The sequence below is a fragment of the Varanus komodoensis genome, unplaced genomic scaffold (assembly GCF_004798865.1).
Source record: "Varanus komodoensis strain SLA01 unplaced genomic scaffold, ASM479886v1 scaffold1, whole genome shotgun sequence".
NCBI lineage: Eukaryota > Metazoa > Chordata > Lepidosauria > Squamata > Varanidae > Varanus > Varanus komodoensis.
The window spans coordinates 27,977,164-28,115,963 of NW_025335268.1; the positions used below are offsets into that span (position 1 = coordinate 27,977,164).

General features: G+C 42.8%; 2 protein-coding genes across 3 annotated transcripts in view; one reads left to right on the forward strand and one right to left on the reverse strand.

Moving 5' to 3' along the window:
* The window catches only part of GALNT2 (polypeptide N-acetylgalactosaminyltransferase 2), an 81,434-nt gene extending 54,417 nt beyond the window's left edge, over positions 1 to 27,017 (forward strand). The window contains exons 4-16 of the mRNA XM_044420669.1: positions 5,065 to 5,163; positions 5,260 to 5,327; positions 5,875 to 5,940; positions 7,278 to 7,399; positions 9,806 to 9,893; positions 12,719 to 12,806; positions 14,362 to 14,465; positions 15,481 to 15,607; positions 16,895 to 16,987; positions 17,184 to 17,267; positions 18,574 to 18,700; positions 21,931 to 22,050; positions 24,195 to 27,017. Coding sequence (XP_044276604.1) covers positions 5,065 to 5,163; positions 5,260 to 5,327; positions 5,875 to 5,940; positions 7,278 to 7,399; positions 9,806 to 9,893; positions 12,719 to 12,806; positions 14,362 to 14,465; positions 15,481 to 15,607; positions 16,895 to 16,987; positions 17,184 to 17,267; positions 18,574 to 18,700; positions 21,931 to 22,050; positions 24,195 to 24,350 — 1,342 coding nt within the window. The 3' untranslated portion in view covers positions 24,351 to 27,017. The remainder of the gene's footprint in view (positions 1 to 5,064; positions 5,164 to 5,259; positions 5,328 to 5,874; positions 5,941 to 7,277; positions 7,400 to 9,805; positions 9,894 to 12,718; positions 12,807 to 14,361; positions 14,466 to 15,480; positions 15,608 to 16,894; positions 16,988 to 17,183; positions 17,268 to 18,573; positions 18,701 to 21,930; positions 22,051 to 24,194) is intronic.
* A 14,962-nt stretch (positions 27,018 to 41,979) lies between these two features.
* Positions 41,980 to 121,067, reverse strand: PGBD5 (piggyBac transposable element derived 5). Of its 2 annotated transcripts, XM_044420693.1 has the most exons (7): positions 120,611 to 121,067; positions 81,485 to 81,912; positions 72,074 to 72,208; positions 63,870 to 64,050; positions 58,754 to 58,951; positions 57,053 to 57,158; positions 41,980 to 49,376 (listed from the first exon to the last, which is right to left on the reverse strand). In XM_044420693.1, the coding sequence occupies exons 1-7, from the start codon at positions 121,053 to 121,055 to the stop codon at positions 49,181 to 49,183; spliced, it is 1,689 nt and encodes a 562-aa protein (XP_044276628.1). In that variant the 5' UTR covers positions 121,056 to 121,067; the 3' UTR covers positions 41,980 to 49,180. The 2 variants fall into 2 exon arrangements, with proteins under 2 accessions (XP_044276628.1, XP_044276637.1); XM_044420702.1 differs by lacking the exon at positions 58,754 to 58,951 and having other exon boundaries at positions 120,611 to 121,052.
* Positions 121,068 to 138,800: the final 17,733 nt, after the last annotated feature.

Genomic DNA, 138,800 nt, shown 5'->3' on the forward strand with positions numbered 1-138,800 from the left:
ACTAATTGTGGATCCATCAGCCCCCAGACCTTCTTTCTCAAGCACTGGACTTCAATGGTTACCCGTTTAACCTGGAGTTTGCCTCACCAGCCCAGCCCTCTGAGCCTTTCATGGATGCTGCGGTGGCCCCTCAAGACACAGCCTCACCTTCAGAAGAACTGGGGCTATTCTCTGATCAGGTCCTGCAGATGGCGCATAGTCAGGGACTTAACCCACAACAGGATCCAGAGAAAGCTTAAGGACCTAGTCTTTGGGACTGTCTACAAAGAGGTCATAGGCCCAGTAGCCATACCATTCCTGGTAATGCTGATGGACTTGGTACAGCAGGAATGGAAATTTCCTGCCTCTGTGACCCTGATGACTCGAAAGCATGTTCCAGGTGCAGGAACAGGATGCATTCCAACACCCCTGCCCCAACTCCATCATTATGGAGTCAGCTCAAGGGAGTTCCAGGAAGGAGTGCTATCTCCTGGACACGGTGGGGTGGTGTTTCTACTCCTTGCTGTGCTGGCCCTCAAAATGGTGAACCCCTAAGCAACTATGGCCAGATACCACCTCACGCACTGGGACAGGATTGACTCCTTCTGCAGCACCTCCCCGAGGGAATTGAAAGACCTGGCCAATAACATCAGAGCTGAGTCCTTTTGCCTTGCCCACCAGGTGATCCACATGGCCAGGCACTGGACTGACCATGGCATGAAGATCATGGGAGGAATGATAGACTTGCGACACTATGTGTAGCTGTGGTTGTTCAGGCTGAGTACTGAGGTGTGGGTCTGGATTGAGGATATGCCCTGCAGTGGAGAGGGCGTGTTCAATGTGGCCACCAATGACCAAATGGACTCCGTCCAGAAGGCCAGGGTGACCACACGAAGGACGGGACTGAAACAGCCACTGCCACCTAGACACTACACTTCTCGTAAGTGGGGACTGCCCCAGTTACTTGTGTCAATCCAGACTACAACCCCCTACTGCCCTAAGACACAGGCCAGTCCTTCAACCCAGGGGAGGGGATCCCCCCAGACTTGTATCAAGGGTGCCAGCACCCTGTTGACACTAGAAGACAGCTGTGACTTAGCCCATCTTTGGCCACCACCTCCAGCCCTTTCTTCACTCATGGGCTGAGATCTCCTTGTACTTGTGAGTTCTTTCCATCATCCAGCACAGCTACAGAATTATGAGGTCTTCCCACCTCTCAGTTCTGTCAGATGAACAATCCACTTCCATTCTGAAAGATACCAGCTCCATGCTTTAAAAAGGAGCCATTCAGCATGTAGGCCAAGGAAGTTCTGCATGGCCATACTCCAAAATTCTCTGCTGCTGCTGCTGTGGTTTACCTTGGTAGACCTGAAGGATGCTTATTTCCATATTATCACTGAAAAATCCTAAAGGCACTTCCTCCACTTCCAAGTTGGGGACAGCACCTTCCAATTCACCATCCTTCTGTTTCAGTCTTGCCACATAGCAGGTCTTCACAAAATACATGTCAGTGGTCTGTGCATATCTCTTCCTTCAAGATGTCCAGGTCTAGCCATACTTGGATCATTGCCCCATCAAGGTGAGCCACTGCTTGGGCCACTGCTACCACATGTAAATTGCTTTCCCACCTGAGACTTTATGTAAACATGGAAAAATCCTCTCTTGCTCTCTCTTTCCCAGTTGATCCTCTTCATTGGAGCTCATTTGGACTTCAACACCTTGGTGGCCCAGTCAGTCCTGGTTCCCCCATCTTCTGCAGCTCTCCAAATATAGCTTCCTGTACCTCCTGCTCAAACCCAACCTCATCTCTCTGGACTAAGGAACCATCCTCCATCCAGTGATCTGCACACTCTGCATCATGGCCTTGGAGGATCCAGGAAGATCTAGGACTTTACTGGACCATAAAGAGCCTGAGGATCTGACTGGTGCTGGAGGTGACCTTGAAACTGATCATTTGACACTCATATTGTACAAAACCAAAGTGGAAAGCCTTCTCCTTCATGACATGGCACAGTTTTGAGCCTATAAATTTCCCTATACAACAGGTACTCCTATTCCTGAACTCCCTCTTCCAACAGGGTGTCAAGATAGTCTCCCATTTGCATATACATGGCTGTCATTTCTGCCCTTCATTCCCCAGTAAAGGGCTCCTCCACCTTCTCTCACCTTTTTACTTGGCAATTCCTCAGGGGCCTCAAGAACCTTGACCCACCAGGCCTACAATGGCCTTACGCCTGTCTATAGTCCTCCAAGCCCTCACAAGGAAGCCCTCTGTGCACACTGCTGACTTATATTTCCTATTGTGGAAAATGCCTTCCTAGTGGCCATCACTTTGGCTTGCCACTTCAGTGACCTGGTTGCCGTCTGTAGCTCACCTTCCACAGGGACAAGGTGGATCTCTGGCCCTACACTTCCTTTCTACCCAAGATGGGTCTTGGCTTTCCACCTCAATGAGGACATAGTCCTGCTGGTCTTCACAGCACCATCAGAACTGATAGGGACAGCGCTTCATTCCTTTGACATCCAAGAGGCCCTAGCCTTTTTGCAAATCTAGAATCAGACCTTTCCAGCAGTCACAGCTGCTCTTCATCAATTGTGGTGGCACAAACAAAGGACTCCATATCTCCTCACAGAGAATAACAAAATGCGACATGAACATGATCTTCTTCACCTATGAACTGGCTGGACTCCATCCCTCTGGACCGATACATGCCCACTCCACATGAGTGATGGCCACTTCCATGGCCCTCTATGCTGGGGTGCCACTGCATAATCTCTGCAAGGCTGCAACATGGTTGGACCCATGGACAGTACAGCCTTGATGTCTGGGCCAGTGTAGACTGTGCCTTTGGCAGGGCAGTCCTATCCTTGATCCTTCAGTAACAATATCGCCCACTTCCCTGAGATAAACATTTCAGTTGGCCGCATGTGTGTTGCACAGAGACCACAAAGAAGAAAGCCAATTGATAACTGTCATTCTCTGAGTGGTCATCTGTGCATTCACACAAACTTGGCCACCTTCTCCCTCTGGTGTCACGTGCTGGCTGTCGAGTGCCCTCTCTAAAAACCACACGGGCCCCTAGGATCTACTTCTTTGGACAGGGGACCACAATGGCAGTCTCATGGCTTCAGAACTGAGGATCAGATGGAGCCCCTCCCTTGCACCAAGGTATGCTTAGGGGTGGGGCTCCCACTAAATAGTAACTAATTAGCTTTGGAATCTTCCCAGGCAGGCTCCGTGCATGTGCACAGATCCCATATGCACGAATGCACAGATGACTACTCAAACAACAGTTGAAGGTAAGCAATCTACCTGTCTCCCCAAATCTGCCTGCTTCATCTGCATAACTGGATTATCCAAATCCAGTGTGCAGTATCAATGATGCCCTGCCGGAAAGAAAGAAGATGGTGCCCATGTGTCCTTTAAATTCAGTCTTTGGGAGATGTGTGAGACTGAATGTACTATTCTGCTCAGCTTCGGTTTAAAAAGATTTGGTTTTAATCCTGTTTACTGCTTAAATCTGTTTAATGTTTTACTTTATATTGTTGGGGGGACTTTATTAGAGACAGAAGGCAATATGGTATAAAGGTTAGTGTTGGAGTAGCACTTGGGAAATTTGGGTTCTAATCCCTGATCAGCCATGAACATTTCTGGGTGACTTGGGACCAGACACTCTCAGCCTGACCTACCTCACAGGATTGTTGTGAGTTTAAAATAGGAGGATTATTTAAGCCACCTTTGCTTTATGTAGTAAAAAAGGAGAACATTATAATTATAATAAATAAATACATTTTATAAATGCATGTTAAATATAACTGCCTCACATTTAGGACAACAGTCACCTGTATTTCCCACTTGTTGGGTAGTTAATTGCCTTTCATTAAAATGTGTGCCATTCAGATATTTACAAAGGCTAGCAGAAATGTGTTCTTCTCTAACCTAACTTCCAACTTATTAGTACATGATGTTAGGATTGTCTTTGATGTGGAAGGAAGTTTTAAAATATCTAAGACTCTGTCAAAATATAGAAAATATAGTTTATATATTGGCAGGTTAGAAGGGGAGGAAAGAGAATTGTAAGTTCTTCGAAGTCCAGAAATGCATGAAAGTTTCACCTACTTTGATTAATTCTGGAGGGGAATAAATAAAGGATTAGCGGTGCTTCTGAGTCCTATTGCCAGAGAGACTTTTAAGCAGCTTAATTTTATATGGACCCAGTAGATTTATAAATATTCTGGGATTTGATTCACTTTAGAAGACCTAAATTCAACTTGGGCTAAGGCAATTCATTTTGATCAGCTTTAGATGGAACATTAAACTATTATTGGTAGGATTAGACGTCAGCATAACTGAATGGTGCACTGCATTTCTCTAGTGCTTCAAGTAGTTTGTGATTGTTAGACTTTTTAAAGGCTGTCTGTAGTGCAGATGACTTGCAGCATGATTTTATCCATTGTTGAGGACAGGGCCCCAAAGGATGATCTATCATTATGTAAGGTATTGAACATAAGAAATGTCTGCCTTCCTGGAAGAACTATCTCTGCCCCCTGAGTGATTAAACTGGCATAGATCACATGCGGACAAAGATGGTGCAGAACATTTGAATGTTAATACAAGTTTGTCATCTATCCAAAGTACCAGCATCAGTGCCAGACTGTATACGTATGTGCACACTTCAAAAACATTCTTAAAACACAAAGCTGCTGCGGCAGAAATCTCTGGGACTAATGATGCACACTCCCTGTCATGTACCCAAATGTCATTAATATCCAAAATATAACACATACCCATCTCTCATGCCCACAAAGGCCTCTCAGACTTCCACAAAATAGATCCTCAAAATATACCCTGGGCCTTCGGTCTTTCAAACCAAAGCTTTAGTAGCTATCATTGTGTTTATTTTAAGGAATACCGTTTATTTTATAACACAATGACTTTTTCCCTAACATTCAGCTACTGCTCCTTTTCTGGAAGATACCATGTGGAAGTATACCCTAGACTTTTTTAATATGGCTTTTTGCATCAAAACCACTACTGAACAAAGAGATTTCAGTACTTGAAACATTTCTGTTCTTTTTTTCAAGGTGTCAGCGGAAGCAGTGGCGAATAGATTTACCATCTACTAGTGTAGTTATCACCTTTCACAATGAGGCACGATCAGCTTTGCTTCGAACAGTTGTCAGGTATTCCTGAGACTTATGTTTTCCATTACAATGACAAGCAATATGGTAATATAGGAATTAAATAATTGTAATCATCTGATTTATTTTCTTTTACAGCGTCCTCAAAAAAAGTCCGTCTCATCTTATCAAGGAAATCATATTGGTAGATGACTTCAGTAATGATCGTGAGTACTTGTACAAGATTCTGCTCCTGAAATTCTGCCTTAAAAGATTAATATGTGATTAGAGCTGATCAGCTAGTACTTGTGAGCCCCCAGATATTTTGCTCTTTAAATTCTATGATCCATCGCTGTTGGCTATGTTAGCTGGTGGGACTTGTAGGCCCAGGCATCTGGAAGGCTACAAGTTGCTCACTCCTACTCTAAAAAATTTTTTGACTGGGGCTGATTAATCTCCCCCGCTTCCCCTGGGCTATGGCTTTGAGAGTCTTTGCTTTCTGATGCCATGAATGAAAAAGCCTGTGATGACAAATGAATATTCTTGAGATACGTATCTTCCATCATTTTCAGTTGTATTTAGCTGAACTTCTCCTTATGTAAGAAGATAGAGGTCCTGCAACTTTGGTTTGACTAGAAAAGAGGAAGCCAGGCATGTCATGGCTACAAAACTTGCAAGTTGTTTGTGGTTTGGCAAGGAAGAATAACTTTTCCAATGTTTTTCTTATTCCCAGATGAATAAATGATTAATCAATTTGCTACTACTTTTTTCCAGCTGAGGATGGTGCTCTCTTGGGTAAAATTGAGAAAGTGAGAATACTTCGAAATGATCGCCGGGAAGGTGAGCTTTTTATTAGGACTGGAAAATATGAGGACTAAAACTGCAGGCAGAGTTAATGTTATTAACAATAAGAACAATCTGTTCTTGCTACAAGTATTATATAGAGAAGAAATGAAATTAATTAATTGTACAAAGAAGGCAGCTATTTAATCTGATAGGCCTTTATGATTCTGTCTTCTGACTCGCTTTTCACAGTACTGGAGCTCTTTTTAAAATCAAGAGTTTCCTGAGTGCAAAGGCTTTAGTATGGAAAGCTGATAGTCTAATTACTGTATTGAACTATTACATATTAGAGAGAACTAGTGGTTGTTCCTCTTGAAGTAAACTACCTTATAGGTGCTTTTTGTGAAAAAATACTGACTGGTTACCAGCCTTTCCTGTGAAGCAGCTTCAAACACTGACATCATAGACATCCTCAAGAGGTTGTACAAGGCAAGAAGCCATGAATTTCAACTTAATGACTTATGCCAGGGAGATGATGTTGATTAAGTCTTGCCTTGAATGCGTTGTAAGTAGTCCTGTAAGAAAAAAATAAGGTTTCTCACTTGGAATACCAGCAACATCTAGGCAAGTACCAATGGACAAGTCCTTCGTCCCAGTTTAACCTAGAACTAGGCTTGTCGAATTGAGCTACTTTTTAAAAAATGGAAAAAATACACCTTGGAATAGTTTGTTCAGAACTCAGCTTGTGCCCCATTATGATCTTTCTGACTTCGCGAAGTGCCAGAGTGTCTGAATCTATGCCTCCACCCCCCAAGCCATTTACATGGCAGCTGTGGTGGCTGCTTTGGTAACACAATGACACAAAGGGAGATCTACTCACAGCAACATGTTGCTCAGAGGTTAGGATGCTGCTGCAGAACCTGCTCATGCGACAGAAATGCTAGGAGATTACTTTCCAAAGCATTTGTGCCATCTTGCAAGTTGCTACTCACTCACATTGTCTCAGCCAGGTGGAGTGAGAGGGTTGTGGGAGAGTGATGAACCGGTTTGGAATATTGGACACTTTACAAGCACACCAGATTCCTATTTTAAATCTGGTCACTGAAGTAAGGTGATATTGTAAGAAAGTTGAGTTCGATAGAATTGGTCATTGTCATAAGTGAAGTTGATTAGTGTTAAACCCTTAGTTCAGGAGCCCATCTCTCAACAGCAGAATACCAGGAGCTGCAGAGAAGATAAGTATCAATAGTAGTTAAACTAATTGTTTTCCCATTGTGAGTGGGCTGTTTTTTAGTTTTTTTTTTTTTTTTTTGGGAAGGGGGTTGACTGAATCACTTAACTGATGAAATAGCAAACATGGAAACAATTAGCTAATGTATGGTTTTGATTTTCAGGTTTGATGCGCTCCCGTGTTCGAGGGGCAGATGCAGCACAGGCTAAAGTATTGACATTTTTGGACAGTCATTGTGAATGCAATGAGCACTGGCTAGAGCCTCTTCTGGAGAGAGTGGCTGAGGTTAGTTAAGAGAGACATCAATTACTGATCCATTAAAATTATCCTACTTGAATTCTGTTGTACATTGAAGAATGGCAATGGATGTATTCAGTGTTTCCATAAAAATTTCTAGACTACTGACCAGAATACTAATTTGAGGAATTAGTCGTTCAGGCAGAGAGGCATTATCAGTATTACCTCCAAATTGATTAGAAGATAATCATTTGTAAATTCACATTGATTTTACATGTTTGAGTTTCTTCAGGTTGGTGATGGGCATAGCAGAACACCTGATTAGCTCTATCTATACTTGTTGTGCCTTTCAACATGTCTTCTGTTATGCTTATCTGGTGAATTTTGTAGCAACCAATTTGTTCTCTTTAAAATGTAGCCTTTTCAAGGGAAGTGATGCCCTTGTTTGGTAATTTTTTAGTGCTTGGAGCCTTAGTAGTATCATTAAATATTATATGCATATTTCAAATATATTTACATCTGATAAAAGGAGAGCCATTTTCTCATGATGTTTAGAGTGGTTTGAAAATAATTATTATAGAAACTCAGATAAAATGTATGCCACAGATTAGGAAAGATACTGACAGATCCAAGGGAATGGCAGCTGATTTAATGAGCAGTGTTGAGAAGTCAAAGGGCTAAAAGCTTTGCCTCAAGAAGGGAAGAGCTTCCTAGATGAGAAAAAGAATTACAGAAGAATTTGAAAAGCCTGTTTGAAAAACACTATCCTGAAATAGATATGCTTTTAAATACACAGAAGCAAGGCATTAGCCTGGGATGCGGATGGATGGTTAGACAAGAGTGTTACTGAAGAAGCATAGAAAGATTGCAGAGAACTTAAGCAGAATTTGCATTAGTCTTTACTAATTGGGATATACCAATACCCAAGCCAGTTTGTTTGTGAAACTGGAAATTTTAAGGCTAAGTGGCAAACTGATAAGTCACTAGTTCAGGACAGTGCATAGTTGAGAGTTCTTAAAGTTATGAAACATGAAGATTAGAATGATCTACCAGACACAGTTTACTTGGATTTCCAAAGAGATGCTGACAAGATCCCTTACTAAAAGTTAGTGATAGTGAAAGAGGGTATGACTTCTTATGGAGGGTAACTGGTCAATGAAATGGAAGCAGAAGTTAAAAAGAACTGCATAGGGTGAGGAATAAACAGCACTGTCTTGCAAGGATATACACTGGAAGGAAAAATCGTGAGTTTATTTAGATGATCTGATATGAGGAGTGATGAGGCAGCAAAATTTGTAGTTTCATCATTCAGTATTATGCAAACTCTGTGAAGTCCTTGAAGGAGGCACTCCTAAACTGAGTGAATGAGCAGCAAAATGGTAAATAAGGTTTAATGTCAGTATGTATAGAGGGATGTACTTTAGAGCAAATTTAAAAAGCAACCGAAGTTTCAATGCCCTGAAAGATTGTAAGTTGATTGTAAGTAACTAGGGAAAAGGTTTTAACTTTGTGATGATTACTTCAGTGAAAAATGCCTGCTGTGCAGTACAAGCAAAAATTACTATTTCCATATTATATATTAGGAAAGGGATTAAAAATAGAATTGCTTGTTTAGTAATTATAATATTTAGATCTGTGGTGTAACTGCATTTGGAAAACTGTAGAGTTGTTGATCTGTTGTTGTGTCTTTCCACCGGATTTTCTATACTTCTGAAAAACTTGGGGCTTCTCTAGATCAACTGATACCTCCCTCCTGTGAATGGAGTACTTTCAGCTACATAAGCACCAGCCCTCATTTCTGAACACAGGAAACAGAGGGAATTATTTCTACTTGTGGGTCATTTAATAGTTGCATAACTCCTCCGGTTATGATACAACAAGCTGTAACCAGAGCTTGAATATTCAAAACCTACCCAGCACTTGCTGTGGCTTAAAAAAAGTCACTGTGGGCTGTTTAGATCTTGTAAACTGGGTCATACTGTACTCAAGGTACTTAGAGAAGATCTTAAGTCATAGGAAGGCTGATAAAAGGAAGGGCGTTCCTGCAAATATTTGTGTCCCAAGTAATCTAGGGCTTTAAATGGAAGCAACAGCTTCTTGAATTGAGTTTGGAAGCAAGTAGGCAGCCAGTGCATCTCCTTCAGAATCAGTGTAATATGATTCTGCTGGCTATGAAAGGTACATCTCTGGCTGCCACATTTTGCACTAGTGAAAGCTTCTTGATTGTCTTCAAGGGCAGCTCTGTGTACACTTAACATTCAACCAGTTGGGAAGGTGCCAGACCCTGTGGCCTAACTATTTTTGTTCAAATCTCTGTAAATTTGAATGGAAGAATGATATAAGTAAAATACCTTTCCATTGATTTTGTGACACGCTTCATTTCAAAAAGTTGAACAGCCTTCCTTATCTGCATATTTTATATTTTGTTTTTGTTTATTTCAATATGTATTTTAGGACAGGACTCGAGTTGTGTCTCCTATAATTGATGTAATTAATATGGACAACTTCCAGTATGTGGGGGCATCAGCTGATTTAAAAGGCGGTACGTAGTGTGCTGAAATAAAAAATTCTTGGTGTCCTGAAATACAAGATTTGAGTGCTCTTTGTATAATATGAAGGCATCAAGGCAGCTACACACACAATAGTAATCGTATATTCATGCTTATCTCACATTGTTGCATTTTTAAGAGGTGTATTCTATTTGAATTTGGCCTTTTGTGTTTCAGACGAGTGCGTTTAAATTGGTAAGACTGGTGGATATGTATTAATGATCTGAACTGAAAATTCAAATAGAAATGGCAGATGTACATAATTTGAAAGACTGAAAATAAGTGCAATGTGTAATCAGTGCATACTTTTAAATGTCTGTTGCAAAAATGCAAGATAATACTTAATGAGTAAGAGAAAACAAAAATGTTCAGGAGATATTAAGTATTGGATGCTGCCCCAAATTCAGAATTTAACCTCAAATATTTAGGAGTAGCATGTATTTTAAATATATGATACAAATACAACTTGCCATAGAATGTCAGCTGTATGAGGAGGAATTGAAATCTGTGTATGTCTTGAGTTTTAGATGATTGTGCTCTTCTTCATGTCTCCGTGCTTCACACACATGGGTTTTGCGCCTGCGCATAGCCTTCTGTCAGGAGTAAATGGAACATGTCTGATCAAATTGGGCTGAGGCATTCATGTTGGATTACTTTCCTTAACCTAATTGAGTTAAAGGATATGTTATGCTCTACTTTTGATTTGTGTTCCAGAAGAGCCCCCTACTGTTGGCTCTAGTGTGCACCAGTTCTGGCTCAGTATTGACTGAGAAACAGTTGCTTTTATTCCCACATTTGGATTAATGACATAAAATGTACATTTTGCTGTTTCAAAGGGTATTCTAATGATCATAGAATATCATCCTTCCTGAAGTGTAATACTTAGTATACAACATGCTATCATTGTAGTTAGATCTTCCATTTGGAGTTGTATCTTATGGTATATAATTTCAGATAGCATGCATATCCACTAAGCAAAGGCAGTTATAAGAATGTTTATGTTTGCACATGTGAAAGATACTTAAAGAAAAGATCATGCTAATAAAACCCTGTTTGTGCAATGTAATTTTACAATTAAAAATCCTTTTCTGCTGAAATATAGTTAATTATTCTGACTCTGCTACATAATGGGGCATTTTCCACTCTCATTTAAATAATAGCTACAAATATTTAAATAACTAACTATGATTGCATCCTTAGAAGAATAAAATGGCATCTTTCACAATAGCTCAAGTTGTAGAGACCATAAAAATGCTTCTGGATAATTCGTAGATATGGCTCGTACACTGTCTTCTGGAAAGAGTAAAATATGTTTTCAGTATAACAAATCCAGTACTTTTAAGAGAATTCAAATATCTTGTTGCAATCATTCTGTGATTCAGCAATGCAACACTGTGGCATATGCAAAATATTATTACAGCCATTAGATTGCTTATTTATTATGCTTGCATCTCACCTTTACTCCCAGAAGATCAAGGTGGCAAAGATGGCTCTCTCCCCTCACTTCATATCAACACTATAAGATAGGCTAGGCTGAGAGATGGTAGCTGGACCAAGTACAGCCAGTGAGTTCAGGGGCTGTGGGGTTTTGAACATGGATCTCCACAGTCTTAGTCTGATACTCTAACCACTATAGCACATTGGTTCTAATTTAGGAACATCTCTACTATTATCTGCATTAGCAGGTTTTCTGTACCTGTGTAGTTGTCTTGTGCACAGCATATGACTGCTAACCCTAGACCCACTGCCAGATATGTAGACTCGTTTTGAGAGATGAGAACAACTCCTGATATAATACTGATAGTCTTAAAACATATAAGTGCAGAGTTAGAGAAAAGGCATGGAATAAGGAGGGAAATTGTTCATGTGGTTTTCCTGAAATACCCTGTTAGTGAATTCGTGACATTAATGAGGCCAAAGAATGTACAGCTTCTGATCCAATCAATTTAACTTCAAAGGGTAATCTAGAACTGAGTTTTAATAGCTATATCATGAATGTATAGAGTTGTGAATATGACACGGTCATTTATACTTTAAAAACATTTAATAAATGTAATAAAAACAGCTGCCAAACTGCTCTTAACATAGATTGCTTGAGAAAATTTTACTGTTTATGAGCAGTAGCCAATAGATGTCTAAAATATTTACACTCAGAATTACAGGCTTACATGGCCTCAGAACTGATCATACTTCTGAGGGCTGTTTTGAAATTTCATATGGTAAAATTTGAAGTGGTGTATGAGCCTGCAAGCTCCATCACACAGCAATATATGTACCAATATATTTTTGTTTTATTTTTTCGGCTCAGCTGTTGTCTATACATAGTTGCACCCCAAGACAGCCTGAATAGACAGGTGATAAAAAGAGGTGCCATACCCTAAACTAGTTGGAATAAGCCAGTACTTGTGTTTTAGTGTTTTCAAATGCCATTCTTGAGGTAGACTCACATAATTGCTTTGTTCAAGCAAGCTGACTGGTCCTATTTACATGCCAGTAGTGTACCTCTGGATACTTTTGAATATTCAAACTTTATCTGCATAACTTCTACAAGTGTAAGTACATTCTAGAGAGCTTAGAAGTGTTTCTTGGATCCCAAATGGTAGCTTTTGTAAAATGTGGAGGATACAGTTCTAACCTTGTCTGTAAAAAAATTGAATACATATGTGAAGCACTTGTAGAATTCAGATGTGTTCACTTTAACTTCAGAGCATGTGATAGTTAGTAAAATGGTAAAGGAAACAAATTTATGCAATATCTTGCCTGTGCTATTGTGACTTTCTTCTTTTTTCTCCCCATCCCTCCACCCACAATCTCTTAGGCTTTGATTGGAATTTGGTATTCAAGTGGGATTACATGACACCTGAGCAAAGAAGAGCACGTCAAGGAAACCCAGTTGCTCCCATAAAGTATGTTCCTGCCACCACCCTTCCCCTCACAAAACAATATTGTTGTTCTTAGTAAGTGCAACTTTGAGTTTCCATCTCCCAAGTTATTCTTGGCAGACTGCTCTTGAATTACTTTGCACGTCATGAAACACTAAACTCAGGGGGAAACTATTGAAAAATTGAAGCGTTGGTTCAGAATATTGCAGGCTGATATTTTAATTGTTAACTTCCATCTTTGCTAACTTACATTTGTTGTGGTAGTGGCATTTTCTGTTAATGGCAGCAGCATAATATATTAAAATGGTCATTATAAAACATAATTGATAGTACACTATGTGTATGCTGAAATTACATCATCTACTGAAAGGAAATAGTGTTGAACAGTGAAGGTTTGAAAACTATATGAACCTTAGTAATTGGATTGCCTTCCTCCTACACATAGCTTCCCAGGAGACTACAGCAAATGAGTACTCCCTAATTAGCATGGTGCTTGCCAAAGTACTTAAATTTACTTTAACTTGCTGTTCTACCCAGATACGTAGATAAAATGAGCACATTGATTATTATTAAAGTGTGGCTAGTTTGATTCTTCTTTTGGATGTTTACATATATGTAAGCATGTGCATATGCTATATGTTCATTTCTCCAACATCAAAGAGACTATAACTGAGTTTTCACCTTCAGTTTTACCCATGGTAGCTTAATAAACAGCCACGATTAGTGAGTGCCCATTCCATCAACCAACCCATCTCATAGGCTGTTGTGTCATGCAAACCTCTTGAAGATGGGTTGCTGGCATAGTTAGCAACTATCCACAACCCTAAAGCAGCAGCCATGTCGGCAACCCATCCTTGCCACTTTTGCATAATACAAGCCATGGTGGTGGAGGGGTTGTTTACTGAATGGGTGCCCTTGGGTGTTCACAGATGATGGTGGCTTATTTAAGCCACCACGAGTAAAATCAACTGGGCAAACCCAGCTTGTACACACCTAGTCCATAAAAAGATAAGCCTGAAAGGATGAATCTCAGAAGTCAAGAAAGAATTAGTTAAAACTTTTGTGGTGAAGAGTATGGGATATGAGGTATCCTTTTTAATTCCTTCTCCCACTTCTTGAAGAGAATGAACAGAACATCCAATATATTCAAATGTATATAATTCATATAAAGTGCAGAATATTTAGCAAAGATATATATAGTTCCAATGTTAAGTTGATTGTAGGGGTATAATTGTACATTGATTCCTAAAACACTCTTAAGAATTTCAGAGGGCAAAGAACCTAATATAGATCCAGTGTTTTAAGCTGTTCTAAGAACAGATCATATTATTTGCACATTTCTAGCAATAGTAATTTCTACTTCTGAGGAACTGAGAAAGTGGCTAACCAAGAAAAAATCTTGGCCACATTGGTTTTATAATAAAATATACTAGTGTGGCAGCATGTGCAGTTGACTAAAACGGAACAGAATTGTTTTATTTAAGGTGTGGATAGAACATATTCAGTTGGAGTCTTAGTATCTTACTATCTTGTCCAAGTACATAATAGACAATTTCTACCCTTATTTTTGTTTCTTTAGAACACCTATGATAGCTGGTGGACTCTTTGTGATGGACAAACTTTACTTTGAAGAGCTGGGGAAGTATGATATGATGATGGATGTATGGGGTGGAGAAAATCTAGGTATGTATCTTTCCTCAGAGAAGCCTTTTTGGAGAAAAGTGAATTGTAATATAACCTAATTTTTATGGGTTCCTGGCCTTTAGATCTCTGTCTGGACTGGATTAACATGACAGTTAATAATATTTTAAGTAGTTTATTGCCAGACAGTGAGCCATTGCACAGCTCCATTCTAAAGTATATGTTGAAAAATAAGAACTGAAAGGGGAGTCTGAGTTAAATAGAGTTTGCACAAAATATAAACACAGTTAGTAAAAATGTCAAGGGATCTTAGCCTTTAAAAAGTTATGTGTAAATTAAAAATGTGTTTACTAATTAAAAAGTAGTTCCCAAAGTGTTCCATTGAGGATTTTTAAGATGCTCCAAATATTTAAATACTCAAGAGTAGGGTATACGAACTCATCTTGTGTATGTACTTTAAGGAATCTATTAAAAAGTAGTTACTTGAGGGCTGAGGTAATTGATTTTTATTATCAGCCCTGTTATTTACTTGGCACCTTACTTTAAGATAGATTGTAATTTTATACATATCATAGCATCACAGATCTTTTTTTTAAATGGCTGACACTTTCATTATTGGTCTCATTTGCAGGTGCTCATGTCCAAGCCAAGTAATTAGAAATATTCATTTAACTGTGGCCATTGACTGAATATTGGTTTTTAAACATGCTTAGGTTCTTGAACTAAAAGTGCAAAAAGTGCTCTAAGAACATATTTAATAATTGTATAGATAGCAGCAATGTCTGATTTTTATTCAGACATTGTAAGCCGCCCCGAGGCTTCAACAAATGGGGCAGCATAGAAGTCTCATTCATAAATAAATAGATAGATAGATTGATTGATTCTGATTCTGATCCTCCCTTTTCTGGATGCAAGGGTAGTCAGGAAACTATCCAGGGATTTAAAACCATGATACACTGTTGAAAGACAGGACAGGAAAGCAAAACCTCAGGTGTGAGGTGAGAGTGAACTGTTTTTTGGTTTTTTTTTTTTTTTTTTGCTTCTTTTCTAATGGCAGAGATTTCATTCCGTGTGTGGCAGTGTGGTGGGAGCCTCGAAATAATCCCATGCAGTAGAGTTGGCCATGTGTTCCGCAAACAACACCCTTACACCTTCCCAGGAGGAAGTGGTACTGTTTTTGCAAGGTACGTTTAGGAGACTGCTTTAAATAAAATAATGGAATAAAAGATGATATGCTTACCCAGAGGAAGAACAAATGACAAGAATTGTGTTGCTTTCTTTTCAGGTCACTTAATTATGTAGAATTCTTTTTCAAATAGCAAAATCTTGGAAATCATTTAAGTTCTTCAAAAAGCCTTCAGTGTGATAAAAAAATGAACTGCCAGAATAATCTACTGAGTTAATATGTAGCAAACTGAGTATCAGTATAATTGCTCTGCCTAATTACTTTGCATTTTTAAACACAGGAACTATCTCTAGAAACACACTACTGGGTTATGAGAATGGTCTTCTGAAATGCATTTTTCTTGTCTTTCTGTATTAGAAATGTTTGTTTTTGTAGTTCTCACAGTGCTACATGCATTTTCTGTGAATCTCTCATAATCATCTGTATGACTGCTAAAACTGAGCTCAAGCAACTGAGGTGTAGAATTGTTGGGCACTTTACTACTCAGAATTCTTTCACAATAAATTCTTCTGATTTGTAATTTTTTGACCATGCTAAATGCTTGCCCAAGAATATTCAAGGAAATCTGAAGATTAAACAAACCTGAAAAGTAACACACATAGAAAAGGGTATGTAATAGGCTTGGGTAGCTGAAAGCACCAAAGAAAGCAATGCATACGGCTTCTCTTCCATTCCCCTTCCCTGCAACAATGGAGTTACTTTACACAAAAGATGATGAGAGAGGTAGAAAAACACCATGTAATCTTTGATTTTTATTGTAGGCTTCAGATGTGCTGAAGTTACAGGATAAAATAGTGTGTGCTCATAAACATAAAATACCTTGGGTAGAATTAGTTGTTTTAAATTTCTGCCTGAAGGAGTGTTTGAAGCAATTTCCAGCTTATGTTTTGGCACTGCCACCTGCCCCTGAGCTGCAGTGGAACCATGAAGAATGAAAGTGTCTGTCATGGCATTCTCCTTTCATAAGCACAAACCCCAAACTGAGGTTGGCAATTTATGGACCTCCAGATGTTTTAGCCTGCAACTCTCATCAGCATTTGCCAGCAGAGCCTGTGGGGAGGGATGTTGAGAGTTGTAGGCCAGAACACTGGGGAGGCTACATGGTGCCCACTCTTGCACTAAACAAGAGCTAATGGGAGTAGGCATCACTTCTATTTCTGCAATACATTTAATGCGGAAAGATCTACAGTACTATGAGTAGTAAAAGAATAAGGAAGCTGCCTCACTGAATTTCAGAAAAAGGAAAGAAAGAAGAAAATAACATTGTATCTTGAATTCTTTTCAGAAATACACGTAGAGCAGCAGAAGTCTGGATGGATGAATACAAAAATTTCTATTATGCAGCAGTGCCTTCAGCCAGAAATGTACCTTATGGCAAGTAAGTCTAATCACTGCATTCCTCCTCTTCAAACTATTTTGATACTGCAGTCTTTGCAGGAGGGGTGTAAAAAATTAATAATATAAACAGAATCATAAAACCGCATCTTTAAACGGTTTTTAAATGACTATATTTTTATATGAATATAATTTAGATTTTGACAGTTTTTAACATGTTTTAATACTTTTCCCAATAGTATTCAAAGTCGAATGGAACTGAGAAAGAGGCTTAATTGTAAACCATTCAAGTGGTATCTTGAAAATGTGTACCCTGAGTTAAGGTTAGTGCCTTAGTGTATGTACCTGTTGGAATTTTTTCCAGTGTAAGGATGTATGGTAAATTTACTCTCATCTTTTTCTTTTGACTCTTCCATTTTAATCTGTGACTTCCCTCCCATCAGCCTTCAGAATGGCTTCAGAATTTGACATATATTATCAATTAACAAATAGCATTTCTAAGGAGAGGTTTGGTGCTTTGTGTCAGGCCCAAGCAGGAGCTGTGGGCAGGTTGTCCTTTGGGGCTATTGTGCTGTGGAAGAATGTCCTTCAGTTGCATGGTAATACAGTAGGTAGACCTGGCATATGGTAGATAGGAATTCCTGCACTTGATTAGTGCTGCCTGCACATTTCAGTTGCTCAGTATTTCATATCAACATTTCCATATGAACTTTCTGGTTCAAATCACAGATTTCCAATTCAATATTGAAAATAATCTGGAGAAACCTTCTGTAGCAGGCAGACTCATTAAAGATGTAAGCTTAATCAGTGAAAATTACAATCTGGTTCCATATATGGAATTATTAAAGTGAATACAATCCTTATTTTAACCATGGTACTGGACTGATGATGCAAATGGGTGATTAAATGGCATTGAAGAATAACTCACCCATGTTTAAGGTATGTTTAGAGAACTTCCTGAACTTGAAGTTCCCCTTATTCCAGGGATGGAGGAAATGTTTCCACAGCAAAAGGCCATTGACGTACAGGAAAATCAATCAGGCTGCGGCTGATGGTGGCCAGAGTTTGCACAGATCTTTCTGTTTGCCACTTCTGTCCCATCTCTTCCGCATGCACATTCCAACATGAGAATGGGCTTCCCAGAAGGGGCAGCCCAGAGGGCAAGCCTGGGTTCATAGTGTCTGCAGAGCCAAATAACACCAAGGGTCACATGAAATAAGACTTTGGCTTAGTCCTGCATGTTGAGAAATGAATGATACTTCTAAAATGTCAGAGGTCAAATCTTACCAAACATCATCTTAGTTGTAGTTCCTAGGGCTGCTTAGAAAGAAAGTCTTACAATTTCCAACAGTCCCCAGGGTGTTGTTGTTGGTGCGTGTGTGTGTGTATTGGTCTCAACATGTATAAGATTGTTCTCTTAGCTGACTGGGAAGGTATCTTTCTGGTTGACCATTTTGTGTTGTTTCTGTTTAAGTTCAGGTTAATTTACAATGCAGTTTGGGGGATTACTGACAGCCACTGACAGAGAATTACATAATGATACATACGTGCACCTCTGAATGGCTCTCAACATAGAGTGAGTTTTTAATGTGATGATTGCCTGGAACTAAAAAGCATTTTGTCTTCTAGGGTACCTGATCATCAGGATATAGCTTTTGGGGCCTTGCAGCAAGGAACCAATTGCCTTGACACATTAGGCCATTTTGCAGATGGCGTTGTTGGTGTTTATGAATGTCATAATGCTGGAGGAAACCAGGTTAGTAGTTCGTTAATGGAAATGTGAAATCACCCTGATTTGAAATTCTTTATAGCATCCAAAAGAGTAGATTTATTATGACAGCCCAGGTGACTGTTTAGGATTCACGTGCAGGATAGTCTTTAAAGTCAGTTTTAGCTTCTGTGGTTTGCCAAAGAAGACTTCGGTTTTTTATTCTGAACAATATCCTGTACTGCCATTGTATCTAGACTAGTTCCATTGGCTCATGGGACTTAGTTATCTGTGCAGCAGAAACTGGTACTTCTGAAAGGATTCAGCCCCTCTGGCCCTCTGATGGCTGCAGCTTGATTGATTTGATCTGAGTTGATTGCACTGCTCTGGTGCAACTGAGGTTTCCAGGCAAAGGAGCTGAGCCCTGGGGCTCCTGTCTCCATGAATTTGAAAACATTGCAAGCAACAGGTAACTTTTCATACAACCTTCATTCTTTTAATCCAAATCTCCATTGTGTCACTGCTAGGTTTTAATGGTTACATTACAAATGAGCCTTTTATAGATAGCTGGCTAGGTTGCTTCCACAATTCAGCTTGATAGGCAAGGGGTGCCTCTTTTTTCGTGCCCTGCAACTATCAACTAGAAGCCAGCTGTTAGCAGAAACTGTGAGATCTTCTCAATGTAACAAACAAAGCCAAACTGTCTCATAACCTATTTGAAAGGGAGCTGCAGGATTAAGAAAAAAATCCTTCTAAAATCAGCAGTTCTACTTCATAGTGTTGCAATGGCTGTACACCTGATCCCTGATCTTTTTTTAAATCTAGCAACAGATCCTCATGATTTCATATGATCATGGCTAATAGTCCAAGCCTATGCATGTTTAGTCAGAAGTAAGTCCTTGTCTCACTGCCTCTAGTGCAGCTTTTCTCCACATAAATGAACATAGGATTGCAGCTTTCATCTTGAACTTCATTTATTCATTTCACCAGTTTCATGGAGTAGGGGGCACATATACACAAATGACCCCCCCCCATTGCAAGCAAACTCTTTAACTTAAAATCTAAATCGACTTTTTTCAGCTTGGCATCCACCAGAAATTGTTATTACATTGCATTTATATTCCACCTTGTTCTCCTCTGGCAAGGAATCCAAGGCAGTTTACATCCTCCTACTACTCTCTCTCTTCTCACAACAACCCTGTGAAGTAGATTTGGCTGAGACTCCGTGATTCGTCAAAAGTCCCACAGTGACACTTGCACTCTGAAATAATTACTGCAGAAAAGTGCAAGATACAAACATGTCATGATGTACCTGGTCTGAAGATAACCAGAATATAGCAGCAGAAATAGCATGAAGGAAAGTCCAGAGGACAGATTTTCCACTGCTTGACAAGATAAATTAGCATAACAGTATCAGTTGACCAGGAAATGAACAACTTTACAGAAGCAGAAGAATTCAGTGCTCCCAGTTTGGGCAAGTATTCCCAGTACATTCTTGAGAACTAGGGAAAAAACTCCATGGACTTGTACAGAACTCCCCCCCACCCCCCTACACTTAGCTTCTGTGTAGGTCTATTCCATTCCCAACTATCTTCTATTCTTGAATTTTTTGAAACTGAGCACTTAAGAGGTAAGTAGTTGATTCTGTGTACATAGATTTGCAAGCTAACAATGGGATTAAGCTCTTTGTGTGCTTATTTTATAACATTTTTGATGTGAAAAGCAACTATAAAACCAAGCATCTGTGATAATACCGTCTAGACAGAGAAATTGCCCAGTAATCTTACAGAAACCTCTAGAAAAACATGTCATTGTGAATGGATTAATGGAATTTACCAAAAATTTAAACATTGTGTGAATATACAACCTCATGCTACATAATTAAAATCTTATGATGAATAACCTTTGGACTATAATGTATCTTATATAGCAAATTATCTTTACATATATTTTTTCTCAAAAGCATTTTATTTTAAAAATCAAATTTAAATGAAAAACAAATTTTTAGAAATCCATTTTTCATTTTAAACAATTATTAATTTTTATCCATGCTGTTTCCCAAGCTTTCACATCTCTAGGAAACAGCAAATAATGTGGGAAGACTGGGATGATGAATTGAAATCTATGTACAAGTTTATATTTTGTACACATTTTTGCTTATAATGTTAAATAGTTCATGCTTCATGTAACTTTTCAATATCCTCATTTAAGTGTTGGCTTCAACATTTAATTCTTTTCTAACACTGCCATTCTCAGAGCTTTCTCTGGGCCACCTTTGGACTAATCTTGCTCATGGTGCAATCAGATTTCATTTGGTTGCATCTGTCAGACATAGACTCCAGCCCTGGTTATAATCACAGGCAGGAGTTAGCAAACTACAGCTGGCTTTTAGTTGACTGAATAAGAGCCAATACCATATTAAAGAGCAAATTTCAGTGGAAGTGGAATGATGCTAGCCTCTTGAATCACATTTGACATACTCCCTGGAAAAGCAAACCAATTATGATGTAATCCTTATATAAGTAGATGAAGAGGATGACCTCCAGTGAAGGGGAGAGTACTTTAGGACAAGGCAGAGATGATGTAAGATTCTCAATATGCACATGCACTTGCATGGAGGAGGGAATATTCAACAGAACAGCCTGGGCAATGTGTTGAAGATGGTTGTACAGGTTGTATAAGAATTTTGAATATAAAATGTCACAGGCAGATCAGAAATTGTCTTTGTGTGATTTATTTGCTAAGTTATTAGGATGAAGCAAAATGTAAAACTTTTTTTCAGGCTGTACTTATTAGAAACATAGAAATAGAACGCATCAGAAGGGGCCTCCTGGGCCATCTAGTCTGACCTCCAGCACCAGCTGACTCCACTCACGACATGCCCACCATGTGCATGTCCAGCCAAATGGAAATAATGTACAATAATATATTCTCATAATATATGGCTGATGTAAACTGATTTCAACTGGTTCAGTGCTGTTGTGCTGTAGGACCAGCAGAGGGTATTATAAGACAACTGTTGCATGTTAATCTTAAAATGATGCATCTCCTGACAAAATATGCCAAAGTTACTGGATTTCCAAAGAATCGCACAAAATCACATTGTGTGGCACAGTTTGCAAATTTTGCTCACTACATAAAAAGTGTGACAAATGTTAGTAATTTGAATATTGGACATTTCTTCTATAAAGCTTTTTCTCAGCTATATTAAAGTAGATAAATGTTTGCAAGCATTGTATACATGAGTATAACTATATGTAATTTCATTTATGTTCCAGGAATGGGCCTTAACAAAGGACAAGTCGGTGAAACATATGGATTTGTGCCTTACTGTTGTAGACCGAGCTCCTGGCTCACTCATAAAACTTCAGGGCTGTAGAGAAAATGATGCTAGGCAGGTCAGTATATGGAATATAGCCATTCACAATTATTCCTGAGGCTACGTCCTTACAGTGGATGGTCCTGTATATTCATTTCTCTTTCCAGAAATCAGGTACCATCCTGTGTGCCATGGCTTATGCAAGCTCTATTCTGCTGTCTTCCTTTTGCGGAGATATTATGTCTGCTGGATTTCTGGCAATAACAGGTTCCATAAGCATGTCCTGCCACCTCTCTCACATTCATGCCTGCCGAATTTTAAGATATTTTCTGAACTATTGAAGTTTGAGGCCACAGTTAGAACAGGAAAAGATGGGAACCCCAAAGCTTCTGTCTACTCTTCTCTGAACTGCAGGTGTCTGACCTATAAGAATCCTTAATTTATAAATTAGTCAAGCAAAGAAGAAAAGGGGGAAAGTCTTCCTTACTGGATCACTTTTCTGCAAAAGTGGCCCAGTGGACTCAATTTCCAGTAACAGGAAGAAATTGATAGGTCTGCAAAATGTGACAAGTAATACTTTCATTTAATCAATATTTTTTAAAAAATTGAGTGAGTAAAAATTTCACCCCAAAGCTGAATATGAAATAGTGAAGTCTAGGGCAGAGGAAGGTGATACTAGTAGGTTAGCATCACCTCTTCTAGTAGCTTGTTGTGTATTATCTATATAGATACTAATATGCAAGGCTTTTCATCCCTAAATTAATTCTTTAGAACTATGTCACCTGTTCCAAGGAGTAATCCTATCTCAGTCAAGTTTGAAATGTAACAGTAGGGAGACAAGTTTGATTACTGATATGCAATATTTCAGGAGTATCACTTCTAAAAGTAATCTATTAAAATTAGGAAGCACAGTCTTGTAACTCCACTGTGTGAAAAAGTGTATTTTCAGTGCAATGCATCTCTGTGGCATGGACAAACAAGATGGAATCTCCAGAGTTTTCTTACCTTTTTTTAAACCTTCTGTTGTCATTTTCTCATATAATTTTCTCCTATAACAAGTTGCCTTCTGTAAAATTCTTCTAAACTATGTCCCACGCTTCCATTATAAGAACGGTAACTTCAAAATTGGTGTTAGAGCTATTTTTTATTTTTTCTCCTTTCCCTCCCCATCTTTTTTTTAAACTTTTAAAATTTTAAACTAATACTACAAACATATCACATACATCGGATTTACAGGGTCAGACCCCTACTACATATTTTTTAACATTCTATAGTCAAATTCAAATCAGTTTATAGTAACTTGAAAACATCTCTAAATTTACACCAAGTCCCGTTTCTCCAGCCAATTATAGAAAACAATCCCAAGTTTGATAGAAGTCCCATCTTTTTTCTTTATGGAAGCTTGAAAGCAAGGAATCTTCTCCTGCTGATTTTTGTAAGCTGCCCTTGAGAGCTTTTTTTTTTTGCTTTTAAAAAATGCTTTAAATAAACAAGCAGACCCTGCAGGGTAATAATACATCCTCACTCTTATAAAATTATCCAAAGTGTTACAGGGCTGCTATATAGTTCCCATTTTTAAAAATTATTTTGACATCCAAGTCCTCAATTTGTGTAGCTTAAAGTTTAAAATAAAATGTTCTTTTCATTCAGTCTTAACATTTCCCAGACTTCTTTTTCCCAGCATCATTAACATCAGTCACCAAGACCCAGAAAGGAGACAAATTGGTCAGCCTTGTAGAAGGATTATCTCAGCAATCACCCCTTCTCCCCTGCCCTCTTCTTGGTGTCCACTGTACATTAATATACCGTTAGTAGCCTTTAAATTAAATCCTTGTTTCAGTAGGTTGGACTACAGGATGTTGAAAGAAGTCTGGAGGTATCCTGGCTTATACCTTGTAGCTTATTTTGGCATCTTTCCTTGGCACAGTATGGATAAGTCTGCTTATAGATTTCTAACTAAAAGTTTTTGTGTGTGTGGTAAGGGATGAGTAGATTATATTGCTACGTGACAAATGAGCTGTGTCACTGTACATGCTGATTAATTATTTTTCCAAAACCTGAGGGGTTGAAAGTTGTTTTATTTTAAATAAAACTTGCGTCTCATAAAGAATCTACTTTATATGCTCACTTAAAAAAAGTTGTTGTAGAATAGATTAACCCTAGTAAGTATTCACTTGTTTATCCACATTGAACTAATCAGAGTAACTTTTTTTTTCCTTCTAGAAATGGGAACAAATTGAAAGCAATGCTAAACTGAGGCACGTGGGCAGTAACCTGTGTTTAGACAGCCGAAATGCCAAAAATGGTGGTCTGACTGTTGAAGTCTGCAATCCTTCGTTGTCTCAGCAATGGAAATTCACACTTAACTTGCAGCAGTAGAAGGGCCTGCACGGATGTACTGTCACATTTCCTAAACCTTGGGCAACATTTTGATTGCATTACTGATACTTTATATACCTCAGTATTCCATCTTTCTCTGAAAGTAGGGCAGCAACGAATAGAGTGAACGAAAGGGAAGCAAGTGAACTGGGGACCCTGCCATTGTCTGATCAAACATAGCTGCAGTACAGCTCACTCCCTTCTACCGTAAAGACTTTCCAGTTCCTGTCAAGCTTCAAGCTAGTACTTACACAGCAGATGATTAACGATCCTAGAAACAACAGATGTACAATAGAAAACTGCTTTCAACACAACAGGGAGGGGAGGGAGGGGAGGGGAATAGTTGGGAAGGAGTAAATTGCTTGGAGAAGATCATTGGCAACCTCCATTTACATAGAAATTGGTGTTTGTGGATTTGAGAAATCGAAGCATCATTTTGAAGGTTTTGCCATGTGTACTTGGTATATTTGACCATGGACTTTTCTATGACAGGACTCTAAAATATAAACATTATATATATAAATATATAAAATATATATTGTCCAAATTTGCAACTTTCTATCAATTTTTCATCCTGTAATTTATCAACAAAGCATTTTAACACTTTACTGGAAAGTGGATTGGACAGTTGTAGAAGAACAACATTTTGTGAAGAAGCAGGTTTATGCTGCTGAGTCGTGTTCATGCAAACACTGGATGCTTCTGCTTTCTACAGTGTGCCTACTTCTTTGCACTCATCGTCTTGAGAAACATTGGACCTCCGTAGAGGGTGATGAAATGGCAGAAAGAGGCTCGCACGCTTCATCTCACCAGCATTGTCACCTCCAGTCGGGGAAATCATGCCATGTGCTCTGGATATCTGTAAACTTGGTATTTGTGTTGGGCAATTCTAGACTACTTTGTCTCTAAAAAAAATAGCTTGGTCTTTAAGAAAATAATGCAGCTATGAGAACTTAGTCTTTAGGTTGTGTTCTTCAGTACGCTTCTCTTTCTCCTTTGGAAAAGTTGTCAGAATGACAAATAGCACAAGACCGCAGTAGCCTTTTCATGGAAGCATGAGCAGTCAGCTACTAAATATAAGCATTGCCACTGTTATATACCTGATCTTGGGGTATCATAGATTGGGTTTTTTCTTTGTCCTATAACTAGTGTTTCAAACTGGGATATAGGAAATTAATCTGTGTGCAAATAGTGCATTAGAAACAGTCATTTCAGTCAGGAAAGGCTGATATCTTTGACTGCTTTTTTCCCCCTACATAGACTTTTTAAACACACACACAGCTTATGTAAGGTTTTAGAAAGTAAAATGAAAGATACCCTCTGGTGATTATGAAAGGACAAAGACAGATTATTATGCAATCATGTCCTGGCAGTGTTCTTTCCTGGCTGTATAGGTCTGAGAGTATTTGATAAACTTTTTCTTGATAGCTGCAGCATTTGCCACAAAGGGTGGTCATCTTTCCATGCATATGAAAGACTTTAGCTTTGCAGAACCTTGCTTCAAATGGGCCATTGAACATTGGGACTTCTATGGCATGCTTGTGCTCTATGCAGATACTGTTTTGACATGTTGTATGAACATTAGATGGTTTGAACCTACAAAACTTTCTTTGGCTAGGGTGTGTGTGTGTGGATATCCTCCTTATCCAATCCAGATGTCCCCCACCTTGCTAAAAGCTCCCATGTATTGCTTTTCAAAATATGACCTTGACGGCAAAAAAATAGAGAAAGGTTGTATTCTTCAGGCTTCATTTTCTTTTTAGTAAACCAAAGCTTGAGATGAAGACAACAATTCTTTGCTCTCTTTAATATTGGGGGCCATAAGCATTGAATGTCTAACTAGAGCATTGGTGATAATCCAATGTTTCAGGGGAGAGAACTTCCCAGGGAAAAATCTGGCTAAATATATTTTTCTTGTGATTCAGAAATTAGCAGGCACACCAGCTGCTGGAATTCTGGAAGGCTATTACCTAAACAAGTTTCCTAATGTCTCCCCACTCCAGAAAGTCTTAAATGTTAGCTGTGTATTGTAAAACGGGAATATGGTGGGTTGTCTCCCTCCTCCCATTGTAGAGATGCTATGCAGAAAGGATCTCCGTATTGAGACTGTAAGCAGTGGGTGATGGTATTTTATGGTCTCTGGATCAAAACAGGAATATGGTAATGTGATGTTAGCTATGTTTACATGACACAGTGTGCCAAAGTAATTTACTGTGACTTCATCTTTTTTTATACTTTATGGATTTTGGATGCAGTTCATGAAGCACCGCTCTTGCACACATCCTCTTGTAAGTGAGCATACTAAGGAGCTCTGTACAAAAATGTGGAAATTAAGGATAAGCAGTGGCACTCAATGGCTTAGGTATAAGAAACAGCCAAACCCATGCCCCCACCCCCATTTTATACTAAATTGACTGGAGACTTGGAAAAAAATTGCAAAGTCATTTCTGTTCTAACCTAACCTTAGCATCTTTAAAGCAAAAATAATGATGGTACATGTGAATTTCATTTTGAAAATTAAATATAATTTTGCAACTGTCATTTCAGTTGGTTCTCTAAAATCTGCTGTACAGAGCTTGTACTTTGTTCATTTTATAGATGGAAACCATCCTTGAAAAAACTGTTTGTTTAAATTAAGAAAATAAATACTTTATAGATAAGATAATACAGTTTGTTCTCATTTCTATATTTGTGACTGGTCAGAGTACATGAGCTTTCAGCCAAGACCTCTTGATCTGCTTGGCCAACCAGCAATCACACATCATTATCTGCCAACCAATTTTACAGCTCCAAAGAGATGCTTTAGGGCAAAGGGTTAGGTGTATGTGGTTTGTTGTTGTTTACTTTGAGCAGTAGACTCTCACACGATATCACAATGTGCTTTTGAAACCTTTTGGGTTTCTAAAGTGATTTGTCATTTGTTAAAGGATGTGGATGGTGTCTTGGAAGAATGCATGTCCCCTGAAACCAAGAAAGCTTGAATTAGCTGCATTTTGCTCTGGATTCAATTCAGAAGTATGTGTTATAAGAGCTTTTGGAGACAGCAACCTTTCCCTATAATTTCTCAACATTATTGCAAAATAAAGGTGAAGTTGAACTGTCTTCCATACCAGAAATATTTTATTTCCTCCACCTCTAGTTTCTTGCTATTCTTACTCCATATGTAACAACAACAACAGTTAACCATGACTTCAGAAGACTTTTCATGCCATGTTTCACTGAATATTCAGCAAAATGGCATTGCTGGGAACACGTTGGGTGGATGGACCAAGTGACGATCATATTTTAGTTCTCTTGTAAACTGCTCTTGGCCACCACCTGTTTCCCATTCCCCAAGCCAGAAAGGGGATGGTCTTTTTTGCAGGTGAGTGCTACATTGCCTAGTGCAAATAGTGCACTGTATTTGTAAGCAAAATATAAAAGGTGCTGGCAAAGCCTTGTAGCAATCGCTCGTTTATTGATTTTTCCTTCAGGTATTGAGTTGAAGAGTTATTAGCCTGATAACAGGATGATTTATGAAAATAAGGCAGGTTACATCAAACTGATGTCATTCAATAAAAGTTGAAAATCGCATGCATGAACGATAACTATAATTTCTCACGTGAAAATATAGTCAGATACTTATTCTTCTCAACAGAAGGGTAATAGACCTACCTGTTAATCTATTTCAACTGGATTTAACTTAGTTTAAATTTAAATGTTTTAAAAATGAATCAGTGAGAGAAAGATCAAAGAAAAGAGCCTTAATTTTATATTAATTCCCATTTCAGTGGCAGCAGTTAGACTTACTGTAATTGTAAAATTCTCTTGTAAACATGTGACATCAGTGTTCGATTTCCAGAATCCTGTGTCTATGCACGTTCCATAAAGCTATTTATCTCCCTCAAGTGATTTGCTGGTAGATAAAAGACCTACTTTGTTTCTTGAACAAAGCAGATTTCACTTTGGTCCAATCAGAGCATTTCCATACAAATATTCATACAAAATGGCTTTTATTTTAGTCTGTGCCCAACATGCGGGGTGGTGGGGGAGATTGTTAAATTTGTTAAACACCAGATGTCTAAACCTGTAAGGCTTTGAGTTGCTGTTTGGGACCCCTGTGCATCACACTTATGGGACTCTGTGTCTGCATGGAGCCTGTTGTTGGGAAGATTCTATAACTAAGCATGTATTTGGAGAGGAGCCCCTCCCCTTCCCGTTTCTAGCACATACAGGAGGGCTCCCAACTATTCCCTCAGTTCCTTTCTGACCACCTTTGTGCCTAGATTGGGAAGCACTTCTCTACAAACGTGAGTATCTCCATTTTTTACTAGGTATATTTGCCGTTTTCTAATCTGCTTTTTTCTAGCTTATACCATCTAGATTTCCCTATGAATCTCTTTTTCACCCATTGTCTCTCTATATAGAATTTATCCCCACTTCTTTTTCTACTCGTGACCTCTCTCAATACCCTATTTCTTGCTTAATCTTTAACCTTCCCCAAATACTGTAATATTCTGAAAGGCACACTTTTAGAAAGTGTGTCCACTGGGGGAATAAACTCCCACACACAGATGGGTGCTCCCTCATCTTCTGCTTGTGCAAGGGACAAATTGTGATGCCTGCTCACACTGCCAGGCCTGGGAAAATAGGGCACATCAACTAAGTTGATCTTGAGCTGCTAACGCCAAGCAAGTGGGGCATGACCAGTCATCCACCTAGGCCAGGGGTCGGCAACCTTTAACACTCAGAGCCATTTGGACCCGTTTCCCACACAAAACACTGGGAGCTGCAAAACCCTTTTGACATCTTAAATGAAGATAATACTGCATATATTGTTTTTTACCTTTATGCTATGTATAAAAAAAAAATAGTATGTTGCATTTATGAAATCGATGAACTGCTACAGAGTTCATACAGAATTTTTATTTCTGCATGCAACAAAAACATTGCAACGAAAACATTTTGAACTCCTAAAAAACAACAACAAGGAAATAGATCTATATCTTCATTAAGATTTAGCTGCAGCTCTTGTTCAGTCACTAAAAACTGTTATCTTTAATCTTACATTATAAACTAGTAGGGCTCCTTTCATATATTTTGAATAGGAGAACAGCTTCCTGCAGAGTCAAAGTCAGTGCTAAAGGGCTGCATGCATTAAACAGCAAACCCCATAAGTTCATCAGCAGCAAAAGCAAATGAATCTACCCACTTCTCATTAAATGTTTGGTTTTCTTCAGAAACTTTTCTTCAATTTATCCATGGTTGGCCTAAGGGGGGGGGGCGGCGGCAGGGGGAGCTCAGTAAATCTGCGGGGGTCGTTTAGTGTGTTTAGTGACTGATTAGCAGATAAACAGTCAAGTGCTGTGAATTGTGACCGGTCCCAAGTGCAGCTTTTAACATTCATACGAAGATTACATTTGGACAAAGAGAATCTTTTCAGCAGGGTTTGAGTAACATGAGGGCCTGTAGGAAGCTTGTTCCACTCTTTCCCTGCACAATAGCAGAGGAATGTAGCAATTTACTTAACCAGCCTGGATCACAGATGGGCAGCTGTGTTGGCGTGTGTTTTGAGAGCAGAGGGATTCAAGAGCCACGTGCGGCTCTGGAGCCTCGGGTTGCCGACCCCTGACCTAGGCAGTGGGGACACATCCCAGGCCACAGCAAAAGCCTTGACCAGGGATCACTCTGCCCCACCAACACCTAAGGGACTCTCTTCCCAGGCTTCCAGCCCACCCAGCATCTGGCTTCAATCCATAGGGCTGCCACAGGAGACCCCCTCTGGCATCAAGGACCTGTGCTTCAACAGGAAGGGCCTGTTCAACTCCAAGCACTTGGACTCTACCAAAAACCAGGACAACAGAGAGGATAGATGGGCTTCCAGCTACTAGCAGCCCAGCCAGTGGTTCAGGGCCTCTTACCCTCTCCCATACCAGTGCAGGGGTTGGAGCAAGCACCCTTCTAGGCCTCAGTCAACCGCCCAGTGCCCAGAGGGAGAAAGGCAGCATCGCTGACAGTCCCCACCTGCCCCCCCCCCCCCATTCTGATGGATTTCGCTATTTCTTCCAGTACGGGAAGCAATAACATCAGACTTATGGGTTCTGTCCATAAAGGAGAGAGGCTAACAGATTGAGTTGCACCCTCCCCCCATTTGGTACCATAAGAAATAAGGCCCTATCCCAACCCTATTGGGACTGCTCCTTCAGCAGAGCAATCCTTGATCCTCCAAAGATGACACCATCCTTCCATCCTCTTCAAGGTAAGCTTGCTAGTCACCCACATGCACGATGCACAGAGACAGTGAAGAAAGTCAGGTTGCTTGCCTGTAACTGTTGCTTTTCCAATGGTCATTGGTGTGCGCCCACAACCTGCCCACCAACCCCACTGGGTGTCAAACCGAAGCCGCAAGCCCCCCTCTGACAGGAGCACACGGGGCTGGACCAGGGTGGCACATCACTCCTCCCTTGGCCCTGGCACCTGCCAGCAGTCTCAGTGGTATTTGCAGAGCCTGCTGTCAGGAGGTTTCTGAATGCACAGGTGACCACTCAGAACGACCGCTACACGGAAGCAACCTGACTTTGTATAGTCTTCCGTTTATTCTGTCACTGCAAGTGTTAACTGCTTCTCTATGAATCACTGAGATTAGAAATTGTGTAAATTGTTGTATCTTTGTTCAGGACGACTTACATGCCGGAATAACCATGCGCAGTACCGTACCTAATACAGGCCTGATTGGAGTAATAGGCCAAAATAAGTAGGTAAGTCTTTACAGCCTGTTTGAAGAACTGAAATGAAATTGACCTTGACTGGAGTTGAACTCTACAACTGGTAATGAGCCAACACTAAGGAGAGGGGTTTTTTCTCTTATATTTTCATTAGCTTTAGAAAACTATAACAAAAATCATAAATAAAGGTGGGTGTGGAGAGGGAAATAAAAGCAGTTCTCATTACATGAATTTTGAATGTATCAATTACAGTAAATAGATGTGAAATGTATGCCCATATTTATTATATGCATGTAACAGATGTACTACAATGTGAATAATGATGCATAAACTGTAGCAAAGGAATCCAAATATCCTAATATTTTTCCATGCATAGGTGGTGTCTAAATGCCATCTGTCTGAATTTTGAAAGCTCTGTTGGGTGGACTCATTGGCAAGTTTTCCAAAGTGAATCTCAGAGAGAGCAGGTTTGGGTGAAAGCCCCCCCCCCCCCCCCCCCAAAGTAGTCCCCTTTGCAAGCCTCTGCCCAAACTAGTCAGTTTATCTAGCCAGACTTGTGTGGGGAATCATTATACTTTATTTCATTCATTCATTCATTCATTCATTCATTCATTCTTATATTGCCCAATAGCTGAGTCTCTCTAAAAGGCTTTCACCGAACCAGTCGAGAGTCCAGGCCTGATTAGGTTTAGTTTGTGTCATCCCATCTGTAACTACATCAGAAATTTCAATCTTGTCTTTCATTTTAACTTGGTTTTTTGCAATCAGTTTCCTGGGGTACAAGGTGAAGGAACTGTGGGTTATATAAACATTTACATGGAAGTCTTGGAACAAATAAGCACAATCATTGATAGACTTATTAAAACTTCTTTACTATTGGATGAAATCCAATATCAAATAGAGTAAGCAGGAGGTATAATCATCTATTTAAATGAAACTGATTTGATATTCTCTAAAGATCCATCTTTTGAAATGTTCTACATCACATGGTCAGTAAGGAATCTGGAACACACTCCAAAATATAATTTAGCCGACTATTAAAAATTCCAATCAGCTGTGCTACTGTGTAAGCCAGCCAGCTAGAACTCTTTATCTCTGGTCCTAAAATCCTTGTGGTCCTCAGCTGTGTCAGATCCAGGACAAACATGCTGGCCCTGGGCCAGCAGTTTACAGACCTGCCCCACTAGGTTAACATCATTGTTGTTAATGGGCCGGCATCACCCACAGCCCTCTTTGTCCCAAAGAGCTCTTTCTCTGCATTCCTGAAACGGGAGGATTTTCAATTGCAGTGAAGCGCTGTCAGATAGTGTTGCCGTGAAATATAACCCACCTGAGTTATTGAACAAAAGGAATTGATCCTGTTCACTTATGAAGTCTATCCCTCTTTTAAATAATCTTAGCTTTTCAAGAACATTTTCCTCACCTGAAGGCGTAGCAGTTCTGTTCATTAGAACACCCCGTTTTGTTTTCCTTACCACCTATGTTCATTTAACTCTGGAAGATTAGTCAGTGTTCCCCCAGGTACCCAGGGCAGCCTGTTATGGAACCAGAGAGGTAGAAAAGGCACAAAAGAGTGACCTAGCAGAATGCAGTGGGCGGGCAGGGTTTCCTTCTGAGGAAAGTCCCTCTTAAGGTATGCATGTATGTACTTGTAACTTTTCAAGTAGAATTAAGAAAGCATAAGTCATAGGAAAGCGCCAAGAGTGACGTTAACACTGGGACTTTGCTCCTTCCCACCCTTCCTCGTCTTCTGGGATTTCACCAGGGTAGACAGGAAGGTCTGCCAGCAACCTTCATATTCTTAAATGTTGGGTCTAGTTTCTGCCCTCCTTGAGTAGAAGGGGTTCCACTTGTGACACTTCCCTCCACTTGAATTTATGGATCCTCCACTGCAGAGCTCATCCTGTTCGGCAGCATTTACTGTCTCTGTGTATCATTTTCGGGGGGAGGGGGTGAAGGGGCTGCTGTGCAAAACGGGGAGCAAGGAAGGCCGGTTCCACCAGTGCACTCATTTCAACTTCAATCCAGACCCAGCACCACATGTTGGGGTTTTAGATACTTAAAGCCTGCAGTTAAGCAGGTGCCATCCTATGACCTCTCACAGGCATCTCAGTAGCTGTAGCATATTGTGAACGTCCCACCTCCACAGTGGTAATGAAAGGTCCTTCTTTGACTCTGCTGGATCCAGCATTTCCCAGGCATACCCAGCAATTACAAAGAAATAAGGCCAGCCTGGGTTTGTCGGGGTTCTTTTCTCCCCTTAATGCCCATAAGAGCAGGGGCAGGGAAACTGGCAAGGAAATGCAGATGTAAAAAACTCTCTCACCTTCTGTCCTGGCTTCTTGTTCCTTTGCTTTGGAGATCTTTATCTTCAACTTTGACAATGCAGAGAGGTTCAAGTTGCTCATAGGCTTAATGCATAATTGAACATCCGTGTAAAACTGTAAAACTGTGCGAATGTCTGATCTGGATATCAGATTTCAGCCATGGTCTATGCAAATGGACAACATTTGTATGTATCTCACTAAGAAACCTTAACTGACCTCCACATTAGGAGATGGGCAACTTGTGGCTGTCCAGGTTTTGCCATACTACAACTCCCATCAGCCCTAGCCATCATAGCCACTGGTGAAAACCATGGGAGTTGCAGTCCAACAACATCTGAAGAGCATCACAAGTTGTCCACCCCTGCTCTGTACTCTGCGATTAGTGAGCAAGGGTTTCAAGATGTCTGAACCTGAGATGCCCCGTTGCTTTGGAGAGCGACCCTTGTTCATCCATGCAAGTGCAGCAGAAATGTATGGCTTCCCATCCCGGATGCAAAATGACACGTGACTGAGAGATACACAATCCAGTTCTGATCTCTAGCACCTTGAGACATTGAACTGATTACGTTAGAGAGGAATGGGGTGCATCCAGTGGGGCATTGTGCCAGTGGGAAGAGCTTCTGTTGCACAAGGCAGCTGTATCAGCATCAAGGGGAGGCAGGGGCTGGGCGCCTGCTGAGCTCTCTCACTGCAGCAAGGGCCCACTGGAAATGGCCCTCTGGGGTTCATCTGCTTGTTCTTCCTCTTGCTCTGGCCCAGAAAAGGGTGGTGACCATACGAAGGAGCAGCCGCTGCTGTCACCTGCCTGCTCACTGGTTCTCTGCCCATCAGGCAAGCGAGTGGCAGCAATGCTGGGAAAGAGGCCGAGGAGCAGAAGCTGTGAGCAGTCAGTGGCCCACCGGAGGTGTCTTGACCAAGGGCCCTCAAAACTGTGGAGCCACCCTGCAAGGTGAGGCACCTGACTTTCACAGATCCCCTCACCTCTTGCCTACTGCTGCTCTCTCTGCAATGCCTCATATTGTTTCTGAGCTCCAGGCCAAACCTCAGAAGCAGCATAGGAAAAGGTTGGGCTTCTGCAGTCAGTTGCAACATCAGCCCTCCAGTGTGCTTGTGATCATTGCAGGTAATGCTTCTCTAAATGGGCTGAACGTGTTCCTTCAAAAGGAGCTTCTTTTTTTCCCATTAAATGAGAAACTCAGCTACTCAGTTCTCACATCTGATGCATGATTGCTGTAGCCTGTGCCAACAAGAGGGGCACATTCTGCATGTAGCTCTTTCACAATGTGCTCAGCATGAATCAGGGTGGTGGCATTGTCCTCCCAGTACAACAGCACGAGCGACCAGTCCCTGGTTTCAAGTTCCATAATGTAGCACAGCTGTTTACCTGATCTGGCTGCATTTCTTGCTGTGGATTTCAAGTGATGTCTACACTTTAAATTTCACCATGACTTTTTTTCACAACCCTTGAAAACCCAGCATGAAAACCCAACATTTAACCAGCATCCTGCTTCAGATTTGGAACAATATTTTGTAAATTAACCAGACATTTAAAAGGTATCAGCTTAAGCAAGCCTTTGAAGGTTTTTACACTTCGATGAGCTTTTGGATCTTTAGGTGCTATCCAGCTGGGCCAGTCTTCCTCTGTGGGTTCCATTGCCCTTGTGGAAGCACTGCCTGTGCAACTGTAAGCCCAGGAACTAGTTCGAAGCGCTTGTTTCCGGAGCTGGGCTGGCTGGAAAAGCTCCCTTCTATGAGCTCTGCTGATCTGCACCCTTTTGGAAATGAGTGCTTTGGTTCATTCTGAACCACTCTGGAACCACTAGGCTTCTATGGTGAAAGTGGGACGTCCTGCTGGTAGGTAGTCGGCCCTTTGATTTCAACACTTGGCCATCAGATTCAACTGCTAGCTACCGAAACCAGCAGAGGGAGAGAGGAAGACCCCTTTGTGTACGGATGCAGTTCCAGCTGAGCCCCCTCCCTCTTTCCAGCTGTTGCTAAAAAGGTTGTCAAAAACAGAGGAAGCAGCAGTTCTGCCACTGTCTTCAGATCCCTCTGAAGTTTGCAGCCAGGAATGCGGTGCCCCGCTGCCCCCTGTTCCTCTCTCCCAAACCCCTTTTGGTTGTGTCGTGTCATTTACATTATAGGCTTGCTACCTTCTTTCTTGGCTTATTAATTTCCTCTACCATGAATGGGGCCATAACAATGCTATTAATAAATAGATAAACAAATTCAGAACATGAAATATAGATGCTCATATAAATACTGATGACTTCTTGGTCATTTCTTGTTGGCATGTGTAAAATATCAAATGACAGAAGCTGCTAGTGTTTGAATATAGTCAGTTTCAACAGCACTCTCAAACAGCAAATGCCATTATGTACCAAGCATCAAACTGCTTTAAATCAGCCATCTCAACTTCCCAGGTAACAAGAGGTTTGTCTGTTATAAACTGTAAATATTGCCAAATGTCAGCTTTCATTTTCTGCTACACATGGGACCAATCTTTGGGGCCAATGAGATCCTTTTAGAAGACATACACAGCTGGTGCAAGCCATGACCAGAAATCCCCACCATGCGCTCTCTTAAAAATGAGACCAGGAGACATGATCTGGAATCTGTATTCGACTGTATTTCAAAGTTGTTGACAGTAAACAAACTTTGTGGGAGGGGGAAAATCACATGACAAGATATCAGAGAGATACTATAAATTAACCTTTCCCAGCCTTGGCACTATCCAGATGGGTATGCTGGCTACAGAGTGATGGGAGTTGTAGTCCAACACCTCTGAAGAGTACCAGATTGGGGAAGTCTGCTGTAAGTCCATGTGGTTCTTTTGTTACTACACTACATGTTACGGAACCCAGAATTTAACTCATGGTGTAGAAAACTTGTAAAAATTTATTGCAAGCGTGCCTTTGTGTAGAACAAAAACCATAGTCACAAAAGGTAGGTCCTCCTTTGAGCCAAGGAGCCAGAAATACAGACAGGAACCACACACACGTGTAGGGGGACTCCCACATCTGTGTTTCCTGAACAAATACATATGTAGAAAATTTATCTTAAAACTTTCAAACCAAATGGTAAAGAAAACAGCACTGCACGGTTAATCTACCATTGACATTGCTTAACAGAAAGTCATGTTAACGCACGTTGGGAAAGAAATGGAAGCTTGCAACTGAACTGCACTCATTTGTATTTGTGTGTGTGTCTGTGTGTGTGTTGTGAGCATAGCTTGGTAACACACAGGTAGTAGAATGCACTTTTCACAACAACATCACTACAAAAGTGTTCTGTACAGTCAATTGATGGAATATAGGCTGCAAAAAAAAAAAAAAAAAAGGAAAGGAAAGGAAAGGAAAGCAGTCCAACAAATAAAACCTTATAGTTTGTAGATCTTCATTTGTAGACGTGGTTATTCCCACTCTGTTTCGGTGTCACTTAACTCCTGAGTTCTTGCTGTAGTGCACAGACTGGTGGTACAGAAGCTGGAACTTTCTAGCATGGAAAGAGGTAGAGGACCAAGATGGGCCTATGCCATTAGAGGCTTGCTGAATAAAGACCTTTTGTACTGGTGTCTTAAAAAACAACAAGCCTAAAAGGTTGAGAACCTAGTAATCCAGAACAGTGAAGCAGCTTCTAAATCAAAATAGCTGGAATTTCAGACCCCTTTCATATCAGAGGTTGGAAGGTACTAGAACTAGCCCACCCCCCCGTCTGATTTTGGAGCTGTTCTGGTTCATTTGGACTCCACTTTGCTTAACACATTAAGCCACAGGTAGCAATGGCAATGCCATCATTACTTTGTCCAGTTAAGTCTTTTCCCCATCTCTAAATTTCATTTTCTTCCCAGTTTTCATATTCTAATTTCTCTACCCATTGCCAGATTAAACCTTGGCTAGAAAGTCGGAGCGCATGAAATGATAAAATCATATGTAGATCAAATCACATGCATTCCCACCACACATCCGTATGAGTAACACAAACAATATCATTCCATTTTGTGGCTAAGTGTAAGGTCTTTGTTCATTGTACACTTTGACAAATATTAACCACTACAGAATTATTTTGAGTAAAGTTGCAGAGGGGATAAGTTAGGCCAGGGGTGAACAACATGGGGCCTGCCCTACCACTCCCATCAGCCCTAGTTAGCATAATGAATAGTGAAGGCCAATGGGAGATGTTGGTCAAAACCACTGGAAGGCTTCAAGTTGCCCACTTTGAGTTAGACTGTACTTGGAATGATTGGCATCTGGTGTCTCCTAGGTTTTCCCCCTCTTGACAGTGTACAGAAATGGCACTAAATGGGTTGTATCTATTTATTTAGAACCAACTCACCATAATGATTCAGACTCTCAAGTTAGTTATGACTAACTTAGGTCCCATTTATGTCAATGGGACTTCTACTTTCTGCTAGAAGTAAGACTAATATTGGATACATCCCAGTGCTCTAATCAGATCTGAGAAAGGCTGGCTTACTCTGTTTTCTTACTAGCAAATGCCACACCTGGAGGCAGAGGGGCAAGAGTGGTATGTTCTACTCAGCATCTGAACCGTGGTAGCAGCCTGCTTCCTTGAAAACTTTTGAGAAGGGAGGGGAAATAGTCTCACACATTTTCTCAGTTCTTGCCACCCCTGATCGTTTTTTGCCCAGGAAAAAGCGGGGACGTGGTGCCTCTTTTTTCAGCATGCCAAATGCCAGTGTAATGCTCATTTGAAATGCAGGTGCTCATCATGACAGGCCCCCAAGCCACACGCCCATGGGAAGCCCAAATTCAGGCAGCTGCTTTGATCAGTAACTACAAACCAGTCCGAACTGCTTCTAACACCCTGGGTCGGAATTGCCCCTTCAGAACAAGCTGCCACAAAACACTTGACATTATGTCAGGAAACAAAAGGTTGTTTCCAGCTGCGAAGAGCAGCTGTGACGCTGCTCATGAAGGGGTGGCAGTGCTTCATCCCTGAGCCCTGACTCCACTCTGTCGATGATGCCTAGTAAAACAAAGACTCCAAATCCATGTCTCCGCCTTTATCTTGCTCTCAAAGCACTTTACCACCCGGTACACAGGAAACAGGACTGCTCTTCCCTTCAAATCATTCCCACCTGTACAGACGTGATTGCAACAATTATCCGTGTTAACAGTAACAGATGACTAGTTGAGGAGAGCTGATTTAGATCCTAAGGTGCAATCCAAGCATGGATCTAATCCTAAGTCAAGGCAGTCCCTGCCTTGGTATTTTATCTCGACAGCTCTTTGGGGATTTATGCTTTAGGGCCAGCAAGGGGGGAAGGGAAAGCACAACTCTTCACTGAGCCTTCACCTCTCCTTGCTACCCCCAGCAAGCCTTTCCCCCCCTCTGAGGCCCAGTTGAGAATGGGGGTGGGGGGGCAGCCAGCTCCATTTCTTTCTACACTGGCTGGAAAGAGGTGGGTACTCAGTTTTCAAGTCCCAAGCATCCAGGTCAGAGGACCTTGGTGCTCAGACTCTGAAAAATCCTGGGCTCTCTCAGATGTTATCAGGAGATGATGGGATGGCACTCCAGATGCTGTGCCAACCACTTTAACAACTCTTGCTGTTCTGCTTCATAAAGCGTCACAAGGAGTTATAGGTCATTTATAGGCCCTCTGACAAGTAATGTATTCAGTGGCGCACCTGATGCCTTGTGCCGCTAAAAGAGCACAACAAGATCCCATTGTGCAGCAACTAAAGGTTCTGGAGAATGGCGGCGTGCCCTAAAAAGCATGGCGGAAATGCATGCCATTTCCTGTGTTGGTGCCGTGGGCCTACCTCATCCCGCTGGCTGGTTCTCCAGAGGTCTCACTGTCACAGTGATGACCATTAATATCCTGTCCTGACTGAAAGGACAAGCCGTCATGTACCTGCATAACTGGCCGTCCCAAGTTCAATGTTCAAAGATGCTTTGCAAATTTAACCCAAGTGCATGCACTGCTGTGCCATCATGAGTCAGGATGGTCAGTCTAAACATCCCATTTTAAGTGCTTATAAGAGGGCAGAAGTGGTATCTCCAAGATGAAAATCATGTCGAGGGGCACATGTTAATGATGGAACTTTACAGAGAAATGGCAAAATTAAAAAGGGGAAGAAAATGTGTCATCTCAACTTCCTTCTCCTAATTAAGTAGGAATCCCCATTTAATAAATTTATTTATTTATTTATTTATTTATTTAAAACATTTCTATGCCACCCCATTCGCCGAAGCCTCGGGGTGGCTCACAACATAAAAAATGCCACAGTTACCATCCTGTAAGAACAGGTTACAGTTGGGGCTCAAAGCCAACTATACAGTACTGTTGGCCAACTTAATCTGGTGAATACAATGCAGGCATAGTTGTCAAAAACTAAGAACTGAAAACTAGCCCATTAAGTGAAACATTTCATAATGTTGAGCTTAATCTAGATCAAAGAGTTCAAGAAAAACAGTGAGTGAACCATCCAGATAACTGGCCAGTTAAACTTAATTTACTACGAGGTTAATGGAGTAAGTTCTTGCAGCAGCAAAGTGACTCCCTTATTAAATACTTGCTAAACAAGTAGCCCTTGGGTTGAAATGAATTAAGAAAACTGTAAGGGATGTTCATACTGCTGCATGAACTGCAAGGGGCTGGGGGGAGTTCTTACTGCTTCCTCTAATGAGATCAGGGCTGCAGTCTATGTCTGTCTGGCAAGAAGCCCCACTGAACTCCACTCTGGGTCAAGAGGGTAGGACTGAGCTGTAAACGTTAAGAAGCATCGTTGGAGCAAAAGTAGGTTTCAGCAGGTTTACAACCCTGCCTTAGGCAGCACTGCTTCCCCTGCAGCCAATCGCTGGGTTTAAGTAAATCCAGAAATACACAGGAATGAGCTGATAAACTTTTTAACTGAGCAAATTTCCTTCAAAGAAAGAATATAATAAGGGAAGGGGTACTTTTTAGATAGCAACTACAGAGTGTTCTTCCTTTTTTCATTTTTTGCTGTGGCGTGGTACTGCTTTCTTGCTTCTCAGAAGCTATTTCTGGATATTTGTGCATTTATGCTTATAGGTGTGCATGTGAGTGCGCACGTGTGTGTATGTGTATGCCTTTTGTGTTCAAGACAGGTCACACATTCCATAACTTTGTCACTAACATGCAGGTCCTCTTTGGCTTTCCTGAACATAATGAGCTTCATTCTTAGAGTATTTGCACCTTGGAACATTCCAAAGCCTTGTTGTGGTGGCAAAGAAAGAGCCCCACCACGTCCTGTGACAGTGTTACCTCCCCAATCTAGTGCTCCCTCCCATTCATTTACCCATGATGGTGTGTGTGTGTGTGTGGGGGGGGGGTTAGCTCCTCCTTGAGGGCCAAAGAGAGGAAAACACTGCCTGGATCTTAATACGCATGCCTCGCCCTTGGTCTGCTCCACTAGGGCGCTCCCCATGTTCCTAACCCTGGAAGCTGATGAGATGTCAACATGAATGACAACACACAATATTAATCCAGGTTCCTAGTTACAAGGCTTGATGGAGGCAGTGATCTCAGAAAGATCTCTCCATCAGTAGTAGGATGCAGTAGACAGCAAGACAAATGTCTACATGGTAGCTATGGTATACGATCCACAGATCTTTTGACAAGAGGTACCATAGTCTTTTACATGAAATGTAACTTCTGATGCAAAAAGAATTATCATGAAAGTTACACTGCCAGTTATACTCTCTTCCTCACTCTAAAGGAAACAATGTGACTAGAAGGTTATAAGCTGCTTCATATAAACTGGGGCAATGGCCCACACTAACTAAAACTGCTCCAGGATTCAAGTGTGGATGCATGGAGGATTAATCTCAGCAGTAAATCTTCAAAGAATATGCCTTCTTTGTCCTAAAAATAAGAATACAGAAGTCCACTTCCTTTCTTCGTGTTATGTGCTGCAATGGGCAATTCATTAGTGCATTTCCTTGATATCTACAGATAGAAGGCACTCCAGAAATGCAAAATGCTGAACTGTCACTTTGTAATCCTCATTTACTCCTCAAATCTGCACCAGTGCTGGCAGTCCCTACCTGGAAGAAACAAATGAATAAGCTAGAAGAGTTCTCATTAGCTGCCAGGTCAGGAAAGATCCCACCAGGGAATTGTTTGGAGTATAAAGCACTGCAGTAAGGGAATCAAAGGTTCTAATGTTGCTGAGTTTGGGGTTGCTGTCCTTGTGCGGAATTCTGGAAATGTCTAACTGCAGTGACAAGGAAGCAAAATAACGATAGCCTCGCATCAATTAAGAGGGCAATCCTACACGTTTAGGCAGAAGAACAACTCAGCAATTCAGCAAGGCTGAAAAAAATCCTTACAATGTTGGGTGGGGCATGTTGAAAGCTGTAGGACTATTGCCTGTCCTACATGCATAGCACTGGGAAAGTGCCGCAAGAACTACATTTGAGAACAGGGACCTGTGAAAAGACACGTATTAACAAAAAGGAAGGGGAAAAAAACACAGTGCCTAGAAGTGCTGGCTTGGATGGAGCAGAGCCACAACAAAGAAAAATGGAACTCAAGAAGTTTCTGTTAGATATTTCCCTTGCTGGTCAAGCGCATACATAGTGAGCAATAAAAAGCTACAGGAGTCGGTGTCCTAGCCAACATTTATAGTTGCTTTCTAAAACATAATGAGTTACAGTACAACACCGATTTTGCAATAATATTAGGGCAGCAGTGCAAAATAAACAAGTGTAAAGAGATTATCTTAGTGCTTTGTGGCCCAGTACTTGGAGGCTAATCTGCTGTGTGCTTGGCGCCCTCCAAAAGTTTTGGACTACAACTGCAACAGAGTGTCAGATTATAGAAGTCCTTGCACACCTGCATTTAAAGATACATCAGGCCCCATCAATTGGAGTCTGCATGTCTCAGTATATAGTTGGAGAAACAGATCCAGATCTCCACGGTTTATGCATACCTGAGTCCTCTACAGTGGCACGTCCCTTTCTGGATCTGAGCAACAGGATGAAAAACAAGCCACCCAAATGTGACAGCCACTTTGCTCCCTTCCATCGTAACTGGTTTGTCAACTCTACTTTTAGTGGTGCTCGACCCAAAAATCATAACTACAGATTGCATCCAGAGGTGACATTTCACCAGAATGGATTTTCCCCCTGTCCCCCAAATGGTGGACCCTCCAGAGCAGATTTGGGATGCAAGCATGGAATCCTAGGCAAGAGGAGAGGATGGAGAGGGTTCACTATTGCATGATAGTAGAGGGTCTTCTCACATGCCTGTTGAATCCAAACCTCCATCCTGATTTCCTTTGTTGAGTAACTCTCAGATGCAAGCAAGGATCTTGCTCACTGATCACCTGCTTAGAACAGCAGATCCTATTCCGCTTGTTATATATAGATGGCCAGTGTTATATAAGTGCTGAACTGCAGGGCATCTGTCTTTTATCTTGCACTTTGCAAGCACTCAAGATCTTAGGGGGAGTGGGGCTCTGGGCCACAGATAGCACGTGAGGTATTGTGGGTTTTTCGGGTCTTGGATTCCCATATCTGAGGTGGGAGACCATACTTTGACCTCAGAGCCAGGAAGTGGCACTCCAACTCTCTCTTCCTTGCAGCCAGCACCTCAGTAGCTGCTTGCTGAAGAAGAGTGACCTTGAAGAGGGTACAAGTGAGCATTTCAGGGGGCAGAGTGGGGAAGTCGCCCAAAGCCACTCCAGTCTCCTTCGCTCCCCTCCTGAGATGCTGCAGTTAGATAGGCAAAAGAGTCATACAGGAGGACGAGGAGACAAAGATCTCTTGCACTGCATCGGGTAAGTGTAAGCCTCTGAGTTCAGGGGCATCTCGATAGTACAGCACTCGTCCTCTAGTTTTACATTAGTGGTGCCTTTACAGATGAGTTGCTGAACTATTGCAGCTCTCTGTGACTTGGACTCTTCAGCTGCATAGACTAGGAGCACACCTTTTTGGGGAAGCCTGTACTAGCTGGACATCTCACGGAGCAAAATGTAAAGGTAGATCCTGATCCAGCCCTAGGTACAGTGTCGCTGGGCAAGGCGGTTGTAGTTCTGCTTCAACAATACTCAGTGCTGCTCAGATGGTTGGGGGAAGAAGGATCAGGGGACTAAATCCAGCCCCCACCCCAGCAACAGCTATTGCCTATTATTTGACCAGCCTTTCACATGCACAACTGGCCTCTTTTGCAATGGGATCCACACCATACAACTCTGCCTTGCGTATGATACCCAGCAATTAAGTCTCAGTGGCAGGTATGCATGCGTACTTGACTAGGGTGTTTGTTGGTTTTGCTCTGACAGATTTAAGTGACTGGAATTTAGATGTACATTCGTTAGCCCTTGATACAGTTTAAGCATGTTTTTGAAATAAAGCAAGATGGTAAGAAAGGAACTATGAATGGCTTTTTCTGTCCACACCACCAGATTTAAGGTGGACTGTGGAGTATTAAATTCATCTTAGTGCGTATTTTGCTATTGGTCTTAAAACTTGTAGTAGTGCTAACAGCTACAACTACAAGTTACTAGTATAGTATAGTTACTATACTGTTACTAGTATTCAGAGTTAATGGAATGGTAACACAGTTTGGACTCTTGAAGCGTGAGTGTTCCTTAACCTGGGGCCTTCCAGTTGCGTTGAGATCACCCTCAGCAAGGAGGCAACTGATCAGGCTGCCTCGGGATGAGGGGAGTTCTAGACCAAGGCATCTGAATGGCTCTAGGCTGGAGAAATGTGCTTCAACCAATTCAGTCCAGATGTAGTGCTTTTGAGCAACAGAAACATGGTTTTGCTGTGGAAGAACCACCAAAGCATTTTGCAAGAAGGGAAATCTGCAAAAGCAAAGCTACCACAAGAAGGCAACATGGTTTTAAATAAGAAGGCAATGCACATCAGCTGTCCCCATCAGCACATGGATATTATGGCTATGTTGGCTGGGAATTAGGAAACTCACAGTCCCAACACATCTGGAGGGTGTCAGCTTGGGGAAGAATGATATGCAAAAGAACAACTGAAAAGATGCTTTCTAAGGAAGGAAAAGCAGCGTTCCTACATCCTGTCACCAATAACCAGAAAGCAAAAAATTATTGCTGGTTCTTGCTTGCTTCTGGCTATACCTGAAAAGGAACTGAGGACCAGAGCAAGCTGTGGAGAGCCAATCTGCATTTATGTCTTCATGGGTTTCATGCTAAAGCCACATGGGTTGTCCTGAGGCAATATCTGAACTTGACAAATGATTGCTGATACAATCCGGTCCATAGATGTGCCCACATGGGAGGTGAGAGAGCTATAGATGATGGTCAGAAGAGATGCCTCAACAAGTTTACCTTTCCTTTAGCCAGTGGACAAAGTGTCTGTGTTTGGAAAAAACAGCAGGCTGCATGCAGTTTGAGCGATATCGAGAGCAGAATTTGGGTTGTCAGGGCTAGCCCTACTGTTTTGTACCAGCAAACTATTGGACAGCAAACTATTATTTTGGCTTTGGATGATTTTTCCCCCATTAGACTGGGTAGAAGTGCTTGAGGGATTTTCTTCCCTTAGCAGCCACTAGGACCATAAAAGAAGCTGCATTCTCAACAGAAAGCTCACAATGGTGGGTGATCTTAGGGTGGCTTAAGAAGGATGGCTCCTGCCCCTACTGCTCAAAAGATACTGTGTTGTCATTCTGCTTTTTCCACCTTAAGATTTTTGTGGTTAAAAGAAAAATCCAACAGATGGATGGGAAATTGCAGGAGGGTTACAAATGGAAGGCATCATTGTCTGGATGCTTCTTAAAGTTCCATCTTTGAGGCAGGCTGATTGCACAGCAAAAATCCACAATTGGAAGCACCCTTGGTGTGTGGAGGCCATTCAAGAGATGATGCCTGAACTGAAATAACCCTCTAGCCTGGTTGAAGGATCCTGGGAGTTGCTAACCAAAGTTACTTCTTTGTGGTCTCTATGCATCACAGATATGGTCCCTGGGGCTCTGTGGAGCCTATTGTTGGGAAGATTTTACAACTAAATGTTTATTTGGGTGCGGGCCACTCCCCTTCCTGTTCCCTGTTCCCAGAATGGGTTGGTTCCCATTCCCTCAGTTCCTTTTCAACCATCTCCATGCCTAGATCTCCTCAACTCGAGTATTTTGCAGGATTTCTTCCTACCACTTTCTACTATTTGGCTCCCACTCAGCCACCATCTCTCCATGAACTTCATTTCCACTTTTCACTGCACCACAGGGTGAGAGAGCCACCCTCAATGCTGCCCTGAAACCATCAGCAAGAAATCTTACCTAGTCAAATGGCAGGCATTCACCACCTTCGTGCAACAGGAGGTGCTCGATACACAGGACACCGTGATCGAGCACATCCTCTGATCTCTACACAAGCTCATCCAAAAGGGGGCTGAAGCCCTCCTTTATCTGCAGAGACTAGCAGTCCGGGTCACAAGCACCATCTCCCCAGCCTATGAGCTGGCTGGTCTTCAACTCTTGGCCCATCCAAGAACCCACTGCACATGAGTGATGGCGATGATGTCCACAGCCCTCCACATGGGAATTCTTGTGCAGGACCTTTGCAGAGCAGCTACATGGTCCACCCCTTCAATGTTCGTCCAGCCATGAAGGCTGAACATCTGGGCAAGGGCAGACTGCCCCTTTGGCAGAACAGTCCTCTCTGTGACCCTCTGGAGATGATATCACCCCACCATCCTCCCCAGGATGTTTGCTAGTCACCCATGTGTGTGATGGATGGAGACTACAAAGAGCAAAGTTGGGTTGCCTGCAAGTAACTGCCATTCTTTGAGTGGTCGTCTGTGCACTTACACAAACCACCCACTGGCCCACTGACCGGGTGTCAAACTGAAGACAGCTAGCCTCCCTTTTGGAGGGGGGGCACAGGGGCTGGACCAGGGCGGTACAACACTCCCCCCTGAGTCCTGGGACCTACAGACAGTCTCAATGGAATGGGCAGAACCCCTCCCATTGATAGAAAAAACTGAAAGGGAGGGGCATCCACCCAATATAACATCTAGCTGTAGAATCTTCCTGGCAACAGGCCCCACGCAGGCGCACGGCTGGTATGTGTGGATGCACCAGTGACCACTCAAAGAACGACAGTTACAGACCTGACTATTTGGAGGGCACCGGATTGGGGAAGGCTGCTCAGTAGCTACACGTGAGCTTCATCGCCACCACCAAAGGCTACTCTGAAGTGTCTCATAAGATAGGAAGTCATGGCCACGTTGCGTATTTTTGTGGTGCACCATTTTTTCATGCCAGGATACAGTCATGTGGCAACTCTGCATTGCTTGTGCCATTTTGAGTAAGACGTGTGACGTGATAGCTTTTAAGATGCTCTGGGAATGTGTATCAACTCTTTGCATGTGGGAGGATTATGGTCCAGCCAAGTTGCTTTGCCTGCAAATGCTCCATATTGAAGAAAACACTTTTGGGGATAATGGAGGAAGTCAGCTTTAGCCTCCCAAAACTTAGGACACATTTTTACTATGCCATCAGACTCTGCTGTTTTTGCCGCAACAGACCTGCAGCTTTCCTTTGGAAAACTGCTGCTTATCTGCAGATCGGCTACCAGTATTAAATCACTATTACCAAACCTGGCAGGTCAATCTTAAAACCATAGATGCATTTGGCTATTTCTCAAGCAAATCAAAAAATGCTCTTTGGGAAAGCTCTTTTTTAAAAAAGAGTAAACATGAACTAATGTGCTTTAACAATCTGCCTCAACCCCTTGTTTCAGAAATAGCAAACAAGAATCCCAATTCTGTCACAATGGCTTATTTTGAGACATTGTGGTCTAGTTTTAGGAGATAAGTACTGTTTGCAGTCTGGTTTTAGGAGAGAATTACATTTGCCTGGCCATATCAACATGCATTCCTAGCTCTAGATTCACATAAACTAGATTTCTACTCCTCTTACAGGATGCCACCCATAAACAAGATAACCTGAATCATGCACTTTGTCAGACTGTCCTTTTTCACTTTCCTTTTATTTTATCATTGCCAGTGCAAATGCATATGTAAGAGAGAGCAGTATTTCTCAGTGCCACAAGAGGCAACGGGCCCAGACTGCTTCATGGATTCAACTGTTAGCTGCACTGATTTCAGGAAGAAAATAACATGGTACCCTTATTCATTTTTTTAATTTATGGGCTATAAATTTAATTTGCAATTAATGATGTGGAATCGAAGAACAAGCACACTCTGTGTGTTTGTCCATGGATGCCCCGTGCTTCTTTCTTCACTTCCTCCAGTGCATAACCGTCTACTGTTGAATCTTCCAGCTACTGATCATTGGTGCCCTAAGCTCAAATCGCTCTACCTGATGCGCATGGACACGCACAAGCATGTTGCACTTGGGAGGATGGTGGGTGCCAGCTTAGCCTTTTTGAAAAACCAAAATACTTATTTTTCTAGGTGTGTCATTTTGTAAATGTATAACTATGACCAGCAGTCTCCAGCTCTAGTTTGTGCTACCGAATGGCCTAAGTGTGCTATATCGCATAACCTATTCCTTCCTGTGGGGAACTTTCCTGCCACATTTATGCAAATAGTACATCAAAATATATAGTGAATCAGTCTTGACTGGGCAGGATAAGAAAATAAGGGGGAAAGTAGCACATCACATTATGGGCCCAATCAGAAGAATTTCTCACGCAACGGAGTATTACATGTGCCTAGTAGGATGAGCATAGAGAGTTCCTACAAAGGCCCCGCTGTGTTTGCAGCTGCAGTGGGAAGGATCAGTGGGAAGCCCCACTTTCTATGCTCTGTGCCCAGTTCATAAGATGCCTGGTTTGCTCACATGCAGCAGCATTTTGTGAGGCGGAAAAGAGAGGTCTCTGCTTCCCTTGTGCTGCGAGGGTCTGCACCCATTTGTTCACACGTTGCAGCACACAAGGGCCCTTCTGTGCCTGCAAGGTGAGCTCTGGTTCCCAAATATGCTTTTGCAACTCTTCAGGGGAAACAAGCATCCAGCTAAAATAAAAGTGAAATCGGTTATTTGATTGTATGATGCTGGGAAGGGAATGTGTTGTGGTTGCAATTAAAGAACTTTTCTTATACTTTTGTTATGGCATCACTGCAATGAACCTGAAATTCACATGGACTCCCAAGGTGCAAAAATGACTTTAGTTTTGCCTGGTAAACCCTCCACTTCCTGACCATTTGTTTACATTTTTTATAAAAGTTTTTATTTTGCCCTAAATTATATCCCTTCCTCCAATCCAAACCATTGCAAGAAAATAAAATCTTCATCAGTCCACTAAGTCTCAGTTGCCATTGCCTAATTATAGGCTAGCAAAATAAATCTATACACTTTGAAATATTTCTCTTCTGGAGACCTCTTCGTGGTGGCCCCTCACCACGCACGGAGCACGCTCAGCCCCAGACGATGCCAAGCATTTGCACCGTGTGCTGGTCACACACGGCTTCGGCAAGGAATATGTTTTGCTGCCATGCCTGCTCCAAATGGCTGAGCTGCTTTAGTGGGGAAGAGTGGGGGGTGGGCAGGGAAAGGGGCTCCCATTACAACTAACACCCTGTTTGACAAATTGGATTAAATAGTTACTAACGGAATTGCACTTCTGATGGGCGAGCGCCCTTCACACCTCCACATGCTCCACTGTCATGTGGTGTTCTCGTTAGGCCCCTTTGACGAGCAGCAGGGCCTTCGGCAAAGCCCCGGCGGTCAAGTGGCTTCCCTGGTAATGTTGTTGCGGGACCACACGTGGTTGGTGTGATGTGCAAGTTCCCCCATTTTGGCATTCCAGAGTCGTCTCCTCCTCCTCTTCTTCCCTCTCCACTCCTGACCTAATCCACACCGCCTGCTCCATCAATGACAAGGTGAAGTATCCTCCAAGCCCAGAAGCTCCTTGACAAGTTTCTCACCGAACTGCACTCGGCTGTACTTTTTCACGTGATAGGAGTCGGACATTTTGTACAGGATGTAGGCATTGTTTATGGCAATGCTGATGGCAAACCAGAACACTTGCTGCCAGGTCTTGTTCGGTTTATGAGAAATGAAATACCTGGGAAAACACAAAGAAGAGCAGGGGGAAAATTTGACTTGCCAGTAAAACATTTCTAGAAGAAGGAGGAGGCTCCGTTTCCTAAAAGCTACGGGCGCCAGATGCATGATGGGGTGTCCTGTCTCTACCATTTACAAAAAAGAGTGACACACACACTGGATCTGCAGGACACAGCAAGCTGCATGAGGACCACCCCTGGCTACCCACCCAACTGCCGAAGTGGTTTCTTTGTGACGAAAAAGGTTTAATAGCCCCCCACATCTGCTGTGCCAATGAAACCTGGATGATACAACAAGCCCAGTTCTGAAGCCTACAGAACTGCTTGACAAGAGTGGCAGAAAGTGTCACTGCTCTGGTGCCCAAGCAGCACTCTGAGCAGCTGTCACTGGCTTCCCTGTTCCACCTCCCCAAGTCCTGCTCTGCACCTGATGAGGCAGCACGTGGAGTCCCATTCTGCACTGAGCAGCAGCAGATCGAGCATCACCTCCCCTCGCTACGGTGGCCACTCAGTACTCCTACAGTGTCTCCTGGGACACCTGCAGGAAGACCAACGGGGAAGGAGGATGGGGCAGCTCTGGAGCCACAAGATACCTAATGCTCTCTTGGGCAGATCATGAGCCCTGAGACAAACAACCAACAGTGCTTGGTGTTCTGTGTAGTGTGGTTTTTTGTACTGTCTGAACCTAGACAACCACAGGTTAAGACAACATGACCTGGTGGAATTTTGTGAATCCATTTTTGTTTGATTTTTGCTAACTACACTTGCTAATTTTTCCAAAAGCATTTAAAGCTGGCAAACTAGAAATAGCATAGTTACTTGCAAGCAGGATTCATAACATGCTAATTTCAAATACTGACTGTTCAATATTCCTAATGCTTGTTGGACTAACAATCAACTTAAACTGGAGAAGATACATAGCAAGTAACTTGATGGTTCATTTTGTAAGATTTTGGTTAAGGCATACAGGGAACTTAGGTCCTTCAGACTAGATGTGGCCCGCAGCCTAATTTCCTCTAACCTGCAGTATCATCACACATATCCAGGATGCTGCAGACACTGCAGGTCGAAGACCTGGGCTGCACCTGCACCTTTCCTCCTTCCTGCCATTGAACTCAACCCTTCTGTCTTTAGGAGTGGGGTGAGAGTCTCCCTCCCCTGCATTTGTAATATAGAAACAAGAACCATTGTGACAGCTTGAGGCGGTTTGAGGCAGGCATACATCTCCTTGGAACTTGTCCATTTTGCAGAGACAGCATTTTCAAAACATTGTGCCCTCCACTGACAGTTCTTCCACATAGTTGAAGCTCATCAATCATGCTATGCTGAAAACTGAATCTTGATATCAACCCAAGCTGATTCTTATTTAAAAAAGAAAGATTGTCCACCCTTGAAATACAGATGGGACTGCTCTTTAAAAGCAGTACTTTGAGTCATGCATCCAAGCACTACAGAAAGCCAGGAGAGACCTGGCACATTGGTACTTTCTGCAAGGCATCAAGGGTGAAAACACTGAGAAATGATGGCCTGGGTGATTAGGACAATTTCAAAAGTCCCAAAGCAAATCAGTTCCAGCTGTCCATGTCCGGCATACTAATCTTAACACTCTGCTTTGGCCTGGCTTAGCAAAAAGGAATCAATACATGCACTGAACATAAAAAAGATAATCTTTTAAACCACAGCATTTGGCCAGAATTCTCTCTCCATCTCTCTAGGGTGATTTCACAGGACATTTTCTCATTTTCAACACAAAATGATGTTTTCCAATCACCTTGCACCAAGCTTCATGTGAAATTAGGTTGCATGAATGAGCTGACAAGCATGGAAGTTTCTACTCAATAAAGCTGGCTATGCCCTACAAGTTCATCTAAAAGCACTACTTTCCCTGCTCCTGCCCACTTAAGGGCCTCTTCCTGGCCAACCAAAGAAATTATAAATGAAATGGATGAGGCTCTTGTGTGTTGGTTGCTCTACTGGTTTTGTGAGCTGCACTGTCCTGCTAGAGAGGGGAGACAGAAATTAACTTGAAAAATAAGCAGTTAGTTCCTCAGAAGGTTGGAAAGGATCGCTCAGCACCCGTTGCATGAAGGCAAACAGTGTGAAATAGGGCCAGCCCCTCATCAAGCAAAGCGAAGTCCCACCTTGGGCAGCGATTCCCAGAGGATGGTAGATTTTGTCCCAAAGGGAACTGCAGGCCCTACCTGGCACTTCAGAAAGCCATGCTGCCCATTCTCCTGCTACAACAAAAATGACTGTCTGGGGCATCACCAGTTCCATTTTAAGGACCCCTCTGAGCACTACATTAGGTGGACAGGGTCTCTAGGAAGCCTCAGCACCATGCAGAAGAGAGAGGCCAACACAGCTCCCCAGAGAGCCTGGCCAAACGGCCTCACAGTTGGCTTCCTTTCTCAGACGGAAACATTGGTGAGGAGGAGGCCCCGGGGATGATCTGGGATGCCATGACACAGGTGGTCTTCTGAGTCACTTCCCTGCCAAGGAAAAGCCCCTCAAACAAGGCACCGCAGAAGAGAGCAGCCTTCCTTTGCCTCTGTTAGGCACTGTGGCTGGGGAAGAGAGGGCAGTGAGGCGTGAGGATGAGGAGAGTGAGTGACTGTGGAGGGGGAGGGGGAGGGAGTCACTGTGGCTACAGGGGAAAGGAGAACAGCAGCATGGGGGGGAGGCTTCCCTGTGGTCCGGCTGGCCACCTTCTCTATGATTATTGGGGAAATGAAGGGCTGAAAGGAGGAGGAGGCAACGTTACTGCAACCTGGGATGGAGCCCTTTTCATTTGATTTAAAAGAGTTCGACTGCTTGTTCTAATCCTGCTCACTGGGCACACTGTGAACTGTTATGAAGGTCGCCTTTGAAGTGCTTATACTCTGCTCTTCTTCCAAGAATCTTAATAAGGATGCTTATTACTTTAGCAGAAGGGCATTTTACTCATAAGATGTGGTCTTCAGCTGCAATAGAAGCTGCCTCCCTTTGTTGCTTAGAAGGCCCTAAAGCTTCATCCAAGGTCAGTGCCATGTTCACTGGGCTCTTGGCAAGGGTTCTGGTTGGGCCCCCTCCCAAGCGCCATCCCCCAGAGCTCTCCTCCTGAACGCTTATCCTGAATTGATGGGCACAAACAGCAGGAGATCCAACTACTCTCTGTGGTGGCCCTGTGGCCTCTTCTTTGTGAAAGGGTCCTCTATTTGGCAAGGTGTCCTGTCCAATTCCAATTTAAATATCAAGTATGCTAAGAAAGGAGGGAGCAAATAGAAGCTTTCAAACTGCTCATCGGGAATTCACAACTGGACAATAGCTGATTGTACAGACACACGTCTTCTAGTCACACTGTGGCCAGATGTGTTGAATGTCTACTTAAATTACAGCAGCTGTATGCCTCAGAAGCTCTGGGGATAATAGCAGCAACTGAGAGCTACTGTGGTGAAGTAGCTAGTGCTGGACAGGAGACTCGGGTTCTAGCCGCTACTCAGCGCGGAAATGTATTAGGTGATGGGGCCAGTTCCCAACCCTCACCGGGTGGTTGTAAGGATACAATGAAGAGTATGATGACCACGTAAAATGCCCTGGGTTCCTTCCAAGAAGAACAAAAGTAGGATCTAAATGTAATAATTAAAAATAAAAATCTTCTGCCATCTGTCACAGAGCTGCTAAACATGTGGGCCCTTTAATCCAAGCAAGGAATGCATTTTTTGAAAAGGAAAGGCCAGTGTCAGAAATGCGGGTCCTCCAGGGCCCAGGGACCCTGGCCTTTGTCTTGCCATGCCAGGTGCTGGTGCCAAACCTGTGCCTGAAATGGCCTGCTAATGGGCCAAAGTGACATCTGTGAAAGCTCTGATTCAGTGCCTCTGAGCTTTAGACAGGCTTCAGTTAAAGGACCCATTACAAGAAACTCTCTGGTTTTACATTGGAGGATAATGATGGATGTGGCCACATGATTGCCAGAAAGGAAGAAGCACATGACTGAAACAAGAGAGCAAAAGGACCCCTATTTACATAAAATGTGCATCCACAAATGCATATATACAGATGCAAATTTAAAAATAATACTTATTTTCAATAATACATCTCATTGTGGGATGGAAGCCTGTGATCAGGTGAACAAGACTGCTCACGCTGCTGTTCGGATGCTAACTTTCAGTGGGCAAAGGCTCTTGTGGTCCATTCCTTCTAAACTGGACAGGGCAACCCTTTAAACAGAAGGTTGGCTTCTGGAAAAAATAAAAGGCCCACTAAGACAATTAGTGCAAGTAAAGTGACCAATTCTGTACCACTTAATTGCGGCATGCGTATTCCACACTGGTGTTGCTGTGCAAGGAGCAGACCTGCTGAGTTGGCCAAAGAGTATGGGGCTTTTTTAGTTTGGTTTCTAGGGGGTTTGTATAATGGCTTTCAATGGACCGTTGAAGCAGCAGACTAAAGATGTGATGTTTGAACTTGTTTTTGCCAAGTTTTCTCCCCTTTCTATACAGGCTCTGGCCAAATACCAGCCCCACCCTCTGCCCCACTTCCTGGGCTGCAATATGCATGGCCCAGAGTTGTTTCTTCTCTGGGCTGTTGCTGTTTGTGAATGTTTTTTCATCTAAGCTCTTTCCGTGAAAGAAGAGCTTTCTTTTATTCTTACAAATAAAATACATCACGGTTGACACCATTGTCAAAGTCATTTGGGGACACCTACTCTTTTCTTTCAGAAGGAGTTTTCTTCCTAACGCAGGGAAGTTTCTACAAGTATCAGCTTCTTTGTTTGGAAGCCAATTTCCATGACGTGACCATGACCTGGTTTGCATGATCACTGCAGCCCATGGTAGCCTATTAGCTATGGTGGGTTGCAGCGCCTACAGGAACCGGGCTGGCAATCCAAGCCACAACGTGCTCATTGCCTGCAAACCCAAAGAGGGTGGGTCATCGCAGTGGTTGCCATATTATCAAGGGCCCATGGAGTGTTTCAGGATGGAGTGGCTTTTCAACCACCCCAAACACTCACCCTCACCCTCACTGGACCTGCACAAAACAAAAGTTCTTACAAAAGTTCCTATATAACTGTGCATCCCTTGATTCTTCAAAATGCTGCTACAGTGAAGAGCTCTGCAGGGAAATGTACCCACAGTGTCTTCTTATTACACATGGACCAGACTTTTGTGTGATTCAAGACAGAATACCAGCCTCCGAAATAACTGTGTACCCATTAAATACAATTCTATACTCCAAAAGCCAATTGAGCTCTATGAAAGCAGGCAATGTACAGCTCTCTCTGCACTGTACCACTTCAGAATGCAGGCAGCCAAATCCCATATTAAAATGTGAAAATCCTAATAAGCAAAATTAGATGAGTACAAATTACACATGATTTACCACTCTTTCAATACTCTATCATTTCCAAGGGGTGGGGTGGTAAGTTCAAAAGAGTATCCCTATTATCTTATCTCTTTGCTACAGAACCAGATTCAAATCATTACGCTGAATCCAAATGAGCTTTCACCATGGAATTGCACTGCCTCATATGTAAATTTTTATGGGGGTTGAGAGAATGCAATCCTTGATTTGTAGCCTTCCTGTATTTCTCACTGTTGCTTCTGCCTTTTGCTTACTAGAATCCCCCATCCCCATTAAGGAAGAACAGACAGAATTGCTGCAGAACGCCTTCTTGTTGGCAGTGCTAGGACCCTCCATCTGGAAGCACCTGCTCACTTGACATGGCTGCTGCCATTTTACAAGTTTACAGAAGTCGTGCGAGTTCTACATTACACAAGTTTGGGCACCCGCAAACCTTGCAGAGCAGTCCATTCTGCCAGAACCTGTACGTGGTATTTCCTTGGTTTCAGTCTCTGTCACAGCCAGGGAACAATTCTGTAGGTTCTGGCCAGCCTTCCTCTTCCTGGCATTCCCAATTGAAATGCTAATCAATGCGTTGCCAGGCAGAAGTGAGTGCTTTGCCAGCTCCAGGGCCCGATGTGATTAATGCCTTGCACAGCATTAATTGGCGTTTTGCAAGCGTTGGCTCTGCCTTATAGGAATATTGATCACTCCGTGTTGCAAGGGGTGGTGGAAGACACCTTTTATTCAATCATGAAAGGGTTCAGTTTGCTTCTTAAAAGAGAAGAGGGGGGCAGGCCAGAGGTTCTTTCCCTATTTCGCTCTCTTGGAACATTCTACCTATAATACCTCTTCCACGTGAAGTACTTGGGCTTAAGCTCTTGCAGTACTAGGCACCATGTGGCTTGAGTCATGCTGGAATGGACTGAAAGAACTTTTGGAAAATGTTATTGAATCTAAAGCCCTGCTTGGTGCAAAGCAGACACAACGGTAAATTTATGAATCCATTTAACATAGCTTTACTCAAGCTGGTGCCTTCCAGATATTTTAGACTACAGTGTCTGCTATCCTGCCAGGATGTGACAGATAGAGTAATGGGCATCTGAGTCCAAAACATTGGGGGCAGCAGATTTGATAAGGTTTTTTTCCCCACTTTATCCTCAGAAGGGAGGCTGTTGCTGGAACTGATAGCTATATGAGGGAGCCATTTTTGGTGAACCTGCAGCTATGGAGTGAAAAAGATGGACCCGTTTGTCCTACCAGTCCTGTTCCATTCAATCATAGATTGCCGCCTCCTGTTCCGATTCAGCCCCATGTATTTTGTTGCTGTTATGTGACGTCATCTTCAGCTTATGGCACCCTTGTGAATGAATGCCCTCCAAAATTCCTGTCCTTGACAGCTCTGCTCTGGGATTTTAAAAGCAAAAAAAAAAACTAGGGAAAGGAAAAAAAAAACCAGATACTGCCATGGCAGCACCAAATACCAAGGGATTTTTTTCCCACAGAGAAAGCACATTAGGGTAGCCATATGTCCTGCCTGCCTATTTTGAAGTCCTCCTTTATTTGAAGGACATTATTATTAGTATATTACATTTCTATACCACCAGAAGCTGAAGCACATTTTAACTCACCCATCCAGATTTCAACCAGGCCAACCCTGCTTCAAGATTAAGCAGAATCAGGCACTTCGGGCTATACGGAAGCTACTAGTCAGTCAAAGTACAACTTAAAGACCCAGAACCATATTAAGAAGGGAGAAAGTTGAAGCTGCCTATCAAAAGTTTGTGCCTGGACATTAAACCAAACAGGTACACAGACTACCTGTTCACTGTTTTTCCCACTAGGTTGAGATGTGCAGTGTTTTGGCTTAAATTATAGCCATTATCTCTAAATCCATTATGTCAAGATATAAACTAGCACATACAGATGTGTGTCCTGCTTTTGATGATGCATTTCCTCTCTTTGCTGATGTGTCAGTGGCCATGTGGAGGCACATTCAAACATGTAGCTTTCAAACTGCAGCATGAAGTGGTCCAGCCCAAAAAGGAAAACAGCTGCCTACTATCCCTACCTGTGAGAACAGAATCTTGGCCACAAACCTAAAACAAAGCAACTTATAGCTTCTTTGCCTCAGTTACCCACTGGCACATCAGATTAACTGAAGATTTATCTACCTGTCTGACTCACTATCTTTCCTGTTCTCCTAGCCAGTCAGTCTCCAGACAGATCTGCAGCACAGTTCTGTGGCCTGTGCAGGATACAGAGAAGGCAAAATCAAGGACTTAAGTTTTTTCTGATAGAAGTTCCATTATTCCAGCAGTGAAAGGTGCATTCTCAGCCAAGCACACTTCATACTTACTTGCTGTATTTGTCATCATATTTGCAAATATAGCTAAGATGAGCAGCAAAAGCTTCTACTGCCAGCGGGCAAGGAATCTCTCCACTTTTCCTCTTAATTATAACACCTGTTTCAATAAAGAATAAAAACACAATTTGTTGCTACTTGCAGCTAGGCATCGTGATCTTGGCTTAAACACAGTAACCTGGTACACACAACACCGCAGCCGGCCATGGCTTAATGTGCCCGTGGGGACCATTTTTGTGTGGCATCCAGATAGCCAGCTTGCTGTGTCATGGAAAACCAGGCAGCAGAGCTGGTTTGATGCTTAGAAATCCCTCAACACATTCTAAAAGAAGCTGTGCTTCACCAAATAATAAACCATGCAAAGAACTTCATGACAATTTGAGCAGTTCAGTTGTGCTAGAGTGGTTTTTTCTTTTAAAACCAGATGGATGCACTACCCCCAACATCTCTGTAAGTCAGGGGCTTACTTTTTTTTATTATGCCTCTCTGTAGACCAATGGTACTATAAACAAACATACGTAACGTATCTGTAGCACTGAATTCAAAGTGTTCTAAAACCATTCCCATTCTCCAAAGAAATGGTTAAATACTTCTAATAGGCCTGTATTAAAATGCTCCAGGGATTCTAAGGACATTTATTTATTTATTTATTTATTTATTAAAACATTTTTATGCCGCCCCATTCGCCGAAGCCTCGGGGCGGCTTACAACAAAAACCTTTTAACCTTTTAATTTATTAAAATTAACCTTATTAATTAATTAATAATAATAATAATAACCTTATTAATTAATTAACCTTTTAATACAAGAGTAGCTCCTGCAAAGGTACTCTTATCAGCACTAAATGACTCAGTTGTGTTCAGTGGGACTTACTCCCAGGCAAATGTGTACCGGATTGCATCCAAGCATTTCCCTTACAATGGGAGTGGGCAACCAGCAGCTCTAGAGCCATATGCAGCCCGCATCTTTATTTATTGCACCCCCTGAACTAATTTCCAAGGCCCTCTCCATGCAAACAATGCAGACCCTGTTGAAAGGAAGAAAGTCTGCTGTGTGGGAAGAAAGAAGGAAGGAGAGAAAATAAGACAGTGGAAACAGGAAGGGGTGATTCATCCACTTGTGTCTCTGGTCCTACCAACTGCAGACATGCAGTCCCCAACAGATTACCCACAAAACAAAAATGCTCCCCATAGAAAACCGGCTGCCCACGCCATCTTACAGTCAAGGGGACTTAGGCTCAATTGATAAGTGAGGTGAAATATGTAAATATGTCTCTACAGTTAACATCTCTGCATATCAAACATATTTGCTTTTAGTGTGCAGGGTGTTGTTGTTTTTTAAACAAAATAGCATCAGCTGGAGTATGTGTGAGAGATAATTAATGGAAAAGAGCAGGCACAGAGAGGGAATTTAACTGGTTTCTCCCCTGTTGTAACCAGTGATGCCAGAGGGACTTGGAGATTTCCTCTCAGAGCAAATGAAGGGGTTTTTTCATCAGGCCATAGCACAACAGGAAAAGCTTCAATGCACCCTCCACGATTCTCTTCTGTCAACATTTGGTATGTTGGCCGTGTCTAGTTTGTTCCTTAATTGCCCCTAGGATTGCAGTCCGGACCGCACTTTTTCATTTGGACTCAGAGTCCCACCCCGCCTTCTAACACAAAGCCAAGTCACTTAGTGGCAAATGCCACTCACCTTGCTGAACTGGAGAATAAGCATTGGTCAAAAAGCGAAAATAGCCTTTATTGTACCAGCAGATCAGGGACATATTTCCCTTCATCTTTATCCTGTATTGTCCTCGGGACTGAGGGGCATCTGAGTTGTTTAGCATAGATGAAGGAAGGCCCGTGCAGTCACTTTTTCTTGCACTTAGCAACCCACAGCAATAAATATCTGCAAATGAAGATGACAAAACAATTCTATTAGCAAGCTGCCTTGCGGTTCCAGAACAGTCATTTGCTGACCTTCCAGACTGGAAGAAGCTAGCTAGCTGTTGGCCATCCAGTGACGAACAATTTTCTTATCTCAGTAACACTTACCAGATGATACTGAAGTCCAAAAGAATTGTCTAATTGTCCATATGGTACATGGGATTGTAACATATTTTCAGTGGACAATATTAATTAGAAATGGGAACACTAAAGAAAGAAACTTCTTTACTTGCACCGTTAGAATTCAGCTGGATCAGACCAAAAATCTAGTTTGCTATTTAGTTCCCACACTGGCTGGGAAAATGCCCATCTAGACCTAACGATGTGTGGACCACGGAGCTGTGGCTGGCAGTTTGTGGCCTACAGGATGTGCCACCTCCCTGCCCTGCCTCCCCAAACACAAAAGGAGGGTGCCTGAGTTTAAATATATTGATTTGTCAGTCATGCCACAGTAAAACTCACACTTCTCTATGTCTATTACAGAAATCCAATTTTCTCTAGTAACATAAAATGGGGATCACTTAGCAGTGGAGGCAGGTGAGGTCTGGAGTTGGTGGGGGCAGCTTCCTTCTTTTGCTTGTGCAAAGCATGCATGGCTACAAAAGTTGTAGTAATGAACACATACAACACACATGTTCTGGTTTTGTGTGCATACATGCACACTTTTAGTCAGGGGTTCTCTTTCTACCCCAGGGTCCATTTGAGAAAACTGAAAACTAGTGAGTCCCTGCCTCCCTAGTCATAAAAGGATGTTGTAGGGCCAGAGATGGTTGCAAAATGATGACAGATGGAGGTGGAGTTTAGTACAATCAGCATGCCATTATTGCTATAATTTTATAGCAGTATCTAAGCCCTCCTTGAAAACTGCTAAATTCTTTGCCAGCTATTTCACTGTGGCAGGGAGTTCCTCAGGTTAAATACAGATGCTGGCTCAGGAGGTACAATGACTCAAATTTGAGATGCTCAAATTCTGGCTGAGCTCATGGTCACTTCTCTGTGGATCTATCAGGATACCTGCTTTTATTCATTTTACTTTTATTCGTCCACTTTTTATTGCTTTAAGTTCAGATCTGCCCCCTCTCTCTGGTTCTTAGGCTACTTTCCTATTAATTTCAGCAGCTTCCCTTCTGGGCAATTAGTGTTTGTGGTTGGCAATGCTCCCAGTGGCAGCCATGTTCTGAATGAGCAAGCCCCTCCATGGCAGCCCATTTATGAGAATCCCCCTGGCACTGTCGATATTTCAAATGTGCCCATCCAGCCAAAAAGCTTTAGGGACCACTGCTCTATGTAGAGCAAACCTATTTTGTGTCATTTTCCCCATGCATGCATGCCTCTCAAAGCCTTCTTACCCATTTCTGTAACTTCTTGTCCCTTCCCCTTCATGAGAAACTTAAGCCTAAGAGCCAGCGCCTTCCATCCCTTCTGCCACATCCTTTTACACTCATTTCTTCTGAGAACAGTGTTCTTCTCTTGTCCTATTCCTTTATTCTATTTTTAAGGGTTACTATTATTGAAATATTATTAAAAACGGTTGTCTCATGATTTACCCATCTCCCAGTGCCATGGCTGCCTATGGACTGGATCAAGCCACTGCTGGTTCCCAACCAACCGTTCAAGAAACTCTGAGATAAAGGTTGGGAATGTTTGCACATTGCATGAAGCCACCCTATGAACAAGCTGCAGAAAGAAGCCTCTGAAAAGGACATGTAAAAAAAGGAAGAATGAAACTCCCTCCTTTCTGGAGGAGCTGGAGACTTGGGACACATTGAAAAGGTGGAGGGCCATGGCTCTGTCAGTTCAACACTTAAAAAGATCACATTGTTAGGGGGAACTATGCTGTCCCCCCTCTTTGGTGCACTTTCTTGTTTTTCCCAACTGAAAGTGCTTTTCAACTGACAACAGGGCAATTGGTCCCGGGAAACTCTGCACAAATTTGCCTATATGCAGTCTCATCCTGTCAGTTTCCTTGCCTTTTAGCTTACCCCACTTCAAGGCTTCCTTTGACGGCTGAAACAGGTAAGGATATTTACCAGGCGAGAGTGTGCGCGATCCTGAATGCACTTGTGAAAGACCACCACCACAATAAAAAAGTTAACACAGCTGCCCAATTTTCAGGGGCCATTTCTGTTTCAAGGATGGCGAACCGGTGAGGCTTACTCCCAAGTGCCACCTGGGCATCAGTGAAGGGGCAGGCACTGGCAGCAGCATGGATGCGCCTGCAGGGGGGTTTGCTGCTCCTGGCGAGCAGCTCGCCACCCTGTCCCCACAACCCATAATGAAATTGCTCTCCCGGGATGGGCGCGATGACACTCCATCATGGTGGTATGAACAATTCCTAGGGCAAGCCATGAGCTGTCAGGTGGCTTGTTCTGGAAAAGCAACCCACCCTGCAGCAGGCAGTCCAGATTTGAACAGTGTGACAATTCACCATGGCTTGTTACACAACAGTTGTTGTGTTATGCAAATCAGGTGACTGCATGCTAGACAAAAGCCTTCCACTAGCACTTGCCTGTAATATATTTTCCAAACGCATTAATCCACCACTCCTCTAAAAATGACTCACTTCTTGTCTTGTTATCATCCTAGATCCAATATTTATCCCTTACTTGGTAAATAAATTAGGCACCCCACAGCCAGGCTACAAGATACCTCTGGAATTGCTAAGTTCCCTGCAAAAAAAAAGCGGGGAATGTCCCTTTACATAAAAGATTCAAAGCTACAGCCATGAATATGTAGCCAAGCTGATAGCACTTCAGTCGATTTTCCCAGGGAACCGACATCAACTAACTACTCTTATCATGACAGTCTACCAGTGAAGTACTTAAAAGTAATATATAAATAAATTATAAATGCAAATGTATAGTGACATCTATTATTAAGTGTCATTATAAATTAATATAATACTAATTTATAATATATACACTATATTTATTCTCCAAGCTAAATACTAATTCTATTTTTCCATAGAAGTGAAGTTTTTCTTAACCAAACAAATATATAGACTATTTCTGACACGTGTGTATTCTGCTCAGGTTCAGAGTTTCCCAGTGCAAACAATCTGCAAACTGGGGGCTGTGTGAGGCACTATTGTACAAAGACTTTACAGAGTGCGACTCGCATCCCAGGCCCCACATTGCCAACTTTAACCAAACCTATGCCTGGAGATCTCTTTCTCAACCTGACATATTTTACACAACACCAGAATGCTAACATCTCCAGGATTGCTTTCAACACTCCTCTAGTGATTAATGCTGATTCCTGGAGACCTCGGGCCAGGCCTGGAGGGATGGCAGCTGCACTAGAACTGAACACATTTATACTTTTGAAAACATTCGTGTTTGCTTTTAATTATCAAGGAAGAACATAAGACACCTCAGAGAGCTACGCAGCCATGCAGCCAGATCCCTGGGTGAATCTGAGCTGCTCAGTCTCCAAGCCTTTGTGAGGATAAAAGGGGAAACATTTGGAGCTGCTTGAAGAGAAGTGGCACTAATTTGAACATATCGCCTTGGTGAGAGGCAGGGAGGAGACAAGGGGTAAACATTTGAACATAGAAAGCTACAATGCTGGGCCTACCTTTTTTTATAACAACTGGGCTATCAGAGGAACCAGCCCTTGCAAAGAGAGGTGGGATCCACTCTGTGAGGGGCGCCTTTTCTCCATATGGTAGGAGGTTCCTCCCTAGGCCATGAATTGGAGGGAAATGGTAGCAAAGAGCTATCTTGGGGTTGGCCCCCCTCAAGGCTGGCTGAATGTATGTGGCTGAAAATGGCCTAACAACTGTTGGTAGCCTCAGCAGAAAGCTTTAATAATTCCTTGGGAAAAGGGGACCCAGTAATGAAGCTGGTAATATGGGCCATCCTTGACTGAGAAGACCAGAGCCATGGGACTCTCTAGCCTGTAGGTCCCTCCCTCCTGCCCTGACAGGATCAGGTTGGGCTGAATGAAAAGCCAGCTTGAAACAAGACTCCAGCATGAGAGAGAAGCAATGGGACAGGATGACAAGGAGAAAACTGGGATTAATTTAATGCAATCAACACTTTATATATATTCCTTTTTTCTTGTGGGGGCCCAAGTTCCATCTGACCTTCTGGAGAAGCTTCACTGCTACCCTGCTCATGAAGAGGACGTTTAATTTAAATCCACAGCCACAATAACAGCCACAACCTCAGACATGATGCATTTTCCTCCTTCATAGAGGATTCATAAAATGGGGGAATAATAATATATATTATCGCAGTATAAGTGCTACTCACATACCGGCTCTCTAAGGCAAGAAAATAATGAGGCATCCCAGCTTTATAATTCGGCAAACAGTGACTGTTTTATCAGTAGCCACAGATTCAGTGCCACTGCTTGGTGCATGTAAGTGCCAAGCTTTAAAAAACCAAATCTGTGACTAAAACTCGTAGTCTCAACCAATGGCAGCTTCCTGTCAGGAGAAGCCACATGGTGTTTTGGCCCATCCTCCTTTGGTCATGCCGTCTTGGGCTACTGTGGAGCAGAACTGAAATACTGCTTGCTCCGCCAGACAAGGGTGGAAGCAAGAGGCACTTCACCTGTAGCACAGGAGCAAGGGCCGGATTCCTGCGCTTCAGGTGTAGCCCAGAGGTGCCATCTTGCTTGTCATTTGGCTGCTCTTCCCCAACTCAGCGATTAAATTCACATTACGTACTTTCTCATTCTAAATGCCACAAAATGGAAATACCTCCGAGGTCAACACAGGGGTGGGCCTGTTAAGCTGTTGTCGCAAAAGCAAAAGAGCACTCATGGGCCGTTAAAAGCCTAACAGTGTTCATGTGGTGGTATGTTTTTTGGGGACTACCGGTCCACCCACAGGACTTCTGTTGTTCAAATGCAACACGCTGGCCAGCACAAACCTTGCTTCTCAAACTCTTCAAAGAGATTCAGGCTGGTGATGCTGGGGCCTGTGAAGATAATGTAGTTTTTTCCTGTGGCATTCTGGCAAAGGCTCTTGGCCACCATGCTGTGGAGCTGGTTTTTGTTCTTCAAAGCATCCAGACCTTCAGTCCCACTTCCTTCTTTCAGGTGGACATAGATCTTAACAACCAAGCAGGGGTGGGGGAAACAGCAGGGAGAAAAGTCAATGTTTAAGAAAGGCTAATAGTAACCCTCTTGCCCTCTTATTAGATGAGCCTAATAAATACCCACATTGCATTAATGCTAATCAATTTTAAGGCCTCTTGGTCCTTCAAACCTTCTGCTAGAACAGCAACAAAAAATTCCATTCCATTACTGAGCAGACAAGTATCACTTGCTGAAATGCCATTTTTTTGACCTGACCTGTTTTGCAAAACGATTAGAATATTATACATGAAAAGGGCTGCCAAGCTTGAAAGTGAAAGTGCTTGCTTTTGGTTAGCTTGCTAATCATGCACCCTTTGCATTTCTCTGCTACTGCTTTCAAACCATGATCAGAAACACAGCTCAAGTACTTCATCTCGCTGTGCAGCTAGAAAAGACGTTGGTGTTTCACAAAGACTTTTCAGCCATTGGGCAGCCATATTCTCAGGGGCAGATCCCAGGCTCTGGAAATGCCAGGCCAAGGGAGTTCAGGCTAGCTTTATCTCTGCGGTCCTTCTGCCAAGTGATAACACGTTTTTATTCAAAGAGGCTTTTGGCTTGTTTGCTGAAGCCAGTTTTAACGGGTGAGTGTTCCTTATTTCTCATCTTTTATAATGAATTCTTAAATCTGTTTCTAGTTGCCTTTTTCAGGATTTAATTATAATTTTGCATTTTATCTGCATAGCATCATTTTTTGCCACCTTAAGAACTATTGCTTAGCAGAAAGGGAAATGAATCAACAAATCCATAAATATTTAGGATTTCAAAGTGCTGTTTGAGCTGCGGCACATCTCATAGGTATCCTGTGCTTGCAACATTTCCCCAGAACAAAACAACAGTCTCTTCCCCCTCTCCCACATGCCATGTCCCTGTATAATTAGATGCAGCAGCTCCACAACCTCTCTTATATTTGAGGTTTTCCTGTGGCTTACTAGATTCAACATGAGTTTATGATGTATGTTCAAGAGCCATAAAAGTATAGAAGCTGATGAAGCAATAGCAGTTTCACAATGCTTTCATACCGATGCTGGTTTTAAGAAGGAAAGTATTAGACTGGGTTTGAACCAGAGAATCTGCACAATACCAAACCTATAGAGTAGGCTTGATTGGGTTTTAATTGACCAAGGGACTGTTCCAAGCCACTAGATTCTTGTTTGGTATTACTGTTTTGCATGGTCTAACTCAGCGATAGGGAACATGTGGCCTACCAGATGTTGGATTGCAAATCCCATCAGCCCTGGCCAGCAAAGGCAATGGGGTAGGTTAGGATCAAAACATCTGGAGATTCACAAATTCCTGATATCACTACAGTCATTATGCCATGCAGCACTTGCCCGGCCCAAACCTGACCCACACAAAACAGCTTCCAGGAAAGCAGCACTGCCTTTGGTTGCATTTTTAAAGCCAATTTTCACAGATATTACTGATTTCTCTATAATAATAGTAATAATCCGTGCACAAATCGATGCCTTGGCCCATGCTTGACAAGGAAGCTTTCCCACATGCCCCTCATGAATGGATATACTTTGAGCCATGGTTTAATTAATACTTGGAACAAATTTCTCCGATGCTCAAGCAAAGCAATCTGCAAATCTGCAAGTGTTATTTAGAAGAGTGACACCAACTGAAAGCAGGCCGTGGCAGAAAGAAGCCTTTTCCATTCATGAAACACAGATGAGATGATGCAACTGTTCTGACTTCAATTCCACAAATTTATATTTTTACAAAACTCTGTTTTAGGGTTAAACAGAAATACTTCCCTCTATATGATGGGGAACAAATGGTTCTCTGATGCTTCATGAAGAGAGAGATGGTTAACACTCCTGCAACCTTGTCCTTGAAAAGAAAAGTCACCCCAGGCTGATATGGTACTCTCTCAAAGCAGAACAAGTAAATCAATTAGGACTTAATGAGAGACCAAGTAAGCTTATTCATGATGGGAGGACAGCCAAAGTCATCCCAGTTTTGATGTAGCACCTTTCCAGTCTGTGCACTTTTGACTTTAGCTTGCCTCAGAATTATAAAGATTTTACATTTCATGTAAAAAGAGTTACAGGGAAGAGGAGGGAGAAAGGAAAGAAAAACGTGACATTCAGGACCCCCCTCTCTCTTTCTCTCTCTCTCTCTCACACACACACACAGCTGTAAGGGCCTCTTGTGATTGTATCAATGGAGACAATCTCAAGTCTCCAGAAACAGGACTCCTGGCAAGACGCAAAAAGTTTGCACTTTTTCAAGTTAGCACTCAGCACTGCCGAGATCATCAAGAAAGCTGGCATTGGATTGGCGGGACTGCACTGCAGCAAGAGTGAGATGCTTCGCTCCCACATCTGGGGCTTAATTAAATTGGAGATACCAAGTGCCTGTTAAAGTGCATTGGCACCCACCTGGCCATTATTTTAGTGTCTCATTTGGAAGTTACTTCCCCTGTACTAGGGCCTCTACTGATTGATAAGTTGGAACAGATTCAGAGATGAGTTGCAGAGTTCATAAAGGGCAACCCTACAAGGATAAGCGGAATTAAATGGAATATGTTTAACTCGGGTAAAATAAGATTAAGGAAGGACAATTATCAAACATTTAAAAGTATAACAGGCTAGAAAATGAATAAACCATTCTTTACCCTTGCCCACCAAGGACAGGACAGGACAGGAAACTGTCATTTTAAATGCCAAAGTAGTATGTTTCCTGGCTGCAACAGCAATTCCAGCATGCAACTTGTTCCTTTAAGCAACTGTAGCAATTCTGTTGTTGGGCAGCTTACAAAGAGAGTTTGGGCACTTGAAATGCTTCAGTCAGGAGAGCGAACTTGACTAAAGGATGAACATTTGGTTCATCCACATGCTGTAATTCCTGCCAGGGAATCAAGGCAAGAGTGTTCTGGTCCATGCTGTGATTCTTTTTGTGGTGAGGCTACAGAGTGGAGGAAAAGGAGGCAGAGCTACTCCCAGGGTCCTTTGCTGTCATTTCCCAAGGCAACTCCCTGATTTTTCCCGGTCTGGTCTGGCTATAAATCCTTCTAGGTTTTGTGTGGGTCTCTGTGTGGGCAATAACCTGATTTTGGCTTGCTTGGGTTTCTGTTTCTCAGTCTGCCTAGGTGCCCAGTCATCCATTCTCTGATCTCACTGCCTCCCTTTCCTTTTCCTACAATACTTACCTACTTGTTTCTTTCTGTTCCTACTCCAACCTTCTTGAAACTGTCTTCCTTACTGATACTCAGGCCTGTGGCTGATTCTGCTTCTCAACTGAATTTTCTGTGCTATAGTGGTAAGAAACAGAATTTCTGCTGCTGGGCGAATTTCTGGTGCAGGCACCACCTTCAAAAGATAGGTTTTCTTCAGGACAACAGCAGCAAAGGCTGGATGTCACATCCAGCTTGATCTGTTTTTAAGAACTGATCCTCACATGGTACCAAATATGTGGCTGCCAGATGTATTCAGGTCAGAAATGAAGTTTGATTAGGACGATTGATTCATGCAAGAGCTCCATCAGAGATCCCTTGCTCACTATCAAGTATTTCTTAAAATTTGCATCTGTTTGGCATACCATAATAAATCCTTTGCAAATTTTAATACCGAGTGCACAACAGAAAAGGACTATTATTGAAGCTACTGTATAATCAAGATTTTGGCTGTCACTGAACCCAATTCAACACTTGTACCTGATTTCCTGAGTTCAGTGGGTCTGCTCTAAGTAGGATTAAATCTTGGTCCAATCCTGGAATAACAGATTCCTATACTTGCATGGGATACCTGACTTCTTGACAGGTAGGATCCTCCTCCTACATAATAGGTGTCAAAATGCTTTTGATATGACATGGAGAGTCTCCTATTCAGTAAAATAGGAGACTCTCCTAGTTCATTGAATAGGAAGTGGCTAAATTCCACTGGGAATGCCCAAGCCCTTGGGCAAACCAGAGGCAGCTCTTTGGATCCCAGCCTGCATCAGTAGCAATTGTTCTGTTGGGATTATTCCCTCACACAGATAGTGGCAGAGAGACTACCTTTCTTCTCATTTAGCTCAATTATCTCTTTGTAGGAACCCAATACTTAGATTCAACTACAGCCTCTTTTTGGTACATTGAGCAAATTATTGTTTTCCTCCTTCACAGAGCAGCAGGCATTCTGCAAATAAGTGGTTGACTTCCATGTGGCCTTTGTATAAATGCACTCGGGAGGTCGTCAACATAAAACTGAAGGCAGTATTTAAGTCTACAGTTACTGGGATGGGAAGTGGGGAAATCTCACATCTGTTTTTGCAGCTGTGATATTGATGGGTTCACACTCTGAAGTGTTCATTTTCACAACTTTTTCAGAAGCCTTTTCCACCTGACCCTTTCAAATAGGAAGACAGAGCTGTCAAGATGTGCATAGACGAAGGCTCTGGAGATTGTTTTGAAAATTATTTGGATGCAAGTCAAACCTGAGTGTCAATTTCATTATTTTACTCAAGCTGTTGAGCTTGATCCCGTGATGCGCTGAATGTCATCCATTTTCATTGACTCTGACAGTTTGAAGATGTATGTTAATGGAGATGGACGGAGGGCAGAAAATGATTATATTTAGAGCTCTGTATATCTGGAACTTTTCCAGCAAGTCTATATTCTGAACAGATCTCATGTCTGATCTATACCTGTTCTCCTTCAATGCCAAGGTCCATGCAGGTCAACTGAAAGCCTGTTCTTCGAGAGGTCTTTGTGTGTCACACACATGGGCTTTGTGTTTGCACAGGGCCTGTTTTAGGAAAGCTTCTACAGCTAAGTGTTCAATTGGGTGGGGGTCTGTCCCCTTCCTGTTCCCGGGAACTATGAGGATGGGCAGGAGCCTCTGCTTGTTTTCAACCGCAGCTGCTCCTTGATCAGGAATCACTTTTCTCTCTGCCACCCTAGTACTCAGTACTCTTTCTTATGTTTTTCTCGGGTATGTCCTCCCCTCTCTTGCTCACCACAAACCTCTCTTTGTTCCTTCAACAATCCTCCCTTTTTGCATTCTTTATTTTAAAAATCTACATATATCTTATCCACTTTACTGTCTACCACTCCTCACACCTTTCCCCGAGTGCCCTGTACATATCGTCTTCTTCCCCATTTTCCCACCTTTCTCTTCTGCATGATGGCTTTCCACAACCGTACTTACTGCAGGAGCAAGATGCCCCCATCAGATGGGCATCCCCTTTGCCTCCTGGGTCTTGGTGAGGGACACGTCACAGAGGCCTGTACTCATTGCCAGGCTTCACAAAACACACCCAGAAACACCAGGCCAACCAGCAAGAGACTTTGTTGAGGAAGAAGACCCTCCAGGGGGCTGACTCTTCCAGGAAAGGGTGGGGTTGTCCTTCTATGTCTATGACGAGACCATTTGCTGGGCAATCATGTGGCCAGGAAGACTACAAAAAGATGGCTTCCAAACTCCACATTAATCAGAAATGCTGACTGTCCACAAGGCATTAATCTTCTTCCAGACCTCCTTACATGGCCAGCACATGTGGACAACATGACCATGAAGTATTATATCAGCAAGCGGGGAGGCACAGTCCATGGCACTCACCAAACTGGCCATAACCATCTGGGAATGGTGCATCACCAAAGACATCACAATCATGGTGACTAACAGCAGGGAAGAACCATGTTCTGGCAGAAGCCCTCAGCCATGCAAGTCTGGACTCACATGAACAAAATGGTCCTCCACAACAGGTGGGGGATACCACCAGTGGACCTTTTTGCCACAGCCCACAGCACTACATGCCCCCAGTTCTGCTCCAGGGTGAGGCAGGATACTAGCTCCCTGGGGGATGCCTTCTTCCTCAAATGGATTGGGACTCTGCTCCACATCTTCCTGCCATTCCTGTTGATCACCAAGGTGATCTCCAAAATCCAGAAGGACAAGACGGACTGTGTCCTCATCACCTGCTGGTGGCCAAGACAAATGTGGTTCACTCGACTCCTTCAACGTTCCCAGGGGAACACCTCTCTCACTCCCAGGTCCTAATATCACTGGGGCCAAGTCCTTCATCCAGATGTTGGAACTCTATGCCTCATGGCCTGGAGAATCATCCCCTGGTATTGGGAGGAGTGACCTTGCCACCCGAGGTGTCATCCATACTGGACCCAGCTCTCAAACTGTTCATAAGAAAATCCTACTTGGCAAAATGGAATGCCTCCACAGCCTTCACACACCAAGAAGGTTTTGACTCACAAAGGTCCACCATTGAACAAACCCTGCACTTTCTGCACCCTCACTTCCAGGACAGCCTCAGCCTTTCCTCAATCCATGTATATCTGGCAGTCATCTCCTCCTTTCACCCATCCATTGAGGGGGCACCTCTTTTTGCAACACTCTAGTATGCTGACTGCAGAGAGGGGCTTCACAACATTGTCTCCTCCACTTGACTCTGCATCCTGGCATGGAGCCTGTTGATAGTGTTACAGGCTCCATGCCAGGATGCAGAGTCAAGTGGAAGAGACAATGTTGTGGAGCCCCTCTCTGCAGTCAGCAAAGAGAGGCTCTGGCCAGCAGAGAGGGGCCTTGGCCGCAACCAACCTGGGCCTCCAATCTTGGAAGGTGGCCTTTCAAGTGGTCATTACATTGGCCTGTCACACCAGTGAGCTCTGTGCCCTCTGGGCAGGACCCCCTGCCCATACCTTAACTTCCACAAAGACAGTACTTCTGCAAGACAGCTGCAGAGTAGCCATGTGGTCCATGCCCTTGACATTTGTCAGACACTACAGGTTGGGCAGCCGTGCAAGGGCAGAGTGAGCCTTTGGCAGGACAATCCTCTCCTCCATTCTACATTGACAACAACATCTCTCCATCCTTCACAGGATAAGCTAGCTAGTTCCCCACACATGTGATGCACAGAGACCACAAAAAAGAAAGGCAGGTTGCTTACCTGTAACTGTCATTCTTTGAGTGGTCATCTGTGCTTTCACACAACCCACCCTTCAACTCTACTGTTGTTTCTTCAAGATTGCCTCCTTATTCTCCATGGATGCTTGGGGCTGGACTGCACTGGGGCCCTCTTTCCTCCCCTGGATCTAGAAAGCCATGACAGTCTCCCTAGGAACTGAGGTGAAAGCAACAGGATGGGGAAGGGCTCCTGCCCAATCGAACATTTAGCTACAGAAGCTTCCCAACAATAGGATCTGTGCAGGTCCAAAGCCCATATGCATGATGCACAGACGACCACTTGAAGAATATAGTTACAGGTAAGCAACCTGGCTTACTTATCATACCCTGGTCCCATGATGTTCTTTTAATGGATAAAGACAGAAACTGTGATGAAAGAGTTGGAGATACGGCTACTTCTCATGCTAGTGGGAAGGGGCATAATGTTAGCATAAAAACTGATGAGGATGGTAAGATATGTGTTTCCCACTTCAGATTACAAGCCAAGTGCAATCTTCTTTGAAATTTGCACCCAGAGTGTAATGGTTTCAGTATCAGCACTGTCAGAGCCCTTCCCGCCAGTTCCCTTTCTCTTCCTAAAGAAACTTACCCATGTGAATGGGAGGAACAGGTAGCAAGAAAGGCTTGCTGGAAACAGAAGTCTTATAGGTCTCATTCTTAAGGTCTTGACACTTTTGCTTAAAAATGACATTTGCTGCTGGAGTTCTTAACTTGCTATGTCCCTTGGCCTAATTCATTGAATCAGGGGGTATAAGAAAGTATAACTCATCATTTATTAGGTTTTTGCTTGAGAGAAGACTGGCGGAGTCAGCTGGAGATGAACTATATAAGGACTATTTGTTATCATTGTCATGAGTGAGATTTCTAACTGGTTCATGCAGGAAGTTGCTGCTAGGAAAGGCATATTAAATATTTTCCTTCCCACTAAAGATCTTGGGAAAGTTTTGTGAAAGCATGGACTTGTGACCAAAGTCTTTTACTGTACAGGAAAGATGCTGGCTCCCTGTTATAACCTGTTGAAAAGTGTCCCCAAAGCCCATATTCTCTATCCAGAAGCTTGAAACTGGGTTTACAGCAATTCCACTGGCTCTTACCTGGCATATGAAACCAGTGGATGAGCACTGACGAACCCAGAGACTGAATTTCCGCTTTTTCCTCTTGCGCAACTCTCGCTCTGTGCAGGTGGCAATAAAAACTGGATCTTCATCGATCAGAGGTTCATGGAGTACCTACAATCATGACAAGGTAAGAATTATTTGTTCCTTGGCAGAAGCTGTGTTTTAAATACCTCTGAGGCAAACATGGGAGAATGGCCTGAGTGTTGGACTTCGACTTATCTTCATAAAGCTGAAAATGTTATGAGAAGCCACTGGCCGAATGCACCTCACTGAATCACTATGAAGTGACATGGGTAACTCCACACAGAACTCTGACAACTCTGAGCACCTTGGGGAAACATCAGTCTCCAGATGTTATTACATAAGGATTTCTCCCTGTTTCCTCTTTTCTCCCCTGTACTGGAGAGCCAAATGCCACCTGAAATACCCAGGCAGCAAAGAAAGATTGTGATCAAATGGCTGGATCCAGACGTACTCATGCTTACAGCAAATCCACCACAATCAATATGACTTGTTCCACTGATTTCAGTGGGTCTATTTGAAGCATAACTAAATCTGGGTCCAACCCAATATATAGAAAAAGTATTATTCAAACACTACAGATTATCCCAATGCATTTTAAACTAAACCTTTTCAAGGGTTGATGTCCGTTCTATATAGATGGTTACATATACATTTATTAACATGCATTACATATATACATACATATTGTGCAAATGCACATGGACACACATATTGGAAAAATGCAGAAGTCTGTATGGTCTACTTCACTGTCTCCAGTATAACCATTACAATTGCCTCAGATCTGGGGAGATATCCACTGTCTTTACTTAGTCCTTCTTGCTCCAATTAATTATCATTAGTGAAAACATTTTCTTTTAGCACTGATGAATTTCTAGGCTTCAAAGTGTGGCAAAGAACAGCTTGCCTATAATGAACTTGCTCCCTCTTGAGAACATCAGTTTGGTAATTTTAATTCCCTCCAGAATGTTAATCTTTGGCTGAGTTCATGGTGGGTATTGCCAGCCATATTCTGCTTCTCCAGAAACCAACAGCATGAAAGCATCAAATGACCTTTTAAAAAACAAAGGTTACTTATTCAAAACATGGATTTGTTTTGGTAAACATCTTTCATGGCAACTAACTTCTTCAGTGCATTGCAACAGGACTCAACATTGCAATTATCACACAAAATGAGATTAGCATCCACAGAGGAAAAATGTGTAGAAACAAATGGATATATATTTATTACTTTTAAAAAATCTTGCTTATCTTGGAGCCAACAGCCGGAACATCTGAAGCTGTTGGTTGAAGTCCAGTACAGAAATATATAAAAATAAATGCATCCAGCACTGGGAGAAAGCCTTACTGTTGAAACACATTGGTCAAAGGTGAGGCTGCCCGAGTCCCAATCTTCTAGTAGTGGCCGGGAATGGCCATGTTCAAACCACAGCCAGTTCGAAGATGCTAGAAGCTGCAATCCAACATATCTTGTGGGGACCAAATTGGGGAAAGCTGGCATATTTTATCTAGCTGATTACTATAATCTTATCTGCTCAGCCAGTGGAGCAGACCACAATGTATTTGTATGCCTGTCCTAAAACCTGGCAATGTCAATTAAGTCTCCCACCAATAATTGTGTACAGTACATCTTCACACTCAGTGCAGCAGCTGTCTGGAAACTTACATTATTAACTGTAACACTGGAGTGAGGTTTATGGCCTAAAAATTCAACATAATTGGGATTGCAATATCAAAGGATGATGCCTTCCTCCAGAGGTGTGAATATTGTTATTTATTTATTTATTTATTAAAACATTTCTATGCCGCCCCTTGCCGAAGCCTCGGGGTGGCTCACAGCACCAAATAAAATTATATGATAGCTTATCCCCAGCATCCTCACACAAGCCCTTAATGATCCATCAAAGATTCACATCAGCATCTGGAAGTGCATTGGCAAACACACAGATATGATTAAAATAAAAAGGAGGGGGAGACTTGTGTGAGGGGCAATTCTGTGCAAATTCTGTTTGATATTCTATAGCATATTAACGCAGAGGCAAGGCTAACTATCCCAACCAACTCCTTTCTTCTCATACTGAATAACATTAAGTTGCCAATAACTATAAGAGAAAGAAACTTTCCAAGGGCTTCTGCGTTCAGAAGCGTCTTAGGGCTAAACAAGATGTGACAAGCCTGGCAAGACAAGATAGCTCTTCGTGTTACCAAGACGTGGGTGAGGAGCTTTGGATAATAATGGAGTGAAAGGGACACTAAAGAAAAATGAGATTATGCAGAAATTGAATGGCTTCTTTTCATGTCTTTGATGCAGTAGATACAGGGCAGGTACCTGTGCCTAATGTTTTAGGAAGGGAGTCTGAGGGAAATAGTGGTAACAAAAGATGAGCTTAACTTTGGTATATACATGCATATACTGGTATATGAGCTCCTTGGTATAAACATGAGAGGAAGGCAACTGAAAGTCACTGGACCCAGATGGTAATCCATCCCAGAGTTCTTAAAAAACCTCTCAAATATGAAGTTTCTGGCCTTTTCCCCCCCTCAAAATTATGTGATCTGTATGTAACATTAGCTTCTGTATCTGTGGTTGATCTTACACTAATTTTTAAAAGGGATACAAGGGGCATCAGGAAAATTACAGGCCAGGTACTTTAACATACCATCTGTGCTGGGTACAGAGATCTGTAACAGGTTAAAGATTCTGGGGATAAATGGCAAATTGTCCCAATGGAGGCATTTAAGCAGTGGGGTCCCACAGAGATCTGCATTAGGACCAGTGCTTTTCAACCTATTCTGTTCTGCAATTAGGAACAAGCAGTGAAATGGGCAAAACTGCTGATGACACCAAATGATTCAGGGTGTTCAAAACAAAAAGGTTTCTCCAAACTGGGAGAATGGGCGTCAAAATGACAAAATGTGATTCAGTGTTGGCACGTGTCAAGTAATGCATGTTGGGCAGAAAATCCAAACTTCAAAAACCCAAATCAGTATAAACCGATGGGATCTGAGTGAATGGTGATCGATCAAGAAAGAGTCTTAAAGTTGCGGTGGACTGCTTGATGAAAGGTCAGCTGCTGTGAAAAAGGCAAACGCCATATTAGACATAATTAGGAAAGAAACTGAATATATATTATATTGCAGGTCTGCCTGGCGCCATCGTTATTTGTTTTTCAGCGCCAGGTGAAGACCTTTTTATTTAAGCGTCATTTTAATTGTTAACAATATTTGCTTATTTATCTGGCCAGGGCGACTTCTTTTACATTGTTATTTATTTTATATTGTTAATTTTATATTGTTATTCTTGTATTTTCTTCTATTTTATTAAGTTGTAAGCCGCCCCGAGGCTTCGGCAAGGGGTGGCATAGAAATGTTTTAATAAAATAAATAAATAAATACTCCCCTGTGTGGCTTCACGTAGAATACTGTGTATGCTTCTGGTCACCATACCTAAAAAAGGATATAGTAGAGTTGGAAAAAGTGTAGAAAAGTATGACTCAAATGCTCAAGGGAGTGCAGTAACTCCTATGCGTCAACGTGACAACTGATAAGATCATTTAGCTTTGAGAAAAGGCAAGTGAGGGGAGACATGATACAGGCTTACAGTATTACATGTGATGTACAGAAAGTGGACATTCTCTCCCGTTTCATAATACAAGAATCCAGGGTTATCCTAAGAAGCCATGGGTGGGATATTCAGAACAGATGACAAGACATACTTCTTCATACAGTACATAGCTAAACTATGGAACTGACCTCCACAAGATGTAGTGATGTCCATAAATTAGCATGGCTTTTAAAGGGGACTGGGGAAATTCATGGAGGAAAAGTCTATCAATGGCAGTTGCTGCAAAGCTGTTAGTCATGATTTCTAAACATATATCTATACCTATAAATCAGCATTCCTGGATTTTATGGAAATCCATGTCCCCTTTTTGGTGATGCAGCCTCCTTTTCAGCAATACAGAAGGAGGGCCCTTTTCTTGTGGTCCGATTGTTGGAGCAATTCATCATTATGGCATGCAGCTGAGGTAATAAATCCTTCCTTCACTTCCAAGTTACTTCCCCACAGTCTTTATAATCCTCTCCCAGTTGCTGTTCTCCTCAGCTGAGTTTCAATACTGGAAAGAAGGTTGGTAGTGAGAAAAGCACTTAGGGAGCAGCACTACAGGGAAGGGTGGTTTCAGCCCACCTCACCTAGATTTTGATCCCATTTCTCATTTTATGCATGATATGATTTGGCCTGATGGGTGTGCAGCTGTCACACTGAGGTGGGCCCTAATGTTACAGCCAATCATCAAACCACCTATTTGAGAATAGCTGGGATGATTCTCACAAACGTTTTAGAAAACAGGGAGGTTGTTGTTCTTGCATGCCATCAAGTTGTCTCTGACTTACGGTGACTACGAATGAACACCCTCCAAAATGTCTTGTCTTTTACAGCCCCTACTCAGCTCCTGAAAACTTAAAGCTGTGACTTCCTTTTCAAAATTGATCCGTCTCATCGGTGGTGGTCTTCTTCCCTTTAGCCTTCGACTTTCCCTAGCATCTTCTCCAGTGAGTCTTGCCCTCTCATGAAGTACAATGGCTTCAATTTTGTCAGCTTTGGTTCCAGGGAAAGTTCTGGCTTGATTTGAGCTAGGACACACTTGTTCATCTTTCTTTCAGCTGAGCATATTTGCAAAGCTCTCTTCCAGCACCATGTGTGAATGGATCTCTCCCCCCGCACCGCCACCCCCGTCCATCAGCTTTCTTCACTGTCCAGCCTTTACACCCACACATAGTTAGGGAAATGGGGTAAAGAAGGCTAGAACATCAACCATTTGGGTTCCTCTCACGAAGTTCAAACTAAGGAGAGTGCCTGGGTTTCAATGTCACTGAACACTTGAATACTCACTTTCCTGTGAAGTCATTCATTCATTTATTCCAGTAACCACATTCCTAAATTTAGGAACAACTTTATGTACCTTCCTATTTCATTTGACTATCAATTATTCTATGCATCAGCATATGTACCATTGTTAAACTTGGCATACTAGAAAATAAATTCAATATCAAAAACACCATTAAGAAAAGAGTTGCCAGAGTCAAGGGCTTTGGATAATTCATTTGAGCTCTGTGTCACAACACAGCCAAAACTGCCGTTTCAGCCTCTGCCAGTCAGAAATCTGTGCTCTTCAATCAGTTTGGAAGCCAAGCTGGCCAAGAGAAAAAGGGAATTCAAAAGGTGCATCAGTCTTCCAGGCAGGGTCAAATGCAGGTAATACTGGAGAGATCAAAAGCAGGGATTCACAGTGGACTACCTTTTCCCAAGACACACAGATTCTGCAGATTTACAGGCTTTTACTTTCTATAATTTTACACAAAGGTAGCCATTAGAAAATATGAAAAAAGTTTTAAAAGATATGCAGGCTAAAGCATGAAAATGTGTGTGGTGGTGGGCATTCACACATTTTCAAAGGTGTAAATTTGCACAAGTACAAATTTGCACAAAATGAACAGATGGTGCCTGACAATCCATGAAATGCAGATGGAGCAGTACAGATTCTATACCTTCCTAGCCAGGAGTTCAGCAGAACTTCTAGCACTATTTAATCCCGATTCAAATTGTGAAAAGGCAAAATATTCTTAGTGAAACAAAGGGAAACTGGGGAAATGCAGCATTCAGATTTACAGCAGCCTGTGACCTGGTTTGCATGATCAAATTAAGGCTGCTATTTCCCTAATGACCCAGTAAGGTGTGGCTTGTCATGTCTTCTGAGTCTGTGTGACATGGTTTGTTTGTGGGGGAAACAACCCTCAAATAATGTGTGTCTGTTGTAATTAGGGTAACAGAGCCTGACACATGCCACTGATTAAAGCAAGCCACCATGGCTTCAGTGAACCAGTCTATTATGCGAGCCAAGATCACATTTTTAAGCATCTGCTGTGAAACATATTAAAGCCTGATTCACACATACGTAATTTGATTTCTCAAATTCTTGATTACTGCCCACTGGAGGACTGGGATCTGAATGTGTAAACTGACACTGCTGAAAGCAGTTCATTGTGACGTGACACTGCTGGAAGGCTAAGTCATGACATACTTAACGCCATTGATTTCAATCAAGCCCAGGGCCAAACCAGATGCAGGGAGAGAGGCCTTAACAACGAGCTGCCATGACTTTCCTGATCAGCACCAGCCTTTCCCGTGGCAGCTCTTTGCATCAGGAAAAAGGTGCCCATTGTAAACTGCCAGGAGAACTTTGGCTAAAGGAGTACAGAAATATAATAAACAGAAATATAATAAACAGTAAATGCTCTTCCTGATACAATTGCAGCTGGTGTTAAACCAGACTAGGATCATGAGGGAGGGGGTGGATGGGTGAAGGCTTCCTTTAAAAAAAGGTCCACACGATCGTCAGCTCTATGACTTACATCACATCTAGTTTTATCCTTATCCGTCTTTATGACTATGCACATTTTTAGGTGAAGAAAGCTGATATGAAAGAACTGTTGGTATTTAGTTTGTGGATCACTACAGGTTGCCCTGCTTGCAACTCTGAACGCAAACAGAAATGAGAACACTTTAAAAAAATAATCACACATTTCTGCACTTAACACAACTGAAAAATCTGGGGGTAGTTTGAGAAGATCACACTCTGAAATACACATTTAATATGCTTTTACTCTGAATACTCTTTTTAAGGAAAAAGTTTCCGCATGACATTAAGTCCAATCATGTCCAACTCTAGGGGGCAGTGCTCATCTCTGTTTCTTAGCAGAGGAAGCCAGTGGGAAGCCTACACTTTTCCCACCTGAGGGAATGAAAAAAACAGGTCAAAAGCTAAAAGGGGAGCAAGCCAAACTCAACTTCATTTGGAAGAATGGAGAGAATGTCAGCAAGTGTGTCCATCACTGGCTCTCCCATCTCTAAGACAAAGCAGGTAGGCAGGCAAGCAACGTATGTGCCCAACAGAGATGTTACTGCAGTGCGGCATCCAGGAGTTATCAGTGGGCCCATAGTCATCAAGTGATGTCATCATGTGATGCTGGAATCATCAGATGAGGCAGTTCCAAGCACAAAACACTCTTGAGCCAAAAGAATTGGATTTAACTGCCCTCAGTGCACAGAGAGGCACAGAAACCCACCTCCTCCAGTGTTAGAGCTGATATGGCACGATGCTATACACATTTGCTTATTTGTTTTATGCATTTGCTGACACTTTTATGCTTCTTTTTAGAGCACAGTCTTCATCTAATAAGTTTGTGTATGTTGCATTTTCATTGAGGAAAAATCATCTCATCAAATTCTCATGTGTTCAAGTTTAATTTAATAATTACTGATAATAAGATAATTAGAAGGCACAAGTTGAATTAAGGGATTCCTGTGATGTATAGCTAGCAAAATTAAAATCTGTAGCTCTTGCTGCCTAATGATTTTGGTACCTCATTTATTGGTGACCGGATTCAATTAAAAGGATTAACAACAATTTAGTGAAAAGAAGCATCATACAAGAACTTTAGCTAATTTTGTAATCAAATTTTAATCAGATCATGTCTGTCTAAATTTGGGGTGAATTTGCACATACATAGCATGATGTACAACATGCATCAAGATGTATCTATATAATGAAAGCACCTCTGGTAGCACATGTAAAAGGTATCACACCAATTAAACACAGCAATGGGAAATACTGTGGATGTTGCCTTGTTAAAAGGCACACGCTTTCATTGTTTCAAATTTAGGGCTAAGTTGCAGTGGTGATTGAAAGCAAGGCCAAATGCCTGGACGATGTTCTTCATGAGAAGCAGCACCAACAAGTCAAGCTGATTGCAAGCAAGCCAGCAAGCAAGCAAGATGCCTCACAAGGTATCAGTAGAAAAATACTAAATTCTGGCTGGCCCAGCATATTATCTCTATCTCAACATACCATCTCACAAATAGTACTAAGAGGACTTCCATCATTTTTACTGTCAAAATAAAAAGTCACTTTCCTTGTTCTTATTTCTTATTCTATAACACATTTACAAAGGTGGATCAATTTTTGCTAACTTCAGATGAAATAACTTTGATATAGCACCTGTATGTTTTCCTTAACATTGCTGGCAATGATGGAATTTAATTGAAAAATGATACAGGGGAAAGGATTAACATGCCATCCCTCACTACTATTGTCCTGATGTTCACTGTGTTCATGCCTTCCAATAATAATAAAAATTATATATATGTGTGTGTGTGTGTGTGTGTGTGTGTGTATGTATGTGTGTATATGTATATATGTGTGTGTGTGTGTGTGTATAGTTGCAAATGTAGGAGATCATGATCATGAAACTTGCCATCTCATATCTAGACTGGCATAAGTTAAAAGTCATTTTCGGTGGTTCTCCTCATGTGTCATGTGTGCAGAACTTCCTTCAGCCTCAGGATCAGAAAAGCTCTTGGAAATCCAAAACCAAGCTGGGCAGGGGAGAAGGGAAAAGGGGAAGAACCAATGACAGAAACAAAAGTGCCACCACATTTTAGCTTAAATTTCTTACTAACAGTAACTAAGGCTCAGAGCAGCATTTCAGACATTAAGAACAGATCTATACTGAGGAAAAGCCAGACAACTACCACATTATCAACAGTTGTGGACAAAGAGTAGTTCTGGGGAAGGGGGAAAGACCATTTGGGATAGCCTGGAGAGCTGAATTAGAGCCCCAGGTGGGGCAGATTTGGCCAATGGACCCAAGATTCAATGCTCTGCCATATGTGATTACCACTGCATTAAGAGGAGAACAAGGACCAGTCTGTTGGCCCAGGCTCTCCTGTGTGTCTCTTCTCACAGCATCTCTCAAAGTCCTTCACTCCTAGAGGCTCCTTGCATGCTTTCGAATACTGATCTCCCAGCTTCTAAATTGCAGGGGAAATCTATGTGTTTAGAAGGCGTTCCTGCCTTCAGAAATTACCTCTTCAGTGTGCAACGGAGGTAATGTGCAATGAGGTCAATGGGCTTGCACCCACACACATTTATGAACCTAGAAAGGAAGAAATATGACACTGAGAAATGAGGGTCACACTACGAAGCTGCTAAATGCTGAGGACAAACGAACCGAAGGTTCCATCATGCCTCTAAGTGTGGATGTGTCACCAGACACTGTTACCACCTCCAACTCCTGGATTAGTGCAACTGCACACATATTTGAAAACAGGTAAAACATACTGGGCATGCACTTTAAAAAAAAAAGAGTAATGTGCAGTCACACAAGTTCCCCTTTATTTTGGACTAGGAGTTCCTACCTCATTGATCAGCTCTTCATTCACCTACCAGGTAAATGTATGTCCTGCTGTTTTTGTCCAAAACGGAGTAAGTTAAGAATGTCCATAACCAAAAAATCAACACTCACCTGGGTTTGGGAAGGCTTAAAAGCCACGTCGAAGCTCTTTTGCAGAGAGTCCAGAAAGGGTTGGATTTTGTACAGGCCATGTGTAGTCTGACTCGAACGGAAGGCCACAATATGGAAGTACTTGAGGATCTTCTCAAATCTTGACTGGGTCATGATCAATGCTATGCTCTTGTTGCTATAGAAACCACTACTCCAGATGCTGAGGACAGACTCGCAGTGGTGAGTGCTTGTGGATATCATATATGCAAGGAAAGCCTTAATTTCTGTCAGGGTTACATCAATCCAGGCATCATCACTCCCAAATCGCTCCTGGTACTTCTTGGCATACATATTTGTTTGCACCACCATGTTCTTTAGTATGTTGTCAGGGACAAAGAGTTGGAAGAAATCCATGGCACTGGCAGTCAGTGGCATTTTGCAAGTCGGGCCTAAAAGTAAAAAATGAGATGCTCACACTATGAGTAACATAGCTGAGAACTGGATAATTATGCTTAGGTCTTCCACTTCCATTCAAATGAAGGACTGTTTCTTACTAATTGGTAGTCAGAGGTATGCTGCACCAGTGGTAAAATTAATCAGGGGAGATCATTTTAAAAATCTGTACCAGCCCAATCCAACTTCAGTGCCAAGAAAAGCTGAATTCTGTGAAGATTACACAAATTATGCAGTTCATTGGTATAGCTGATCTTATGTTTCCTTAATTAACAGTGCAATCCTGTACATGCCTATGCAGAAGAAAGCCTCACCGAATTCAATGGGACTGACTGCGCATAGGTGTACACAGGATTGTATCTTTAGTCTGCATTTACCATAGTTTACTAATGCTAAATCATGGGGAAAGAGGTGGTGTGGGAATAAAATACACACGATACAGAAATCCTTCTTCCATCCAATAGAAATCATGTAGTACAATCCTATACAGTTTATTTTATCCCTATGCTATCCCATTTCAGTCTTTTCAAGAAAATTTTCCATTCCTGATGGGCAGATCAATACTAAGCCGATTGGCTAACTAGGCAACGTAAATCTCCCACAAAGGAATACATCTGCACTGTGGGTTGAAAAGGTAGATGGACATGACAGGAGTCTAATAAGCCTGTACTCTTTACACTCTGTTCTGGCTATGATAAGAACGCCTGCTTCCTGTAGTCTTCTTGTGGGATGCTACATACAAAGGCAGCGAAGAGCAGAAGAAAGACCGAGAGAGAGCAAAGGAGAAACAAACAAAACACACATCCAATTTGCCAGCCTGCATTATGGTTCAAAAAACTTCAGTGTATCACAGGGAGCTAAGCAGGATGTGCATTCACAATTTTTTTATTATTATTATTTAAATAATTTTAATTTTTAAATAATTTAAATAATTTTAAATGATAATAAACCACTACAAAAGAACACAAATATAAAATACATAATAAAAATAGAAGTAAAGGCAACACAAGATACAACCCCCCCATATAAAAACAACTAGTGTACCCCTCCCACAGAACCATGGCTGCATAATATTTATTCATTTCTTCTTTGCTTCTAGTTCTAACTTTCCACTCTTTCAGGAATACCCCTTTCCGTCCAAAATTGCACTAAACAACCAAAGTTTAATACTCTTTCATTTTATTAGTACATATGCAATAAATAAATCCCATATATTATTAAAATCATTCTCTTATCAATCCTTTTTTCATCCTAATCCCACATCTCAATTTATCATTAACAGCTGTATCCCAAACTTCTTTATACCATTCAATTAACTGAAGATCCCCTTTCGCCTTACAATTCTTTGCTATTAACAATTTTTCTGCTGTTGCCAAATTTATTATTAATTCTTCAATGCTCCATTTCCATTTCTTCTTATAAAATATTAACAACAATGCTATTTTGGGATATGCCTTAATTTTTAAGTACTATATCTCACCAAACCCTTTAAGAACCATTATCCAAAATATTGTAATATTTTCACAATCCCACCACATATGGAAATAGGTACCCATTTTTTGCCTACATCTCCAATATAAACTAGAGCATTATCCATATACAATAATTTTACTGGTGTCAGGTGTTAGCATTTCCATGCTAATTTTTTTCCTGAATTCTTATTGGCATACTTTAATATTCCCTTGTCTCATACGTTTCATGGGCTCTCCCGCACTGGAGGCATTCAAGATGAAGCTGGACAGCCATCTATGACAGATGTTTCACCTTGCATTCCAGCATTGGACTCAACGGACTTACTGGCCCCTTCTAACGCCACTATTCTATGATCCATTCACAAGTATGGGTTGGGTTAAGGTTCTGCCTTACCTTTTGATGGAGGGCTTGTTTTGTAGATTGTTCCCTTACCTGAGTTGTGGGGATTCCCCTCCCCAACACAGCGCAGCTCAGCCCATTCAGCAGAGCACCTGACTCTCTGAGTAGAAGACTACACAGGCTCCTGCAGGATGGAGGTGGGAGATACACTGTGGCACGTGATCTAGAGTAAATCTAGATCTAAAACTTAGTGATTAGTTATTCCAACAGTTATATATTGCTGAATGGGTGACTTATTTATTTCCTTATATTGATATCCTTATATTGACTATTTTTTTCTTTCCAGGAACTCAAAATCGCTTTATGTAATCCTCCTCTTAGCCAACATTAAATATGTTTCTAGTGGAGCCAATGAAATTGATGGAGATTAAGTTAGGAGGACTTAAGTTACAATCGATGGAGGACTCAGTTGTCCTACTGATTGCAGTGAGTGTACTCTAAGCATCTCACACAAGCACATACACATAGACACAAAGCAACCTGCATTCCCAACAAAGATTTTCCTACGAAATCATATCCTTATCTTCATGCTTAAATCTTTGCCCCATAAGTACCTTGGAGTTTGCACAAAGAATTCCCATGCAATGGCCTGCAGGGCCTTCTTTACTACTTCTGCTTAGAAGCATAACCATGGATAATTATTTGATGGTCTATTAGACTGTTCTCTTCAGTAGTAACCCAACCAATAGGTAATTAAAAACAACCCTACACAATATTCTTCACTGAACTTCATGATTGTTTAATACAACAGTGAAGCTACTGATACTACTGGAAAATGTGTTTATAACTGTAGAAGATAGTTAAGAGCTACTTAGGCTCTTTAATGACTGCTGAATGGGCCCATAATAATGGTCCAAATAATATTCTTTAACTGGTGTTTTTCTATGGATTTAATGCAGAAACAATAAGCACTAGACTATACTTTAAACACCATTGATTCTTAAGTACAGTTTTTCTAATGTGTATGTTCTCTCAACAGTGAACTAGAGGCACCCAACCAGAAACAAACACAGCTCAATAGCTGTGATTCACCTGCAGTCTAGCATGAATTCAGAGTCCCAGAGGTACAAGACTTAGCAGGGGATAGGAAAGAGAACCAATAAACACCACTAGCTTCTATTTTCACTTATGCAGGCTTAGCTAGTCCCACACCCTGTTTATAAGAAAGGACACCAAATGGATGTGGTAGTTTACATTAATCTTCAACCTGCTGGCTGTATGTTGCTGCTGCTGCTATATTATCATCATCATCATCATCATCATCATCATTGCACTGTTGTTACCCCAGCCATCTTTTCGAGAGAAGAAAGAACTGGCAACAGGAAGATGAACAGGTTAGAGGAAGAGATGCTGCTGCCTTATACTGAGTGAGGCTATTGGTCCATCTAGTTGGTCCACAGGCAACCTCATGCTTCCCAGATGTCTTGTAATACAACTCCCATTAGCCCGACCTGTCATGGCCAAAGATGAAGGGAGGTGCAGTTCAAAATATCTAGGGAGCATCAGGTTGTTCACCTAACCACAGAGAAGGGCATTGGCACTCCAGGGTTTCAAACAGTGTTTGTCCAGCCCTTCATGGAAATACTGGAGAGATGACAGGGAGAGATTAACATAAACATTCTGAGCCAAAGTGGCTTAACTAAGCCAGCACAGTTTCTGGCAGTTGCCTGCAGGCACCCATTCCATAGCCCAACCCCTGCTCTTGGTTATTCTGCTGCCCAAACTTGGAAAAGGTACGTTGTTCATGTAGCTAACAAGCCACCTAGAACCCACAGGCTATTTTAGGTTTGTGAACGGTTTTGCAACCATGCCCACAACCTACCCCCACTGGTTTGGACAAGATGACGACTCACAAGTGGGGTTTGTGCTGTGGAACATGTGTCCAGCACATTCAGCAATGCTTCATTGAGCTGCTGTGGCTCAAAATGATCGTGCAACCCAGGTCAGAAAGAAATAAATAGAAAGTCAGTGAGAATTAAAAAATTAGCTCTACAAAGAGCTACAAAAATAGACAAAATCAAAACAACTTGGAAGATACTGCAATAAAAATTACAGATGGGTTCCAGATGCAGGTTGTGTTGATTTGATTTGGAAAGAGTTGATTTGGAAAGGTCAAAGACCATTAATTCTTTCTAGAACACAGCAGATAACCATATATCTGTAAAAGTTCTTCCTATACAGTGGTACCTTGGCTCACAAATGCCTTGGTTCACGAAAAAATCGGGTCACGAACAAAAATTTCTGAAAAATTTTGACTTGGTTTGCGAACACTGCTTTGGGTGGAGACCAAGATCACAGTCATCTTCCCCCCCACCCCAAGTGGGGAGATGGCCACGATCGCAGTTCCGTTCATGCAGGGAAGGTGTGTGTGATCAGAGGTGCGCTGCTGCAGGAAAGACGGGAGCAGCAAAGCAGATGGCCGAGATTCCACCTGTCTTTCCTGCAGGAGCGCGCCTCTGATCAGGCACACCTTCCCTGCACGAACGGAACTGCGATCGAGGCCATCTCCCCACCCCCAGCGCACTATTGCGCCCATCTCTCCCTCCCCCAGTGCGCCCGCAATTACGCCCGTTTTTCCCCCCCACCCCCGCCAGCGCACCGGGATGACAGGCACCTGCAGGGGTGACATGCGCCTGCAGGGATGACAGGCGTGATCTCGGTCATGCTGGGTGGGGGGGGGGGCAAGGAGATGGTCATGCTTGTGCTTGGGGTGGGGGGTGGGGGAGATGGCCGCGATCTTTGTTGTTGTCACTTTGCTTCACATTTTTCTGATTTAAAAAAATGGTTACAGAACGGATTAACCTTATTTACATTGAACCTTATGGGGAAATTTAACTTGGCTCACAACCAATTCGGGTCACGACCAGAATCCTGGAATGGATTAAGTTCGTGAGCCAAGGTACCACTGTACTAAGAATCACATATAGCATAATGGTGCATAAGATATTTAAACTCATCATAACATGAACTAAAGGGTGCAATGCCTTAAGAAACTTAGGGAATTATTTATTTAGAAACTTAAGGATGCAATTTCTTCCATGTTTACACAGAAGAAAGTCCTCTAACTCCCAGCATCTCCCAGTCAGCATGGGCTTTCTGGAAACTATAGGTCTTTTTTTGGTCAAAATATTCATAGGAATTGAACCCTAAATAAACAAACAAATAAATAAATAAATTCAAGTGCCCATGAAATTCTCAGAGCTGCACCCAACAATTTAAACTGTGATGCAATGTAAAAACATACCAGAAAAGAAAAAAATGAAAATGCAATTAAACTTATTGGTGCAAATGCAAACATGGCATAATTTAACACTTCTTTTCAAGCTTTTATTATAGTTTTTGTGACTGGACTATCTGTACCTGCTGCAGCTTTTTTTAAAATTAAGGCTTGCTAGCACAGCACGTCCCATTTTCTCAGATAAATACCATCAAAAAAGAATGACGAGCAGATGGGTTCCATTTTGCCCACTAACACCAACTCCGATCTTATCTGTTGCAGCGCTGGCAGTTCAATACACTGCACGAGGCACCCAGGGGCTGTTCATTCATGTAACTCTTGCACAGGCAAAGCCTGGCTCCGGAGAGATGTGTTCAGGACCTGGTACCTGCACTCTGTATCATTACAGCAAGTTCCGTTCCACAGGCGAAACATTCCAGTTCTTATCTTCATGTCATAAAAACAGCTCTGGAGAATGCGATAGGAGGATATAAGAAGGATAAGCCTACTAAGCCCATCTTTCCTTCTGATACAGCAGCCTTCTATCATATTTTCCATCCTGAATTTAAGGCATACCCCAAACTGCTAATTCAATACATTTCTCCAAGTTTATACTTGGACAAGACTAAAAACTGAGGCTGTGATCAGTGCACTGGAAATTCCCCACCCCCACATACACAGAAATCCTGCCTTCAAAATTATTTATGCCATTAAACAAGTGCGGGTGGCTTCTTTTGGGATTTGTGCCAATCATCTTGACTGGCACCCACACATTTGGCGACAGTTTGACGCTGGAAGCAACACAGCAGAATTGACCACAGGTAGGATGCTCAGCCTCCCTTCAGCATTGCAACAATCCACCTGGGCAAATCTCAGACTTGAACACTTCCTCCTCTGCTACGGGTGCAACCACAACTTGGCTGGAAGCTTTTTCTGACAAGCACAGCTTGCTGCATCACCCAAACCTGACAAACGGGTTTATCTTAACTAGACTGAGAACCAGTGTGCTGTAGTGGTTAACAGTACAGGACTGTGACTCAGGCAATCTGGATTCTAGTCCCCACTCAGCCATGGAACAAACTAGGTGACCTTGGACCAGTCACAGATTCTCAGCCCAACCTACCTCACGGGGGTGGGGGGTGGGGGGGTGTGCTAAGGACAAAACTGAAAGAAGGAAGAAAATTACATAAACCACCTTGAAAGGAAAAAAGGTGGAAACAAACAAATAAAACATTTGCTTGAAACAAGTCACTCACTAACCATGGATTAAAAAGCTAGCTCATTTTCACTAACTGTTACGAACCATCGAAGGGACGGCTGACACACTGAAGTGCATTTAACATGAAAAGACTCTTCAAATCTCCACGCAGCCACTCTGGTAGAGAAGTGGGGAAAGCACATAATCTCAAGTATCGCTCAGGTTTGTCATTGTAACACAAGGCCATGGCTTCGTATTATATGCAAATCATCTCAAAATGTCATGCTTCTAGATTGCATGACCCAAAACTGCAGTTTTGATCTAGTCAGGAGAACAGGAAAATTGGAGCCATGTTTTGATCAGTTCAGAGTGAGAATTTTGTTTTGTTAATTTTTCTTTTATAAGAACTTGTCAAAATTTGCAAATTTCTCCTTAAAAGATGGAAAGAACTTGAGATGTAAAAAAATATTAAAATGGAAGAGATTGTGAAATTGATAGGTTTAGCCATCTAAGCGGAAAGCTTGAACACATAGCTCTTAAAAGTCCAAATTTGAAAAACTGAGTTTTCCACCATCTTGATAGTGCTGAATTTTGGTTGCATCCTCTTTTTTTGGGCAGGCTCCCCCTTATCTATAGCTGCTATATGGTAGGCAAACACAACATGGTCCTCTTCATGCTAGGAATATCTGTACCTATTGAATTTGACTGCAAAAGTACAGGTATTCCATTTTTTCAGTTTGTTGATGGATAAGAACTTACCAAAACTCACAAATATCTTCATAAACATAACAGAAAGAATTTGAGATTAAAAGGAAAAATCAAATATGGAAGAAAACATGATTGACAGACTTATCCATCCATATAAAAAGTAAACTTAAGTGTTGCTGTGTTTTCTGGTTACTCATTTTGAAATTAAGAATTTAAAATAAAGTCCAAGCATAGAACTGGTAAACCATACCATAATGAACAACGGACACAACGAGCTCAAATTATTTCTTTGTCAATGTCCCGAGCCATTAAAATGGTAAGATAAATCTGAAATGAATTTACAATTCAATAAATAGTAATACCTTAGAAACTATCAATTATAAGCTCTTACTTCAGTTTTAATATGCTGTGGCTGACCTTTGATTGAAGTGACTAATGATCCTCGACTAAAGGGAAAAGTAAACTATCCCACTATACATGTATGTTATGTATTGACAGGACTGTCTTCTTTGAATAGCAAAAACCTCATCACAGTGAGGACTCCATGCACAGTCAAAGGCACCATCTGGAAAAATATGAGTCAACAAGTGAAATATATATAAACCACTTGCAGGTATAGCATTTTATTTTCCATAAGCATTACTTTAAATCCACCCCTTCCTAGTCATTCCCAGTAATTATCATACAAAGAAGCAATCATCATAGACTGATCCTATTCCAAGGGCCAGATTGGAATAAAATTGGTTCATTAAATAAAACCCAGCATCTGGGTGACCCACATAACACTGCTCAAAGCATTGAGATGAATGCTTTATATGCAAAAAGGAAAGGGCCACGGGGAAATGGGTCTTTTTCTTTGTTCCTGATTCCCAAGAAAGGCCTGCATGAGATGCTTTGTTCATCAGTTCATGTTTAACTCTGTGCAAATAAGGTAAAGTGTTCTTTTCAGGTGCATGCTAATTACAATTCAAGATTTCTAACTTCCTAAGAAAATGTAAAGGGTTAGCTTAAAGAACATTAAAATATCTTGCATGAGTCTTCCCCAGTAGATAAAAGGCATTTCAGGAGAAATGTACGGTAAATATTATAGGTTGATGTCTGGCTTCCCCCAGAACTTCCTGATTTCCCAGGGCTGGAGAAGATGCTTGTCCATTTCTCCATGCTGCACATATGCAGGAAGTACCAGCTGATCTAAGCTCTTACAGGGTACAGCAACCTTCTCCAAGCTGGTGCTGTCTCCTGTCTGGATCTGCAGCCTTGACACAGTGCCCCTGGTGCCATGATGCTGAGGAACAGCATGGTTCACCCTTAAAGTGAAGAGGCGAAGACCTTTTTATTTAAGCGGCATTTTAACTGTTAATATTATTGGATTTTATCTGGCCAGGGCGGCTTATTTTATATTGTATTTTTAATTTAATGCTTATATTTTTTAATTTAAGATTATAATTATTTTAATTTATTGGTGTAAGCCGCCCCGAGGCTTCGGCGAATGGGGCGGCATAAAAATGTTTTAATAAATAAAAATAAATAAATAAATAAATAAATGAAGTGCCTGTAGAAACAAGATCAGACCTGTAGGTTCTTCCAAGGATGGAAGCCTGTGCAGCTGGGAGCTCTGGAAGACTTTGAGGCCAGCAAGATCTGGCCATGGTAGTAATGAAAACACAAAACCGTGATATAACAATATAAAACCATATGAGAGAGAAAGAGAGATTGGTATAGTGGTTAGAATGCCCGACTTGGATCAGAGAGACCCAGGTTCAAATCACCATCTGGCCAAGAAGCTAACAGGCAATGCAACTCCACACATGCGCTCAATGGCATTTAGCAAATGGTGCACATGTCTAGTCAGCTTAGGCTGGTCACCCAGACTCTGTCAAACCTATCCCACAGAGTCATTGTGAGGACAAAATTGGGTGCTGGGGGAGTAACTATGCATGTTCTCCATAACCATTTCCAGGGCCTGAGAAATTAAATGAAAAGATGAAGGGGTCCTGAATTTATCCCATTTAGTCTTCTTTTAGCCACCCACAGGCCTTATGTCTCTGTTCTCCTACCTTCTATTCTGATTCTCATTTAGGTCGTCATTTTACCGGATTCTATTTTTACTGCCTTCCTTCCTCATCTTTCTTACCCATCTGTCCTCTTCTCCATGCTTGCTCTATTTATCGAAACATTGGGCGAGCAGATGGCAAGCTCACACCACAGATTTTTCCGAACCCCTGCAGCACCATACCCCTCCCCCACAAAAGCCTCTCCAGAGGGCTGAGGATCAAACAAACCACGAGAGCAATTTCTTATGGGAGAGGGAGGGGGGAATTGCAGCAAAATAGGAAACGTGTACAAGTGGTACAAATGAGCTTGCTTGATTTCAGGGAAGCCCCCCCCCCCACCACCGCAGCCCAATGAAACGCCACCCATAATGTCCATCCCCACAATCCTCTGGAGACAATTTTTAGGGGATACAGGAGGCTTCGGGGGAGGACAGGGAAGGGAACATCTGAAGCACAAGTTTGCCATCCTTTCATGTACCAGAGGGTATCAGCCACTGCGACTGGTTCTCAGGATCTCCCATTCCCAAATTAAGACTTGAACTTCTGTAATAGCCTCTTAGCAAGAGAGAGAGAATGAAGCATTTACACTAAGCAGAAGCTCAATTACATGTATATTTTATTCTGAAGACAGAGATTTGCCATTAAATAAGGTATCCAGAAAGGTAACGTCCATCAGCAAGGTCAATATTGCCTCTGATTTGAAGAGGAGATCAATAATAGCTCTGATCTTGCTATTTTATGACAGCTTAAAAATATCTGAGAAGACACAGTCTCATATGTTGCCTCTGCAAAGTGAGATTCGCGAGTGTTATTCAAAGAGAAAGAGACTGCCAGTCATGCTAATAGATTGCCTTTCCAAGCATTACTGCTCAAGCTCTGAGAGTTGTGTTTTGGTTTTGCATTCAAAACTGGCCCTTCCCATAGACATCCCAAATCATTTCAAAGTGCCATCTTGCTCTGCAAGGTGTGTTGACCAAGCTGTTCTCTGAAGGCCCTAGGGAGAGTTACAGCTAAAACTGGAGGAGATTCAGTAGAGTTTATACAAGGCTCTCCCCATCTCTGCCCCCATAGTTCAAGTATGAGGCCTACGTTGAACTAGATAGCATACCAGGCTCCCTACAACTATGTGGTCCAGTGACTCAGTCTTGCCCTCCAAATGGCTTGGACTACAATCCCCAGCAGACCTGATTGGCCAGGCTGATAGGAATTGTAGTCCGAAACATCAAAAGGGCACCAGGTTGGGGAATGCTGCTATGATAAACCAGCAAATTAGGAGGAAGCATGGCATGCCAGTGATAAGGTTGTTGTTGTTAGTCGCAAAGTCATGTCAGACCCGTCGTGACCCCATGGACAACATTCCTCCAGGCCTTCCTGTCCTCCACCAAGGTGGGAAAGCCAAAATGAAAAGAAAAAAAAAATGCTATAAAGGAGGCACATCGTCAATGAATCTCAATCAGCCCAAAATCTGCTACATAGATTTTCAATAGTAAGCAACTGAAGCCATAGTGAGACTTGCCACAGCTCCGTATGTACTTTTTGCTACTCCTTTAGACTCACTTTTCTTTTGAAGTGCCTTCTCTTCAACAAGTTAGTTTTAAAAACCCCTTTTGAACAAAGGGACCATGCAGGTAGAAGTTAGCATTGATTCAAGACTGTGAAGGCTTGACTTTCCCCTGCCCAAGGCAACATTTTTAGGAATAGCACAGCATGGAAATTAGGAAATTAGGAAAGGCAAAGAGAAGAACACAGTAAAGATCCCTAGGGCCTTTCTTTTGATACCGTTTTATACTATTGAAGAGGTTTTATTTGCTTTTGTGCATTGAAGCTGCCTTTTTCCTTGAGCCTTTCAGTGACACACTCAAAGAAATATCATAATCAAGCAATCATTTTCTCAGCAATCTGATACGGCCTTTATCTGCTCAAATAAACCAACAAGCAGCCACATGATATCTTAGACCTATGCTCTCAGCTTTGACTGCTTTTTTCAAACTGAAATAGGACTACACTGGCTCCCCACCACCGTTTAAGGCAAAATCCTGTAAAGGCAATTTGTTTATTTATTATATTTATATCCTGCTGTTTTCCCAAACCCAAGCCAATGTATGGAATCCTCCTGTTCTGCTCCACTGCACCCTTACAGCAATCCTGTAAGGTAGATTAGGCTGAGCTAACCCAAAGTCACCCAGTAAGCTGTGTGCCCAAGAGGTAATTTGAACTCGGATCTCCTAAGTCTCAGTCCAAACAATAACCACTATACCGCACTGGCTTTCAATGCCCACAAACGTCAGTATAATATTTCAGTATTTATTGTATGGTTCCAGATCAAGTTCACAAATTTATGTTTTGCATCCATAACTGTAACTTTCAGGGTGTGGGGAAGTTACCATTCAGCTCTTTGCAGGCAGAAGCTAGTGTGCCAGGGTGGCCATTAGCCTTATTTACGGAAGCCAGCCTTCTTTTTACAGGTGCCCTTGATCTGACTTCATGCTGTGGTCCAAGCCTGGCTGAAAGATCAAGAACCACAACAAGGAGGAGCACCAGGGCCACGGAAAAATGACCACTCAGATGCAAGGCTGAGTGGGTGCCTGGTCACAGCTTTCCCCACTACGGTGAGCTGTACTATACTTCTGTTTAAATTAAAGTAATTGTTCCTTAAGTTGTGTGTGTACAGGCTAGTTTATTAGCATTGAGATTGCATGTGCACAAACTAGTTTATTAGCATGTGAAGGTTCTGTGTGTATCTATGCCCCTTTTTCCTTTTTTATTGACACATTTTGCTCTCTTTTGGCAATGCATATGTGACTCCCCTATTGCATGTTCTTGGACTGAGGGCTGGTTTCTTTCAACAAATAAAAACAAGACAGCTTTTCAGGGAGGACAGATGCATGCAAGCACAGGCATCCCGCACCTGAGAATGTGTTACGAGGAGCAAGCCATGCAGGGACAGAAACCGCTGAGTCCCAGTCAAAGGAAATTGAGCAGGCAGCTGCAGGAGATGCCAGCCAGGTTGGCATGATAATACTGAGCTATGCTGCATACCAAGCTCCACCATGACCCTCCCGCTCTGCCCCTGTGGATAGCCTATGGGTCTCTGCAGGAGTACTGAGACTTTCCACGTCCCATTGCAAGCACTTTCGGGCTCACCACAACTTTTGTCCCTGTTACAGCAGCTGTGAGCTGTTCACCCAAGGTGCCTGAAATGCTGGCTTTTGACCCAAGCAAATGTTGGGTTTGGTCAGTCGGGGGGGGGGGGGGTTGATTGGTCCTGGTCCCAGTCCAAAAGCTCCCTTTAAAGGGACTCCAAAAGTTGACAACCACCCATCAAACTCTGTTTCCCTAGGAATAATTCTAGGACTATCAGCGAGACTTTCTTCCAAGTGGGTTTAGGAGTGCAGCATGCGGGGTTTGATCAAGAGAATTTGAGGCTAATGTGAAAGCTTCTTCAACAGCTCATTTCACCCTGAATGAAATCAATGAATGACAACAGTAATGGCATAGCAGCACTTTCAATTCATGCTTTTCTCAGTTTTTAGATATGTGCACTGGTGCAGCGATAAATAAATAGAATTAGAGTCCCTCTCTTCCATGAAGCAAGTCTAAAAAGACAGACATGGAGAAGCACTAATTTAACATGCTCTGCAATTGAAGGGATGGTAAATGAAAGCACGTTTTCTGACTAAACCAGTATTCCTTCCCCATTCATCAGTATTAGTGCTCATGAACCAATAATTATGAGGAGGCAGTGATTCAGTGAAGCAGTAGCAGCACTGTATCATTTTCCCCAGCCTGAGTAATTGATTTCTTCTTTCACATGCCAAATTTCTAACTAAATTATCTTCTTGCTAATAACAAGCTAACTTAAGCCCTGTGGAGATATTCAGCGAATACATCTGGGCAGAAACCAGGGGGAAGGTGCAGAGGTGCACTAAGCCCACCCTTGGGGTTCCCTGCCGCCTGCTGTAGCCAGACTTGCCCACATTGAGCAGGGTGGTTTAAAAGGGGGGCTCCAAGTGTGTTCAGGGAAACACACCAAGAACCTGCTGCAAGACCATGAGGGCAGAGGCACTGGTTCAAACCCGAATTTGACCCAGCTCATTCTCAGTGCCAAATGGATGTGCCAATCCATTTGGCACAAGTGGGGGACATGAGTGCCATACACCCTCCTGCATGTGCTTCCCAGTGGCTGACACGATTTCTGGGTTTAACATGGCAGCCAAAGAGGCCATTGGTGTGGCACATGGATGTGTTTTAGGCCAGATCTGCCCCAATCACATTAAAAGAAGTTCCCATTTCAGAGGGCCCTTGCCCCCTTAGTGGGTGTAACTTTCTCTTCCCAGCCATGCTTTAGTTCCCCCACAGTCTAACACACACACACACACGGACACACGCACTAGATTTTTTTCACCTCATCTGAGCTTTAATACTGGATGCAAGTTCAACAAGGAAAAGGGTCCATGAGAAAGGCTGCGGGAAAGTAAAGCAGAAGGTGCAAGGAAGGCTTGGCACTCTGCACTTGGTGCCCCTTTTACTACAACAATCCAACCCACCATCTCAAAGTGATATCACAGGGGCAGCCCCACATTTCTGCACTTCCAGCAGTCACTCTGCATGTGGCCCCGAAGCAATAGAAATGTTCACATTAGATGCCCAGAGGTGTGTTTCTTTAGTGGGATAAATAACAGCAATAGGGAAGGCATTGCATTTTACAGAGGTAAGTCCTCTGTTTGAAGGACTGTCCATTCCAGGTCTGGGATGTGGATAATGGATCCCTGGAAGGAAGGGCTGGGCCTTGAAGCCACTCAGCATCCGTCCCCTTGGCAACAGACTGAGCAAGGGGCCCAGACTAGGGCTCAGACTATGGTGAGATTCCTGTACTTGCATTTCAGTTGCAATGGTCTCTCTCGATTTGCATCTATACACATAAATTAGCATGTGCAGGATTTAGAAACACAGAAACAGAGCGAGTCAGAAAGGGCCTCCCGGGCCATCTAGTCTGACCCCCGGCTCCAGCCGGCTCTGCTCACGACATGCCCACCATCTGCATGTCCAGCCTGTCTTTGAACACCCGCACCGATGGGGCCTCAACCACCTCCCGGGGAAGCCCATTCCACACCCTCGGGGTCCTGACTGTCAGGAAGTGCTTCCTGGCATCCAAGTGGAACCTTGGCTCCCTGAGCTTTGCTCTGTTGGAGCACGTCCTGCCAACGGTTGTCCTCTTTCCTCCTTTTTTGTGGCAACTCGCAAGTGGCCACTGTAGGGCACAGTTGGCAAAGTCAAAGCCCCCTAAAATGTCCTATCTGCACAAACAGCAAAAATGTGCACAATCAAGAAACACTGGCAACAAGGCATCTAAGAGGAGCATGGAACATCTTTATTCACCTACATTTTTACTCTTCAAAGAGCTTATTTATTTATGTGTATGTTATTTCTATACCACCCCATAGCCAAAGCACTCTGGGTGGTTCACAACAAACTATTACACTATTAATAATTGAAACAGAAAGGACTGCATCTGCTTGTTGTAACTACTGTGTTTCAAATGCAATCTGTCAGATCTATATAATAATGTAATATTATTTCAATTATGCATTCTGTGCTTCTGCTTTCCATTGCAGTCCTTGGCCGATGCCGTTGCAAGATAAGGTTTGGATTAATGCAATGCAAAAGTGACTCACCAACCAAAAACCCAGTTTTGTGTCATAAGAATTATCTTCAGTCAAATCAGGTCAATGGTCCAGTAAGCCCAGGAATGCTCATCTTGACTGGCAAGAAACCTCAAGGCCAGTTCTGCAGCAGCAGAGAATGTAACCAGGGAAATTCCCCAGGGCTTTGACATTAACTTTCCCCAAGCTGCTGCTCTTCTCTCCAGGTTTGTCATCCCAAAAGCCATGCTGGTTGGGGATTATGGGAACTGTACTCAACCCTACCTGGAAAGGGAAAGCCGTTCTACATAATCTCTTTCAATAGGCACCCTGGAGTCCATCCCAGGTGTTCAAGGATAGGCTAGACATGCATGGTGGACATGTCATGAGCGAAGCCGGCTGGAGCTGGGGGTCAGACTAGATGGTCCAGGAGGTCCCTTCTGACTCGCTCTGTTTCTATGTTTCTATCCCGGGGCTTTCATCTGTGCCAAACTTGCACTCTGCCAGGCCAACAACAATTACACCCGGTCCCCACAAACTGCAACCTCCAAGCAACTTTCAGATGTGAGTTTATCATTGACTTAAAAACAAGACTTCTAGCATGTTCAGCATCCCTTCCTGCAGTCTGAAAAACGTGCAACACCACTCACCAGCAAGGGGAACAACTGCCGTGTTTTATTAGAGCATCTTCTCATTAGGGGATATTAAATACTCATTTGTGTCAGTGGCCTTGTGAGAGAAGAAGGTCAATACTGCTGCGATTACTACTCCTAGTTTTATTCTTGGCAAAAGTGACATGTCCACAACCATTGCACCCAGCCAGGCATGCCCTTGTTTGTTTTGTAAGTCAGCACAGATGTAAAACGGCAAAGGGAAAGCTTTCCAGCGAATTGCTTCCTACCATGAGTGTTAAATAAGAGTGAAGACAGAAGGCAGATTTTATTCCAGAAGAGAGCTCATTGATTTATTCCTGGCTCAATAAAATAAGCCCCACATGATGGATCTGTTGCTACTTACTTCTTACTGGAGGGCATGGAGGGCTGTGCATCATCCCAGATTGTGGGAAGTGATGTACGAAATGCTCCCCTCCACAAAATACTGCCCAGTGCCAATATGATCAAACTAGCATGGCAGGAGGAACGAGGGTGGCTGCATGTCCTAATTTGCAGAAGTCAGTCCCACATTCCAAGGGTTGCCCAGTCTAAGTTCTGTTAAAGATCGAGAGCCACATAAAGGGGGAACAGGTGCCTGGATGCCAGAGCTCGGACGGCAGACACTTGGCAAGCACCTGGCCACAGTCTTCCTTACTGCATTGCTTTTCTAGTTAAATTATAATTATTTCTTAATTTGCATGCATATGCATGCATAATTACAGTTGATGTAAACTGGTGCTTTTTTTTAGTCTCTTTTTTGTAGAGGCCGAAGTGACCATCCTAAGACTCCCGCTTAATATGTTTGGACCAGGTGGTGGTTTTGTAATGAGGCAGGGGCATGAACAGGACAAGATGCCTCCATACAGCAAGTGTGTAAATGGGTTCAGAGGGCCAGATCCGGATTGAGACCTAATGTGGGGCTAAAGGGTCCTTCTCTCTTTGTCACCCATTGTGGTCCTGATCCAGATCATCCTCTTCACATGCCTTCACTGCCACCCATTGGTTGGGGGGGGGGTTTCCATTGCAGCAATTGGAAGCACCCTGCACATGAAGTGGAAAGCATAACAGTGGAGGGTAAAGGGTTAAAGCCTGCAGTTTAGTCTTAAACAGCCATGCACACAATGGTTAGCTGCATGGATGGCATCACCTCTAGTCTGGCCCTCCATGTGTGGAGCCAAAGGTGGGGCAGCACTGAAATATTCCGTCAATGGACAGAGCTATGAAACAGGACAGCCTGGCAACCAACATATCAGGTAGGGCTTCTGCTCACCCATTTAATATTTTATGCAAGTTGCTGCAGACATAACATAAAGTACCCAACCACAAACAGTAAATTGTGAATATTTGGATTTTTTTGCAGGCACCCCCAGGTAGCCTTTAATTTCAGTGTTGTATCTGATGGATCAAGTGATACAAAGAACCATCAAAAGACCGAGGGAGCTAAACATTTATTCTGTCCCAAAAGGAAAGACAAATCAATCCTACAATTTTCATAAATAAAGCTAAATATGAAACAAACCAAGAGCAACCAAATGTGTCCCTGCAAAGTCACAATCCCAGAAAACTCAAGCAACCAAGCGCAGCAAGGTCCAGAAGCCTTGGTGACAAGGCAGTTCAGCTGCAATGGCATATACATACCTCTGTTTATATATATTACATAAGGGCCCTTGCTCTTAGGGCTAACCTAAGACATTTTGCTGCCCAAGAGCAGCAAAGGGCAAATCAGTCCCTCCTGCCCCAGTTCCACTTACAAGAAGCTGGTGCCAAAGGTAAGCCCAGCTGGGCACATGTCCAGGGCCACGTACTTTACAGCCTAAAAACTGACTGTGGAGGTCACCAGGGGAGGGAAGAGAATGATGGACAGTGAAATGCAAGAGCAACGGGAAATGAACACACACAATGGCAGCTTCACAGAGTTAGGATTTGTTTTCAAGTGAGAGTTTTGTTTTGCATTTGTCTGGCACAGACCGAGGTATGCCAGCTTGGCACACGTATGCCTAATGAGCCGTGCTGTCTCCCACTGACATTGACTTTGCTCCAACGTAATGTGTGTTCTTGTTTTGAGAAGGGTTGCATCCTGATAAGGGTGACATCCTGTCCTCCAAACACCTGTCTATTAGAAAGCTATGGTTTTATTTTGAGAATGCAGGTGTAAAGTAGCCCACCATTTGTTCTATTTATGGTTCCGCTTGGCCTGCAAACTAAGAGATGCACAACTTTTCTGCTTTCTGATGGTATAGTCTCTTGCTATGAGCAGGACTATAAGCTTCTGAAGTCAAGAAGAGGGAACTCTCCTCTGGACTTCTGGATGCCAGAAGTTGGGGCAACCTGGCAACTGGCAGGGAGACGGCAGTGATTCCTGACCACTAATTATCTTTGGCTGCAAAGCTCTGAACATCTACTTGGGAGCAAACTTACTGGTGGCAGCTGAGAAAGGGAATTTATGAGCAGGTGCAGACAAAGAGAGGGAGAAGGCGGCATTGAGAGCCTGGGAATGGCAGAGAAAGAGAGGCAAGGGAGCTGCAATGGTACCGCCAGGGAGAAACGCCTCCAGGGGCTCATCCGGTGGTGCCCTGCAAGTGGCAGTGGCAACACTCCTGTTCCTGTTGAGTAGCAGCAGCAGCAACAGGGAGTGAAGGCATGCGAGAGCCAGGGACTTACTGAACAGAAGTTGCAAAAAGGAGCCCTTAGGCTCAAGCACTGAAGCAGTGGGGCAAAGTCATCACTTGTGCACTAGGTTCACCCCACTGTTACCACTCTGGGTTCTTATTCAAGATGAAAGTTTGTGAATGGGCTGGATCCAGTGAAAACACTATTCTCCCGTTTGCTATCTGATTTGATGATTAATACATGCCAGCAGCCAACCCGACAATCCCAGGCCCTTGTACATAACTCCATGCGGCTGTGCGACTCCTTATGCTTCCTATCCTTTCGTCTCTTTCCAGTCAGGTAAAAACAGTTTGTAGTCCAGCTCTTGTCCTTACTCTTTTAATCCTACTCCTCCAGAGCAGCAGTGAAAATATCCCATCATTTGGAAGGGACCAAAGGTTATGGGCCCTGCGGAGACCAACAGCCTCTCTATTTAAGAGTGGGATGAATTACAGTCATTTTTAATGAGGGCAGAGTAGGAGGCAATGCAATAACAAGATGGCAGGAGGGGACCATGAGAGGGGAAAAGCTGTAGAAGCAGCTTTATCGATAGAGAATACTTGCCTTTATGTGTGAGAGTCAAACAAGAATCCCAGATTCAGCTAAAGTCAAATATGTCGTCAAAGGACCAGGTCCACACAGTTACTGGCCCCAACCCGAAAAGCATATGGGTGACTGGCAGACTTTATTTATTTATTTATCTACGTTTCCATTTATATGCTGCCTACTACTGAAGTTTTAAGGCAGCTTACAAGAAAAAGTCACACGCTGAACCTGAATGTATGATCTAGATCAATGTGGATGAAGGCAGAGTGGCCAGTTATACATTCTTTCTATCACGATGTACGCATTGCCAAAAGAGACGGCAAAAGAGGATACAAGGATGTACACAAACATGTATGTGCTACTATAAGTAACTTCGGACCCTCTCTCTGCTCCTCTTTCTTGTATTCTTCTTATGGTTCCTTATCTGTAGATTTGACCAGACAGCCCTTCAAATAGAATTCAGCTTGCAAGAGATGACTGTCCTCTGACAGGCCTTCAAAGACAGGATTGTAGTGTATCAGTAAGGACACTTCATGTTGAGTGCCCAGATTTCTGAAGTATAGCAGGTTGGAAAAGGATCACTGTGATTGTATTGACTGCCGTGGCCACCCAGAATGCACACCTGCATCAAACACGATTACTATTTCCATAGCATTGCGGCCACCTTGGGCTTTCAGCATGATCCCAGAAGTCACTGCATGAGGGCTGCTGGTGATCAGAGCCAGGCTTCATGCAACGGAACATCTGAACATTAGTATGCACCTGCAGTATTAGCTTTGCACATTGTGTGACTCCGATTAGAACAAATAAGCCATATGGAATGTGCATTGCAATGCTTATCAGGGGCACAGCTCAATACCATGAGGCACAAACCCCTTTGCATGGATTTCTGTCCATTACTCACCTCAATTTAATAAGGTAACAACCTGCTTGCACTAGCTACTAACACTCATATTTACTTACAAACAACCCTATGTACGCAGAGACAAAATAAAGTCAAACTCCTCTCATCATTCCCCAGTCAGCCTGGGGAACACTGGAGATGTTTTTTTCTTGTGTAAACATGTATAGGATTATGCACTGAGGCAAGGATTTGAAGCTGGATTTCCCCAAATCAAAACCCAGCAGTCTGTCCACACTTTCATATATGGTCTGAAAGCTGCTCAGATGGCTTTTCTGGTAAAGCCTTAGACCAGTCTCCTCAAACATCTGGTGCCTTCCCAGATGACTTGGACTGCATCATGGCCATTGGTCAGACTGCCAAGGAACTATGGGAATTGGAGTCCAATTCAGCTGCAGTACACCCAGTTAGGAAAGACTTCCTTACACTTCACTGTCAGACACTTGCCATACAGCTGTCCTTTTAACAGCATTATCTATCCATCAATCAAAATATGAAAGGTCCCCAAGGTGGCTTAGCAATGCACAATTAAATCACAATTTGGCAAGAGCCAAATGAAAGAGAAGCAACAATAAAATAAACCACAACAGCAGGTGAATAATTAAAACATGCTAAATGCCTGTGGACTCGGGACTGTCTTTGCTGCTCATTCAAGTCCATGGGGGAGAGAGCCAACCCAGCTCCTCAAGGGAAGGAGTTCCAGAATACTCCTGAGAAGGCCTAGTCATGTGTTGCAGTCAGTCAAGCCATGGAAGGCAGAGACACAGAGCAACTGTGAGGAATCCTGTGAGGCAGGCACAGACAGACCCAGAACAGAGAATACCCTGCCTGATCCAAGCCATTTAAAGCTGTAGAGACAATTACCAACACTTTCAGGGGTGCCCAGACATCCAGATTGGTGGCCATCACCACTTCTTGTGGCAGCAAATTCCATAGTTTAACTATATGCTGTGTGAAGGAGGACTTCCTCGGAAGTACTTCCTGTTCTAAACTGTCCAAAAAACGGGATGAGATGGGAATACATTCAAGTGTTATAGGACAGGGAGAAAAATGTCTCCCTCTTCCATGTTTTCTAAGCTAAACAGTCCAAGTTGTTGAAGCCACTCCTCAAAGGGGAGAACCCCTTGGTAATTTTTGTTGCCCTTCTCTGTTCCAACTTAATAATGTCCTTTTTTCAGATAAAGCAACCAGAACTTAACATAATATTCTGAGTGTAGTTGCACCAAAGATTTGTATAAGAGTCAGCTCTATTTTCTATTCCATTCCTAATTATACCTAGCATGAATGCCTCTAGTGTGGGAGAGCCACAACCTCACACCTGTATTCGGAGGTGATCGAGAAGAGATCGTGGCCCTCCTCTGTGTGGTGATCACAAGTCCTTGAGGAGTGCGGCCATATCGCCCTTCAGTCTTCTCTTCTCAAGGCTAAATGCGACCTGTTCTTTCGATCTCTCCTCACAGGTCTTTGCTTTCAGTCCTCTGATCATCCCTGTTGCCCTCCAACCCACCAAAGATCACTCTGAATTTTGTTTCTGTCTTCCACAGTATTTGCTATCCCATCCAGTTCTGTGTCATCTCCACATCTGATCAGCATTTCCTGCAAACGGAGCAGTGTATCTATCCCTTTTCCCCATGTCCCACTTCCGATGCCTGTGCAAGAACAAAGCTATTGGTGCCCAGAGGATACCTGTATTCACTAATTGTTGTACAACATGTCACTAGAAACAAAGCAAAGAACCATTTCTCGTGATGATCTGCATTTTACTTCCCTTCTCCCCTTCCTATGAAAGAGCTCTCCTGTACTAGTCATGTTCCCGTGATGTCCTTTGTTCCAGCTTAGAAAACAGATCTCACACTATTCCTCAGTCCTCCCACGCCACCCATCTCCCTTATCCTACGAAACCTTATCCTTTCCCTTAGTGGTGAATTTTGACCTCTGCACACTTCTGTCAGAGTCAAAAAGCACATTAGATTAAGTGTGCAGCACATCACACATGATTAGGACTGAATTTTACTTTAGAGTAGGTGCACACAGTCCTGATAGGCTTCAGGACCACCATGTACTAGGAAGGGAGGCTTAACTCTTTCCCTTTTCTTCCTGTAATTCCATCTCCATCCTGATTCTGGGGGTTAAAAAAAAGAGAAATGACAAAGGAAATTCTCCCCTTTCTTTCCCTGAATTGGGTAGGGTAGGGATGTCAGGAAGCAAAGAATGGAAAAGGGAAGGTTTAATTTTCTTCTGTTGTTGCACAGTGGGCATGATCTGTGCAGCTTACTTTACTTACTCCAGAATAAACAAGAAGATAATTATCTGAGACATGCAATGTAATGAACATGCCGCACACTCTGAGCCTCAGTTACCTGTTTCTTTAGCTTGAGTCTGTGGTGGGGGAAGGCAGAGATCTGTTTCTGCCTTCGCCTAAGCCCTAGAAAATTGACAATTATGCAGTTATTTCTCTCAAAGCACTCCCTTTTTCCCCTTACACATTAAATCCTAATTATTTGGTGTGTGTTAGGTACACAGCCAATAACATAACACAGCATTATTTTCAATGAACTTGAACCCAAAATCTCAAGGGGAAGCATGTTTCTATGAGGAATAGACAAATAACACCAGAACCATGACTTTGGTATGGCAAGATGTGCTAGGGAAGACTTCTCTCCTAAAAGAGTGGGGATGGAGAGCATGTGGCTTGCCTATTGTTGTTGGAACAGAACTCCTCATACCCCCCACTGGCTATGCTGGCCGGCGCTGGTAAGAGCTGTAGTCCAACATCACCTTGGAGGGCTGCACATTCTAACCCCTGCACAAGATGGCACCTCTACCCTTTCCAAGTGTGGAGCCTTCCTGATGGGTTGGACTGTGACACCTGTAATATCAGTCAGCACGGCCACTAGAGTAGCAGTGTCGGGAAAGGCTGCTTACCTGAAATAGTCCCACTGTACTCAAGGAGACATGCATAAGGAATGAGTATAAAGGGTATCTTCGCATGTGCTCAATGTTCTGGGTTCCTGGCTCAAGATATTCCAGTCTCACGGAATATGGTTCTCCAGAAAGAGTGGATCTATAAGGAAAACCCCACCCTCTCCTGCAGAATCACGGGCGCTCCCATTCAGATTTGTGAAGTGGCCTGCACTGTGGCTTTGCAATCTCTGCCTCTCTTCTTAGGATATAACTTCCTTTTCAGATTTGTTCTTTCTAGCAAAAGAACCCAACCTTCAGTATATGCTGGTCGTCAAGATCTATTAAGGATGCAGCCCCTAGGATTATAACATTCTAGGATTAGAGTCTAAGACTTTGCACCTATGTTCCACATAAAGCAATACATCTGTTTGGATAGATTAGACTGCAGCATTTGTTGACTTTGGTGTAACATCCGAAGAAGCACTGACAATCACTCTTTAAGCAGAAAAACTGGTTTGCTGCCATCTTAGTTTCCCAGCCCTGCCTTTTGTCATTGTGTCTGCGCTCAGTGAATCATACCATGTTTGCAGGGAGGAACTGAACTGTTAAATAAATGTAGCTTTTTATCTTCAATGCAGCTGCATGGTCTCTTTTTTAAATGATAAAGAACTACAGATAATGTGTGCACTGAGCCTAGCAAAAGAATAATTAAACATTTCTGAAAAGCAAGTTTTGATATGATTATTACAAAGATCATTATCCTTATTATTTATTGTGCTTATATCTTACTCACAAAGAGCCCAGAGCAGCTAATAAATTTCATAAACACAGTCCCAGCATAATCAAATCACATATATATCATCCAGAACAAAATATCATAAAATACAATGACACTAATCAGCAAAAATAGAGAAGAGAGAGAGAGAGAACATTTCCCTATAACCCCAAATAAATATTTGTGCATATGCGAAGCTTTCAGTGGATGCCTGAGTGACATCAGCAAGGGAGACACAATCAGATGCCAGTGGGAGCGAAGGCTGCTTTGTAAACAGCCTCAATAAATCTTGACAAAATGACCACAAGTAGATCTGGATCAGTCTTTCATTCTCCAGCCAGAGCCTCATAGAGGATCCTGTCATATCACTGGCCTATGTCTTATCAATAAGTATTAATTATGGTAACTAAATTGAATCTTCAAGAGTAGTCTGACTCAGGTTGGCAGATGCTAGGAAAAAGCGAAAGGAGAAAAAGCATCATGCCCTCCTTGTGAACTTCCGAGACCTACAATTGTTAAGCATTGGATAGAGTGGTGGACTATGTTAGATGCTATGGTGGATTTGGCCTTTGGAAGGAGGGCAACAGCCTGAAGCTTCTAAAAATGGCCCATGACCTCTAACTCATCCCCCCTTTGGATTTTCCTTTAGGCTCTTTACCGTGAATTTTAATATTTCGGAGATCTCTGCCAATCCAACACAGACAATATGGTCTACTCTCAAGCTCTTCTCTAGGCTTTTGAGCACATTTGCACTTATAGAATTTCTACAGGCAATTCATATTTTGAATGTACAGGTCTTGGGATTCTGGTGAGACAGAAAATCATTATTCCTATCTACCCACTTGATGTCAGATGATCGTAAATACCCTTTTAAGAACTTCCTTGGATTTTGCATTCAGACTGAGACATTCTGTTCCCCTCTCCATCCATCCATGTGGTTAGACTAAAATAAATGAGCAACAAGCTTTTCGGCGGTGCTGCCAATGCTGTAGAATTCCATGCTACCAGACAGCCTTTGGCAAAGAGTGGGATACTGTTGATGCTGGCTTTTAGTTTCTATTGTTGTCTGCTTTAAATCTTTTCACAACCTATTATTTTACTTAAGGTTCTAATGGTTGTTATTCATGTGTTTTGAATGTTTTTTCCCCTCATTCTTTTGGGGTATTTTATTTCATCAGCAGGTTTTAGACTTAGCAGAAAAGTAGGGGCGATGGTTAAACTAAAACTAAATGGTTCCAGCCTGCTTGCATGAGCTGCCTGCATGCTTCTGAGACTGATTCAAGGTGCTGGCTTTAACCTATCGAGTCCCACATGGTTTGGGGCCACAGTACCTGGAATCCCTCTTCAACTACAATGTGTTGGAAAATTATGTTCAACATCTAAGCCCTCCTCTGCATGCCACCTCTAAGGTTGACTGATAGCAACAAGGAGGATGGCCTTCTCTGTGATAGCCCCCAAATTATGGGATGATCTCCCCACCAAGTCCTACATGGTGCCAACTTTTTGGTGTCTGGTTAAGAGTCGCCTCTTTGCCAAAACATTTACCAACTCCAAATAGCATGTGGGAGGAGGGGATATTGCCAACTGTTTTTTTTAGCAGGCTTAGCAATAGACTGGTTTTAGTTGTTTAGTTTTTAAAAAGTTATTTATTTTTTTAAAACATAATTATATGAAGATTTTGTTGTTTAATGTTATATTTTATTGAATATATCAGCTGTTCTTCACTTCCCAGAGAATTTTGGCTACTGAGTGGTACATAAATAAAATAAACAAGGTCATTTTAACCCAAGTAGCTCCAAACCAAAAACGGCCAGTGCGACACCTCACTTGTAGATTTCAAGGAGTTAATGCTAAACAGTTCAGCTTTCACTGGGTCAAATCCAGGCTTCCTCTGAGAGAAATGGATGCAACCTTGCCTCATGTGTCTCAGTTTACAGGTCAACTATGGTATGCTGGTCCCTGCACTTTAGAGCTCCCAGACCAGGGAAAAGATCTGCCTAGCAATCTCTCTCTACTGATCAAAAACAGCCTTCACTAACCTAATACCCTCCAGATGTTGGACTACAACCTCCATCATCCCCAGACAGCATAATCAATCAGTTGGCATTCACAAAACATGTCTCCATCTGTGGTTGACAATCCAATGCACCTTCTCTGGTTTGTGACCAATTTATTTATAAAGAAATGTTGGTTGTATCTTTCTTAGCATGATCATGTGTCCCACTTTGCAGAACACAGTCCACCACTGAAGACCTGTCAGAGAAGAGTCCTGTTCGGCAGCATCCTCTGCTGAAAGGACTGTCCACATCCAATATAAAGATGGGAAGAACCACAGGAAGGAAGAGCTGGGCCGTGAAGTTGCCCACCACCACCAAACTGAGCAAGGCATGCCGGCCAGCTGGCCAAATTCCCACACCTGGGTCAGAAGTATTGGACTGCCCTTCACACTACAGCCTAAATGAGCAGTTGCACAAACCAAGTCGCACCTGCCATTTTTTGCAAGTCTGTTTCCTCTTTTTAGGTGAGGCTTTTCCTCTTTCTCTTTCTTTTCTTTCTTACTTGTGCAAAGGATGACCAGCCACCCTAGTCTTCTTAATTAACTCCAGACTTTATGTTTAACATATTTTAATACCATTTTAACTGTGGTTTTATCACAAAGGCACTAATACATATCTGCAAAATAATCATTCCATGTCATTCGTTAACATGAGTTGCACTGTGACAGGATTTCACCACTCCCTTGTATGTTTATGGTTGTCATTTTTTGAGCAGCTCTGTTTCAACATGGAAAAATAAAGTTCTGCCAAGTTAAATCATAGGCTTACAGGTCCTACTCCTTTAGCTTTCACACACTGCAGGTCCTTCCATCTTCCTTCTTTCAGCAGTTGTCTGTATATTTATGCAACTGACAGGCTCTCCTTCCATTTAAGTTAAATACAAACTGTTGATCTGTATACGTTTCATTCTGTCTCCAACCCTTCTTTCAATTTGAATTTCCATATACACCAGAGTGCAAGAAGTACTCAAAGCTTTACTGACCATACATGTTTACAGTACCACATGCAGGAGCTGTAGTGAAATGTTACAGTGTAGTTGGCTCCCGTTTAAGTTATTTTATTATTTGCCACGTCAAGTGGCACCGTACAAGATTGTTTCAGAAAAACCTTATTTACCCATATGGCCTAAGGGGACTTCCTGCTGTATTTGAACCTCACATCAATTGGATGAGTGTGCTGGCGGCCAAGTGGTTATAACCCAATAGTTAAAACAGGAAAATGCAGCAAATGGTATAGCTTTTATTGGCCTATTAACAGTGTGAAACCTCACATGCCAACCCACATACCTGGCTTATTGAATGCTATGATCTGACCCACTTGGGGAATTCTCCAGTCAGTTCATATTTAAAGAAATGCCTGTGGTAGAATACTCCCTGCACTGTACTAATTCCAAGTGCAGGTACGGAATGGCAACTCTGATTATTCTCTCGAGCAAATAAATTATTGCACATGGAAAGGAAAAAAAATGTTAGAGATGCTGCTACAGTGAACATGACTATGGAAATTTTAGTCACTACTTGAAAATGCAGTTTTATGGCCCCCGGAATGTGGCTTAGGGACCAGAAGGTGGAGGGCATTTCCTCATCTGAGGCTGGAGACAACGCTCTGGCCTTGGAGGAGAGCCTGCATTTCCCTCTCCTCAACTGCTTCTAGTCCTTCCAGACACCACACTTCAGCGGTGATGACCTTCTCCTGAGGTTTGTCTTTGAGAAGGGGAAGAAAGGGGTGTGTCAGGAGCATGCCAGGGGGCGGCGGGGGGGGGGGAGTTTGTGGAGCCGTGCATGCCATGGCCTCTCAGCCCCATTCTTCATGCCACACACAGAGAGGTCTGAGGACCATCTAACGAGAAACCCTTTTTATGGGAACGGAGCAGCAAAAGATGCCTGTGCGGTGCCTCCCACCCTGCCAGCAAAGGCTCTGAGGTCACAGGATTCCGTAGGAGCGTACAGGATTGCACGCTTCCTATTCTGTTGTGATTATTGTTGTGGACCCCAGGATGTGCCTTAGAGCAAATCTGATATTCCATTGCTTTAGCCTGGTCACAATGGGAATGCTTTCCCTTCCTTTTGTTCATATGCAGCAGCTTTCAAAGACAAAGAGCAACTAAGGCATTGCCAAGGCATTGCGTAAACAGGTTCCCTTTATGTATTAGCACCCGACGGTTGGCAACCAACTTACTTAACCAGAAAAAAGGGCCTCCTTGTTCCATCCAGCATGCATAGTGGTTGGAATATTGGGCTGGGACTTGGGACTTGAACGATCTAGTCCCTGCTTGGCCATGAGGACCACTGGATGACTGACTCTCAGCCTAACCTATCCCACAGCGTTGTTTTGATGATAAAATGGAGGGGAGGAGGACCATAAAAATGTCTTGGGCTCTTTGCAAGAGCAAATGGGTGACAATGATAATCCCCAATCCCTTCTGTACAGAATATTAATTAATGTGCTCCCCAGAGAGGTCCGCCTGGCGCCGTCGTTATTTGTTTTTCAGCGCCAGGCGAAGACCTTTTTATTCAAACGTCATTTTAACTGTTAATACTATTTATTTATTTTATTCTTTGGCCAGGGCGACTTATTTTATATTGTTAACTTGTTTTATATTTTTATTGTATAATATTTTAATTGATATATTTGTGAGCCGCCCCGAGGCTTCGGCAAATGGGGCGGCATAGAAATTTTCTAAATAAATAAATAAATACATAAATAACTTGATATTTGAATCCTGAAGAATACAACTTGGGTTTACTCGAGCAGAGAACCAGTGTTTCACCCAGAATGTTAAAATCCTGTTCTTAGCCCCCAGCATGCACCTAAATGTTCACATGGAATCCTAAACACCAACCGTCTCATACAGTGACTTTTCCCATTGGTGGCAGTTTTAGTGCACCCATTTGGGGAAGGCTGTTTTTCTCTAGGCTACAAGAAACCCCAATGTAACATTAATTCACCCTCTCCTGTTCCCACAGGATAATTATTCCCTGATTCTGCCCTTCATTGAGTCATTTATCATAATATCCCCACTGTTAAGGAACAGGAAGATGAAATGTCTCCTTATTCAGTGGTTAGAGCATCCAACTGGGATTTGGGAGTTCCAGGTTCTAGCCCTCACTCCGCCATTGCCCATGAAGCTCACTGGTGGCTTTGGGCCAGTTGTAGGCTCTCAAGCTGAACTGCCTCACAGGGTTGATGTGAGAATAAAATGGAGATAAGACCCTTGTAAGCTGCTCTGGGTTCCTTGCAAGAGGAGGAAAGGTTGGCTCTTAATGCAATAATGAAAATATGCAATAACAAATCTCCCAGCCATCACTCTCTTTCCAAATAGCTTTGGAGGGCACCAGGCTGGAAAAGGCTGTCTAATATTCAGTCCAGATTCCACCATCAGCTCCGTCATAGCCAAATAGTTAAAAGATGCCAATCCTATCACCTTGCAATAATCTCTCCTCCAAACAAAACACAGAGGACTTCTGTCAACCTCTCTTTATAAGGCTGGGTCTCCTAGTACTGCACACACTCTGTGGCCACCTCTGGATACGCCGCAGTTTGTCAATAACCATCTGTAAGAGCCAGATGTGCCTTCCAGATCTGACCAAAGCAGAAAAAAGCAATATCATTACTCCTTGGGATCTGAACACCATTCTTCTATTGATGCAGCCTAGAACTGCATTACCCATTGAACCAAACTGCTCAGCAAAGCTTGCAATCCCTAGGTAGAGTCCCTTTATTCTTCTAGGTTATGCACAGCAATTACAATTGCTCCATGCCCAGCCACTATCTTGTACCTTTCTGCAGTTTGGGTGGATGGAAAGCCAGGCAATCAAGGGGAAAGGAGCTCACCCCCAAACCATGTTGATGATCCCACTTCTGAGTGGTTAAAAAGCCACTAGTTGCCTTGCTAACTGTGGCAAAAAGCCACCTTGGCTGGGTTGACACGACACAGGAATCTACACTGCAATGATAATCATCCCAACTTGTCCAGCATAAGAACCTAAGGCAAGCCATGCTCGATCAGACTAGAGGTCATCTAGTCCAGCACACTGCGCACACAGTGACAAACCAGCTGCCCACAGGATCCTCAAGAAGGATGGGTCCATGCCCTCCTTCTGCTCTAACTCCTCAGCAACCAGCATATGAAGGCATGCCACTCTGGTAAAGGAGGCAGCACACAGTCAGCAAAGCATCTACCCACTGACAGCCTCCCCTCCATGCATCTGCCCAATCCCCTCTTAAAACCATCCAGATTGGTAGCCATCACCATGTGGCAGTGAATTCCAGAGTTTAACTATACGTTGTGTGAAGAAGTACTTCCTTTTATCTGTCCCCATCATTCAGTCTCATGGGATGATCCTGATTTCTAGTGTTATGGAAGAAGGAAAAAATGTCTCCTCCTCCACTTTCTCTACACTATTTTAAACTCCTCTAGCATGTCTCGCCTTACTAACCTTGTTACTAAACTAAGCAGTTCCAGTTGTTATAGCTGCTCCTCACAAGGGAGTTGCTCCAGGCCCTTGATCATTTTCATTGCCCTTCTCTGTAGTTTTTCCAACCTCACAGTGTCTTTTTTCAGATAAGGCAACTAGAACTAAACACAATATTCTAAGTGTGGTCACACCAAGTATTTGTATAAGGGGAGAATGATCTTGACAGTTCTGTTTTCTATTCCATTCCTAATAGTGCCTAGCATGGAGTTGGTCTTTTTCACAGCAGCTGCACACTGCGCCAACCTTTTCATTGTTGAAAATGTCCACCACCACCTCAAGATACCTTTCCCACTCAGTCATTGCTGGGATCCCATCAGCTTATACCTGAATTAGGGATTTTTGCTCCAATAAGCATTACTTGCTTACATTGCACTCCAGTTACCATTTTGATGTCCACTGTCACAATGCAGAGAGATCCTCTGAAGCTCCTCATACTTCTTTTTGGTTTTAATCACCCTAAATAATTTGGTGTCATCAGTGAACTTGGCCACTGCTTGCTCCTAGTTCCAGATCATTTATGAATAAGTTGAAAAGCATTGGTCCTAATATAGAATGCTGTGGGACTCCACCTGCGTGTGTGTATGTGTGAATTAGCCACTATGGTTTATTTTCCCCTCTACAATCATGCAAACGGCTCCACTGAGTAACACCACACTGAAGCTTTGACCTAACTCGTCTTCCTTCCAGCCAGCCACAATTTCTGAATGTTCCTCCAGGGAAGTGTTTGAAGAATGAAAGCCAAAGTTCTGTTCCTAATCAACAAGAACATGGCACACACATCCTGTATGCTTGCCCAGTTTTTCTACCACCATTCAGAATATTTTAACGGAGAAAAATCCCAAAATCCCAATGAATATTGTAGTTAACATAGAGTAAATCCATTGTGCTGCACACTAGAAAAGAACCCTTTCTACACCTCTTTTTCCTTTTATTTGATCCATCAAAGAGAAGAACATTTTTTTTTAAAGTAAAACCTTTTATTGTTTCTTCTCACTCTGGCCAGCGCTGAACTGCAGGCCAGCAGATAAGGGACTGGCCAGCTCCCAAAAGACAGGTCCAACTCTCTGCATTAATCAAGTTGCCTCCTCAGTTTCCTGGCATATTTATCTAGCCTGTGCTATAGCAGGGCATGCGGGCCTGCGTGTCATCTCTCCGGCAAGGTAGTTTTCTGCATATGGGGGCCCTGTGTCATTTTCATTGCAAAGAGGACAAAACCACATGCTTGTACTTCTTTCATTTGTTTCAAGTTGAACAGGATAACCTCCCAGTGGATTGAAAGCTTTGTTTGTTTTTAAAAAAACATGTATAAACTGTACCTTCATCCCAAAGGCTATCAGGACAACATACATAAAAACTACACATTTAATAGCACATGACACCAGGATATTTAAATATCAGTCTAATAAATTCAAGAGGCATACCATTTCAACCAGCTAAAAGACAAATGTCAGTATTTTTAGAATGCCTAGTCAAATAAGGTTTTAAGTTGGCAACCTTGGCTTCAGACATACCTTCTGTAGGAGGGCATTCCAAAGTCAGGGTGACACCACAGATAAGTCCCTGTCTCTTATAGATGGTAAATGTACTTCTGTTATCACAGGATTATGGAAAAGGGCTTCCTCTGATTATTTTAATACAGGGGTCCTCAAATTTTTTGAATAGGGGGTCAGTTGAAAGGCAGCGGCTACACGTGCGGGCCGGTGAGGTGGGGGCGCCGGGGGGCACGGGCCGGTGAGGTGCCATCGGGCGCACGCGAGGCGGCATCGGGCGCCCGCGGCAGTGGCTCGCTCACTCGCTCGGAGATCTCCCAGCGAGTCCAAAACCATCTTCGAGCGAGCAAGCCACCACTTCCCTGCCTGTGCTGCGAGGCAGCAGCGAGCGCACATACCGGAGGCAGGCGGCAGTGGCAGCTTGCTCACTCAGAGACCATCTCCGAGCGATTGAGCCACCACCTCCCCACATGCGCTGGGTGGCGAACTGTGGTGCGGTGCGCGCTGCGGGCTGGATGGATGGCCGTGGCGGGCCAGATCCATCCCACTGGCTGTAGTTTGAGGACCCACGTTTTAACGCACGGACAGCTATTTCCGCTTCAGACTGTTAAGGGCTTTAAAGATAAGCAACAGCAACTGACCCACTGGGCCTCCATCTTGTCAGAATTCAGCACCAATTCAGAATTCTCCCTCAACCAGCCCCTGACTGAATGGAGACAATGGATCAGCACCTCCACAGCCCACCTGACTAATGAGGGAGAGAGAGCACCTGTCTCTGAATCCCAAGGTGCCTTCACCTTGCAGCAGGTAATTGTTATAAGAACGTGAGGGATAAAATGGAGTGTTGAGTGAGTATTGTGCAGTCTTGTAGAAAACCCCCACTCAAGCCAGCCCTGTGGGTTAGAGGTGCATACCACCAAGTTGGTCTATGAAGACAGCATGCTCAGGGGTTAGCAAAAACTGCTGCAGAGATTAGAATGTCTCTTTGACTCCTCTGTTCAAACTGGTAGAAAATAAATTGCTTGTAAAAAGAAATTCAGTGGCAAAAAGCATTTTGTGAGGTAATTCCCCCAGCAGGCCTTTTTCCCATTAGGAGGTGCATGTAGCACAGGGCTGGAGATGCCTCTAATAGAAAGATACAGGCACGGTGCCCTTTTTTGTACTCCTGGGAATTTTAAGTTCTTCAGTTTGTATTTTAAATCTGTTTAAAATCTTTAAGCTCTTCACCCTGCAGCCGACTTTACAGTATAGCTTCAACTTGTTAAAGTTGTATGTTTTGTAATGTTGCCGTATATTGTGGTTTTCACTGTTGTGAACTGCTCAGAGTGCTTCAGCTATTGAGCAGTTTAGAAATGAAATAAACATATTCAAGACATTTTATTGGATCATCAAAACCCATTTAACTGATTGATCCATTAATTCTACCTCTTAGCCTGTGCATAACCTGAGTACGGGGATAATAGCATGGCTATTAGATTCTGATGGTACAACCCAGACGTCGCAACCACCCAAATTGTGCAACAGATGACAGGGCCGCTTGGACGGAGGGGATTTTCTGAGCGTAAACTTGCCATTATCCAAAAACAGTTGAAAAGAAATATCCTATTACAGAATTCACTATTACAGAAATATACTGAAACCAAAATCACCTCAAAATAAAAAGTGCACTCAACTTACTATTTCGTGGACCTGTGTCACCACTCATTAAAGATGGCTTCCAGGAATGAATCAACTAAAGCTCTAGTGGATTGATCCACTAAAGACAGATTCCTGTGTATGTTTAGACAGAAAAAGTCCTACAAATTGCAGCGCTCCCCATGATCGGCAAGGGATCTCCAAGGTTTCAAGGAGGAGTTTCCTGCCCTACCTGCAGATGTGGGGAATCAAACCTGGGGCCGTCTGCATGCCACAGAGCCATGGGCCCTTCACCATATCGATGAGAAAGGGGCTTGGTGGAGAAAGGCTTAAAAGGGAAGGGAAATTAGCAAAACTGGTTGCCTACCTGCTCCACTTCACTAGTAGAAGCCCCTGCTAAATCAAAGAAACCCATCAGAAAGAACCCATGTGGAGTCAACAACCTTTTTGGACTCATTGGCATATTTGGGAATTTGAGAGACTGCTGTGGCGTCATGACGACACAGCTAAATAGTGGATTGCCACTTTGGCACCTACATGTCACACCTATGGCTCTTAGGTTGCACCCTGTTCAGCAAAACCTTTTGTTTCGTGCTGTTGGATAATGCCATGTCTCTTTAATAAGGGATGGTTTGATTCAGCTAATTGCTGGCAGAGCAACACAACAAATGCTTCTTTAAATATGTGCATTGGCAAGACCCAGTAGCTTCTTCTGCAGAAGAGGTTATTACGCAGATAAATTCTGAAGTGGAACAGCCTTTAATATTCACCAAAGCACTCACTCTTTTAAATTATGTACCTGCTTCATCAAAATTAAGAAAAAAGGGGGAAATAGAATCTCTGTACCCTTTGGACAACTCACTACAGTTGGAATGATAAACACTCAGTTCCTGTACTGCAATGAATTATTTATTTATTTATTTATTTATTTAAAACATTTCTATGCCGCCCCCATCGCAACAAAGCCTCGGGGTGGCTCACAAAGAATTGAAATCTTAAAAGTGTTGTAAGGCCTTCAACTTCAAATGGTCCATTATTTGGACAGTTGGTCCACTAACTGTTGCTAGAAAGTTGTATGGATTCCATAAAAATCCATTTACGTATATTAAGAAAACAAGAAAAAAATCTTTAAAAAATGTTTGCAAATGCCTGTAGACTTTGCGCTGCCCGTGGGCTCCATGGGTACCACATGAGGCTGGGGGGCGGCAGTTGCCACTTTGGAGACTCCCTTATTGTATATTATTAAGTTTACATAGCTTGAACACAGTTTCCTGCATGCTCACTCACACATCTGATCTGCTTTAAGAGAAACCAGGTGTTGGGTCACAAAAGTACAAAAAGATCCATAGATTTATGCAGCCCAACTGGGGTTGTGGTGCCCAGTCTTACAATCCTCCTGACATTTTGTTGTAGGGAAAAATGGTGTTTCTTTTAAGCATTTCTCTAAGAAGAGAATGACTAATTCAATAATCGTGAAGGCTCCGCACCTAACAGTTCCAAAGAAATGTATTTTTCTTCTTTTTGCTGTGATCTCAGTATGCATTTCCCCAATCTATATTAACCTTTTGACTGACTGATTGTAGTTCTATGTTATGTCTATTTTTGTGCTTCTGAGTGGTTTGTATTAACCACTCAGAAAATGTTAGTTAGTAGGTGGCATACAAATAGGAAATAAAAAACAAAATCCAATAAATAAGTAAACATGAAAGTAGTTGGAAGGACCCCTTTGTTACAGCATGTTCTCTCTTATCTCCTTCCCTGGTTTCTTTGTCCTTCTTAAGATCACCCACTGAATTCTGATCAGGGAGATAACATGTCAAAGTAGGACTACATGTACCCAGATCCTGTTTCCTTTGAAAGATCAGTTAATTAGGATTTAGGGTTAGGGCTTTTTGGATGCATCCTGAAGACTGTGGAAGTCTCTTCTTTGTGATTAATGTCCACTATTTGCAATATTAGCTGCAATAATGCTTTCTTTTACTTTTAGTACCACCCACCCAAAATTCCCCATCTTAGTTCTATAAATGTGCATCTAAACATGTACAGATTGTGTCCTTCTCAAATGTCCTTTCCATGCCCACTGTTTTCTTTGAATATCTGACCTTGTTAAACATTTATTTTTCTGATTACCACCATCTGCCCTATCTCCAATTTTGAGGAGCCAGAACCCTGGGCAGCCTTCAGGCTTACCGAATCTACCTTGCTTTTTACTCAAACCCTGACAGCAATCAACTAAAGTCCAGTGCAAAAGAGATACACATGGAATTAAAGAACAGGTTTCCTGTGAGCATAAGTGTTGTTTTCGGTATCAGAACTGGCCTATGTTTATAGTATTTCATGCAAGAGTCTGCTACTCATTACCCCAAGCTTTCTCTCATTTCAGGAGCCTTATTTAGGCAGAAAACATCTTTCTATTGTAGCTATTGCTAAACAACTGAGAGATGGAAACTATTGGTGATCAACTCACTGACCAGCCATTAGATCCTACCAGCTAACCCTTGACCTAAACTATCCTGACTTACTCCATGAACTTCTTATTTGGCCGCATTGCTGTGAACTGTCCGGACAGCTTTGCCTACTGAATCATGAATAAATAAATGAGATTTCAGATCTAGAACTGCTTAGGTTTAGAATTGATGGCAAGAAGATCTTTTAATTTTTAAAAATTCCAGCTCCCATGCCAGTCTTTTAAACCAGATCTTCACTGACATATTTACTACACAAAGCATTTAAAGTTTATTTTTCCCCAGGATATTAAGATTGTTTTGTGAGAATGGAGGCTAGTCCCTTCTGGCAACTGCTGTTCCCTGAGAATTAGGTCCAGTAATTCAAACGTTGTGGCTAAACTTGATCTGAGCTAAGATACAGGGAACACTTGCTTGGAAGTTCAATTGCAATCAACACAACATACACAATGTACAAACATGCTAAGGGTCAGAGGGCAACTCTGAATATTGACTAAATACATGAGTTATGGTTAGGGATACAAACTGAAGATGCTGCTTATCTTTCAATCCATGTCTAGGATGCTAAGCCACAACACAAACAAAGTTGAGCAACAGAAAGTAAAACAGGGTAGACAACATGTGGTTCTCCAGATGTTGTTGGCCTATAACTCCCATCAGCCCTAACCAACTAAGCTAATAGTGAGGAATGATAGAATCTGTGGGTCAAAATATCTGGATGGCCACAACTTGCTCATTTCCCAAAGGCTGCATTTTAAAGCTCCATAAAATTGCCGTCTCTAAGCTGTTTGGTCCCCAGCCTTGGGAGCAAAAGAGCTCCACCTTTCTCAGCAAAATCCGGACCGTCCAAGCACCCCACGCTCGCTCAGCCTTCTGCAACGAGGAGGCGGCGGCGAGCCTGGAAGAAAGCTCCCTTTACATATTTTCTATAACTCCTCCTACCAGACATTTGACTAAGCTGGGGGTGGGCCTGGAGTGGCTCTTTCCAGTAACATGGAAAGAGGAAAACCTTCTGATGCATACAGAAAAGCAGCTTTCCTAACTACCAGCAAATTTGAGTCAAGAAGCTTTATCAAGCCTGGCCAAACCCTTTCAAGGACAGTGCCTTTGAGAGCTGTGCCCAGTGCCAGCGGAGTTCAGCAGTCACATAGTTCCTTGGTAAATAACCAAACTGGTCCTTTCACTCAGTCTTTTTTTGCATAGATCTGACTAAGTTGTGACCAGTGTCCAAGCCTTAGCCACAAAATAGGCACAACACTGAGAGCCAGTTGCTTGCATGTTTGAAAAAATAAAATTTGATTTTACAGTGTGAAAACATTGTGAGCCAGAAGAAAATTCTAAGAAACCAGAGAAATGGTTTCCCTACCCCTGAAAATTCTAATAAATATCAAAGCAGTTACAAAGTGACTCACTCATCACTACTAGCAACCGTTCAACACATTTCTTGCTCATATTGTCATATAACTTATAAGGGGGCACAATGAATGTACTGAGCCTGCCTACAGGGCTTTGCATGGAGAAAAGTGCAAAGATCAACTAAAATAAACATGTTTCAGAGCCATGCATGTCTAAACTCTGGTATTGCCCATTTTTAAGAGAGGCACCTTTGTGATCAGAATTTGCTAAAAGAGCTTTTTGTCCATGTCTGAATTTTAATCAGTGTCAAGGTGGGGGATGCCGTTTGCCTCATCTGATAGAAACAATATATTGCTCACCAAGGATCCACCTTGGTACTGAGTTTATCTAGATCAAAATGTGCAGGATCTGCGGCTCATGCAGCACTGGGAACTGCCAGGCAGCCCTGCATCATGGACTCTGTTGTCCAGAAGGGTTAATTGGGCTAATTCACAGGTGCATCTCCCATCACCTGGGGCCTTTTCACTCAGTGACTCCAAGCTGAACAGATGGGCAGCCTCTGCGAGGAGGAATTTGTTGTATCAGTGATACAAAAGCTGGCTCTGCTGTGTGCAATACGTGACCGCTCTGTACCCGCAAGTCATCACTTGATGTGGCAGTCTCTGAGCTCAGCAGTCATTTGTGAGCTTCCCCTAAAACTGGCAAAGGCAAACGGAAGCTACAAAAGCTTGGCTGTCAAGTGAAGCCTTGCTCCTCCTGCATTCAGGTTGCACCAGACAAGGGCAACTCATGCACCAGCTTTCAAAACTAGCCACCCCTCCATGACTAAGCTTTCAAGATTTCTGACTGGTGTGTGAATCTAGAATGGGTTGAAGGAAATCAAAGAAAACTTGCGCTCCATCCAATCCTGAAAGAAGCAAACAGCCATCATGACTGTACCTATTGTGTTGCCAATTTCCCACCCTGAAGAACTCCTTTCCCTAAAGGCAGGAGGGAGTCTGCCTTCAAGCCAGTCCTTTAATGAGGCCAGAATGCAGTCAGACATTCCGGCTGCGCTGTCGCACTCATGCTAGCATCCCTGGCAGACACCTGAGAGATACAGCTTCGCTCATTTTTATGGGCTGCTGCCCAGCTCTTTACAAGATGTGGTGCTCAGCCATCAAATAGCCAAGCACTTGCAATCCGGAAGCCTGAGCAATGCTCATGCATTCTGTTTGAAAGAATCACTTTTTTTAATATGGCACAGATCTGCTTGGGTTTTTTAAGAACACCGCCACACTTCCAAGACACCTCTGCAGCTCATCCACACTCTAGAGACCAGACAGCACCGATAGGTGGGAGCAGGAGAAGGAATCTCTGGATCTGAGAACCGTCATCTAGCAGGCCAAGTTTGCAGAGACCTTGAGGATTTGCCCTCCAACCAAACAGATTGCGGAGGGCGGGGGGGCGAGACAGAGCAAGGATTATTCTCCCCTTCTCGTTTGTGCTAGCTCAGCCTCGCAATTCAGGCAGCAGCACGAATGCAGCCCAGCACGGGCAGGTCCCCCTCGCTCTTTCAGGATCCCACAGCAGATGCCTCCGAACTCCGACAGGGCCACCCTTGCTCGCGCGGAGTTCTAAGCGGAGGTGTCCGACCGACAGACCCCGCGCAGACACGCACAGCTCCTCCGACCCATTCCTCCTCTCGGAACAGGAGACCACACACCGACTTCCGGATGCAACAGGGGACCGTCCAAGCACCCCACGCTCGCTCAGCCTTCTGCAACGAGGAGGCGGCGGCGAGCCTGGAAGAAAGAGCTTCTCCGTCCAACAACCGGCGCGGAGAAAGCCATCCTTCCAGCAGCTCCTGAGACCACTTTCCTGACCTCGCCACTTTCTTTTCTAAGCAGGACTTCGGGAAGTCCTCCTAAGCCGTAGTAGCGGCGGGTTCTTGGGAGAGGTGGGGGGGGGGGGCAGGCATGAAAACTGTTCTTAAACTGCACAGGTCACTGCTCCCCACTTTCAGCCAGTCCTTTCCACACCCCGACACACGCACAGCGACCCACACATTTTGACACCCCCAGTCGCACCCGCGCTCACGTCGAGCCAATTTACCGCTGGTATCCTTGAAGGCAGGGGTTGGCGTGTGTCTCAGGCTGGGACTCCAGCCCCTCCCGCCTTCCTCCTCGTCCTCCTGTTCCTGCTCCGGCTGCGACGGCTCCAGGGGACCCGGGCAAGCCGCCTCCGAGCCGCCCTGCGCCGGCGGCGCCGCCTTGGCAGCGCGGCGTCCCCCAGTCCTGCCCCGGTGGTTGCGTCCGCCCTCGGCTGGAGCTCTGCGCGCTGCCGCCGCATCTTCCTCGTCGCCCTCGTCGTCGTCGTCGTCGGAGGCCGAGGGGGACTCGGCGGTGGTGCTGTAAAAGGGGTTGCCGCCGCTGCTGTCCTGGCCCGACTCGCCGAAGACGTCGTCGGAGATCTGCAGACTCTCGTAGCGGCAGCGGGCCGCCTCCAGTAGGGACAGCGCCTTGAGCCGCTGGCCGCCGCCGCCGCCCTCCGCCATCATCTCGCCCGGCGACGCCGGCGTCAGCAGCAGTCCGCGTTCGGCCGGGTCCTCCGGGCGCAGGCAGCAGCCGAGCAGCAGCAGCGGCTCGGCCACCGAGGGCGGCAAGCAGGCTGGGGAAGCGGCGCCACCGCTTTCTCTTTCTCTTTCTTCTTCTTCTCCTCCTCCTGCTCCGCCGCCGCCTCGGAGCCCAGCCTCCCGCTCTCCCCGGCACAACCCGCCCCTGTGTGTGTGCAGAGCCATGGGTGGAAGCAGCCAGCTCAACATCGCTCCAGATGCCTCATCGAGCCAATTATAGCTGCAGTCCCGAAAGCGGGAGGTGGGGTTTTATGGGCGCTCCCGACGCCGTGGACCCGCCCACGTCCCCGCCCCCAAGTGGGAGGGTCTCCGCCCTTTAAAGCGCAGGGTCGCCTAGGAGGAAAGCAAGATGCGGTCCCTGCTGTCGCGAGCCGCGCGGCCTCCCCGCTCCCCCTCGGAAGGGAGGCGGCAGCCGGCGGATACTTCTCAGCACGTGATCTGAAAACACGCCCCGGGGTTTTCCACCGCTCTCCGGAGGCTCTCGTAGGCAAAGGAGCATGATCTTTGCTTTCCCCTCCGAAGTTGTTGGGCCACGACGCCCAGCATCTCCCCCACTTTCAGTCCCACGGATCTGGAAGGCACCCGCCCGGGGAGGCTGCGTTGTTCGGCTTGCCTCCCCTGCTTCAGGTCCACTTGGAGCTGTCCGCCGGCTCTGGTGCTGAAGTGCGCCAACGCACAAGGAGCCTGGAAGAGCGAGCGAGGCATGAATCTTTTACCACAAGAGGCTGAGTCATGACTGACCATTTGGCACATGGTCCTCACAGGAGGAGGACTAGCGGCAGGACCCAGCGGGACCGGAGCCAGGAGGAGCCGGAAAAGAACCAGAAAAGCTGCACGCCTTTCTGCACATACTGTGGCGTATCACAATCGCCCAGCAATAATAACCTCCTGTCACATCCGCTTCATCGAAAATAGCATCTGCAGCCACGCGTGTTGCACTCAGCTGTGATTAAGGTCTTCAAGTCACTTTCATGTCGGAGTAAATTGAATTGGCACTAATGCATCACCAAGCGAGAGAGATAGAGAGGATATTTTCCATCAGCTGAAAAAGACTGTGAAAAGCAACAGTGTTGTTTATTTTCAACTCTAGAAGTTGCCAAGGTTATGAAAAGAACCCCAAATACCAAAATATTCACAAGTCAATATTGTGTCTGAAACAATGGCTGATATTCTATCCACACAATGCCAACCATTTCTAGAGCTAATGAATGCATAAAAGATGCAACCAATATATTTGATACCATTAGCTGTCTGCAACAAATCAAATTGCTCCCATTCCAAGTCACTCTGAATTTTTCTTAATGCACTTCAATTTAACATGCAATGATATAAATTATGCCCAGGGACCTCAAAATGCACATCTGCATTAACACTTAAACTGCTCTATGAGAAAGTGCCAGAAAGGTAACACTAAGAGTGTGCATGCTTTTCATTTTTTTTATTTAATATTTTTATAGGGCCTGGTACAGTGCAAAATCTGTAGTGACCATGGTTCTCCCATTTTCCTTCTTTTTCAACAGGCCATGTGCAAATACATGGGGTTTTGCTGGACTAGTTAAATAACTTTTTGTTTTGGTTCTACAATTAAAACACATACATAGTTCAGATATCATTACTGATATCATTTTTTCCAGTACTAATACTGTTGCTGAAACTCTTTTTATTAAACTGTTAGGAAAATCATTCCAGCCTCAGAGCACTCAAAAGAGTTGCTTTAACCAGTATATTCTTTAGGGAGCTGATTAATTTGATTTTTTTTAAACACAGGTCACTCTCTTTCACTTTTTCCTAGACCTAAATAGGCTCTGATCTACCTATAATCACAGGCAGGTAACTTTATGTAATCACTGATAGACTGAAGTTTTGATATACACCCCCATTCACTTCTTGGCTTGGTTAAATATCTGAATATCTGAAGGAATGCTTCTCCTTGTATCAGCAGGTACATGCTTTAAGATGGATCTTCTCCAAGGACTTGTGGTACATTCGGTAACAAGAAGTAAGAGAGTTTTCTGGGTTGTGACACCCTGGTTGTGGAACACCTTGCCACCTGGGAATTATGTTTTGTTTTGTTTTTTCATTACCAGGTCAAAAGTTAGTTGTTTGCCTAGACATTTAAACTGCTTTATCTTAAGCTGGTTGGTGTGAGCTGTCTTGTGTATTTATTACTGATACTGCAAAAATACAATATTTAAAATAAATAGTAATAAATAATGGCACATGCAAATGAGGAAGTGCATGCAACTGTACATCTACATCAGAAGGATATACCAAAGACTGACTATTCGATATCTCTTGGCTGGATTCAGACAATCATTTGTATATATATTCAGTCAGAACAGAACTAATTTCTTTTAGGATAAGGTTGTAAATATCTTTGACATGTCCCTGCTAGAGGACTTCTTGGAGGATGGAGAACTTGAGCTTCCAGATATAGATGCGATTGAACTATCAGTGTCAGAAGATCAGGAGGACCCTGGATCCTTGAGAAATGGCTACGTGCCTGTTAGGAGGACATAGGCCAACTTACTTGCAGAAGAGTGAGCTCTAACTGCAGGATTAAAGGTTTGGCCAGAGAGCTCTGATACACTGCCCCTGATTCTTGAATGGGACTGAGTAGGCACTGGTGTTAAAACCTTCAATGTTATAGCTGTAGCGTAATGGAACTGCAATAACATATAAAGCTTTTATTCCATTTTGAATTATATTAGCTGACTTTTCCCATTCTACAAACCCTGCAAAAATGGCTGGAAAGCTCAGGCAAGGAGGATGACAGCATAATGGAAAGTCCCTCCAAACGTCCATGAGTATGTGGTCATGAGTGCAAAATAAATGTCTCATGTAGAGAAGATCTTGAATTCCCACTTTACTCTGCTGCTTGCCTCCCTGATGTATTTGCTTTACTTTGGTTTAGCTTACTTTGGTTTTTATTTCGATACTTTACCTGCCTGCATGTTCCCTTACTGGACTGAAACCTTGGTGCATCACCATTTGTCTGTGTTGTGACTTTCCCTTTTGGAGTGCCCCATAACTCAGAGTCTGCCTCAGTCAAAGCAGGACAATATTTAAGTTGTAAAGTCAAAGGCAGAGTAGTTGTAGTTTCAAACACTTCTTTAGGTTTGCTTCTTTAAAAGAGAAAGCTGATATCAATGAGTCTACAAAGTATACAGAACATCATATATAAGTTGTTCCCAACTTGGTATCATCTGGGTATGGTGAACTCCAGCTCACATCATACCCAGCCGGCATGGCCATTGACTGGGTATGATGAGAGTTGTAGTCTAACACATCTGGAGAACATTAGGTGAAGCAAGACCACCACATTCCAGGTGTGCATGGAAGACAGAATGGGGTGTACTGGTAGATTCCTGGGTAATCTGAAGTAGACCAGCAAGGATGTTTTGGTCCAGCTGTTTGAATCCCGTTAAGGCCTCCTTAATTATACTGCTGAAATACAGAAAACTTGGATTTGCTTTGGACTGTGTGGAAGAACTGTGAGGCCCATTCTTTCATTCTAAGTGTTTGTCATTTGCACCTGACTGAATTTGGTAGAACTTGGGGCTCTAGGAAAAAGAAGAAGAAACTGAACCTACAAGCCTGAAGTCCGCTTGGTCTCATCACATACAACATGTTGCTAAGCAAAATGACTAGCCAGTACTTGACAGGGAAGTAAGTAATCTTGTAAAACTAAATCTGGCTCAACCTAATAGATGATTGCAGATCATATCCTGCCTCATGTCAATTACTATGCCTATGTTTGAGCAGTTAGACAAGACCTGGCACAGTAAAAAGAATACTGTATCCATGGCAACCTGAAGTACAGCTGTTAACTTTTGCAACATAAAGCGTCTTCCTCTTGGATCAACTAGGAACGATTCTTCCCCTTAGATCGAATTCCTGCAGGTGGATTTCACGGATCAAAGTCTACCATTCATCTATAATTCTCTATTTTGGTACAAACCATCTAACAATCATGCTAAAATGTCTCTATTCAGTGAAAATAGATGAAGTTGCAAAGAGCAGAAATAGAGTGCAATTTAACTAGACCATATAAGAAAAAATTCCAGTTTAGCCTTCCAGTCATGATCCTCCATTTATTGGTTCCCCACACATGACTCTGCAGAATCCAGGCTAAGTGGACAACATGCATCTTATAGTTGCCCTTAGGATGCTTCCTTGCACTCCAGGTCACTCCTGGCTGACCTCCCCAGTCCCCAAGTTTACCCAGCAGCAGCACTTTCCCCTTTGATACCAGTTTGGGTGGGCAGGCCAGAAGGCAGAGGAGCTTCAGCCTGGAGCAAAGTGAAGCCCAGAGGCATTCCGGAGAAGGGAAGGAGGGGGTGTGGTGACTGGACTCAGGGGCTGTGCTGCTTTCCAGCCACACAAGATCAACATAAAATCAAACATGTTTGCATTTTCCTTTAAAGAAAAACTTTGAACATCAAAACAATTTTTTGTACAAATGAAGGGGGCACTGAGAGGGTGACCACTTCAAGTCCCCACTGGGAGATTCACCCTGATGACTGTACAGGACTGTCACCTGGTTCAGTGACTGCATTTGCATGGCAGAGTGCTCTGTTATACACCTGTGTATCGCAAGCTCTCCTGTTTGCAGGACTTTGCTAGCATAGCTGGCTGGGCATTCTGGGAGTTGTAGGCCTTTTTCTGCCTAAACACGCAAAGGATTGTGGCTTTATTATCATGTATAAGTAACGTGCCTTGTTCTTGATTAATATTAAAGTTTCATTAAAAAATTAATAAGCCACAAACATCCTATGCATATCATTCAGAAAGCTTTGTCTGGGTGGAGTTTGCACAGAACTTCAGGCTTTATCAGCCTAGTCAATGAAGTACAGTGATTCGAATGTCGGACTTGGGCTGGGGAGACCAGGAAATCCATTGTGCGTCCTTGGGCCAGTCAGTGTCTCTCAGCCTAAACTACCTCACAGAGTCGTTGTAAGGATAAAATGGTGGTTACAAGAAATATGTCTGCCACAATTTTTTTAAAAAGAGCAGACTATCACAAGTAATTGATATGCACGCTATCTTTGCAGAGCAAGGAACTCAACTTAAGATGGAGACTATAACATGTTTTGACGGTGAGTTTTCATAGTCTGGCTATGTAAGTAATTTTTGTGGTTTTCAGGGCCTGTTCATAGAGAAGCACATGCAAGTGAGAGACGGTTCAGAAGGAAACTAAGTGTCACTCTTTTTAAACTCAGGTTCGGAATTTCAATTTTTGCTATACATCTTAGTTGACTGAGTTTTTTAAAAACTCAGTTTTTAATAAACAACATTGTGTTGTTGTTGCTGCATATTTTTCCTTTTGCAAGAGATCAAGGCAACTTGTATAGTTCTCTTCCACTCCACTGTTACCCTCACAGCAAGAACCCCATGTGGCAGGTTAGGTTGAGAGTGAGTGTCTAGCCCAAAGTCACCCAATGAACTTCATAGCTGAGGGGGGGACTAGAACCAAAATTTCCTGGGTCCTCAGTCCAGTATTCTAACTACCACACCACACTGGCTCAGGTCCAAAGATATAAATCAAGAAATCAGCATTCATTTACAAATGTTGGTTTTTGAAAATATCTCAGGGATAAGCGTTATTGAAACTGCACCTGACAAAAACCAAAAATGATTTCCACATCTCTTGGGCTGCAGTTTTAAACAATCATATGAAAATTCATTTGCTTTACCCAGAGAATTGCTTTAATAGGTGCCATAATTAAAACAGAATTTTGCAACTTAACTGTCTTGAAGGCACCTGCCTTAACTGGGTGCCAACCAGATATTCTGGGATTCAGCTCCCATCAGCCTCAGACAACACAAGTCAGGAATGCTGGGAACTTTGGTCTAAAACACCTGGAAGGTTTCAGGTTGGCAAATTCTGCTTAGAGGAACCATTACCAGATTTGGAGATTTAGGTTGCAATTCTTTCCTTGGGAACAAGACCACAATGAAGACAATGGGACTTACTTCTGAATAAATCTGCACATGACTGCACTGTTATGGTCTAATCCCAAGCAGTATTACCTGGAATTAAGCCCCACTGATTAAATGGCACATATCTTAAAGAGCACACGCACTTAGGTACGAAGCCATGCACTCCATGCCTGTGCATGTTTACTTGGAAGCAAGTCCTACTGAGAAATTGCTGGTTTTTCAACAAACAAGAACAGAATTGCAGCTTTAGATTCAGAGCAGGGCCCTTTAATGTCCTGACCAAATCTATAGGTTAGTAATAAAGATCCCAACTTGCCTGAACTTATAAAAGGTTACACCAAGAAGCAACAAAAGGATCCTCATTAATTGCCTGTGTGCCAACTAGTTTTTCCTGATGCAGAGGTGCTTCCTTGTTAACCAATTATCACCAGTTATTTATTAATGTAGATTCTGGCTTATCCGCTAATAGTTTTTATGGTCCTTTCATTTCAGTATTTTGTATGTTCATTTGAGGGACCTCTTCCTTTTGTGTAATCCTAACATCTTGCTGTGAAAGGTTAATCTTTGAAGAAACATCGGAGGCTGTTGAAACCTTCCTAGTAGGTTAATTTCTCTTGATCCTTTTAAATCAGAGAGAAAGAGAGAAACAGAGAAAATGGAGGATTTATATCCCTTTCAGTTCTATGGGGTCAGAAAGGCTTACAGCTGTTTTCCAAATGCTAACATTTCTATCCAATGGGTTCATAAAATATGTGCTGCAGTGGCTAAGAGTGTGGGACTGGGATGCAGGAGATCTGGGTTCTAGTTCCCACTCATCTATGGGGCTCACTGGGAGACTTTGGGCCAGTCACAGACTCTCAGGCCAACCTACTTAACAGGGTTGTTGTTGTGAGGATAAGATTGAGAGGAGGAGGAGAATGATGTAAGCCACCTTAGGTTCCTTGAATGGAAAAAAGGCAGGATATAAATATAATGAATACCTTTCCCATTCTTAAAAAAAATAATTGCTTAATAATGTGACGCATCCAAAAGGCTTAACAAACACGAGAAAGCAAACCATCTCACATGTAATCAGCATTATCAGTCAGAGCAGCCAATGAGAGTCACTGTTTAAGCTGTGCGCTGGAAGCTTGGGCAAAAGCAGGGCTATGAAGGCCTGGGAGAAAATGGAAATGGGGTGAGACAGAGAAATGTGGAAAAATATACCATTCCCCCTTCTTTTAAGCTGGAGTGGGAAAAGGGGTGGGGGGGTTCCTTTTAGCTCCACAAGAGTGCCAGGTACTCCTCCTGTATTCTGCTGCATGCACCACTGCTGTTATCCCACTATAATGGCACCTGAGTTACTACTATGCTGGGCTGTTTTAAGTTTGCAGTAACAGTGTAATAAATGAAATTAGACAGGTTCTGTTACACTGAACATTTCTTTCTAATTGCACTGTTATCCAGTATATCCTTGGCTACATGTTTTGACATTTCCCTCCTTGTCTAAACAGTGACAAATTCCAGGGGCCATACTCCAGGACTGAAATCCACATGACTGAGAGAGCACTGGAAAAGTATGCTTTCTTTAAAGTATTTGTTTTATTTACAAAACTGCACCCTGAGCATATTTTTCTTATTACATTTCTAGCCAGCCTTTTCTTTTTGCAAGGAAGCCAAAGTTACTTCCATGGTCCCCGTCTTCCCATTTTAACCTTGCAACGGCCCTGTGAGGTAACCTAGGCTGAGATGACTGGGTAGCTCAAAGTCACCTAGTGAGCATCAGGTGGAGACTAGAACCTGGATTTCCTGAGTCCCAGTTCCTCACTGTACTGCTGCACCAGCCCAGCTCCCATTGGAAGCTGAGCAGGTTACATAGCTGCTAATCCTCATGATCTCCAAAAACAGAAACTCCATACCAAGCGATCTTCAGCTTTAGCTAACTCATATAACCCTCCCTTTTCTCTATCCCCCAAGTTCAAATTGAAAAACTTTTTAAAAAAAAAAACCATTTCTCTTCTTCCCCAAACCGCCCACCATCCTCACCTTACTGGACAGAATCATTTTCTCAAACTCTGTTGGCTATTACATGTCAAAAGCTAGAAAGACAATTCCAGTTGTTAAGAGATTACCTGTCATTTGCTCCCACTGATGAATAATCAGTCACTCATCCAGGATTTCTTAACAGGCTATCTGTTTGATAATGGATAGCCTGCCAGCATCTGAAACAATATTTTCTACAGTGTGTTGAAAAATATTTTGTTCTTCCAGGGAGAATAAATAGATCACAGATGCACAAATTCTTCTAGTAACACCTGAAAAGACCTCTATCATAGACTCATAGGATATTCGAGTTGGAAGGAGCCATTGGGTCCAATCCCCTACTCAAAGCAGGACTCCCTTGATAGTTAAAGTATCCAGCTGTATCTTGAATGCCTCCAATGTGGAAGAGCCCACAAGTTCCGCAGAGAATTGGCTCCACTGTTGTATTGCTCTAACAATCAGTTGTGTTCTTTCCTCTCATTCAGCCAGAATCTTGCTTGTAACTTAAGCCCATTATACTTTGACCTGGCCCTCCTCTGTGTGGAAACTTTTCAAGTACTGGAGGAGTGCTTATATCTCCTTCACTCTTCACTCCTCAAGACTTAACGTGCCCAATTCTTTTAGTCTCTCCATAGAGGGCTCTGTTTCCAGTGCCTGGATCTTCCTTGTTGCCCTCCTCTAAATACTTTCCATTTTGTCTGCATCTTTCTTAAACTGGAGGCAGTACTCCAGATGAAACCTAACAAGGGCCCAAGTGTCGAGCAGAGGGGAATTAGTACTCTGCATGATTTGGAAGTAATACTTCAACTAGTGCAGCCCAAAATAGCCTTAGCTTTTTTATTTTTTTGTAGCCACATCACATTGTTGACTCATATCCAGCTTGTGATCTACAAGTATTCCAAGTTTCTTCTTGCTTGTAGTATCACTGAGCCAAGTATTCCCCTTCTTAGAACGAAGCATTCAGTTTTTCCTATTTGCAGAACTCAGCATTTGTCCCTATTAAATTTCATTCTTTTTTCCCCATCTTAAGGTATTGAGTACCCCACCTAATTTTGTGTCACCTGCAAACTGGATAAGCATTCCCGGCACCTCCTCGTCCAAATTATTAATAAAAATGCTGAAGAGTACTGGGCCTAGGAGACAACCCTGTGGCATCCCACTTGCCACCTCTCCCCAGTTGGAGAACGTGCCGCCATTGTTGAACACTCTTTGAATTTGCAGCCAATCATGGATCCACATAATGGTTGCACTATCTAGCCCACTCTTTGCTAGTTTGGAAATCGGGATATTGCAGGGCACTTTGTCCAAGGCTTTGCTACAGTCTATATAACTTATATCCACAACATTCTCACAGTCCGTTTGGGAGGTTACCCAGTGAAAAAAAATGAAATGAAATTAGTCTGGCCGAACCGGTTCTTGAGAAATCCACGTTGGCTTCTAATAATCCCGGCACTGTTTTCAAGGTGTTGTAGAGTGAGTGCTTTATTGTCTGCTCCAGAATTTTCCAAGGGGCTGAAGTCAGACTAACTGATCTGCAATTCTCAGGTCCCCCCTTTTGAAGATAGGGATAATGTTAGCCCTCTTCCATGATTTCTTAGAGATTTCTTTCAGACAGTGGTTCTGGGAGGCCTCCTGCCAGCCCCTGTAGTACTCTAGGATGCAGAATTAGTGTATGATACAAAACAGAGCTGCAATAGCAATTAAAAACAGTTTAAGATGTGCACAGATTAGGTGCCTGCATAAATAGGCATTTTTGCATGGTGCCAAAAGGACGGAAATATTAGCCAGGAACATTTCATGGCCGATGTGCCTTCTGCCAAGTCATTCTGAGTTTTCAAAGTAAGAACCAACTGATTAAATTGGGCCTGGAAGCAAACAGGCAGCGAATGAAATTCTTGGAAAATTGCCACAACGTATACAAATATACATACATCAGGCTAAACTAGTCAGAGCTCCAGCAGATGCATTCTGACACTTCTGAGACATCTCCAAGGACATCTAACACAGCTCCACATCTAACACATTGCAGTAATCCAACTGGAAGTGACCAGACCATGGATCCTCGTGGCCACCCGGCACCTGTCCAGGTGATGAATGGGCTGATGCTGAGAAAAGGCCACTGGGCCTTTGGAGTCAGTGCTGGCTCTGCCCCCAAGAGACAGACCTGAACTGTTCGGATGAATGCAACCAATTCCCTAGCCTGAAGAAGGTTCTGCCAACAGCACCTCTGTCTTAGCAAGACGTTCATGGCTCTCATCCAGCCCATCATCAAGCCCAGGTGCCTGTTCAGGTTTCACACACTGTCACAACTCAGATGACAAGGAGGAGAACCAAGTCCCACCGGGATATTGATGTTACCACACTCTGGATGCCCAGATGGAAAACCTCTGCAGACCCTTGCATATTTCTTTTCCAAATAGATTCACCTTTATTTAGGAACATCTTGCCAATTACATTTCTCTGGAATAATTAACTTCTTAGCAAAATAAATAATTGACCACATCAACATCAAGCCATTTTCTATGTATTGATCATTTTAAGTTATTGCTTTCTGAAGAATTATTCTTGACTTTTTTTGTTATATTTGCAATCATTTTCCAGCCATCAAATGCAATGCATTTTATCAATGGTACCGACTTAAGTAAGGCTTAGAACATTTCAACTCAATTTTCTGGACTGCTAAGATGTGAAAATAAGCAGGGTTCAAATCTTCCTCTGCTGACATTATTAACACCCTCCCTATTTGTGGGAACTCAAATCCCATTAACATTTCTGATCTGGAAATCCACACAAAGGTAGAGTGAAAGTTAAATGAAGGAGGAAAGGGAAGCCCTGGATGTTTATTGGTTTCTGAAATGTCGTTCCAAATACATTCCTTGAAAGATTTATATGACAAAGCTTCTTAAATTCTTTTGCCCAGCACGGAGAACCTCACATTTGTAGAGTTTAAATAAAGAATCATTGATTCCACTGCAGAGAAGAATAGCTAAAGGCAGCAAATAAATTAAAAGAGCTTGTACCAGTGCCTCTCCATAAATAGAGATTGTCTTGAGGGTAGGATGGGAGGACTTATATAACTGTTGAAGTTGAATCCATGCTGGGAAGGGGGGTAGCTAGCAACTGTATCGATGTATGGGAACCAGACTTGTACCTCACGAACGTCAAGGGCTCAGGGAGGCAACCAAGGTCATCACCTTCAACCTATAACAGAAAAAGGAAAAATCAATAAAGTATCAATTGGGAACTTTAGAGGTATGATGGGAGAGCATTGGAGTCAAAGAATATCTGGAAGACTACAGGTTCCCATCCCTGGCTTAAAACCCTATTCTGCAAGGACCAGAGAAATGATTAATGGCTTGATTGCAAGCACTGCGTGCCACTTTATCCCATTCTGCATCTCCGAGTGAGCAGGTGACATGCTTTCCATGCAGAATTTCTGAAACTGGACATTTATAAATGATGTGATGGTAAAACAAGAAACAAACATGAAATGTGCTCACTGTTCTTCCACAAACTAAAGCAGGTTTGATTCAATCTATAGGGAAATTGGTGCAAATTAGTCAATGTACACAAAATTGAACTGGGAAAAGCAACACACATTTAACATGAACATACATTCAGTATTTGCAAACATTTTCAGCAGACATGTGCTTGAAAGCAAATTCTTGGGTTTAAACAAAGCATATTCCTATGTTTCATGAGCAAAAATGTTCTCATACATTCCTTTATTATGAGCAGAGAAGGCCAGATCCTCATGCATAGTGTCACTGCACAAGGATGATGTATAAAGCAGGCACAATTCTATAAAACTGTGGTAGACTTGCCTTTCCAAATATAAATATACCAGGATTTAGATACATGTTTTCAGTGGCCTATCAAATCATCAAATATAACAATGAAAGTATATTTAAAAAATAACTGCTGATCTGTTGACTCCTCAGAGAATGCCTACATGAAGAGGTGGGTTTTGGGCAAACGTCTAAAGATCAAGACATAAGGCATCTGCCTAACATCAGTGAGGAGAAAGTACCAAAATGTCATGATCCAAGGAATGACTGACTAGCCAATGATTGCTGGGGTTGCATGCTGCTGCCATTCTGCATATGCAACCCCTGCTTAACCCAAGCTGAGTTTGCTCCATGACATCTGTAGCTTGGCACAATGACTTAATCAGGGTTTAAACAATTCAAAGTTAACTTGCAATTAGCTGTTAGATCAGCTTTTGGATTGTTTACCCATGTTTAACCCATGTGGTCTGGGTGTAGACATCATGAGCAACTTCTGATGGGAAGCTTCATCTTCAAAATGGTGAGTTAATTGACCTATGGCTTGCTGATGATGCATGGTAATGAGATCTAACACTCTGTTACAGGTATTCCACAGGTGCCCCCTAGGAGCATGTGGCGTTATCAGAATTGTTCATCTTGAAGACTGCAAGAACCAGGTAGGGACATAAAGGCTCAGACAATCTTCTTGGGTAAATCAGTCATGTGTAGTTTAGGGCTCGCCTCCCTCTAGAACAAGATCCTGGGAAAGCAGCTCCTGTGGACAGTACCATCCAGACCAAGAAGGTTCTCCTTTGTCTCTTCTATACATCATAGCCAGTCTTCCAAAAGATTATTTCACATGTTTTCAGGTGATGCAGTGGTCTGCTCCGTTGAGAGTCCAAATTGGAAACAGCTTTGAGAGCACATCCGTTGCCCATGGAAGATTAGAAGTTCAGCCCAGCATCTACCATTTCAAACAGGACATTGAACCTTAAATGTCCTAAACCTGACCTGTCCATGTTCGCCATTTAGAATCTCCTTTCTGGGATTCCCCAGAAAGCCTCGCTGTGCTTCCGCAGGATCCACCCTCTTTCCCCCCACTGCTGGGCTTTTTTTGACATTTTCCTGGCTTTTGTGCCTTCTACTTCATTCCAAAAGGCTGGCGGTAAGAACTTTAAGTATATTGTTGGTGAGTTTGGCCCCGCCTCTATTTCCTTTTGGTACCGCCCACTACTGGAATGCAGCCCCTGGTATTTTTTCCAAGGGTCAGAGCTGAAACTCAGGTAGGCCAAATTTTGACTGAGGTAGGTGCAGCCCCAGTGAGTTGTGGGACAATGCAGCCCTCCAGCCCTTGCAGTTTGTCCAGTTTGAAAGCTTTGAAAAGCATCGGGCAAGCTTGCCACAAGTTTTCCACATCACCTGTGTTTTGACTGTGAGCTTCATGGCTAAGCAAGGATTTGCGGTAACTGAGATGAGCATCTAAGAAGGGAATAATTTTACCCAAGTCCCAGGAGGATATCACAACATCCTTCTCTCAAAGAAGCAGGTAGTTCTCCACCATAAGCACATACAAACATACAGCAACAATATGAAAACTAAGGGGAAAAAATCTGGCCCCATCCCATGATGTTGATAAAGGAGAGCAAGTTGAGGATGTAAATAAACTCCCTGCCAAGCTTGCAAACAAACCCCTGTACCTTCTCAAAATTAGTAACAGAGGAAGGCAAATATAATTTTTGCAGGTACATTCATGCACAGAAAGAAAATACACACCCCCACGCCCAAGTCCCCAAATGTGGATTTGCTCCACCTCTGAAGAAAAAGGCAAACAGTCGAAAGCCATTTTTTCCTCCACAGAGTCATGCATTGAACCATGCCCCACCTCTGCGAAGGCTCTGCTAGTGAAGCTGCTCCTGCTGGGGCAGGCAATGAGACTACAACGGTCTGTAAGGCCACCAAATCACCCCCCCCCCCCCCGCTCTGTTTCTTCTTTCCATCAAAATCCAAGGGAGCTGCCCTAGTTGTAAATCAGTAATGAGACTGGAAGACAATCCAGAGAATCCACAGGGGATTCATTGTCATAAAATGCATGGTGTTTATTCCAGATACAAGGACTAGTGAGGGAACGAGAAAAGAAAGTTTCTCATGGGGATGGATGAACTTGGAGGAAGGCAGTTCATTTAGTCCCTTTGTGAGCAGAGGCAGGCTTGCTAGCAGCTGAGAGGAGGTCTCAGCTTCTCTGAGGATCTGGAACTCCCTGCTGAAGGCAGCTAGGTTGATTCTCTTTTTGTTGTCCTTCTGCTGGTAGGCAAAGGTATTTTTTACACAGGCAGGCTTCTAAGCATGCAAGCTGTTCTGTTGATGAAGGCATTCTTAACTGGTTGGGGGCTATTCCTTCTGCTGTTCTGTTTTAAGTCAGGACTGTAATCAGCTGTATCTGATGTTGGTAATGAAATGTGTCAAGGCAAGCAAACTGATGCTTAATCAAAACAAAAGGCATATCAGGAATTGGGGCTCATCCTATGCTGGATGGGGTTGCATTTTCCTGAAGACTCACAGTCATACTTTGAGCAGACTTCTGGCTCTGGCCTTAATGGGGATGTCCAGGTTTCAATGGTGGCCAGAAATGTGCTTGTGCAAAGTGGGCAGAAGTGATTCTGAGAGATGTATGACTATGCATGCCTTAGTCTTATTGCATGCTATTTGGACTACGTGAGGCTGTCTTGGAAAGCTGCAGCTAGTCCAGAATATACAGCCAGGTTGACAGAAGCTGGTTACAGGAAGCATGTGACCTACAACCATTTCAAAGGCTGCAGATCTGTTTCTGAGCAAATGAAACCCCACAAAGCCCTCAAAGTGGTTTGAGAACAGGCCATCTACTTTCTCCTATAGGGGCCTGTCTGTTTCTTAAGGTCTCTTAAGGCAGAGGCCCTTCGTTCAATATTGTCCCCTTCGGAGGTACGTTTGGTGGTGATGCAAGATAGGGCCTTCTTGGTAGCTCCTCCCCCTGCTGGCAAGGGAGGCCAGTGCACTCCCTCTCTGCTCTGCTCTCCTTCCACCAGCAGGTAAGGGCCTTTGTATTCAGGCCGGCCTTTGGCACATAATCAGATCTCACAGCTGGTATTGCTGTTTTGTAAATGGTACTTGAATGCCTCATTTTATCATTTTAATCATTTTGTTTATGATTGTAAGCTAATCCGAGTGCCATTTTTTCTTGCTAAGAAAGAAATCCAAGTAAAGAAATAAATGTGGTTATATAGTTATAAAAGTAGTCTCAAAAATTCTGGGACATAAAGGCTGAAAAAACATGAGATTAAGCAGTGCATTGAGTGCTAAGTTTGTGAGATGGGCAAATAAACAACAACCCTTATGGAGTTAGCTACCTGCCCTATCCTGCCCCAGTGCCCTATGCCAGTCTTCCCAACTTGGCACCCTCTAGATTAGTTGGACTATAACTCTCATCATCTGCTTTCTTCGTCTGCCATCAATTTTCACTGATGGGAATTGTAGCCCAACACATCTGACGAGTAACTGTCGGGCAAGGCTATATATGCACTCAGAAAACCACCCAGGAGCTTTTATTTCTTTCGGAGTGTAAGCCTGAAAGCCACCTCGTCCTCCTGGATGGGACTCAGCAGCACAAACCCCTTGTGATCAGATATTGTGTTAAGATGACAAGGATCCCGCGCTCCTTGTAGTCACTCTAGCTGACAGCAGTTCTGCTCCAGAGGCAAGGAAGTGGGCCAACTCATCCCCAAAGGTTTGACTCAACTTTGTCTCTGCATCACTGGCTGCTAGAAACACACTTCGGACCAATTTATTGAAATAACTTGCTTTGATCATCTCAGTAACCATTTTCTGGAAGAATTTGGGGATGCCTCAAATATAGGATGTGCTAACACCATTTTAGAAAAGTAGAACTCCAGCATGCAGGAGTTGAGGGAAGACAGGATGGCTATTTTCCCCCATGGATGAACTTAGAAACAGCAGCCCATGAATACCGCACAGTTATCCCATCCCCTAACAGATACAGAATAAATCAAATCCAACGATGCATCAGCTTGTCTAGGAAATTGCATCAGCTGCTTTCTTTGTTCAGCAGTGACATAAAACCCATCATGATCAACCAAAATAGAAGCATCCTTTCAAAGAGTAGTTATATTAATTTCCCTGAGCACACAGATGGCTCTTGCAGTTTCAGCGTGCATCATATTCCTTTACTCTAAAACCCAACATGGGCCAAGTAGTCCCAGATGGAAAGCTAACAGGCCTGCAGCCAGAAATATCATCGACAGAAGATTTCATTGACAGAAGAGGATGCCGGGAAAAGGGGAGGCAATGCAAAATAGCTAAACAGCAATGCAAAATAGCTAAACAACAGAGACTGTCACAAAAATTAGTGACTTGATTGGTTTTAAGAAAAAGAGAAGCTGTTTTTCATCACATTTATCTTGCTGGAAGACCAGCTAGCTCCCCTTGGGTCTTCTACACCTTCAGTAGTCATCAAGCACCAGCTATCCCAACTGAAAAAGAAAGGGATAGGAAGCAAGGAACATTTAGTTTAGTTCTGAACTGATGTTCTTCCAACTAAACATTGTGCCTGGATTGGCTTGTTTTCTTCTACCCTCCTCATCCCCTTTTTCTTTTATGCTTGATCTGTTAGAATGTCCAATGTCAGCCTGCCCTTCAAACAGGGATTGTCTTGCTTAGAATTCTCTTATGATAGCCACTCTGGAAGACGTTTGGCTGAACAGCAGCATAAAAATATTTGAGGACTCAATCCTATGCATGTTGAGACAGAAAAATCTCCTACAACTCCCAGAATTCCTTTTTTCCTCTCTAAACATTATTATTATTATTATTATTATTATTATTATTATTATTATTATTACATTTCTATGCAGCATAGAGGTTGCACCCTTACAGTGTATAGTTTGTCTAAACAAACAAATATGGCCACAACCATATGCATATTTAGGCAGAAAACAGTGTGATAATTCACAGCATTCCAATGCTGGGAGTTGTAGGACTTTTTCCTCTCTAAATATTGCGCTTATTAAAATAATAATGAATAATAATCATTACTATTCAATCAAATTAATGAACTGACACAATAAAATAATTGCAACATCATTTATTCAGACTTTTATAGGCTTTTTCATTGGAGCACTGGAAAGAAGAGTTTTTCTCATTGAAGAGTAAGCTACCTGCATGCTGTCTCTCATATTCCAAGGAGTAAAAAACATAATCAAATATAGCTTGTCACACATTTTAACAATAATGTATCAGTTACAAGAAAAAGTACCAAATACAAAAATATATCCATTCCCCCAAGAAAAAGTAGCCTCAGGACATAACGAAAGAAAGCAACAAAAAGGGAGTTTTGACCCAAAGCATTTGTCATGTGTTCATTAATTCCCATTCGTGCTGCTTGCAAGTTCTTTAATGACCCTCCCGTTTCACTGCTGTGTCTCACCAGCACTTTCAGGGAATGCTTTTAGAATCAGGAAAAGCAACGTTTAATTGTGGAAAAGAAAGAAAGCAGGATTCCTTTGCTGTATTTGTGCTATTCTACTCTACCACAGTGCCACCTAGAGGCTATGTAGCAAAACAGCCAGGAAAGAAATGCTTTAGATTCAGTGGTCTGTCTCCTGCAAAAAAGCCGAAAGGAAGCTGAAGAGGTATAGCTGCTTCTTTCTGGCTAACCGTGCATTAGAAGGGTCCCAGGTAGTGAGTGGGGCAGTAGAAAGAGTTCTACTTTGATTGGAATCTTCCCCCTGTTGCCTGTTCTTCCAAGCACTTGTGAAATCAAGGTGGGACTCACTTGACAACATTTTTGGAACTGAATTTGTAAAGAGGAACCCCCTCCCCCACCACCTACACACTGACTTTATTTGGCTGCTTACCAAAAGACAGGAGTTGGATTTAACAAGAGGTC

Excerpts from the sequence above, each read along its gene's own strand:
- PGBD5 (XM_044420693.1), bottom strand. The coding sequence starts at position 121,055 with ATGATGGCGGAGGGCGGCGGCGGCGGCCAGCGGCTCAAGGCGCTGTCC. Across the intron at positions 81,913-120,610 it reads TGCCTTCAAGGATACCAGCG|GCCCGACTTGCAAAATGCCA; the intron begins GTAAATTGGCTC and ends TTTTACTTTTAG. Across the intron at positions 49,377-57,052 it reads TATGATGACAAATACAGCAA|GTATTTCATTTCTCATAAAC; the intron begins GTAAGTATGAAG and ends GTGTTTTCCCAG.